Source organism: Argopecten irradians, chromosome 2 (genome assembly GCF_041381155.1).
Source record: "Argopecten irradians isolate NY chromosome 2, Ai_NY, whole genome shotgun sequence".
In the NCBI taxonomy this organism is placed as follows: domain Eukaryota; kingdom Metazoa; phylum Mollusca; class Bivalvia; order Pectinida; family Pectinidae; genus Argopecten; species Argopecten irradians.
In genome coordinates, this window is record NC_091135.1 from 12,326,392 (window position 1) to 12,452,625 (window position 126,234).

General features: G+C 36.3%; 4 protein-coding genes and 1 long non-coding RNA gene across 6 annotated transcripts; 3 read left to right on the forward strand and 2 right to left on the reverse strand.

Annotated features, from left to right (window-relative positions):
- Positions 1 to 1,685: 1,685 nt before the first annotated feature.
- Positions 1,686 to 8,882, reverse strand: LOC138314483 (partner of Y14 and mago-like). 2 transcript variants are annotated; one of them, XM_069254842.1, is made up of 4 exons: positions 8,707 to 8,882; positions 5,275 to 5,371; positions 3,225 to 3,713; positions 1,686 to 3,167 (listed from the first exon to the last, which is right to left on the reverse strand). In XM_069254842.1, the coding sequence occupies exons 1-3, from the start codon at positions 8,759 to 8,761 to the stop codon at positions 3,236 to 3,238; spliced, it is 630 nt and encodes a 209-aa protein (XP_069110943.1). In that variant the 5' UTR covers positions 8,762 to 8,882; the 3' UTR covers positions 1,686 to 3,167; positions 3,225 to 3,235. The 2 variants fall into 2 exon arrangements, with proteins under 2 accessions (XP_069110943.1, XP_069110942.1); XM_069254841.1 differs by having other exon boundaries at positions 1,686 to 3,713.
- LOC138314482 (SAP domain-containing ribonucleoprotein-like) lies at positions 8,875 to 26,023 on the forward strand. The gene is made up of 9 exons (XM_069254840.1): positions 8,875 to 9,011; positions 10,485 to 10,587; positions 12,608 to 12,669; positions 14,046 to 14,122; positions 16,674 to 16,749; positions 20,846 to 20,916; positions 21,260 to 21,314; positions 21,606 to 21,677; positions 25,925 to 26,023. Exons 1-9 carry the CDS (start codon positions 8,964 to 8,966, stop codon positions 25,997 to 25,999), a joined length of 639 nt encoding a protein of 212 aa, XP_069110941.1. The 5' UTR covers positions 8,875 to 8,963; the 3' UTR covers positions 26,000 to 26,023.
- A 293-nt stretch (positions 26,024 to 26,316) lies between these two features.
- Positions 26,317 to 30,746, forward strand: LOC138314484 (uncharacterized). The gene is made up of 2 exons (XR_011207378.1): positions 26,317 to 26,395; positions 27,931 to 30,746. It is a non-coding gene; the product is annotated as an uncharacterized lncRNA (long non-coding RNA).
- A 5,752-nt stretch (positions 30,747 to 36,498) lies between these two features.
- On the forward strand, positions 36,499 to 51,423 carry LOC138314485 (transmembrane protein 19-like). Its single transcript, XM_069254843.1, has 6 exons — positions 36,499 to 36,646; positions 37,151 to 37,261; positions 38,734 to 38,871; positions 39,883 to 40,140; positions 43,162 to 43,377; positions 50,416 to 51,423. Exons 1-6 carry the CDS (start codon positions 36,559 to 36,561, stop codon positions 50,580 to 50,582), a joined length of 978 nt encoding a protein of 325 aa, XP_069110944.1. The 5' UTR covers positions 36,499 to 36,558; the 3' UTR covers positions 50,583 to 51,423.
- A 9,555-nt stretch (positions 51,424 to 60,978) lies between these two features.
- Positions 60,979 to 84,902, reverse strand: LOC138314486 (uncharacterized). Its single transcript, XM_069254844.1, has 5 exons — positions 83,570 to 84,902; positions 70,370 to 70,861; positions 65,731 to 65,906; positions 63,813 to 64,067; positions 60,979 to 62,006 (listed from the first exon to the last, which is right to left on the reverse strand). The coding sequence occupies exons 1-5, from the start codon at positions 84,036 to 84,038 to the stop codon at positions 61,773 to 61,775; spliced, it is 1,626 nt and encodes a 541-aa protein (XP_069110945.1). The 5' UTR covers positions 84,039 to 84,902; the 3' UTR covers positions 60,979 to 61,772.
- Positions 84,903 to 126,234: the final 41,332 nt, after the last annotated feature.

Below are 126,234 nucleotides of genomic sequence, written 5' to 3' on the forward strand. Positions count from 1 at the left end.
TGTATATAGTACATGGCATCCAACAATTATGTATGAAATGTATTGTTGAAATTGAATGTCAAAATATTGTTATAAATCTTTGATCATGTACTGAAAGTCCTGTTTAATGATTAAGTAAAATTTTACAGCAAATTTATTTCATCGATTGATTAAGTAAAATTTTACAGCTAATTTATTTTATCGTGAATGAGATGGAACATGTTCATTAAGCATGTTTGTTTGTTTGTTGATCTTGTAAATTAAAACAATATTGATAGATCACGCTCCAGATGTTAATGAGCTTTATTAATTGATTTAATGATTCTGTACATATGTAGATGTTCAAATTGATATGTAAATAAACTTGTAAATATGTCGTTTAATGAATTATGTAAATACAATCTCATAATGCAATGTAACAATAAAAATTAAAACTAATAATGATGTACTGTTGTCCCTGTTATTGTAGGATCTTCGGTCATCATAAAATAGAAACTTAAAGATGCTCCACCGCTGACAAATGGTATTTTTTCTCTATCTAATACAGGAGCAGACGATTAAGTATTTTTCTTCGGTTACAAAACTTACTTACTTTACACCATTACCACCATTGAAAAGTTTGAGCTTCTTATTTCATTTCAAGATGAAAATATCAAAAATAATTTTTTGCATCCCGAAAAAAATCTGTGGCACTATATTGTATATGGAATGAAGTACTGATTGCGCATGCGCCAAAAGCAAAATAAATCATTTCATATTATTTTTTTGTGTTAATGAGATATACATATACACGATTAAACACCAATTATAGTTCAAATGATGAGTACCATTTATGGTCCGTTGGCGGTGGAGCATCTTTAACAAGACACACATGTGTAAAACTATTCACAGTTCAAGTCTGTGCTTTAGAAAGTTGTTGAGTATTATTATCATTATTTTGTTAAAATCCATAATTAAAGTGGCTCAAAAAGAGAGTAGAATAGCATAATTTTAATTTTCAGAAAGATCCAAAATTTTTTATCACCCAATCTTATTGATCACTGGTACATCCTTGAATGACCCTGGCTATTAGTATGATGTTAATGTAATTACTGAAAACTGAGTCACCAACTCATTTTATCAACATTATATTTAGTGTAGTCAGGAATTCGGAGTATAGCTTTGACTCATCCAAAATAACATGTGACTTACAGATGTAGGCTTACTTTAATACATTAAGTATAATGGTGTATTTGGATTGACAACGCTACCGTAGAACAACATTGCTGTTATTTTTGGTTTTATTAATTTAACGTCCCATTAACAGCCAGGGTCATGTAAGAGTGTGCCAGGCTTCTTGGTGGAGGAAAGCCGGTGTACCCGGAGAAAAACCACCAACCAGCAGTCAGTACCTGGCAACTATGCATGCCCAACGTGAGATTCGAATTTGCATCCCAGAGGTGAAGGGCTTGTGATAATATGTCGGGACATCTCAAATACTCGGCCACTGCGGCCTCTCTATTGTTGTTAATTCCTGATTATATCTAAAATGAATATTCAAATATTGAATCCATCATATATTCCAATAGTTAATTATTGGAAATTGACATCCCTAATATAAAAACAATATGCTCCTTATAAACAATTAATTGGTTGCATTTGCTAAGTAGCAGCAATGATAAATTCAAAATTAAATTCTGTGTGTAAATTTATAACAATAATCAATATCCGAGACATAGGTTTTTAATCCAAAATGCATGTTTTTAATAATACATTAATGCCTTCATTATTATACAAAAAAATAACTTTAGTCATTTTATATCAAGGAAAGTATTTCATAAAAGTTGAAAAACCTAATCTTGTTGTATATGAATGTTACTGTAACAATAAAAATTATGTCTAAATCATTCAAAAAACTATAAAGTTGGTATATCATTTCAACAATATGTTATATATCTAATTACCGTATTCACCGTAATTAGCACCCATGGTGCTTAAAAAAAATTATAACAAAGGGGATGCTTATTAGGTAATGAAAATGAAAGTTGTGCGTGAAAAACCTCTTTAAAAAGAAGTCAACCATATTTTAACTCTTTTTGTACTCATGATACATATACATTAATCTGTCACAGTAAATATGTATATGCCTTCCTTACTTTGATACATATTGTATCGCACATGTGAACATGAATGATTCGCAAGTTCATGTAATATGAGATACAATGCTGATATTATAAGAACTGTTAAATCCATGAGATGGTTATGAAGGGCATTTACATAACATCAACTTCTCCAGAAGAGTGTTTTGTTTCCAAATATGAAAGGAAAGAAATTTCTTCCAAACTTATTAACATTCCTAAATCACTTTTTTCATAGTAAATAACATTTTATTTTAATAGAATACCATGTATTGTGATTAAATTATCTCCATTACATGATAGTTTGCATATTATATTGTAAATGTTATAGTTTCACGCTGATTGGGTAATTGAATGGCTATGGAACATCGAGATAAAAGTAAAGTTCCCTTCAACCATTCCTATGTCATCACATTCTGTAATAGGTGTCAATGTTGACAACAAGCAATTTAAACCTTCCGAAAATGTCAATGTTGGCTACAAGCAATTTAAACCTTGCGGAAATGTCAATGTTGGCTACAAGCAATTTAAACCTTCCGGAAATGTCAATGTTGGCTACAAGCAATTTAAACCTTCCGGAAATGTCAATGTTGACTACAAGCAATTTAAACCTTCTGGAAATGTCAATGTTGACAACAAGCAATTTAAACCTTCTGGAAATGTCAATGTTGACTACAAGCAATTTAAACCTTCCGGAAATGTCAATGTTGGCTACAAGCAATTTAAACCTTCCGGAAATGTCAATGTTGGCTACAAGCAATTTAAACCTTCCGGAAATGTCAATGTTGGCTACAAGCAATTTAAAACCTTCCGGAAATGTCAATGTTGGACTACAAGCAATTTAAACCTTCCGGAAATGTCAATGTTGGCTACAAGCAATTTTAAACCTTCCGGAAATGTCAATGTTGGCTACAAGCAATTTAAACCTTCCGGAAATGTCAATGTTGGCTACAAGCAATTTAAACCTTCCGGAAATGTCAATGTTGGCTACAAGCAATTAAAACCATCTGAAAATGTCAATGTTGACTACAAGTGGAAATTGTTGGAATTTTTCAAATGACAAAAATGTTTCAAAAAAGGTGATTTCAAATGATGGCAGTAATACTTCCTCAGAATAATAATACATCCCAACATGTCATTCATATATCTACAAGGTCTAGCTCTAGATCCTCAATATCACTTAACAATGATGATTTCTTTGATATTTTCTCCAATTGTTCTTTGGCTGGTTCCTTGATTTCACCTGACTTTATTTTATTCTCCAAATCCTCAATCTGTCTTAATTTCTTTTTTAAATTTCTTAACTTTTTCTCAATATCAGCTTTATTTTGTGACGGCACCACGGATTGGCTGGAGCTTTGCTCAGAGGATTGTGATTGATCGTTGGAAAGCCTAGTATCAGCCAATGACTTTGCCATAGAGTCAACGCTTTCATTTTGACTTTGCTGTTTCTTCTTTTCTTTTCTTTTAGCATTTTTCTTTGCAGCTTTTGACATTCCTGCAAATGGGTCAGCCTGTGGAACATCCTTATCCTTTGGAGTGGCATCAGTTGGGTTAAGTCCAGGGGGAAGTGAACTCTTGCTACTTTTCAGCCACTGCACCCCGCGATTTTCATACCTGTTCAAAAAACAAACATATATTTTAGCTCATTTCACCAAGCTTCTGTTGTGACTTTTTTATCCAGAGTTATAATTGGTTAATATTGTACAACCATCTACAAAAGATATTTTGATTAAAGTTATATAACTATCTACAGAAGACTATTGGTTTAAACAAGTTATACAACTTATGCAAATCACTTTTGATGGCCCGAATGTGAGCAAACAAGGGGTTTTAGAGTGGGAGGAAATTAGAGTGCTTGGAAAAAAAACCATGATTGCACAGGTGACCCCTTACCTTTTCTCATTTGTACCAGGGATCGAAACCCAGCTGTCTAGGTGAAAGGTGAGCAGCTTAACCATTACACCACCCAATCACCCTTGGATAACATATTTGATGGCCATCGAAAAGGTATCTAGGGGGAGATAAGTGTAATATTTAGGGGGGATATATATTTGAAAAAGTATCTAGGGGAAATAAATGTAATATTTAGGGGGGATTCTTATTTGATGGCATGGCCATCTAAAAAGTATCTAGGGGGAGATAAGTGTAATATTTAGGGGGGTATTCTTATTTGATGGCCATCGAAAAAGTATCTAGGGGGAGATAAGTGTAATATTTTGGGGGGATTCTTATTTGAAGGCATGGCCATCTAAAAAGTATCTAGGGGAGATAAGTGTAATATTTAGGGGGATTCTTATTTGATGGCCATCGAAACGTATCTAGGAGGATATAGCCACTCATGAAAAGATCCTCTAAGGTATTAAACTGATGTGTTGAATCAGAGTATAATATTTGTAACTTAATATCAATCGTTGACGCATTAAACAGGTGAAATATATAGAAAATCACGCGGGAGGACGTTGGATATGACGCACTAGACAGGGTGACTTACATACAGGGTGACGTATAGGCAGGTTTGACTGTATAATATTTGTAAGGAATTAATATCAATCGTTGAATCATAGTGTGATACTTTGTAAGGGAATAATGTACTTCCATTTTGAAAAAGAAACTGAATGTCTAAAACGTAAACCATCTGCTTTATTAGAAGGAATTATGAGATTATTAATTTTCACAGCTAATTATCTCCATTTACAATTAAAAGTTATCTCTCTTGAAAATGAAAATAAGTTGAAAATGAAATGTCAAATGTGATGCTTGTACAACTGATTCCCCAGAAATTCAAAATGCACAGTATACAAAATTCAAAATGCACGGTATACAAATTGTACTTATGCTGGCATTAGCACCCATAGATATGAAAGAAATTGTACTTACGCTGGCATCTTTCACATGTTATTACACCCCATAGATATGAGAGAAATTGTACTGACGCTGGCATCTCTTCATATGTTATTACACCCCATAGATATGAGAGAAATTGTACTGACGCTGGCATCTCTTCATATGTTTTTTACACCCCATTGATATGAGAGAAATTGTACTGACGCTGGCATCTCTTCCCATGTTATTACACCCCATACATGTAGGTTTGAGAGAAATGGTACTTACGCTGGCATCTCTTCCCGTGTTATTTGCTTTTTGCTGATTTTGGGCACCAGTATATTGTACTTACGTTGGCATCTCTTCCTGTGGAACATAACCGTCCTTGACCTTTCGAGCTTTTCTCCAGGTGCCATCTGGTCGCTGAGAGGCTGGTATGTAATATTCACCTGAAAATAAACTTTCATTATGAACTAAGTACCTCTTGAAGTGAAAGTGAGAAAGTCTGGATTTGAACAAGATTTCATCTTGTCAAAATTGCAATGGTGTACAGTAAATAGCTAAGGAGGTGTACTGTCCATAGCAGATATGTCAAAACATCAGCTGTGAGTCATACACACCGAGATTTTACAAATATATGGATCTCATAACATAAACAAGAGGTCAAGGTCATTCATTTGAACAATCTTGGCAGCCATTCCTCCCAGCATGCTACAGTCCCAATATGATTACCCTGGGTCTTTTGATTATTGAGAAGAAGTTGTTTAAAGATTTGAGCCTTTTTATCCCCTATGACCTTGAATGAGAATCAAGGCCATTCATTTAGAACAAACTTGGTAGCCCTTCCATACCAGCATGCTTCAGTCCCAATATGATTACCCTGGGCCTTTTCGTTATTGAGAAGAAGTTGTTTTTAATGATTTAAGCCTTTTCGACCCCTGCGACCTTGAATGAAAAATCACGGTCATTCTCATTAGAACAAATTTAGTAGCCCTTCATTCGAAGCATGCTACAGACGGCACAAACGCACGGCGGATGACGATATGGACAAAGCATGATGACTACATGTACAGGTCACCCAGACCCTTTGGGGGAGATGACCCATTAAATGGGGCTGAGAAGGAGTTTTCTAGTGAATCTACCTTTATTATATCATAACAGAATAATGTAGTACTAATTTAAATTATGTATTCATACATTTTTATAGGCGATGAAAAGTGAATCTACTATCCTGGCCAAATCAGGACGGGCAATTTACATTTTGTAACCTCTCTAGGGCCTTTTGGTGAATCGTTTTGATCTACTATCAAGGTTTTTAGAATCACCTGGCCCGCCGAGGGTTCGATGAGCCTTATGTCATTCGGACTCGCGGCTGTCCGTCGTCCGGTCGTCCAGGGTCGGTCCGGTCTCTGTGTTTCCGTCATACACATTTCACTTTAGGCTTCGCTACTAGTCGTTAGAGTTCTGCATGTGGATTTTAACCAAATTTGATTTATTAGAAATATCCTTTGGGGACGGAGGGGACTAAAGAACTTGTATAAATTTTCTGGCTTGAACCCCGGGGACATGGAGGGCAGGGGCACAGGGGCCCAATAGGGGAAATTGAGGTAAATCCTATAAATCGCTACTTGTTCCTAGTGTTTTTGCATGGATTGTTACTCAATTTGGCCAGAAACTTCCTTGGGGGGAAGGGGAACAGAACTTGTATAAATTTTTGGCCTCTGACCCCTCGGGGACAGGAGGCTAGGGGCGGGAACCAATAGGGGGAAATTTAGATAACATCCTATAATATCGCTACTTGTACCTAGAGTTCACTGCATGGATTGTAACCAAATTTTGGCCCAAGAAAGACAGACACATCCTTGGGCGTTAACAGAGTCTTTTTGTGAATCTACCTATAATTTTTGGCTCTAAACCATCTTGAGCAGAAAGAGTGGGGCCCCCTAATAGGGGGAATTAGATGTAAATATTCATAATTCCTTCAGAAAAGAAAAACAATTGAACCTTTACATAGGCATTTACAAACCTAGGTTTGAGCGATACAGTTTTGATCTGGGCTATCAAGGTCTTGTTTGTGATACTTCTCAAAAACCGTTTATATATCATTGTGTGGCTGATATATTCGGAAACATGTGTAGCGGGATTGGACTGGAGTTGATCATCGGTGACCAGGTAGCTCAGTCGGTAGAGCACTCAGAAAATGTTTAGAGGGTTCAGGGTTCAAATCCTAATCTAGCCGCTACATTTTCTCCTCTCCTGTTACACAATTAGCACCCAATTAAATAATTAACCCAAGATGGTAATGTTTGGAAGGGTCTTGTATGTCTTCAAGCGCGAAGACTTCGATAAAAGAGGCAGGAGTGTAGCAGTATTGGACATGGTCAATCATCGGTGACCAGGTAGCTCAGTCTGTAGAGCACTCATGGATCAGCTAGTGTTTGGAGGGTACCTAGCCTTGTTCCTGGATTCAAATCCCGGTCTGGCCGCTACATTTTTTCCTCTCCTGTTAAACATGTGTACCAAATGTCAATCGTCAAAACATCTCAAAATGCAGATTAAAGCGACAATCTTACCTCAGTCCAAATCTGGACTTTCCCACTTACGCTTCAAGGGGTACTTTAGTACCTAGTTCCGGTGTCGTTACCATACAGGGTTTCATGAGGCAAATATGACTAGGGCCGTTTTCGATTATGCGGTTTGACTGGTCGGACCTAGTTGTTCGTTTATGAATTAAAGACGGACCTGGTGACATTATATCGTTTTCAGACGAGCTTTGACAAAACCCTCACAGGCCTGTATCAGAAACTGCAGGTCCGTCAGGATTTATACTTGAAATAATTGCTTTTACAAACGGTCGAACCGGTTGTTCCGAATAAACGAAAACGGCCCAGACCTCACCTGTTTGTTTACATTTGTCCACTATATACGTGTAGTCAAGATTTGGCTATAAATAGTCAAATTAGCTATAATGTTACAGTTCAGATTTAATCGATGCTATAATGCTATGACAACAGTAGTAAGTTATAGTTAAGTTATGTTAAGTTTATTTTCCAGTTACAGGATTTGAGGTCCTATACACTGGACTCATAATTCATATCAATAAATACATACATGATACTGTATATAATGTACTTGTAGCATTCGCTGGTAATATTTATATAAAGTTTTCGTTAGTTAAGGTTTTTCATAGAAATGTTCGATTTCCTATGTTGATAAATTTCAAGGAGTTCATGTTTATATTGTTAATCACAGTTATAATGACAATCTCTGCTCTATTAATTATAGAGTTGGTCTTGGTTTTCCCAGAAACTTTGTCTTAATTATTTTAAACAAACAGTTTATACGTAGAAGATGATATAACAGATTATGGAAGAAGAGGAGTGAGTTCCAAACTTCTGACAGTTCGCACAGTAAAAATTTGTCCCACTATTATACGTGTAGTCAGATTTGGCTATAAATAGTCAAATCTAGCTATTATGTTACAGTCAGATTTAATCGATGCTATAATGCTATTGACAACAGTGAATCAGGACTTCCCGACCTGTCCAATGTTCCGTGGCGCACATGATTTTATAACAAGTTATTTCAATTTAAGGAAAAATCACGAAAAAATACCCGGATATTCCTAAAATTCTTTAAAAAAAAAAAGAACCACCCTCCTTAAAAAGCGAAATACCCCCTCGTACAAGCGATTTCCCCGCGGTACCGCATGACGTTACACCTTCCCGGTGGTAAGCTAACATACAATAATCGCGATCGATGCAACTTTTCGATGCGTACGTACCTGTCTTTTCATCTCGGACAACACCATCTCTATCTATAGGTCCAGATGTGGCCATGCTTTTTTTTCTTTCTGACAGCCTAGCTATCTTTTAAATTGGAAACATGACACATGTGGTGGAACTCTTCAATATAAAAAGTTTATAATAATATCATATCGAAATCCTAATCACCTGAGCGCTTTAATCGCACGATTTTCATAGCTGAAGCGTGTTCGTGATTGTGATTAGACAAAGCGGTAGAAAACTCGATTCTTTCAGCATGGCTAATTCATCAGAAAATGTTCTTGCAGAGATATCAAAGATGAAGGTTGGTTTATTCTTTTTTCATTGACTATTTTGAATATTGATTGAGCCTAAAATACCATATGTTAACGGATGTACATGTGTCAGTATACACTAACTTTATGTTTCGATTCACAAATATTAACCCCCCCCCCCAAAAAATAAAATAAATAAATAAATGATCTCTCATCCTAAAAATGCTACTTGTTCACTAGCCACTGTTGTAGCGGAAATATATCACCTTCAGACTGAAGGCGTGGGAAACCAAATCATCAAAGATAAGTATTACAAAAATCACATCACCACTCATCCTGCAAATATCGTTGAAAATAATGTCACCAACAATTCAGAACCCATCATCAGGTCGGGGAAAACCACCAAATTGCGTATTATACGCAAACTTGAGTATTCTACCTCAATTGGAGTATGGATTTTTTTTTACTAAAAATAACCTAAATTGCTGAATTTTCAAATTTTGCAAAAGTCATAAAAAAATCGCATTGATATAATACAGGTTGGGGACCATCCCGTATATGCAGGATAGTCCTGCATTTGAGTAATAGTCCTGTATTTGAGGGATGATAATTTTGTTACGCAAATGCAGGATTCTATGAAATGAAAAGTGATAAAGTTGATTTAAACATTGTCATCAAAAAAGGGCATCATAATTTTTATATGGCATCATCACTAATACAAACTTTCCACATTATTACTCAAATGGAAAAAAAATTTCATCATCTAAAAGTTTGTAAAAGTCACAAACAAAATCAACTCTATTGCTTACTATGGGGCTAAAAATAGAACACAGGTAAAAAGTCAATCAACCATGACATTTGCACTAAATTTCCCTGATGGCTATACACTGTAGTCTATGGAGAGCACCTAAATTGTCACTTTATTACAAAGTGAGATAATAGAATTCAATGTTCATAAACAAATACATAAAGTTTTCAATTAGTTATATGGGTATCTGAAAATGATGACACCCTTTTTTGATACAAATTTTTAAAACAACTTTATCCATTTTCATTTTCACATAATCCTGCATTTGAGTAACAAATTTATCCCTCAAATACAGACTATTACTCAAATGCAGGACTATCCTGCATATACGGGATGGTCCCCAACCTGTAATATGCCAAGATAAGTACAATTTACTACAATTTGTGCAGTAGAAGTGTTTTGTCACTTAGGAACTTGATGCAACTTTTCTCAAAGTATTGCATCAATTTTCAATACTTTCCAACATGGAAATAAATCTATTTTTTTGCATTAGTGTTGTGTTTCATAGTTAAATAGAAAAATTAACAAAAAATAATTTCATATAAAATGACAAAATAATATTACTAATGCAATCAAAAATAAGTGAATAAAATTATCAGTTGTCGTCAGTATGTGGACAGACAAAAATTCTCTCTTAGCATCTGTTGATTACTTATGCAGTTTTCTTTGTTGATACATGTACATCTACTTAGTTTTAGTTTTATTTCATTAAAAGGTTCCTGATTTGAAAAAGGAATGCAAAGCTAGGAACCTGCCAACTACTGGGACGAAAAAGGACTTGGTTCAAAGATTAAAAGCAGAAATTAGCCAAGGTTCAGGTATATAAATACAAATGTAGATTCAAAAGTTTTTAGGTCATCTGACCCGAAGGGTCAGGATGACCTATTGTCATCATGCACCGTCCGTCGTCGTGCGCCGTGCGCCGTGCGTAAACTTTTTATTCAAACGACTTCTTCTCAATAACCGGAAGGCCCAGGGTACTCATATTTGGCCTGTAGGTTGCTGGGATGGAGGGCTACCAAGTTTGTTCAAATGAATGACCTTGACCTTCATTCAAGGTCACAGGGGTCAAATAGGCTAAAATCTTTAAACAACTTCTTCTCAAGAACCAGAAAGCCCAGGGTACTGATATTTGCCCTGTAGGATGCTGGGATGAAGGGCTACCAAGTTTGTTCAAATAAATGACCTTGACCTTCATTCAAGGTCACAGGGGTCAAAATAGGCTAAAATCCTTTAAACAACTTCTTGTGAATAACTAAGAGGCCTAGAGACCTGATATTAGGCCTGTGGCATGCTGGGATGAAGGGCTACCAAGTTTGTTCAAATAAATGACCTTGACCTTCATTCAAGGTCACGAGGGTCAAAAAGGCTTAAATCTTTAAACAACTTCTTCTCAAGAACCAGAAGGCCCAGGGTACTGATATTTGGCCTGTAGGATGCTGGGATGAAGGGCTACCAAGTTTGTTCAAATAAATGACCTTGACCTTCATTCAAGGTCACAGGGGTCAAATAGGCTAAAATCCTTTAAACAACTTCTTGTGAATAACTAAGAGGCCTAGAGACCTGATATTAGGCCTGTGGCATGCTGGGATAAAGGGCTACCAAGTTTGTTCAAATGAATGACCTTGACCTTCATTCAAGGTCACAGGGGTCAAATAGGCTAAAATCTTTAAATGACTTCTTCTTAAGAACCAGAAGGCCCAGGGTACTGATATTGGGCATGTAGCATGCTAGGATGAAGGGCTACCAAGTTTGTTCAAATAAATGACCTTGACCTTCATTCAAGGTCACAGGGGTCAAATAGGCTAAAATCTTTTAATGACTTCTTCTCAAGAACTAGAAGGCCAAGGGTACTGATATTGGGCATGTAGCATGCTTGGATGAAGGGCTATCAAGTTTATTCAAATGAATGACCTTGATCTTCATTTAAGGTCACGGGCGGCAAATAGACTAAAATCTTTAAATGACTTCTTCTCAAGAACCAGAAGGCCCAGGGTACTGATATTGAGCATGTGGCATGCTGGTAGCATGCTGGGATGAAGGGCTACCAAGTTTGTTCAAATGAATTACCTTGACCTTCAATCAAGGTCACAGAGGTCAAATAGGCTAAAATCTTTAAACAACTATGTTGTATTGTACTAATAGTCAGATGACCGTTAAGGCCCATGGGCCTCTTGTTATAAATACAACATGTGTAGTGTTTGTGTTATTGTTTTCTGGTTTTGTAATATTGTCAAATACATGTATGATGAATAATCAAGTGAAGGTATGTAACAAGTAATTATAAATATCACAGAGATATGCAGTGTCGTTTGTCCATCCGTCTGTCAACATTCCCTTTACATCGTTACTAGTCTTACATAGATAAATGTATCCAAATTTGGCCAGAGACATCCTTGGGTTGAGGGGAACAAATTTTGTATACATTTTGGCTATAGGACGTCCCTGCTGCAGGAGGGACAGGGCCCAATTGAGGAAATAGAAATAAATCCTTGCTTCTAGTAAAAGAGTTCTGGATGGATTGTAGCCATATCTGGCCAAGACATCAATATTTGTATAAATAATGCTGGATGGATTGTAGCCATATCTGGCCAAGACATCAATATTTGTATAAATAATGCCCCGGCCTTGGCTAGTAAGAGTAAAAAAGGCCTGTTAGAGATAAGGTAATTTTTTAAAAATCATGATGAAATAATTATACAAGCTCTTAGTCTGTACTTATAAGATTGCTTAGGTTAACATACCAGGTGAGTGATATTAAGGCCCTCTGGGCCTCTTGTTATACCTAATTTGATTAAAGGAATTCCATTTTATGGTATTGTGATTATCGTGTTAAAGTTGATGACACAGTGGAGGAGGAAGTGGACGCTGATGCTGCAGACGACTCTGTTGAGGATGCTGTATGTATTTTTACTGGCAATTTTACATACCGGGATACATAGAGAATACATGGTTAGTATCTTACAATACAAGGTTTACTTTGGTGTGAGACTTACCTCAAAGCCTCGTCATCTTGGCTTTCTGTGTCGAGCTCCAAAATAAAACTTGTATTGTAAGATACTACCGGTAACCATGTATTATGTTTATCCTGCAACCATTATAAAAACGAAAACAAATTGCCAGTTATTTACTTGGTTTCGCTCGAAGCAAGACACTTTTTTTGATGTGGAGAAAAAATATTCATTCACTAAACCATATGAGAGTGTACTCCTTTTTACTACCGTAGGAAATATATACCGTAAACGCATTCGCAAACAGTACCAGTACAAGTAATTCTACACAGTGTGTAATATTACTGAAACAATATGAAAATACTCAAAAAACAATAAATACCCATCAAAGTATTACTTTACAATACATACCTAAGCCATGAGCCAAGAACATGACAACACTGCCATACATGATTTTTGATATTATAAAAATGACCTCATTGCGGTGAATGTGACATCACTTTTTACCGGGGCAGAATGGCATTTCATTCACCGGAAGGTTCAAGTTCTGGGTCAAGTTAAAAAAAATTCTGACAGATGTGGAACAAATTCACGTGATCGTAATGACAGATAAAGCATTTCACATTGACAGATAAAGTACTAGTTTATCTGGCAGTAGTTATCAGTTTGTATGTGGGGCAGTTGCAGGATATAGAGATTCCAACAAGTGACTTTTGTTTATCATGTTTATCAAACTTGAGTTAGTTAATTTTCAAATTTTTTAAAGGCACGAGCTTTAGCGAGTGTCTTTTGAAAATTTGAAAATTAACTTACGAGAGTTTAGATAAACATGATAACAACAGTCACACGTTGGGGAACTTATTTATCCCATAACTTTTTATATATACCGTGGTGACCATTTACTCGCCTTCATTCAGGGAAACTTATCACCATACAATGTGTAGTCATAACTTTCCGCCATAAAATATAATGCAATAATTGTGAACTAATATTCCATTGTTTATTACTTTGAATAAGCACCTACCTGCTATACATTTAGTTGTCAATTTAACATACCTGGGTATATATTTATAGTTGTCACTTTTACATACCTGGGTACAAACGTATAGCAGAATTTAATTGTTTTTTATATATATACAGGTTATGTTTCACACACAGGTATTGTTGAACTTGACATGTTAATTATGGGTCACAACAATTGGTGTACAGCTGTGGTTTTACCTTGACCCATTATTGGTTATATAATAATTATACCTTTTTGTATACAAAGAGAAATTTTACTATATACAATTAAAGAAGTTGTTTTAATAAGATTTTGTATTCAGTTAGACCAGGTGTTGGGTGAAGATGACACAGACGAAATAGCTCTGACAACAGAAGCAGAAGCTGCTCCAAAGGAAAGGTAATTCTTGTAAACAAATATATGATTTTACACTCTTTTGAATCGATATACAAACTGTCATTTGACGTTTTAAAGAAGTCATGTGACTTCAAAAGTGAAATTTCAATTTTCTGAAGATTAAAAACAATATGTTAGATTATATTAGAAATGATTAGACATGATTGATTTCAATAAGGGAGAGTCACATGTGTTTGTATTGTATTACAGTGATGTGTTTGTATTACAGTGATGTGTTTGTATTACAGTGATGTGTTTGTATTACAGTGTAAGTGATGTGTTTGTATTACAGTGATGTGTTTGTATTACAGTGATGTGTTTGTATTACAGTGATGTGTTTGTATTACAGTGTAAGTGATGTGTTTGTATTACAGTGATGTGTTTGTATTACAGTGATGTGTTTGTATTACAGTGTAATGTGATGTGTTTGTATTACAGTGTAAGTGATGTGTTTGTATTACAGTGTAAGTGATGTGTTTGTATTACAGTGTAAGTGATGTGTTTGTATTACAGTGATGTGTTTGTATTACAGTGATGTGTTTGTATTACAGTGATGTGTTTGTATTACAGTGATGTGTTTGTATTACAGTGATGTGTTTGTATTACAGTGTAAGTGATGTGTTTGTATTACAGTGATGTGTTTGTATTACAGTGTAAGTGATGTGTTTGTATTACAGTGTAAGTGATGTGTTTGTATTACAGTGTAAGTGATGTGTTTGTATTACAGTGATGTGTTTGTATTACAGTGATGTGTTTGTATTACAGTGATGTGTTTGTATTACAGTGTAAGTGATGTGTTTGTATTACAGTGATGTGTTTGTATTACAGTGTAAGTGATGTGTTTGTATTACAGTGTAAGTGATGTGTTTGTATTACAGTGTAAGTGATGTGTTTGTATTACAGTGATGTGTTTGTATTACAGTGATGTGTTTGTATTACAGTGTAAGTGATGTGTTTGTATTGTGTGATGTATTACATAACAGTGATGTGTTTGTATTACAGTGATGTGTTTGTATTACAGTGTAAGTGATGTGTTTGTATTACAGTGATGTGTTTGTATTACAGTGATGTGTGTATTACATGATGTTTGTATTACAGTGTAAGTGATGTGTTTGTATTACAGTGATGTGTTTGTATTACAGTGTAAGTGATGTGTTTGTATTACAGTGATGTGTTTGTATTACAGTGTAAGTGATGTGTTTGTATTACAGTGATGTGTTTGTATTACAGTGATGTGTTTGTATTACAGTGATGTGTTTGTATTACAGTGATGTGTTTGTATGAGTGATGTGTTTGTATTACAGTGTAAGTGATGTGTTTGATGTATTACAGTGATGTGTGTAAGTGATGTGTTTGTATTACAGTGATGTGTTTGTATTGCAGTGATGTGTTTGTATTACAGTGATGTGTTTGTATTACAGTGTAAGTGATGTGTTTGTATTACAGTGTAAGTGATGTGTTTGTATTACAGTGTAAGTGATGTGTTTGTATTACAGTGTAAGTGATGTGTTTGTATTACAGTGTAAGTGATGTGTTTGTATTACAGTGTAAGTGATGTGTTTGTATTACAGTGTAAGTGATGTGTTTGTATTACAGTGTAAGTGTTTGTGTTTGTGTTTGTATTACAGTGTTAGTGATGTGTTTGTATTACAGTGTAAGTGATGTGTTTGTATTACAGTGTAAGTGATGTGTTTGTATTACAGTGTAAGTGATGTGTTTGTATTACAGTGTAAGTGATGTGTTTGTATTACAGTGTAAGTGATGTTTTGTATTACAGTGTAAGTGATGTGTTTGTATTACAGTGATGTGTTTGTATTACAGTGATGTGTGTGATGTGTTTGTATTACAGTGTAAGTGATGTGTTTGTATTAGTATGTGTTTGTATTTACAGTGTAAGTGATGTGTTTGTATTACAGTGTAAGTGATGTGTTTGTATTACAGTGTAAGTGATGTGTTTGTATTACAGTGTTAGTGATGTGTTTGTATTACAGTGTAAGTGATGTGTTTGTATTACAGTGTAAGTGATGTGTTTGTATTACAGTGTAAGTGATGTGTTTGTATTACAGTGTAAGTGATGTGTTTGTATTACAGTGATGTGTTTGTATTACAGTGTAAGTGATGTGTTTGTATTACAGTGTAAGTGATGTGTTTGTATTACAGTGTAAGTGATGTGTTTGTATTACAGTGTAAGTGATGTGTTTGTATTACAGTGTTAGTGATGTGTTTGTATTACAGTGTAAGTGATGTGTTTGTATTACAGTGTAAGTGATGTGTTTGTATTACAGTGTAAGTGATGTGTTTGTATTACAGTGTTAGTGATGTGTTTGTTTTTTGTATTACGTGTAACCTGATGTGTGTATTACAGTGATGTGTTTGTATTACAGTGTAAGTGATGTGTTTTGTATTACAGTGTAAGTAATATGTTTGTATTATAAACAGTGTAAGTGACCTGGTGTTTGTATTACAGTGATTGTTTGTATTACAGTGTAAGTGATGTGTTTGTATTACAGTGATGTGTTTGTATTACAGTGTAAGTGATGTGTTTGTATTACAGTGTAAGTGATGTAAAGACACCAATCACCGCCCCTGTGTCTGACAGCAAGCCCACTGTTGGAGTTAGTGAAACCGATGTAAGTTGTCTTGTTTCACTATTAGTTATTACGTTATTACCACATTCCTCCTTCATCTACTCCTTTTTCCTTCCTCTTTCATCTACTCCTTGGAGGTCCTCCGTCACCTAGTCCTTAGTGTTCCTCCTTCTCCTACTCCTTGGTGTTCCTCTTTCATCTACTCCTTGGTGTTCCTCTTTCATCTACTCCTTGGAGGTCCTCCTTCACCTACTCCTTGGTGTTCCTCCTTCACCTACTCCTTGGTGTTCCTCCTTCACCTACTCCTTGGTGTTCCTCCTTCACCTACTCCTTGGTGTTCCTCCTTCACCTACTCCTTGGTGTTCCTCTTTCATCTACTCCTTGGTGTTCCTCCTTCACCTACTCCTTGGTGTTCCTCCTTCACCTACTTGGTGTTCCTCCTTCACCTACTCCTTGGTGTTCTTCCTTCACCTACTCCTTGGTGTTCCTCCTTCACCTACTCCTTGGTGTTCCTCCTCACCTACTCCTTGGTGTTCCCTATCTACTCCTTGGTGTTCCTCCTTCCACCTACTCCTTGGTGTTCCTCCTTCACCTACTCCTTGGTGTTTCCTCCTTCACCTACTCCTTGGTGTTCCTCCTTCACCTACTCCTTGGTGGGTTCCTCCTTCACCTACTCCTTGGTGTTCCTCCTTCACCTACTCCTTGGTGTTCCTCCTTCACCTACTCCTTGGTGTTCCTCCTTCACCTACTCCTTGGTGTTCCTCCTTCACCTACTCCTTGGTGTTCCTCCTTCACCTACTCCTTGGTGTTCCTCCTTCACCTACTCCTTGGTGTTCCTCACCTTCACCTACTCCTTGGTGTTCCTCCTTCATCTACTCCTTGGTGTTCCTCCTTCACCTACTCCTTGGTGTTCCTCCCTTCACCTACTCCTTGTGTTCCTCCTTCACCTACTCCTTGGTGTTCCTCCTTCATCTACTCCTTGGTGTTCCTCCTTCACCTACCTTGGTGTTCCTCCTTCACCTACTCCTTGGTGTTCCTCCTTCACCTACTCCTTGGTGTTCCTCCTTCACCTACTCCTTGGGTGTTCCTCCTTCACCTACTTCCTTGGTGTTCCTCCTTCACCTACTCCTTGGTGTTCCTCCTTCACCTACTCCTTGGTGTTCCTCCTTCACCTACTCCTTGGTGTTCCTCCTTCACCTACTCCTTGGTGTTCCTCCTTCACCTACTCCTTGTGTTCCTCCTTCACCTACTCCTTGGTGTTCCTCCTTCACCTACTCCTTGGTGTTACACCCTTGGTGTTCTCCTTCACCCTACTCCTTGGTGTTCTTCCTTCACCTACTCCTTGGTGTTCCTCCTTCACCTACTCCTTGGTGTTCCTCCTTCACCTACTCCTTGGTGTTCTCCTCCTTCACCTACTCTTGGTGTTCCTCCTTCACCTACCACTCCTTGGTGTTCTTCCTTCACCTACTCCTTGGTGTTCCTCTATCACCTACTCTTTTGGTGTTTCTCCTTCATCTACTCTTGGTGTTCCTCCTTCACCTACTCCTTGGTGTTCCTCCTTCACCTACTCCTTGGTGTTCACTCCCTCCTTCACCTACTCCTTGGTGTTCCTCCTTCACCTACTCCTTGGTGTTTCTCCTTTCTACTCCTTGTGTGTTCCTCTATCACCTACTCATTGGTGTTCCTCCTTCACCTACTTCCTTGGTGTTCCTCCTTCACCTACTCCTTGGTGTTCTTCCTTCCTTCATTGGTGTTCCTCTATACCTCCTTGTGTTTCTCCTTCATCTACTCTCTTGGTGTTCCTCCTTCACCTACTCCTTGGTGTTCCTCCTTCACCTACTCCTTGGTGTTCCTCCTTCACCTACTCCTTGGTGTTCCTCCTTCACCTACTCCTTGGTGTTCCTCCTTCATCTACTCCTTGGTGTTCCTCTATCACCTACTCCTTGGTGTTCCTCCTTCACCTACTCCTTGGTGTTCCTCCTTCACCTACTCCTTGGTGTTCCTCCTTCATCTACTCCTTGGTGTTCCTCCTTCACCTACTCCTTGGTGTTCTTCCTTCACCTACTCCTTGGTGTTCCTCCTTCACCTACTCCTTGGTGTTCCTCCTTCACCTACTCCTTGGTGTTCCTCCTTCACCTACTCCTTGGTGTTCCTCCTTCACCTACTCCTTGGTGTTCCTCCTTTACCTACTCCTTGATGTTCCTCCTTCACCTCCTCCTTGGTGTTCCTCCTTCACCTACTCCTTGGTGTTCCTCTATCACCTACTCTTTGGTGTTTCTCCTTCATCTACTTCTTGGTGTTTCTCCTTCACCTACTTGGTGTTCCTCCTTCACCTACACCTTGGTGTTCTTCCTTCACCTACTCCTTGGTGTTCCTCTATCACCTACTCTTTGGTGTTTCTCCTTCACCTACTCCTTGGTGTTCCTCCTTCACCTACTCCTTGGTGTTCTTCCTTCACCTACTCCTTGGTGTTCCTCTATCACCTACTCTTTGGTGTTTCTCCTTCATCTACTCCTTGGTGTTCCTCCTTCACCTACTCCTTGGTGTTCTTCCTTCACCTACTCCTTGGTGTTCCTCCTTCATCTACTCCTTGGTGTTCCTCCTTCATCTACTCCTTGGTGTTCCTCCTTCACCTACTCCTTGGTGTTCTTCCTTCACCTACTCCTTGGTGTTCCTCGCTTCACCTACTCCTTGGTGTTTCTCCTTCACCTACTCCTTGGTGTTCCTCCTTCACCTACTCCTTGGTGTTCCTCTATCACCTACTCTTTGGTGTTTCTCCTTCATCTACTTCTTGGTGTTCCTCCTTCATCTACTTCTTGGTGTTCCTCCTTCACCTACTTCTTTGTGTATGTTACTTTTTAGCTCGCCTATTTGGAAGAATTAGGGGGAGCTAATGTTGTCACCCTTCCCGGCTGGCGTCGGCGTCAGCGTTGGCGTCCCATTTCAACGTTAAAGTTTTTGAGCAAGTTTCTGTTTCGTCAATTGTTTAAGCTTAAGTCATCATAAATGTTTATGATTTTGTTTTCCCAATGTGTATGGATGCTGAACGTGATAATACAACCAATTTGGGGCCCTTTAGGGTTTTTTTTTTAGTCTGTTAATTTGTCATATTTCCATGTTAAAGTTTTTGAGCAAGTTTCTATTTTGTCAATTGTTTAAGCTTAAGTCATCATAAATGTTTATGATTTTATTTTCCTAATGTGTATGGATGCTGAACGTGATAATACAACCAATTTGGGGCCCTTTAGGTTTTTTTGAGTCTGTTAATTTGTCATATTTCCATGTTAAAGTTTTTGAGCAAGTTTCTATTTTGTCAATTGTTTAAGCATAAGTCATCATAAATGTTTATGATTTTATTTTCCTAATGTGTATGGATGCTGAACGTGATAATACAACCAATTTGGGGCCCTTTAGGGGGTTTTTGAGTCTGTTAATTTGTCATATTTCCGTGTTTAAATAGTAAATACTTGAACATCAACTTCTTCTGAATAGGCGAGCTTTGCTGTTCTCCAACAGCTCTTGTTATCAGTGCTAGTTAGATCAATTTGTAAATTAAGATATGCTTTGGAATTAAACCAGTTCAAAATCTGAAAGAAAATTTTTTAACTGTTTTATCAAAATGAAAATTATTGATGTTATTAAGGCTCACTTCCTTTTTAAAACAAAAATTGAAGTTTCTAAAAAACAATACAGTAATACAAGGATGTAGCTTCAAAAATATTGATGACCTAAGATGAGCTTACAACACCAAACAAATTCAAGATTTTCTGCATAACCTATTTTACTAGTTATAATGTGGATTCATTTTGCTGTTTTGCCACCTTGAGAAGTGATAGACGTCTAATGGGTGGTAATTAGTATATATAATGGCGGGAAACATCAGATGACTTGCATCGTGAAAATTAACATTTAATTTATATCAATTATATTGTTCAGAAGGTGCTGATGATAAGTTAAGTATTAATGGTCAACTCATGATTTTTGCGATTCTATAAAGTCTTCAATCTTATTTTACATTCCTGTTTTAAAGATTAATAGCCATCTTCATTTCTAAGTTAGGCTTATATTATAACTAAATTGACTGGACTATCAGTCTCCTTACAGTGTTTGTAATATAACTATGGTTTCATGGTTTCAGAGACTGAAGATGAGAGTTCAGAAATTTGGGGCCATTAACCCAGACCTCCAGAAACAAATGAGAGCAGAAAGGTACTACTAATGTTGGAAAGTTTTATATTTTGTAAATTTAGCCATTTACCTACCACATAAATTATTGATATCTATTATATATATATATATTTCACTTTCATTTGTTTCTATTTTTCAATGGGATGGACAGCATCTTGTTCATTGAATATATTCTTCAATACATTATTGTGTCAGATTCTAAGCCATAAGAATGTTCAGTTCAGTATATGAAATGAAATTTTCTCTTGAAATTCTGTTTTCATGCATTTAACTGCCATGAATTTCATTGTAAGATAACTTTGAGAATGTTTTGAAACTTTTAATCTTCTCAAAATGTTTTAAAAATTTTGCTTATTTTTTGTAGGTTTGGCATAAGCCAAGGCAATGTCAAGGGAGGAAACAAGATAGCTTCAGCTCCCGTAAGTTTGTAGGAGTTTTCATATTGAAGTTTGTGTAGTAAAAGTCTTGATACTACATGAATTTTTGAATTATTGAATTTTTAAAGACACATTATGAGATAGGTTTTAATACTGAATGTAACTAACAGTATATTTTGGTTTGTCATGGGTTTGAAAATATTTTGAGGAAAAGGAATGATACACATAGCTGGAAATGTTTTGATAACATACCAGTGATAAATATTGGTGAAGAATGAACATTGAGTGTAGGTGAAGCCATTTTTAACTTAATTTTGATCGTTGTTTATCTAGCCTGCGGACATGGACAAACTGAAAAAGCGAGCAGAGCGTTTCGGAACCGTCACCTCAACTGTCCTTTCAAAGGTAAATGAATTTAATCTCGTATCGTTGACCTAATTTATCTCATAATAAATAATCATTGCATTATGAATAAAGAAAAATTATATGCATTAAAACTTGTATCAGTCAAATTTCGATGGAACCAGGTAAAGTATTTTTTCAACAAGTGATTCCTCTCAACCGTGTTTCTGAAGTGGCTACGCTTCAATAGAATGTAGGACCCCACAGTCACATATCCTTTAGCTATTCTCAAAGATATTTACACTCTGACCATGTCTTATAGTTGATGCAAAACTACAGCTAGATCCTATATAACTATAGCACAACTTTGTTGTAGGTTGAACAGACATATCTATAGATCCTATATAACTATAGCACAACTTTGTTGTAGGTTGAACAGACATATCTATAGATCCTATATAACTATAGCAAGACTTTGTTGTAGGTTGAACAGACGTATCTATAGATCCTATATAACTATAGCACAACTTTGTTGTAGGTTGAACAGACGTATCTATAGATCCTATATAACTATAGCACGACTTTGTTGTAGGTTGAACAGACGTATCTATAGATCCTATATAACTATAGCACGACTTTGTTGTAGGTTGAACAGACGTATCTATAGATCCTATATAACTATAGCACGACTTTGTTGTAGGTTGAACAGACGTATCTATAGATCCTATATAACTATAGCACGACTTTGTTGTAGGTTGAACAGACATATCTATAGATCCTATATAACTATAGCACGACTTTGTTGTAGGTTGAACAGACGTATCTATAGATCCTATATAACTATAGCACGACTTTGTTGTAGGTTGAACAGACGTATCTATAGAGATCCATATATAACTATAGCACGACTTTGTTGTAGGTTGATCAGACTATTTATAGATCCTATATAACTATAGCACGACTTTGTTGTAGGTTGAACAGACATATCTATAGATCCTATATAACTATAGCATGACTTTGTTGTAGGTTGAACAGACATATCTATAGATCCTATATAACTATAGCACAACTTTGTTGTAGGTTGAACAGACATATCTATAGATCCTATATAACTATAGCACGACTTTGTTGTAGGTTGAACAGACGTATCTATAGATCCTATATAACTATAGCACGACTTTGTTGTAGGTTGAACAGACATATCTATAGATCCTATATAACTATAGCACGACTTTGTTGTAGGTTGAACAGACATATCTATAGATCCTATATAACTATAGCAAGACTTTGTTGTAGGTTGAACAGACATATCTATAGATCCTATATAACTATAGCAAGACTTTGTTGTAGGTTGAACAGACATATCTATAGATCCTATATAACTATAGCAAAACTTTGTTGTAGGTTGAACAGACATATCTATAGATCCTATATAACTATAGCAAGACTTTGTTGTAGGTTGAACAGACATATCTATAGATCCTATATAACCATAGCAAGACTTTGTTGTAGGTTGAACAGACGTATCTATAGATCCTATATAACTATAGCAAAACTTTGTTGTAGGTTGAACAGACATATCTATAGATCCTATATAACTATAGCAAGACTTTGTTGTAGGTTGAACAGACATATCTATAGATCCTATATAACCATAGCAAGACTTTGTTGTAGGTTGAACAGACGTATCTATAGATCCTATATAACTATAGCAAAACTTTGTTGTAGGTTGAACAGACATATCTATAGATCCTATATAACTATAGCACGACTTTGTTGTAGGTTGAACAGACATATCTATAGATCCTATATAACTATAGCACAACTTTGTTGTAGGTTGAACAGACATATCTATAGATCCTATATAACTATAGCACAACTTTGTTGTAGGTTGAACAGACATATCTATAGATCCTATATAACTATAGCACGACTTTGTTGTAGGTTGAACAGACGTGTCTATAGATCCTATAAGCTATAGCACGACTTTGTTGTAGGTTGAACAGACATATCTATAGATCCTATATAACTATAGCACGACTTTATTGTAGATTGAACAGACGTATCTATAGTATCCTATATACATGTAACTATAGCATAACTTTGTTGTAGGTTATAGCAAAACTTTGTTGTACGGTTAAACAGACATATCAATAGATCCTATATAACTACAGCACGACTTTGTTTGTAGGTTGAACAGACGTATCTATAGATCCTATATAAACTATAGCACGAGTTTGTTGTAGGTTGAACAGACATATCTATAGAATCCTATATAACTATAGCACAAGTTTGTTGTAGGTTGAACAGACGTATCTATAGATCTATTATATAACTATACTACAACTTTGTTGTAGGTTGAACAGACGTATCTATAGATCCTATATAACTATAGCACAGACTTTGTTGTAGGTTGAACAGACGTATCTATAGATCCTATATACTAACTATAGCACGACTATTTGGTGTAGGTTGAACAGACGTATCTATAGATCCTATATAACTATAGCACGACTTTGTTGTAGGTTGAACAGACGTATCTATAGATCCTATATAACTATAGCAAGACTTTGTTGTAGGTTGAACAGACATATCTATAGATCCTATATAACTATAGCACGACTTTGTTGTAGGTTGAACAGACGTATCTATAGATATATATAACTATATAACTATAGCACGACTTTGTTGTAGGTTGAAACAGACGTTGTATCTATAGATCCTATTTAACTATAGCATGACTTTGGTGTAGGTAGGTTGAACAGACATATTTATAGATCCTATATAACTATAGCACGACTTTGTTGTAGGTTGAACAGACATATCTATAGATCCTATATAACCATAGCAAGACTTTGTTGTAGGTTGAACAGACGTATCTATAGATCCTATATAAACTATAGCAAAACTTTGTTGTAGGTTGAACAGACTTATCTATAGATCCTATATAACCTATAGCAAGACTTTGTTGTAGGTTGAACAGACATATCTATAGATCCTATATAACCATAGCAAGACTTTGTTGTAGGTTGAACAGACGTATCTATAGATCCTATATAACTATATGCAAAACTTTGTTGTAGGTTGAAAACAGACATATCTATAGATCCTATATAACTATAGCAAGACTTTGTTGTAGGTTGAACAGACATATCTATAGATCCTATATAACCATAGCAAGACTTTGTTGTAGGTTGAAAGACGTATCTATAGATCCTACATATAACTATAGCAAAACTTTGTTGTAGGTTGAACAGACATATCTATAGATCCCTATATAACTATAGCAAGACTTTGTTGTAGGTTGAACAGACATATCTATAGATCTTATATAACCATAGCAAGACTTTGTTGTAGGTTGAACAGACGTATCTATAGATCCTATATAACTATAGCAAAACTTTGTTGTAGGTTGAACAGACATATCTATAGATCATATATAACTATAGCAAGACTTTGTTGTAGGTTGAACAGACATATCTATAGATCCTATATAATCATAGCAAGACTTTATGTAGGCTGAACAGACGTATCTATAGATCCTAATATAACTATAGCAAAACTTTGTTGTAGGTTGAACAGACGATATCTAATAGATCCTATATACCTATAGCACGACTTTGTTGTTAGGTTGAACAGACTGTATCTTATAGATCCTATATAACTTATAGCACAAAACTTTGTTGTTAGTAGTTTGAACAGACGTTTCTATAGATCCTATATAACTATAGGGGCATGACTTTGTTGTAGGTTGAACAGACGTATCTATAGATCCTATATAACTATAGCACGACTTTGTTGTAGGTTGAACAGACGTGTCTATAGATCCTATAAACTATAGCACGACTTTGTTGTAGGTTGAAACAGACGTTATCTATAGATCCTATATAAACTATAGCACGACTTTATTGTAGATTGAACAGACGTATCTATAGATCCTATATACATGTATACTATATGCAAAACTTTGTTGTAGGTTATAGCAAAACTTTGTTGTCAGGTTAAAAACAGACATATCAATAGATCCTATATATAACTATAGCACGACTTTGTTTTAGGTTGAACGAGACGTATCTATAGATCCTATATAACTATAGCGCGACTTTATTGTAGGTTGAACAGACTTATCTATAGATCCTATATTACTATAGCAAAACTTTGTTGTAGGTTATAGCAAAACTTTGTTGTATGTTGAACAGACATATCTATAGATCCTATATAAACTATAGCAACGACTTGTGTTTAGGTTGAACAGACATATCTATATATAGATCCCTATATAACTATAGCACGACTTTATTTGTTGTAAGGTTGACGAGACACAGAAGCTGAAGAAGAGAGCTGAGAGATTTGGTGCTGTACCTCAACTAGTCTTTCCAATGTAAGAATGGTGGGGGATGTATAACACTTGATGTTGCAATTGTTTACATTTAATTTTTGAAACTTTCACTACCAAAGACATCTTATATAAAAATATGTTCATTAATCTTATAACCAGCAACCTCTATTTTATTTTGTCATAATTAGCATATGCTTTCTTTCCGTAGAGACTCATTACCATGTCGTGATTCACATGTAAAAGACTTGCAAGTTTATGTAATATGGGATACAATGCTAATGTATAAGCATCAAACAGTCATAAAACGTTGTTAAATCCATATTTTGTCTTCATTATACAATGTCAATCATATTTTCAGACTGAGAAAACCAAGAAAAACTCCTAAAAAGGAAGGAAAGATTTGGGGTTTCAACAAGTGCAAACAGATAGTTTAGAAGCTGATGTACGTATTATTAGTGACTATAAATATCCTTATCAGACAAAATCAGAGCAAAAAAATTTCTTGACACTAAAGTCCTACGTTATTCTGAAGTATCTGATCGCTGTGCATGCACCAAACTCAAATAAATTATAAGTACGAGTGCACCGTTCTATTATTTTCCTTGTATAGGTGTAGATTCCTGTGTAAATCCGCTATGCACAGATTCCCAACTGCGCCCTGCTGTGACTTGGAAGTCCGTGTCATATAGCGATATTTTTTAACAGATTTCGCCATGGATTTTTAGATGAACACAAAACTCACAAAAACACAAATTAGGAAATACGTGTCCAGAGATCATCTACTATAACCATGGTAACAACAGAAAACAATACACATGCAACGCAATTTTTGTGTAAAATACCAGCAGCGTATCATGCCAAAGTCTTGCATAGGTCACGTTATTCTAAGCATCTGATCGACTTTGGAAACTTCCGAAAACAATACAATGCAATTCAGGTTTTATATAGTCAATAAAAGAAAGTGACAAAACTGATAACTTTTAGTACCGGCACATATTTAATTATATCACATTCATCATAGGTTCTAGGTGTACGTTGCACTATCGCTTAATAAAACCTGGTGACCATAGAACACGATTTGCTGCAGTTTCTAAATTAACATTTATAAAATTTGCACAGCTATTGCGTTAGAGGAAACAGAATAAATTAAAACACATTATAAAATAGATCAGTCTGAGTGTCCTGAGCTCCTAGATCTAATGTACCCCAGAAGGTGTTCAACGCATGAAACAGGTAAGGTCATCCAAACGTGCACAGAGACTGGACAGTGTTCTAGCGGACAACTATTTTGAACAACGAAACAAGTTTATGGTATCAATATGATAATAAACACACTTTTATGTAACAAAGAACTTCAAAGTAATTTCAAGGGCGGAAACTATCTCCTTGCAATAGTTCCAAAGATAATGAGCGAAAGTGCTACGTACGTACACCTGTTGCAGAGGATGATTTCATACCAGAATTAAGGTTAGGAAGTGTTTAGCGAGCACTTAATGTCTTAACAGACATATTTCTGGTTTTTATATTATTTTTTGTGTTAAATATGCTCCACTGCAGGCTGATGGTATTTTTACTTTATCATTAAACAGGAGCAGACAAATTAGCATTTTTCTTCAGTTTCAAAAGTGACTAACTCCACACCATTACCACCATTGAAAAGTTTGAGATTCTTATTCTACTTCAAGATAGAAAAAAATTAAAATAATTAATTGCATCCCCCAAAAATTCTGTGACGTACACTATGTCTTATATGGAATGAAGTACTGATTGCGCATGCACCGAAAGCAAAATAAGGAATGAAGTACTGAATGCGCATGCACCGAAAGCAAAATAAATTACCATATTTCATATTATTTTTTGTGTATATTAGACATATATAAACAGGATTAAACACCAATTATTGTTTATCATTTATCCTCTGTCAGCAGTGAAGCATCTTTAAATGTTTAGTTTTAACTTCCATTTGGTTTTTTTCAGGCGAAGAAAAGGAAGCGAGCAGAACGGTTTGGTTTGACATGAATACTGGTAGTGCTTTATCAATATTTCACCTGTTCAAATGCGAGTCATTTATTTCACACTACTTATCTGGCCAGGTTCATTAGCATTTAATTTTTGTTGATTTTAAGATGTTCATAAACTGTGTCCAAGGAGACAGATAATGCAATATTGGAGAACACTGTTTGTTTACTTAATATAAAATCAGGATACTGGCTGATTCCATTTTATATTTGTTTGATCATTATACGAAGGTCTGTGAGTGTTCATATTTTTATGGTAAAAAAGTTTGACATTGAAATATAAACATAACGTTTACCATGTGAAGTTTTTTTTTTGATAATTTGTGGACTATCGCTTAATTCAACTTTAATAGTTTTATTTTCATTTTTTTTAGCTCACCTGGCCCAAAGGGCTGGTGAGCTTATGTCATGCCGCTACGGCTGTCGTCCGTACCTCAGCATTTCCTTTCAATCGCTACTAGTCATAGAGTTATGCATGGAATGTAACCAAATTTGGCCAGAAACATCCTTGGGGGAAGGGAAACAGAGTTTGTATAAATTTTGGCTCTGACCCCCGGGGGGCAGGAGGGGCAGGGCCCAATAGGGGAAATACAGGTAAATCCTGTAAATCGCTATTAGTCTTAGAGTTCTGCATGGATTGTAACCAATTTGACCAGAAACATCCTTTGGGGAAGGGGAACATAGTTTGTATAAATTTTGGCTCTGACCCCCTAGAGCAGACAGAATGGGTCCCAATAGGGAAATTAGAGGTAAATCTTAAATTCCTTCAGAAAAGAAACAATGATCCTGTAATCAGAACATTACTTGGCATTACAATAACCAGGTGAGCGATACAGGCCCTCTTGGCCTCTTGTTCTCAAATAGAGTTCCACTCATGATGATTGTATTGATTAAATTGAATTTTTTTTTTCTATATTTGAATATCCATTATAACTGTTCTTGGCAGGAAAGCTTAACAAAATTTAAATCTCAAAATCATTCCTATAATACTTTTATCAAATTATATAATATGGATTATTGAATTAACAGCTATAATTGTCAGATTTTTGAATAATTCTATGCAAGAATTTGGCCTGAAATGATTAAAAACCTTTTAAGATAATGTTCTTCATTTTCACAGAAACTTATATGCCATATTGTGAAAGATTGATTTTTTTCACTACAAGCCTTGCATTTAACAAACTGTCATTACCATAAGAGCAGAGTTTGAATATGTGAGCTGTAACAGAATGCAAGCATTACTTTCAGAAATTATCAGCTTAGGAATTTATTACATTTTTCGCAGTGAAATATAAGATTTAACGGGGAACATTAAAGTGATATACTTCATTCCAGTGAAAATATCAGTTTTTATATTTTCACTCACTTTTGACCAATCGGAATGCAGCATTGACAGTGAATGTATAATTTTGATTGTAATCTCATTTGTTTGTGCGCGAAAGTGATGTCATATTTTTGTGTAAAAATATGACGTTATGCTCTCAAAATATGACGTAATAATTGCAAGGGCAAATAACTGTAAAATACAATGACAGAATAACTTTTGATTGAACTAGTAGTGATGGTCTTCTGTAAATGGGAGCGAGAAAAAATGTAATAAATAGAATATTCCTTGTTTCTTGATGAATACCCGTAACATTTCATTTCGTGAGGTGGAAACTTTTAAATATCAAAGTTTCAACCTTACTCAATGAAATATAACTGGTGTTCATCAAGAAACAAGGAATATCCACTATATATTGGGTGAAATAGTAGGATTTCTTATTAACAAACATAGCAACAGAACAACCGTCAAAATTATTACCTTTCTCAGTTTAAGGATAGTGGCTGGACTTGACTTGAGTGTTGTTATGGTACAACATTATTTTATTGTTTTAGGATGATAATTTGTGTAGCAATGTTTCATTTCATGTAAGATTTTAGAATACATGTATGTAGAGGGAGTTATATTATAATCATGTGATTGTGTATTCGGTTGTTTGTATGTATGTTTATAAGTAAGTGAGGGAACAGGTTATGGCTGTTTAAATATTCTGTATTTGCATATATTACAGAGTTAGCTGCCCTTACAGGTAGGGATTGATAAGACATCATGTGCTTGCGAGGGTAAAGTCAGATTTTTCTAAGAAAACGACGTGAATTGTGCCCACAAAATAATGTCATCTCAATGGATACCCATCCGCAAGGGGGCTAACTCTATAATATGCAATGACGGAACATCATTAGAGTAGTTAGGCTTATTTCATACTTACTTTCTTCTAGATTGTCATTTTGGTAGCTCTGAAAACCTAATAATTTTTTTCTTTAAACCTTTATTTCATAAGATATGTTCACCATGATAACAATTCATAATTGTATTAGTTTAAATGATTTGTTCTGTCAATTTCATTTGTTATTTCGTCATTATTATCATTGCCCCATTTTTATCCAACTGCAGCTACTGAAAGGATCATGTGAAAGGGACCCTAATAAAATCATGAATAGCCCTTCATTTTATAAAATTTAAGTTTTTGGACAGAGACGTTTTGAAATTAAAAAGACATTAGATATTAAAGGAATTTACTATGATTGAAAATAGAGATAATATGTGAATAGGTTAAACCTGGTTTTCCATAACATAAAAACCAAATGTTTACATTATTGAGAGTAAGAGAGATCTAGAGCTCTCTGAGGTGGTACTGGAAATTTGTAGAAAATAATCATTCGTTATAGATCCAGTGATTTGTTATCACAATATTATTTAGATATTTTATGAAATAAAAGTTTTGATAATTATTTCAATGTTTCTTTTGATTTAACCACAGGTTTATGACGTGGAAAAAAAACCAAAAAACTAAAATATCAGTATTTTTAGTATTTTTAATAAAAAAAAATTTGCGAGTCGTAAACCTGTGATTTAACAAACAAACAAAAACAAACATCCTCAATACTACCTACTAGGGTTACTATCACTATCTTGATAAGTACCCCTGGACTATGTTGAAATAAAAATGATGGCATTTTAGGAGAAAAAACACCTGACCAATCACAGGCCAACAGAAACTACTGAGAGCAACGACAAACTTCTAAGCCATAGTCAACCAGTGTACTGTTACTAAATTCTTTTGATCTACATCAAAGGACCAAATAATGTCTCGTCATGTCATTTCATCACCTGCCAATACTAAAGTCATGTCATTTCATCACCTGCCAATACTGACGGAATGCCATTTCATGACCTGCCAATACTAACATCATGACATTTCATCACCTGTCAATACTAACATCATGTCATTTCATCACCTGCCAATACTGACGTCATGTCATTTCATCACCTGTCAATACTGACGTCATGTCACTTCATCACCTGCCAATACTGACGTCATGTCATCACCTGCCAATACTGATGGAATGTCATTTCATAACCTGCCAATACTAGGATCATGTCAATTTCATCATGTAAAGTTTCACCTGTCATGTCATTTCAATCACCTGTCAATACTGACGTCATGTCATTTCATCACCTGTCAATACTGACATCATGTCATTTCATCACCTGTCAATACTGACGTCATGTCATTTCATCACCTGTCAATACTGACGTCATGTCATTTCATCACCTGTCAATACTGACGTCATGTCATTTCATAACCTGCCAATACTGACGTCATGTCATGGTGTCATCTGCCAATGCTTATGTTATGTCATGGCATCACTTACCAATACAGATGTCATGTCATTTCACCACCTGCCAATACTGACGTCATGTCATTTCATCACCTGCCAGTACTGACGTCATGTCATTTCATCACCTGTCAATACTGACGTCATGTCATTTCATCACCTGTCAATACTAACGTCATGTCATTTCATCACCTGTCAATACTGACGTCATGTCATTTCATCACCTGTCAATACTGACGTCATGTCATTTCATCACCTGTCAATACTGACATCATGTCATTTCATCACCTCAATACGACGTCATGTCATCATCACCTGCCAATACTGACGTCATGTCATTCATCACCTGCCAATACCGACGTCATGTCATTTCATCACCTGTCAATACTGACGTCATGTCATTCACCTACCAATACTGACATCATGTCATTTCATCACCTGACCAATACTTACGTCATGTCATTTATCACCTGTCAATACTGACGTCATGTCATTTCATAACCTGTCAATACTGACGTCATGTCATTTCATCACCTGCCAATACTGACGTCATGTCATTTCATCACCTGTCAATACTGATGTCATGTCATTTCATCACCTGCCAATACTGACGTCATGTCATTTTATCACCTGCCAATACTGACGTCATGTCATTTCATCACCTGTCAATACTGACGTCATGTCATTTCATCACCTGCCAATACTGACGTCATGTCATTTCATCACCTGCCAATACTGACGTCATGTCATTTCATCACCTGCCAATACTGACGTCATGTCATTTCATCACCTGCCAATACTGACGTTATGTCATCACCAGGGGCGTAGGAAGCGGGGGGGGGGGCAACTGCCCCCCCCCCTCGTTCCCCAGGACGGGGGGGGCAAACATGTCTTTTTGCCCCCCCCCCCCCCCCCCCCCCCCCATTTTCGCCGACTGAATTTTCTAAAAATGTTTATTTGAAAGAAAAAAGGGTCCTCCTGCACATTTTTCGTACTTCATTCTAGAAATTTTTCCGCTGCGCGGCGCATTTCCTTAAACGTTCAAGCACATAATGTCAAACCTTGAATAGTAAAAAATTCAATACACACGAACTAGACTAAAGTGTTCATCAAGGGATTATATGTACTATTTAAAAAATGTCTCTTAAAAGATCAATTTGTTTATATGTCTTAGCGAGACAATTAATTCATTTTTTTATGTTACACAACAATGTTCCGATGGTGTGAAGCCGGTATATTCAGATCGAGTAGGGTTGCATAATGTTATGGCGACACAATTATCATTTCTAAATCGAAAAATTACCATGTTAAGTACGCTTTATAATCATTAAAATACCTCTTAAAACTCATCTCAGCCATTCTAAATCGTATTTTTTTTTTGCCCGGGGGAGAGCCCCCCCCCCCCCCCCCCCCCCTTACACCAAATTCTCGCGCCTTTGAGGGCTCGCAAATTCATCAAAATGCATCGTAAAACTCATCTAAGCCATTCTAAATCGTAATTTTTTTCCGGGGGAGGCCCCAGACCCCCACCACCAAAATCTCGCGCTTTCGGGCACTCGCAAAATCATTAAAATACATTGTAAAACTCATCTCAGCCATTCTAAATTACAATATTTTTCCCGGAGGTCACCCTCAGACCCCTAAAACACCAAAATCTCTCGCCTTCGACGCTCACACGCTAATTTAGCCAAGTTGCATATTCGTTAATTTCCTTTTAGTGACCCCACTGCTTATAAATGTGTACAAGGATTAAATTTAATTAGATATGAAAAATGTACATAAAGCATATATGGTTGGGAGTTGAATGAATCTCCTCCTGTAGGTGCGTACTATTACTATTACGTATTAATCAGGCTGTCTGGTGTGGAATTTCCTAATGACTGATCATTCAATCTATATCTTCAGTTTCAATATAAGACGTTTAACGATCATTGTGTTTTGTGCATGTTTTTTTTTAATTTCATGGTTTTTTACGCGCAGCATCAAATTTTGCTGTTATTTCAGCCACTCGTTCTGAGTGCCTCCTCGAATTTTCCTGTGTGGCAGAACATCTCAAAAGGAAACATGCTTGATCAAAAGATAGTTCCTCCAAATGGAGGCAATGATTGGAATATGCCTCAATTGAAATGAAGGCAAAGTGCAATAGACATTTGTTATTGTACTCATTCATAACTGATATTTTTTCACGAAGAGCGCAAAAAGATAGAAAATACCATCTTCATATCTCTCCAATGGATCTCAAGTATTCGTATAGCTTACTTTTTCATGGATATCTTTAGGAATGATTGCATGTAAGCTGTGAAAATTGTTGCGATCGAAGATTCATTTAAAGTGTTAAATAATCTAGTGACTTGAAACGATATTTGAAATTAGAAACATTTAATATTTGAATAATTATCTGAGTTACATGCATTATCACCATGTAACAATACATCTTGTATAGCTTTACTAAATCCTTGTTTCAATGGATTTTTTTTCAGCGAAACAAACAAGTCGAAAAAGCCGTGTCTAGTAGACGGATGCCTGCTTAGGGTAAAGGAGGTGTCCGTTCACCTTAAAAAATTCCACCATTTGGATACCCAACAACGAAAACAACTCCTATACAAAAAAGAGAGAAGTTCCAGAATAAAAAGGTCTGCTATATCACATTTATTGACTTAATAGGGAGTTTTTCCTTTTTCATCTACAAAAATGAGAAAACAAGACAAGCGTTTGCTGGAAAATACCATTCATTCCGTAAGGCACAACTATGGGAAGACGTAATTTGATTTGATTGCAACAAGCAATTATATTCCTGACCTTGACTGATCTCTTTCCTTTAACCTTCGGTACTGTACTGGTGAACAAGATGCCTTTGAGAAAATTAAAAATAACCTTATAATATGGCTTGGTTAGCCAACCTGTATTCAAGCTATGTTAGAAATATATTCGAGGGATTCTAAACTTCGGCGAATGGTTATGATCGTTTTAACGGTTACATTTTAAACCATTACAGATAATTCGAAGAGTTCCTGGCCAGCCCAAAAGGCGGTAGCAGAGGGAAAATCACGGCATCCATGTATGCTGGCTTTGCAACCAAAATATTTATGGAGTTTCCAGGAGGATGGTCTGAAGCCTTAAAAAGTGGTAATTATCGTCAATTTATATGTTGTACTGATTTACCAGTAAGAACTAAAAGAAATAGAGAAATAGTCGATAATGACATTGCTACTTATGGTGAATCATATTCAAAATTCTTTGGAAAATGGATTCTCCACAACAATGAGGAATGAGTGACTTCTTTGTGTGATGGTTATTAGAACAGCTTCACGGTTTTAGGAAGAAAAACAAATGGCACGCAAATTATTTCAAAATGTCGAAATCCTGATGTATCTATATGCAAAAAAAAAAAAAAAAAACACAAAAAAACACACAAACAAAAAGTGCTAACAAGTGCTAAGATTTTTTTGATTTGCAATGAAGTCAGGAACCTCCCTTCGCGGTGCCCTGTCATGATCGAATGAAAAGTCTTGTTTGACTTTTGACTTATCATTCTTACGCTAAATACAAATTGTTGTTGTATAACAATTATGGCTTAAACTTCATTTGTCAACCATCGTAAATTAGAAAATATTTTTGAAAAGTGGAAAACTAATATTCCTTGTCACGTCAGCAAGTTTATTGTTCATTATAACCTCGCTTTCGGCCAGCTTTCGTTTTGTGTTCGAAAAATAGAATATGACGGTCTATTTTTATCATTTTTGAAGTAGGTATTCCCCACGTTTTCCTGTCGTTTTAGATGACCAATCATTGTAATTAAATATTCAATAAACATCTGAAAACCATATCTAAGCATACAAAACAAATTATTTAAGGTTTATGTCCCTTTAAAATGCACAATTTCATGGATTTCACCGAATATATGAATAAGGATTAGGATATCTTTTTTATATTCTGTCATTAAGAAAAACAAAAAAGTCATTTCATTTGGTGGAAAAAGAACTGGAAAAGGAAAACTATGGACTCGAATATGGAGCTCATTGTTTTCAAAATTACACTATTTTAAATGTATTAACAACATTTTAATGAACTGTCACATACAATGAGAGTGATTATGATGATTCGATTTCACATTTGTTTTTGTTTATGAACACGGAAGGAATTACGTATGACTTTCACCGTATCATCAACTTGCAAACTGGCATAGGGTAGACAACTCGCATCTTTCGTTTAATTTGAAGTATTAATACGATTTAAGTTAATTTTACACAAAAAAACATATATATTTTAAAAGTAATAAAATGGTATATTTCGTTTAAGAGAATGTGTTTAAATATTGAAGCGAGGGCGAGAGCCGCCATATTGCACCATAAATTTTCTGACCCCTATAAAGTGTTAGGGTTACACCACTTAACGGCTCTCCGCCAATCATTTGGGGACATTTCTGTCCCAGGTGCGATAAATATCTATGTGATTGTAATACATTATGTATATTGATTCTAATGTCATGTCACAGTGATATATGTAATTAATGTATATCATTGAGGTGCTATTTGCAGAATAGTAAATGTTAACAGATTTAAAAAAAAATGAATGTTTGGTCAGTTAAAACCTACTTTTCCAATAATTTTTTTTCTCTGAATTTTAAATCTAAATTGTTTTTTACATCATCATTTTCTAAACATGAAGAAAAAATCTGTTTGTTTTCTGATTGAATAGAGTGCCATATGTGACTTTGACCTGCAGTTAAAGAATTCAAGAATAGTTATATATACTTCACATGTTTTGTAAACAGGGAATGCTTTACATGTCTGACTAGGAGTACTAGCAGTACTTTGATTTTCTGAAATGTATCATTTATTTTCTATTAATAGAATTCCGTGGTGCATTGTGGGAAAATTAGGGGTTTCCTTCATTTCCGGATATTGCTTCCTGTACTTTCAAGATGTGGCTGGTGATGTTGTTGGCGTTTGCTATGCCGGTTAGCATTGCTTGCTGGCTCCTCAGTTTGGTCTACACGATATTTAATGACGGTAAAATTTAATTTTCAAAAGATAAACAGCTGTCAATTAGGTTATCGAATACAATTCTATATTGCGTGCACATTACGTACACGTACAAAATGTAGTATACACACAAGATTGGAGATACACGTTATTCAGTTAGAATATCTGCTGAATATTACAGCAACTCTGGTAGAAAAAATGTCATAATGTGACTCTTGACTAGAGAGATCAAGTGGTAGACTTGCATCCATTACTTTTATTCCTAGAACCAGGTCGCAATTCACGTACATGTATATCAATATGTGCTCATATATACTTAATCCTGTGTAAATAATCCTTTAATTAATCTGCTTTAGAATTATATTAAAACAGCATTGTTTTCAAGGTAGAACATTAAAAAGAAAATTTTTTTTTTGATTTGATGTTATTTTCACTCTCTTCGATGATTTCCAGAGCTCTATGCATAATTTCTAAATTACCAATTTTAAGGCAATAATGATAATTAAAGCAGTGTTGGGTTTTGATTGACAGGTACACATTGTGTGAACCCTTGGAGATGGTTAATGGCTGCTATTATTCCAGTACTGGTTACAAAATGGGGCCTGAAAAAACGCAGTCTCGACAAATCTGGGGCTATTACAGGTTTGTTACATGATGAAGAAGAAACAAGTCTGTGACACTATTTTGATCTGTGATATCACTTTTTATTACTGTTCCTCTCTTATGAGGCTAACTACTAAGAATGGGTTTTTTATGACACATAGATATTTTCTTTTTAATCATAAATGTGATGTCTGTTGAAATGGCTGTACCGTTTGTGACGATGAAATGCCTGTACCGTTTGTGACGATAATGAATTGTAGCTCATTATAGATGTAAAACTTATCCAGATATTATTTTGTCACCTGGGATGAAATCAAATACTTTTTATAGATAGAATGGTCCTTAAGGCCCTATAAACAAATTAGGAATTTCATGGCCATGGGGTCTCTGATTTTCCCTGGAGAGGAATCAAATACTAGTTTATATAGGAAAAACATATTTTTGATCATTATTGTTCCATTTTCATAGAAATGAATCCAACTTGGTTAGAATCATTAGTCTAAGATCATAAGTTAACATCATAGCTAAAGAGGTCTTTGCTGACCCACAAAGACTGAGGGTGGGGTCAAAAGTTGTCAAAATGGCTACTGTTTTCAAAATCTTATGAATTCACAGATGTAATCAAATCAAGTACGGTAAACCTCCGGTTAATTCGAACACGCATTTTTTCCGTAAAAACACGTCAAATTACGAACGTAAAAGTAAGATTTTTGTCGGAAAATCTGCGCAATGGAGTCCCAAAAATGGTGATATATTTTGCACATTTCAACAAAAATGTTTGAATAAAGATTGTATAAATGATCATTATAATGACCATACGACAGATAAGGAATTAACGTCGGTACTCAAAACTAATTTTTACTGATTTCATCTCGGATAGTTCAAATTCACTATTTTTTACCTGAAGCTTAATTTCGGATAATTCGAACTGGTCCATCAATATTTATTTAATTTTGTTCGAACTAATGGAAGGTTTACCATAGTGAAAAAGTCTTAATGCCCTCTATGAAAAAACGTGAATTTCATCATGGCTCTTGGGTCTGAGATTTTCCCCAGGGGAGGAGGTCTGCAAATTTACTGCAGTTAATGTAGGGATAACACATAAATGAGCATTATTTGCTCAGTTTTCGTATGAAATGAGTCAAACTTGGTTAGAATTATTAGACTAAGATATAGCATTTTAGCATCATATCCAAATTAGTCCCGGCTGTCCCTCAGGGGCCAGGAGGCGGGGCCAAGAGGTGGGGTCAAAAAGGCGCAAAATAATGAAAATTTCAAAAACCTTCTTCTGAATTCACAGATGTGATGAAATCAAATAATCCTCATAAATTAAAATGTCAAAATGATCAAATCTTTGACGGATGTTAAGAGCCTGATGGGTGCAATGGACCAATATATAGTGTTGATTTGTCTTTGTTTCATCTAAAACTCAGCTGACCTTTGAGGCCAATTGGCCTGTTGTTATTGAATTCAAATTCTTGTAAGAATAAGACAATACTTTGTTATTGTAGGACTGGTAATTGGTTTCATCCTTACCATCAGCAGCCTTTGTTTCTGTGCCTGTCTACTAACATTTTTTGTACTGGCATCAAAAGCCACAAAGTACAAATCGTCGATTAAGAAAAAGTTTGAAGAAGATTTCAAAGAAGGTGAGATTACAACGAAATGTTTATTCAATACTTGTTCCCATTCTCGATACTCCAGCGGTTTATATCCATCCCTGGATCATAGTAAAAATGAAGGCAGCTCAGGAGGAAACATTTGAACCAATCACAGGCCTTCAAAAATTTCCTTTGCAGACTACAGAGAGTGTGACGCCCAAATTTCAAAGTCACACATTCAACCACTTTACATTTATTTGGCTCTTTTGATACACTTCAAAGGACTGAATTACCAGTTCTGTTCTGTTACCTCCAGTTTTACTATGAGATAATTCAGGGGTGGATATAACGTCAGTGATAGTAACCTCTGGAGTATCAAAGAAGACTTGTTCCATAAAAAACTATTGTATGATTTCCTGCAGTTATTAAAAAACAACAAATTTAGACATACAAATTTGATTAAAATACAATCATTATTTCCTTTCAATTTTACCTTAGTAGTACATGTATGTTGGGCTGATGAAGAGGGATATCCCTCGAAATGCAGACACTATTACCACTCTGTGATGTATACTTATGGAAGAGAGATTATCAGGATTGAAACTTTGAGACCAAATAATTAGGGTCCACAGATTAAAGACGATCCACCCACTGCAGACAGAGCATCAACAGTACATCATTTGAACAATAAATAATTTATAATTGTGTTTATATGTGCAGTCTACTAAATTTTGCAATTTTGTTTATTTCTGGAAATTGTTGTTCTCAAACTGAGGTAAAAAACATTCCCTTCTAAAAAGTGTTGCTTAAAAATTGAAGAAGAAGACAGAAACACTTAAAAGAAAACTATTCCCTCTTTGCATATTACATAGTTATCAGCCCATGTGGGTAGGTATTGATTTTGACATCATGCAAGCGTAACGTCATACTTTTCAGGGAAAGCGATGTGAATTGCGCTCACAAAATAATGACTTAACAATCGATACCTACCCAAAAGGGAGCTAACTCTGTAAAATCTAAAGACGGAATATATATGTATACTGATTATTGTATAAACAGGAGGCCAGAGAAATTGGATACAGGTGCTGTGTAATGGCGGGATCGCAGCTCAGTTTGCTGTACTTTACATGTTGGACAGTGGGTGTACGGAGAAGGTTGTCGACTTCCAGATGTGGTACAACTCCTCCCTCTTCTCCATGGCTGTTATGGGTGCTCTGGCCTGTAGCTGTGGTGACACATTTGCCTCGGAGATTGGAACTGTTTTCAGTGTCAATACCACACCCCGACTCATCACATCACTACGAAAAGTACCAAAAGGTAACTCATATAGTACACAGACATTAATTCATGTTTAGCATATTTGACCCAATTAGCGCCTCTCCCCCTTTTTAAGGCCTCAATTTCATATGCCAAGGTATAGATAAAGACTAAATTTTAAATTCTGTGAAAGTTTGATGTGTATGTATTTCATTATTCGCTTTGTCAAGTGGACTAATGCATATAGTTATCTATAAAGTTTTTTTTTTTTAATTATTATTTTTTCATTAATGAAATAGAATTGTATTACATGTATCTTGGGTATGTAGGTATATTTTATTGTTTGTTATGGAAAATTTACTTATCCATTATGTTTCACTAAAGAATTCACTTGTATCCTGTAAAAAGTTATAATTCAGTATAGTAAGTCTAACAAGAAGTAATGATATGTTTATATTAGATTCTTTTTTACTGGAAAAGTGTATTGCACTAAACCTTAGCATATTTAAATCAAATAAATCAGCACACAAACAACTGGACGTTTTGTCCGGCATTTTCTTAAAAACTTCTAGGAGCGAGACTAATAACAACTTCCGGTATAGTATCCGGGAAAGATACAAAGAGTTATCGTAAGGCTGCCAGTGGTGAGCTTTACCATTCTCAAAAGGTCTTGTTTTATTTTTTTTTTATAGATATATAGATATAGTTTTTGTAAGGAATGCTTTCTTCATACATATATGTATCTTAGATTCAACTACATCAGCTGTGCTATCATGCACACAACCTGAAATATTCAATATGGGATTTTTATAACAGAAAAATTTGGATCAAATTCATTACAATTTTTGTTAGTTCACATCTGTTACCTGGGCCCAGTTTCACAAATATTTCTTAACTTAAAGAATCCTTTAGCTTAAAATTCTCTATAGAATGCATTACAGAAGTTAAGGAAAACCCTTAAGATTTTTTCCTTAACTGATGTAATGCTTTCGTATGGGGAATTTTAATTTAAGAGATTCCTTAAAGTTAAGAAATGTTTATGCTTCAAGGGAGATAACTCTAGCAGACTTATGTCATCTGGAAGATGCGTTTGGAATGGCCAGTTGAAATTGGATGAATTATGCAACTTGATAATCAATAAATCTGGTTAGTGAATTGGTTTTGATTTTATTGTGCCTTTATGGAATAGTGTTAGGCAGTACATAGCATGTAGATAAACAAAGTAAAATTTTCTTACCACATTTTGTAAGACATTGAAGTAACAAATAGATTAGTGATATAAATAATACAATCAAATTATATTTTATCATTGATTTATCACTCGGGGAAATCAATTATGAAATAACGGAAACAATTTTTGGTTCACTTGAGCTTCATATAATAGTTGATCCTATTTGATGATAAGTAGTACAACAGTTACTACCAGTTAGAAATATCAATGCTGAATTAGTATAGGCAAATAATTTTAAGGGAACCTGCGACTTTGAATATACCATGTTGCAGCCAAAGTATATACTGTAAACGATCATAAGAAGGCTATGATATCCCATTAGTTAACTTACTGATACCCACCATTATAATTTCCAGTAATAACTGTAACTGATACCCACCATTATAATTTCCAGTAATAACTGATACCCACCATTATAATTTCCAGTAATAACTGTAACTGATACCCACCATTATAATTTCCAGTAATAACTGATACCCACCATTATAATTTCCAGTAATAACTGTAACTGATACCCACCATTATAATTTCCAGTAATAACTGATACCCACCATTATAATTTCCAGTAATAAATAACTGATACCCACCATTATAATTTCCAGTAATAACTGTAACTGATACCCACCATTATAATTTCCAGTAATAACTGTAACTGATACCCACCATTATAATTTCCAGTAATAACTGTTAACTGATACCCACCATTATAATTTCCAGTAATAACTGTAGTTTGATACCCAGAACTCCGACCAGGCTTATAGTGGAGTGTGTTTTACTTTGGTAGATTTTGCGTGATTTACTGTTTATGATTATGTAATGAGCTTGCTGTCAGATATTGGTCTATTACTATATACATTGGGTTATTACTAGACATTATGACCAGGTTTATTGAGAACTATTTCTTTTTATTAGAAATTGATTGCCATAGCAAGGCAACAGCTTATAACAAGGTACAGGGCCAACACAAGTCAAGTCCACAATATATCTAAACAAAACAGCATGACTACAGACAAAAACACATACTGGTCACCAGACATGGACTTTTTACCACACATGGACTTATTACAAGAACTAATTAACAGGCATGGCCTAATTATCAAAGTACGAAAGTTAGGAATTGCAGAGAATGTGATGAAACCTTTAGATTTCCAATGATTAATTGATTCAAAGGAGAGAATATTCCTATCCATATTCCCATAAGGAAGACTATTTTTCTCTCTTATACCTACCCTTTCATATTGTCATTTGCTCTAAACATACAGAAAACCACTCTGCCATTGTGAATTTTTATGAAAACTGACTTAAAATGTATCTCGATATCATTGACAACCAAAAGTTGTATTAGAAATCCTGTTGTTCGTTCTTGCTATTAAATTGACCATTGGTAGCCAGGTGGTACAGTAAGAGTGAGCAGGAATTGCATGGGTAGGTACTGTATGCAATTGTTTTATGGATTAACTATTCGGGCCGAGACAAACTAAGTCTATAAAAGTGGTAGTATCTGCTCCTGCTTAGCCCCCAGCATACAGGGAGTAGGACGACTGGTTCGCCCGTTGCCAGTATAATGTGATCGGATGGGATGTGTTGCTTGGTGTCTTCAGTTGCATGCTTTAGTGATATAGCACTATAAAAAGGGCAACAGTTCCACTATACAAGAAGACACAACACGAATACCGCAGTCTCCCAGGACACACACATACACGCATCACACCGCATACATGGATGGCCGTCCTTACATGACCCTGGCTGTTAATAGGACGTTAATTAATCAACAAATAAAAGAAATAAAAGTGTATGACATTAATGCTTTATCTGAAGAATGACCAGAGGCATCCTTCTATGTTGTATAGGTACTAATGGAGGAATAACAATGATTGGAACACTAAGCAGTGGAATGGGCGGGGCATTAGTGGGCGTGGCTTATTACCTCACCCTGTTACTTTGTACCAGTGACTTCCAGCTTCACAAGAGCCCCGCCCAATGGCTCATCATCCCGACTGGGGCACTAGCAGGCCTGTTAGGATCGACCATCGATTCCTACCTAGGGGCTTTGTTCCAGTTCTCAGGTAAGATTTGGGATCACAGGTAAAATGGGGATCACAGGTAAAATGAGGATCACAGGTAAGATTGGGGATCACAGGTAAGATGGGGGATCACAGGTAAGATGGGGGATCACAGGTAAGATTGGGGATCACAAGTAAGATGGGGGATCACAGGTAAGATTGGGGATCACATGTAAGATGGGGGATCACAGGTAAGATGGGGGATCACAGGTAAGATTGGGGATCACAGGTAAGATTGGGGATCACATGTAAGATGGGGGATCACATGTAAGATGGGGGATCACAGGTAAGATGGGGGATCACATGTAAGATGGGGGATCACAGGTAAGAAATGGGGATCACAGGTAAAGATAATGGGATACAGGAAGATGGGGGATCACAAGTAAGATGGGGAGATTACAGGTAAGATGAGTGATTATATGTAAGATGGGGGATCACAGGTAAGATGGAGGATCACAGGTAAGATTTGGGATCACAGGTAAAATGGGGATCACAGGTAAGATGGGGGATCACAAGTAAGATGGGGGGTTGCAGGTAAGATGGGGGATCACAGGTAAGATGGAGGATCACGGGTAAGATGGGGGATCACAGGTAAGATATGGGATCACATGTAAGATGGGGAGATTACAGGTAAGATGGGTGATCACATGTAAGATGGGGGATCACAGGTAAGATTGGGGATCACACCGGTAAGATGGGGGATCAAAGGTAAGATGGGTGATCGCATGTATGATGGGAAGATCACAGGTAAGATGGGGGATCACAGATAAGAAGGAGGATCACAAGTAAGGTAGGGAGATCACATGTAAGATGGGAATCACATGTAAGATAGGGAATCACATGTAAGATGGGGATCGCAGGTAAGAAGGGGGATCTCAGGTAAAATGGGGATCACATGTAAGATGGGGGATCACAGGTAAAATTAGGATCACAGGTAAAATGGGGATCACTGTAAGATGGGGATCACAGGTAAGATGGGGATCACATGTAAGATGGGGATCACAATGTAAGATGGGAATCACATGTAAGATGGGGATCACAGGTAAGATGGGGATCACAGGTAAAAGGGGATCACATGTAAGATGGGGGATCACAGGTAAGAAGGGGGATCACATGTACAGTAAATGGGGATCACAGGTAAGATGGGGAGATCACAGGTAAGATAGGGGACAGGTAAGATGGGGATCACATGTAAGATAAGGGATCACATGTAAGATGGGAAGATCACAGGCAAGATGGGGAATCACATGTAAGATAGGGAAATCACATGTAAAATGGGGAATCACATGATCAAGTAAGATGGAGGATCACAAGTAAGATGGGAAGATCCCAGGTAAGATGGGGGATCACAGGTGAAATTAGGATCACAGGAAAAATGGGGATCACTTGTAATATGGGGATCACAGTAAGATGGGAAGATCACAGGTAAGATGGGGATCACAGGTAAGATGGATAAGGTAAATGGGGATCACAGGTAAAATGGGGGATCACAGGTAAGATTGGGGATCAGATGGGGATCAATGTGGGGATCACAGTAAGATGGGGATCACAGTAAAATTGGGATCACATGTAAGATTGGGGATCACATGTAAGATTGGGGATCACATGTAAGATGGGGGATCACAGGTAAGATAGGGGATCACATGTAAGATTGGGGATCACATGTAAGATGGGGGATCACATGTAAGATGGGGGATCACAGGATATAAAGGATCACAGGGAGGGACACAGGTAAGATGGAGGTCACAGGTAACATGGGGATCACATGTAAGATGGGGATCACAGGTAAGACGGGAGACCACAGGTAAGATGGAGGATCACAGGTAACATGGGGATCACATGTAAGATTGGGGATCACATGTAAGATGGGGATCACATGTAAGATTGGGGATCACAGGTTAGACGGGGGACTCACAAGTAAGATTGGGGATCACGGGTAAGATGGGGATCACATGTAAGATTTGGGATCACAGGTAAGATGGGGGATCACAGGTAAGATGGGGGATCACAGGTAAAATTGATATCACATGTAAGATTGGGGATCACATGTAAGATTGGGGGATCACAGGCAAGACAGGGGATCACATAAAGATGGGGATCACAGGTAAGAGGGACACAGTAGATGGGGACACAAGTAAGATTGGGGATCACAGGTAAGATGGGGGATCACATGTAAGATTGGGGATCACAGGTAAGATGGGGAGATCACAGGTAAGATGGAGGTCACAGGTAAGATGGGGATCACATGTAAGATGGGGATCATAAGTAAGATGGGGGATCACATGTAAGATGGGGGACCACATGTAAGATGGGGGATCACATGTAAGATTGGGGATCACATGTAAGATTGGGGATCACAGGTAAGATTGGGGATCACATGTAAGATTGGGGATCACAGGTAAGATGGGGATCACAGGTAAGAGGGACACATGTAAGACGGGGGACCACATGTAAGATTGGAGATCACAGGTAAGATGGGGATCAAAGGTAAGACGGGGGACCACATGTAAGACGGGGGACCACATGTAAGATTGGAGATCACAGGTAAGATGGGGATCAAAGGTAAGACGGGGGACCACATGTAAGATTGGAGATCACAGGTAAGATGGGGATCAAAGGTAAGACGGGGGACCACATGTAAGACAGAAGACCATCACATGTAAGACGGGGGACCACATGTAAGATGGGAGATCATAGGTAAGATGGGGGATCACAGGTAAAATGGGGATCACAAGTAAGATGGGGGATCACATGTAAGATGGGGGATCAAGTAAATGGGGTAAGATGGGGGATCACAGGTAAGATGGGGGATCACATGTAAGATGGGGGATCACAGGTTAGATGGGTGATCAAAGGTCAGATGAGGGTGATCACAGGTATGACCCGCCACTGAGACGCTGTGGTTAATGTAGAGATAAAGATTCCATATAGCCCGCCACTGAGACGATGTGGGAAATGTAGAGATAACTATTCCACATAACCTGTCACTGAGACACTGTGGGCCAGGGGGAATGCAGCAGAGATAAGGATTCCATATCGCCTGCCACTGAGACGTTGTGGTGAATGTAGAGATAACGATTCCACATAACCTGTCACTGAGACGCTGTGGTGAATGTAGAGATAAAGATTCCACATAAGCCCGCCACTGAGACGGTGTGGTGAATGTAGAGATAACGATTCCACATAACCTGCCACTGAGACGGTGTGGTGAATGTAGAGATAACGATTCCACATAACCCATCACTGAGACGTTGTGGTGAATGTAGAGATAACGATTCCACATAACCTGTCACTGAGATGTTGTGGTAAATGTAGCGATAACAATTCCACATAACCTGCCACTGAGACGGTGTGGTGAATGTAGAGATAACAATTCCACATAACCTGCCACTGAGACGGTGTGGTGAATGTAGAGATAACGATTCCACATAACCTGTCACTGAGACATTGTGGTGAATGTAGAGATAACGATTCCACATAACCTGTCACTGAGACATTGTGGTGAATGTAGAGATAACGATTCCATATCGCCCGCCACTGAGACGTTGTGGTGAATGTAGAGATAACGATTCCACATAACCCATCACTGAGACGTTGTGGTGAATGTAGAGATAACGATTCCACATAACCTGTCACTGAGACGTTGTGGTAAATGTAGCGATAACAATTCCACATAACCTGCCACTGAGACGGTGTGGTGAATGTAGAGATAACAATTCCACTTAACCTGTCACTGAGACGCTGTGGTGAATGTAGAGATAACGATTCCACATAACTCGTCAGAACATAGTAGCCTGTCACTGAGGATTCCACATAACCCTTCACTGAGACGCTGTTTTCAATGTGAAGACAACTATGAGTCACAAATCACAGTAACCCTAACGAGTGTATGGTGTACGTAACGAGTATTGTGCGCTAGTGATAGACAACCATCTCCAAGGGAACGTTTGTTTAACACAAGAGATCACTGGTTTTCAAGCGATTTGAATGAGAGTAATTGCGTTTAACTCTCAATAGCCAACACATTTCAGAGATTTACATCCAGATCGATGTCTAGTTCTAATTTAAGTGTGAAGTTGATTGACATTTCGGTTAAGGAACTTTTCTTGCTAGTCGACACGTCAATGAATAAAAACGGAATATCTCGTCAGAGGAACTGTGGCTGAGAACAACATCTTTAGGATCAGTCACTCGTATTAATGCTTTTGATCAATCTATCAATACTTTGTTTCGAAATCTGAATTATTCAGAACACTATCATTAGTTAGGATATATCACTATTTAAATAATTTGTTTCAAAATCTTATTTATTCAGAACAATATCATTAGTTAGAATAAATCAATCGTGTGTATGATTCGAAATCTTATTCATGTGAATACGCTATTTCCGAAGGTATAAATAGCTGCCTAATGAAGCAAATATTAGTTTTTTTTTCTAATTAACTGAAATTCGTGTTTAAACAGTTACACCGTTATTACGGGAAATGCCAGCGAATAGTAAAGTGAGAACATTACACCACGGACGTCCATGATCACACCCATGATGTCTTTTAGACAGTGCCACAAATTGGGAAAACCGTATTCATATGAGAACTTCTTGAAACCAAAATATCAGAGCCCAAAGTTTCATTGATGAAAAATGACTGTTAACGTTATATTCATCCATTGTACCGTTTTCGGCACAATTAGTATCAAAGACACAGATAATGTTCGCTGATATAATTTCAATGCTTTCATTATATTAAGTAGATACTCAGCAAAAAAGTTAAAAAAAATGGAGAAACTTGTCAAAGTCACTCGGATCAAGATCTGTTTAATTGATATACACGGTCTTGTTTTGCTTACATAATAAAATGCAGAATAACGTTATGATGTTTCCTGAAAGTCATCTCGTACGTATTATTTTTAGATTGCTAAATGACTTAGTGTCTAATTAACAAAAGCCAATTAAGGGTCACAAACTAATTTTGGGGATGTTCATGTTGGCTAGTTTCCTACCGATACTGCCAATTCCATTCATAATTCATGTCATGTTTGGCTCAGAAATTGTTCTAATCAAGGAAATGTCGTTATTGTCGATTTTGTACCACATACCCACAAGGCACCATCATCGACTGCGGTCATATTTACTTTGTGTGTATTGGGCGGCGACGAAATAATTAGCCATTTATCTTGGCGCAATTTGAGTAATTTCCTCAATTGCTGAATATCCTACCTTACGTCTATATACATTGATTGTAATACTGAATATTTATCATTTCAAATTAATTTCCGTCCACAGAATTCTGAGTGCCCTATCACTACAATCTACAGGAAGGAGTAGTGAGTGGTGATGGTATCTTTACCCTGTAGGACTGATATCTCGCTAATATTGATATCAGTTGAACATTTATTTAAAATTTGTCTTTTGGAATGATATTGATTTTGTCATGTTAAGAATGATCAGTGAAACCACGCCCTAGATGTATTGCAGAAATCTGGCCCGAACCACGAGTCGCGCGGCACCAGTAGCTGGCTCATTCTGGTACCGGTCGCATGCAGGAAAGGGTGTGGCATCCCGATCACCTTTATCAACTATCATTTACTATCATTCATATCGCGTAATCTGCTAAAATTTGAAGTTATTAGTGTTAGTTTGAACAGGTTAATGATGTCAATACGGAAGGAGGGGTGTGCTACCACTGATGAGGCATTGCAATCATGTGAAGTGGTAATGGGTGAAGCAAATGATTAATGGTTTTATGACATGGTTAATCTGCAGAAAGCCTTTGTGGCCCTCCACACGGTCAGTCTTCAATGTCGCCAATTTATTTTTGGGATCAAAGAGAGTCGATCTGCTGGTATTGTAGATAACCTCCAATATTATACCAATTCTCTCGTAGATAATTAGGTTGGGTGACAAGGAACCAATCGGTGTCAAGATAATATCTGACCTAAGAGATATACCCAATCGGTGTGGAGATAACATCTAACCCAACATATTTATCCAATCGGTGTCATGATAACGCCTCACCCAACACGTATACCACATATAGTGGTGCATTTACGTAACCTGCCTAATTAGGATCTCCTTGTCACGTATGTGTGGGTCTGTCAACAATAAAAAATACACAATAGAATCTTTAATGGACTCGATTTAGGTCTTAGTGAATTAAATTTCTGTAGACTTCCATCACGCAGATATAGTTTAAATGAAAGAAAATCCAACCTAGTTTGCTTGACCTCAAATGTTGCCTTATTATCTTCATGAAAATGATGGAATATTGTATACAACACAAAAGAGCGGAGACAATTTGTTAATTAATGTTATACATCTGTAAAAAAGTTATTATGGTTCGTAGTTTGTTTTACGGCTTACACATTTTTTATAGAAATGAGTGAAAACCTCATGAAATCAACTTTTGACTTATAGTTTATAAATCTCACGTTCTTTGTTGTAGACTTTAAACTGGTGGTATTACTTATCGGTTTATGAATCGGGGTTTAAACTAGAAGTAAATACAATATTGATGGATATTTCTTCTCATGTGATCTTTATTAAACCAGAAGTAAATACAACAGTGATGGATATTTCTTTTCATGAAATAAGCATTTCATGAGACGAAAATATTTCGTGCTATTAAGACATTCATGTTCAAATTACTTTGTATTTAAATTTGTAATACGTTTAAGGAAGATGTTTAAGTGGTCTTATCGTAAATGGTTAATGATGGGATGAAAACGAGTTTTTTTCCTTTTTTTAGCTGATTCATGTGATTTGCATGAATTTTCTTTCTTTGAATGTTGTAGCGCACGCTCAATGTAAACTCTATGTTGTTGTAGATACATATCATAACTATTTGTGTGTTTTGTGTTTATTTGAGAGGAGTGTCCTCCTTAGGGAAATACGTTTATCTGCTTTAAAATATATATAACTTTTGAAAATATAGGGATATTGGCCCGAAGATTGTGTCTAAGTTACGTTATTAAGATTTATCAATAATTCCTGCGAATTTCCATGAAAATTGACCTAACTTCGTTTTCCATGACTTTCTCCTGTAGGATTTGACCGAGAGAAAAAATGTACTGTGGAGCATCCGGGACCAAACATTGAGTTTATCAGCGGTACTGAATTACTGGACAACCATAGTGTTAACTTGCTGTCGGCTCTTCTGACAGGACTCTTAACACCCAAAATAGCCTTCTACTTGTGGCAGTGTGTCGTCTGATGGTCTCGATGAGGTAATGAGGACTCCAAAAAGCGGACTTCTTGTGTTCGGCTATCGTACGATAACGGTTAACAAACAATATATTACCGCCTTCTGCCAGTTGCAGTGTGCCATGTAAGACGTTAGCGCCATAAGTAGTTTCCTTGGTATGGCAGTGTGAGTCGGCTGAAGTGACAGAGGACTGATAGCGACATAATCGTATTGAATACTCAGTTGGTGTATTATTCAGGTTTTAACTTGATACGTCGTTGATGTCGCAGGTTTTTTTGTTAGCTTAAAACGGTCTGGTATAGCATTGACCAAGAGTTTATACAACTTCTGCGGTACACTGCATGAAACGCCATTGTTTATTTAAACAAGAAATTATACATGTACCGGATCTGCGATTTTATGTGCAATGAACAGGCGTAGCATTTATATGTCGAATGCATAATTACAATTTTAATTAGTCATGCATTTCTTATTATTTTGCTTGATAATAGATAGAAAATACATCATTATTGATGAACAATGATTTAAGAAAACCAGTTATTTGCTTCTAAAGAATATATTTGTTATTGAAGCATTTGTCTTAAGATTGGCATTGTGTATGCTCGCATTTACATATGGTGAGGTTAAGCGACGAAATGGTAATTCCCAATATCTGTTCTGTTTTCTGAAATTCTTGTAGATTAAATGTTTTGTCTTGGTTTTGTGAAACTGTTACAAATGCTCAGTAATGTTACAAAGTTCTCGATAATGTTACAAATGCTCAGTAAGATTACAAAGTTCTCAGTAATGTTATAAAGTGCTCAGTAATGTTACAAAGTTCTCAGTAATGTTACAAAGTTCTCAGTAATGTTACAAAGTGTCAGTAATGTTACAAAGTGTCAGTAATGTTACAAAGTGTCTAATGTACAAGTTTACAAAGTGTCGTAATGTTACAAAGTGCTCAGTAATGTTACAAAGTGCTCAGTAATGTTACAAATGTTCAGTAATGTTACAAAGTTCTCAGTAATGTTACAAAGTTCTCAGTAATGTACAAAGTTCTCAGTAATGTGTACAAATGCTCAGTAATGTTACAAAGTGCTCAGTAATGTTACAAAGTGATCAGTAATGTTACAAAGTTCTCAGTAATGTTACAAAGTGCTCAGTAATGTTACAAAGTTCTCAGTAATGTTACAAAGTGCTCAGTAATGTTACAAAGTGCTCAGTAATGTTACAAAGTGCTCAGTAATGTTACAAAGTGATCAGTAATGTTACAAAGTTCTCAGTAATGTTACAAAGTGCTCAGTAATGTTACAAAGTTCTCAGTAATGTTACAAAGTTCTCAGTAATGTTACAAAGTGCTCAGTAATGTTACAAAGTTCTCAGTAATGTTACAAAGTTCTCAGTAATGTTACAAAGTTCTCAGTAATGTTACAAAGTTCTCAGATTGCAGTGCATTTGCTAAGGGTAATATTTGCAATGAATTTCATTATTTTGTTATTTTGTTCCCATACAATAATTTTATTTCTTATCCTGTCCGTTCCTAGCCACCGTACTTCTGAAATATAAAGTGTCCTATCCCGATAAAGGATGTGATATTCTCAATGGTCCAACATGTGCTCGGACATTTCGGGCATTCATAAATGAACTAGTGCAATATGTTCTTGTACTATTGGTTATCCCCACCAGTTGTTGGACTAACTGACGTCCCAGTGTGTGATAATATTAACGCCACTCACGCGTTCTTGAAGGACAGAGGAATGATACATCATTTGAAAGGGATTAGTAACACGGGTATCTTGTTATGTTTTAGTGTCTTTTTTTACAATATGTTGAAATCTATTGTCAAGTATTCATCATTTGAGAGAGAAAACAAAAAAAATGTTTCATGACTACTGTAAACAGATGTTAATTAGTCATCAATCTAACATTTATTGGTATCGACATTGAAGTATACCGAAACCTCTCGGAATTACAATATTTGGTTCAACACACTACCAAAGTGTTTTTTTTTTAAAATAATTTCTTACAAACAAGACAATATTTCAACACAGCAGAAATCCGGAAAGGAAAAGGTCATGCTCCATATTGAAAATGTTTACGACCTGTACATTCCTGGTGATAGCAGCCGAATGTGTCACTGATGTATTTTTTTACGGTTAATCACTCCATCACGTTAACATCGAGCAACTGATCCGTACATACATCTCAGTGATATAACAGTGCTAAGTGGTTTGTACCTGTGGAAATCACCTGTAGCATTATCCTTTATTCATCAGAAAAGACGAATATGCAAGCACTTTGTTCTTTGGTGAATTACTTAGGTCATTTTTCTCACCCCAACAAATATACGATATTTCCTGATAAGGCGATATGTATATTTTTACCTGATTTCTATGTAACTCTAGTCCTATTAATTGGCTTTCGATTTCAAAGCGTTGCCTTTAGTGTCGGTGTAAACCTGTGAGGCCTGTCAGTGTAGGTGAGATACGATCTGTGTTACTTTTGAAGGGATTTAGCCAGCTGTGGCGAACGGTGTACAAGTGCTCTCTGTATTCGAAAGGCAGATCGAATGTGATGGAGCACTACAAAAAACACTTTCATTTTTGCTTGATTACTAATCGGATTCCATCCCGGGGGTTGAATAGCGCTTTGTTTCAAATGTTTTCGTTTGATTTATATCGAGTCTATTCAACCTTGATCATATTCCATTCACTAACAAATTAAGTCTTCTCATACATTTTCTATTCATGCTCGATTTCCGAGCGGTGACTTTGCAGGCAGGGGAAACCAAGCAAATATATGAATAAGCTTCGAAAAATGCAATGAGTAAACGATTATAATACTAAGATTGAATTTAAACGACTACTAATCAACTGCTATCATGAGGAATTTCATTTATTTAACAGTCAAGACCACTAGTCTTTAGTGAATTATATTTAGTTAATCATGATATGAATTTATGGCAAAGCCTCAGAAGAGTGCATCTTCATGTAAAAAACAGGCTAAAAAACCTAGATTTTTTTTTACATATGTATGTACATTTTTTCACGAGATTAAAACTGTTTAAAGTTGTGGGCCGGTCATTGAATTTTCGTCGCACTTACATTGCAATTCTAAATACAACTCTGAAGCTCTATTGACTTAAGGCAAGCCCTTAAAGTGCGAAGCCGGACAAATAAATAAGCCAAGTGAAAGAACTCAACCGTGTCTCTTCCAAATCGCTTAAACATTTGCAAATTATATATTTGCAAATTATATCGATGACATTGGGCTTCTGCTGTATAAAAATTACGTTAATCGGAATTACAAGAGCGTTTTCATAAAGAGGTTTTGGTTTTGTTAGAAAAACAACACTTATCGGATTCAAGAAAATGTCAAAGGAAAATTAAAGAAATCGCATGGAAGGAATAGTTAAGAAATCATTCTTTTTTTAATGTCTCAGTTAGTACATCATGTCGGATTGAATCGTTAGACTGTATTATTTTATGCATTTAATATGTTCTAAAATTAAAAATATCTGGAAAAAGGTGACGAATTGGTGCTATTTTGTATTTGTTCCAATGTTACCTTGCCTCTTAACTTTTGATTTTTGTTTTGTGTAGGTTTACTACTGGAGCTTCCATCTTTGGCCTTGGTCAGTTCCACATTGTTTCATTGTTAGGATGTTCTAATCCCACATTGATATACTTCTCTTCAGTACCAAAGAAACTCACAGTAACTGGCCGAAAATGTTGACATGTTACTTTTTTTCAGTAATCCATTAAAAACATAAGAGTTTGGGAATTACGCTGTGAAATCATTCAAATGGCTTCAGGTGCTTTTTTTAAACTGTTAGTTAAATCACAGAAATTATGTACTTTGAAATTGGCGTTTCCATGTCTTATGAATGTTAATTTGGCAGCATACTTGGAGAAATCACTTTACAAATACTAACAACACTGACAAATGTCAAATGAAATTGTAGACCACAATTTGGCTTCATGGTCTGACCGTACATGTATGTACTAATTTCGCTTCACTATAGATGCAAATATTGCCAGGACTGCCTAAAATCGTTTTCAGCTCTTATTTGTACTTGTGAAATTAAAACTTATACATTGAATGTACTGCAATTCTCAAAATGTTGGTAACTTTAGGTGATGAATAACATATAAGAAGCGCTTCTTGATTCGTGAGTATGAAAATTACGGCACATATAACTTTAAATTCAGGTCACACATTCCTTATGCACTTCTCCGATGTCGTTTCTTCTTAGTTTTGTTGTCTTTCTAAGATTTTATTAACGTGGAGATTTTTTCAATGCTTATATACACAGTGAAACCACAGGTAGGTGTCGCAATTCGTGGTGAATAAAACTCACTTCTGTACATGTGTTTTACTTACTATTAACGTTAGTTATTTATTGACTAAAAAGAACACACAAGTCTGTTTCTCGATATCGTCGTTCGTTTATGTTTGACCATAGAATGCAACTAGCAATTTCAAGAGCGATAGAAATATTACGTACGTGCAGAAGAATCCGCCGTTTACTAGTAAGATCAAATAGTCGTCTGAGTGCCGTTTTGCAGACATGTGCGCGGAAGTGAGGTCACGACCGCACTGCGCTTGTTCAGAACTTCTATTCTTTGTTTCCGGGCGGGATTTCCCGGGATAAAAATATCATGTAACCGAGAAATCCCAGCTAGCAGGCCATTACGGCACACATAAAGCTGACATATTTATTGAAAGACTACTATCGAAATTTACTTTGATTTTGGAACTATTCATATTACAAAATACGAAGTGGCCGTACGTACAGTACACAGACTGTCTAGAAAGTCTATTTCAGTACGGCACCGGAGGACTACCTATATTTAGGCCTAATTAAGATTTCAACAACAAATCCGATATACCGCCAAACTCGATATATCGCCAAAATCTAGGAAAACAGAAGGTGGCGATATAACGGGGTTTTACTGTATATGTATGTAGTGATTGTTGAATGTGCCAATTGCTAGAACATTCTTGGTTTTGTTATTACTTCTTAGAACAGTAGAAGTATGTTGAAGTATTTATAGGAAATTCCAAAAAGCAACAAATATTTAACGGAACCAAAACTCAAGTACACTGACCCCCAATACACATGGCATATTTAAAAACAGCAACGTTTTTACGTTTAAACTGCAAGATATTAGAAAAAGTTCATAATCAGAACATTTGGTATGAAGCGATGAATCTGTCAAAAAAGTTGAAAAACGAGGTATTTTGATGTTCAAAATTAGGGGTGTAGTATGTAACATATGCCGGTATTATGAGCAAATAAAATTGATTGACTTTAGGTTAATTTTTTTTCAAAGAAAACACAGATTTTGTCAAATAACAAATTAGGGAGATATTGCTTTAGTTTGTCGTGTGTATAATTCACAAATAATGGCAAATAGCTATCTTCGATTCACAATAGTTCAAAATCAAGCACACCACCATTTGTTTTTTAATTTCATTTTTAGCATAGTATGGGCTACAATTTCCAAAAGTCTACATAAGTAAAAAGTTGTAATGGGAAAATTTTAACTTTTTAACTGGAAAAGTCCTTAAGTTACATTAACCCGCTTCATAATAAATTTTGATTGTTTGCACAGTTTGCATGCAGATATTACTTAATTTTATGTCCTGAAGATTTGATATCTGACTGAAGTCTGCTCATACATATTGACGTAACAATGTTAATTGAGTGATAAGTGACGTGAATATAGGCCGCTGATTGGTCTTTGTAAGGATGTTAAATGCCCGTAAACATTGAGAAAGTGCACCTATTTGTTGCATTTACGTTAGCTGTACATACACATAGTATTTACCTCCCTGCACGTAATACAGTATTAATATCACATTTAAAATGCCTATGTTGATAAGATGTTTGTTTAACATTAGACGATATAACTACATGATATATCCTTTTGGTATCTTCGGAATATTTGTTTGATGGTACGAATTTCTCAATTTTTTTATGTTGTATTAATCAAGAAGTGTCGACTTGCTGCCAACTCGCTTTGAAGTAGGTGCGACTCGCTAATACGTAGATATGTAACGATGCTGAGATACTTAAGCATGTCACTTTTCTACAGCCGACTTTATCCGAACGTCTCTGATGTTTTAATCCGCCCATCAACACGGATTTCATCGATTTCTCTGTTCTGGTGCGAATCATAATTCTGGTATTTCACGATAGCTATTCTGGCGATGTGTCCGGCCTTATTATCGGCATGAGGGTGGTGATTTACCAGGGTTAATACACACAAACTAGCAGACTGTGTTCTCTCGTCGCTCTTCCGGCATCTACACTTTGTAAAGATCAAAGCAATCCTTACACAATACGCGTAATATCAATATTATCTACACAAGAGAAGATGTTTTAAATAATCATGTATAACCCCAGTGTGTGTTTAATTACGAAATGAAGCGGGCGTGTTCCCGTCGTGGCGATTACAGAAATAGATAAAATCAGGATGTGCTAGTTCGATAAACTATTCAGGTAATGTTTAAATTGATCGAAACTACTATGTAGCAACGGATACTCCAAAAATCCTCTGGTATGTTTAAATAGCTTTTAATGCTCCCACCTACTCCCTCCCACAAGTTCTTTCCACATAGCTGTTAATTGTATATCCCAAACTACCTTCAAAGTGTCCCTTTGAATACTGGCGGTGTGTTTGAGGACTAAAAAGACACTACTTGACTCTAGAAAGGCGTTTGCTTACTCTTTGATAGAGTGATTTGTTCAATGTTTGCCACTGCTTCTCAGCATACAGGTACATCTACTGCTAACCTTACTTAACACGCGACACTTTCGTTATTACGTACTTCAACTCAATCGATTTAGAATGTCAATAAATGACAGTGGTATTTTTGTGGCGGTCTACATTCCAGCCCCCACACGCCGTCACATTGCACGTTTAACATTACTCCTTAAAGGCAGACGACACCAAACAATTTGTAAGTCATAGATTTTTTTGGTTTCGGTTTTAAATACATTATATAATTTCGTTATGCACGTAGTTTACAAACCAGTATCCTTTTAAAATGTAAAGAATTCCATAACTTCAGTAAATGTATAAATGATTCTGGAAATTACCTGTAGTATGATGACAAGGACTTAAAAAACCAGTTAAGAAGTTAATATTAAACCTTAAAATAACATAATTATCAGTGTATTCATTATGATCAACAAGAACATTCTATCTCCCTCCCCTAAAAATAAATAAACATTTTACAGATAAAATAATGTTTAAAAAAACAAAACCCTCTTAACTAACTATAAAAAGGGACCACATCATAGTAAAGCGTACTGTCATTCCCTTGTCTCCTTCTTATAGGGACTAATTATCCGGGTTCTGACATTTTAAAATTTCCAATATGATGGTATAAAATGTCTTTTCTACCATGCATATCGCCATCCCATTTGTCATACATGTGACCTAATTTTCAGATTGAATGTGTTCTGTTATCATATTGTTTTGTTATAATCATGACCTAATTGTATCGCTTCCACTTATCCTTATGTGGTTTATATCACCGCCGTCCAATTATTTAACATCTAATATATATGACATAATTGAAGGTTCGAACTTAATGGCGTACCATTAAGACGTCTGACCTAAGTTTCAATAAGTCTTTGATACCTGTAAAAAGTCTTCAATGTTCAGCTTTGTGTTAATAAATACAGTGGACCCTCGATAATCCCGACATCGATAGTCCGGAAACCTCATACTCCGGATGGAAATGTTTGGGGAACAAATTGATTTATTAACTATGTAAACGGATTCGTCAGTCCGGAAAACTCGCAATCCGGACGGTTTGGACTGGGGACACAAATGTCCGCATTATCGAGGGTTCACTGTATATGTTTGTTTTAAAAAATATTGTTTACTCTTAACAGGAACAAAAATATTTCAAAAGTTAAACCAATATTTACAAAACAGAATATTTTATTTTCATTTTGATGCATTTTAACCATTGACAACCAAACCAATGAAAAATATAGACAAACACACTCACAATCACAATGTCGACAATGATCACAAATCTGTTTAATGCAAAAAGTGGTGTAAGCCACAAGATCATAGCACTGTAACAATACATATAGGGAACTGATTATCTGATGACGCACATAACCCATGTGTTTGTCAAAAGAAGCTTAAAAAGTCAGTTATACTGTAAAGTTGTTATATTTGGCGGGTGTACAATTTCACATTTTACCGTTTTCGACTTATGCGCGAGGGTTTATTTCCGCGAATTATCTTTCTAACCTTTTAAAGTCCCATTCTTATGACAGGCTTTAAAACGAGAAACCATGATTTAGATAAATTGCGCAGGGTATTCAACTTCACGATTATGGATGGATCCGCAAATTTAGCGAAATAAAACACCGCGAATATTAGCAATTATACAGTAAGAGATCGATAAAAGTCATACGACCAGATATTTGCTAAAAGTCACTTCTATAACCAGATCAGATAAAGCTGACAAAGTATTAAAAACATAATTTTTTAGATTCTTCACTTTCAAATCGTTTGCAGATGATACCTTTGTATGTATACATTACGTAGTGAAAATTGGAGTGTTTTGTTTTGATATTTGTCCTCTTTGACATATTTTGGGACATAGTACTGGCAATCTTCATGTCAATGTGTGTTGTCACGTAAGTGTACTGTTTTATACATGAGTAATGTTGAAATGAAACATGCTGACGTATTCCAACAACGGCAACTAGGTGCCCTAAAGGAAAACATATCTACCAACATGTTTGGAAACGATGGTCAATATATCGGGGCCTTCTGCAAACCATTTGAGAGTCAAGTTTAACTTTATTTATTTGTTTTTAAAGTATTTTTTCATGCAATGTATCCTCCACTTCCGTTTTCGATTTACGCTTATAGTCTGAAATAGTTAAGTGAAAAACCTGCTGATGCCTCCATAACTATAACCATGTGATGGTAAATAGTGCATCCTTTATCCAAATTTTGCACGTTAAAATATTTCAAAAGAAATTTTTAATAACGATAAGCGTCCTTTCTTTCCAATATAGGACCGGCAAATTGTTAAAATATCATTTTATTTAGCACTGTCATCCTATGGACCGCATTGACGGAGTGCCTGTCTTACCGCTTTAACACCATCTTGCATTTAAAACAAAAATTGCGACAGCACCACTTTCAGAATGCAGGCTGGCATAACCTCGAACTAGTATTTCTACTATTCTGTGTTTTCTACAGTGTAAAGCATTCCGACTGTTTCTCACGTATTTACCAATTGCCTCCAACCCCATCCCTCCAGCTCATTGTCATACTACCATTTTATCGAACGCCCTCCTTATAGTGGTCACTTTTCATAAATCTTATATTTTTCGCACGCCCTCCTAATATTGGTCACGTTTCTTATATTTTATCGCACCCTCCTTATCTTGGTCACTTTTCATATATTTTGTCGAACGCCCTACTTATAGTGGTCACTTTTCATATATTTCATCGCACGCCCTCCAACGCTTCTTATATTTTACCGCACGTCCTCCTTATAGTGGGCACTTTACATATATATTATCGCACGCCCTCCTTAAAGTGGTCACTTTTCATATATTTTATCGCACGCCCTCCTTAAAGTGGTCACTTTTCATATATTTAATCGCTCGCCCTCCAACCTTTCTTATATTTCATCGCACACCCTCCAACGTTTCTTATATTTTACCGCACGCCCTCCTTGTAGTGGGCACTTTACATATGTATTATGGCACGCCCTCCTTATAGTGGTCACTTTTCATATATTTAATCACTCGCCCTCCAACGTTTCTTATATTTTATCGCACTCCCTCTAACGTTTCTTATATTTTATCGCACGCCCTCCAACGTTTCTTATATTTTATCGCACGCCCTCCAACGTTTCTTATATTTTATCGAACGCCCTCCAACGTTTCTTATATTTAATCACACGCCCTCCAACGTTTCTTATATTTTATCGCATGCCCTCTTTATAGTGGCCATGCTTCTTGTATTTTATCGCATGCCCTTCTAATAGTGGCCTCGTTTCTTATATTTTATCGCACGCCCTCCAACTAGTGGTCACGTTTCTTATATTCTATCCCACGCCCCCTAATAGTGGTCACGCTTCTGGTAATTATTTATCGCGCTTTAGGCAAAAAAATGTCTGTTTAAGGTTACATTGGCAAAAAAAACCAGGGTCGGTAGGTCAGGATTTTTTAGGGTCTTTCACTCTAAAAATGATGGCCGGAACCGAAGTCTGAGATCGAAATCCTGACTTTTATTTGCTTTTTCGTAGAAAAGTGGAAATGAAATAGGGTAGGGGGTAAAAAATTAGAGTCGGTCGGGTAACCCTAAAACTAGCACAATGATGGACTCCATGAAGAGTCCAAAGACTTATATATTAACCCAAAGAAAACTGACAATTTACAGTATTTTATTGGGATCAGGAATACACGTAACAAAGATATACAATTTACGATAACAATTATTGATGTCAACAAAATAATACGATGTACAAGATATTTAACAGATTGTATACACAAAACATTATCTACATATAAATTATCAACGTGATATTCGAACAAGTCCAGATCAGGAATTCTTCACAGCGTCAAGCTGTAAGCGCTGATTTCATCAACACCATACGTCACTATATTTTGTGTAAAGTACATTTGTGATGACGTAACACACATTTGTCTGTTTACCGTGCGATATACAATGCTAATCTGATAGAATTATCGTCTTTGTCGATACAAAGTTTGATGCACGATACCCCATGTCCGATAAACTTGCATCATAGCCATGAGAACCTATCTGCAAAACGATCGGTAAGCGGAGCTTTGGTTACCAAAGATACAAAAAAAATGTCAGCTTTTGTCCTCATAATGTGAACACCAGCCTATTTGCCACTGTGCCGGGTTATCTGAACGGGCAAATGTATTGAACACATCCAACGAATGAACTTCCTTCATGCTACCCTTAATTTGGTACACTGGAATTGTCACTAACATTCTCTGTTTTTCGTGGATACAAGGACAATAAGCAATTTATGAAGTTACTGTCGTTAGCACAATACCCTGTTGAGGCGTCCACCGAACAACTGAAACACAATTGTTTGAAGTACACAAGCAGTGTTTGTCCTTTCTCGAAAGGTCCGTAGTGGAAGGAGTTATGGCCTGATTCGGACATATTTACCTCCCTTGATTCGGCGTCATTTTTGTCGCCATGGTGACCCATCCTTTGACTTATACTCCGACTGTGAAAGCAGTTTTGTTATCCAGAGTGCTGTAGGAAGGGACTGACAACCCAAATATTCGTGACGTAGTTCACGTTGTGTGAATGGCGGAATGACGTTGCACGGAGCACCAAACAGTGTCGTCCTGACTGCACCACGTGACCCTTCGTTCACTTCCGGCGATGAGTGTCTGATCGAATTTTTGCTGTACTGCAAGAAAGAAAGAAAAGTATTTCTGAAAAGACTCTTTCAGACCTATATCATTCAAGTACTTGTCACGTGATTAACATGTACTTAAACATGCCACACACGAAGTATAACATTTTTAATAAGTCTTTCAAAAGTACGCGTGAAACAGGAGGATTTGTACGTAAAATTCAATTGAAAAGGAGAAAATTGTATAATGTATGAGTTGACACTTTTTCCACGACTATACAGCGTAAAATAATAATAACTGTATTTAGGAGGTGTACAATTTCATTTATGGCACAGCGACAACATGATGATGCAAATCAGAGATACAAAAACGTGATATGATTCCGTGATATGACCCTTGCATGACGGAATATCAATTTTGAATTTGATTGATAATTCAATTTTGACACAATTTGGACGTATATCAAGGTGATGGTTTGCTAATTAGCTTGTCTCCGATTACTCGTGAAAGAAGACTAAATTACATGTTGAATATATTGCCAAATAATAACGTTTTAAATAGATAAACGTGGGTTTGCGTATCAAAGGAACGTTCGATAAAATTAGAAGATTTGATATCAAACGCCGGCATATTGATAACGCGAGGCTCCTTGAGTTACTATCATGATTAGCCAAATTAAAGTTTAACACTTCTCAGGAATTTTGTTCTATGCCTGATCTCTCGGCAACTCCTCGACCCGATGTATTATTTCAGTGTAATCGGGCGCATGCGTCAGACCGCCTTCACATAGGTCATTTAACTAATATACATTTGTCAGGTATGTGACCACGTCTGATCAAGCAGTGACCCTATATCCACCCGTCTTTTGTGTTCTTATTTTTGTGTCTATAATTAAACACGGGGCCGTCCAGCCCCTCCCCAACCTTTTATTGCCTCAACGAAATATTATCGATTGTTGCGATCATAGAGTGCAGGCACAGAGGGTAGATTATAACCTTCGTATCTCAAGTCATTCGATCCTAAACGATAGCAGTGTTCAATACAATATACAAACTGTCATATGAAATATGCAGTTTTTTTGGGTTTGATTATTATAGTCTACGTAATGTCAATACTCGCTGACATTGCTTACACGAGTGATTAACCAATGATAGTTGCACGTCAAGTCAAGTTAATATAATTAATAAAATATTACTAAATTACTGTTCCCCAACCTTCTTAACATGCTTTAAACCGACGGTAATAAATCATTTGTATTATTCAGGTGTCATGTACTAATATCATGGTGTCGTAGACATCAATCTAATCAAGGTTGACTATTCCAGTTATACGTAAACCTTTAAGATCACAAATTCGGCAATTTAAGATTACTTTGAGAAAATCAGACAGATCTACCAAATTCACAATCAAGTTTAGAAAACAGGAGAAGGCTACAACTATATAAACATTGCCATACATGTGAAATATAAGATTATTGATGCACTTATGGTGTGAGGTTTTTTTTAAACTAGTTGGATATCCATTGTAGACTTGTCTTGATTACGTTACCTACGTATCAAACAATGGAAATGAGAAAGTCTATTCCCGTCTCTGTATTGCCTGCGTTGATTGGGATTATCGTCCCATTTTATAACAGTTGAGGTCATTCAAGAACGGTCTCCTCTGCACGCAATGTGCTGCGTTTGTGGATGTCTATGTTTTGGGAGGCTGTGGTATATCCGTGTTGTGTCTGTTTCAATGAGACTCTTGTCTTTGTATAGTGCTATCTCACTGAAGTATACCGTCAAACAAGTAAAGTGCATGTGAGTTTTGTCACCATTTATCATGCGTTCGATGTTATTAATAAATATTTCACATACCTTGTGGACCTGCCACGTGCACTGCTGTGTGTGGTTGGCCTTGACCCATTGTCGCGTGTATTCTCCGTCATAGCTGTACTCGTTGTCACGGCCGCTCGCAAAGACTATCACGTTCCGGTGGCGGTGGGAATTCCGGAAGGCATCCCCAATCTGTCCGGCGTAACTTTGGTCCACAATCACGTGGACGTAACTAGCGGAACAGTGAGCCAGATCCTCTTTCAGCTCATTCAATGGGTACTTCTCATTGTCCTCAGCCTACAAAGGTACAAAATAAAGTAAATCTCGATTAGCATGAATGTGATTGCCCTTCAATCTGTTTCAATTGAATTATTTTTTTCTGTATTCAATCTATAGTTCTTTGAATGACTCAAACGTTACAGGTATAACTCAGAACTGCATTAAAACATATCACTAATGAATATAGATTTGAAAAAATTCTAGACCAATTGGAATATATCCTACAAATGACAAAATCAATAAGTAAACCAATTTATCATTACGATAATATTGGAATATACAATGACGATTCAGCGAGACACTCGTTGTAATGATGATGAATTAGGTAGCTGCTAAAGTAACTACCACATTGAAAGTTAAAATGTTCAGTTACAATCACCGTACTATGATAATAATTGAACTCTAACCTTGAGGAGTTCCATCTGTTTATAACTACCACAATTATAATTCTGTCCTGCCCAGTACCACTGACCGAGACTGTTAATATTCTCACGTCTTATCAATAGAGACCACCCTAGAATATCTGATAAGCTCTCTATATCGTGTGATAACAAATAGCCCCAAAATAGCTCCAACTGTTACGTTCATGCGCTTTTAAATAGATCCAAAACTCTCCTACACCTGCATCTACACCTGGTAAGTATGTGAGTATTGTGCGTTCAATATTGCGAATCATTTACATGTTACTGTGATATAATGTAGTTAAACACACAGCGTATCTTAACATCACAATAGTGAGATGGTTTTATTTCAGGTGATTCATTTATTTCTCTCGTGGATAATGTTTCTGTGTCATTGCCTCAATGAATTGTATTATAACTGAAAAAAATAATTCAATTAAGTTGATCTATTGTCGTACATGATGTTTGCTCTGTATGTGCTGTTTGTTGACATGCGGTAATATAAAAATGACAAAATACATTATTTTTTTCGAAGAAAGAGGATTATTTACATGTTTTTAATGTACAAACCAAATCATTATCGTCCTCCAGTGATGTTAATGGCTCTTTTTTATGGAATTCTTTTGTCAGAGTTACATGAAAATTTGCTTCAACGGGATATACAAATGTATACGCCTAGTTTAGTGGTTTGATACCGCCCGTGTCTCACCGCATTAATAAACAACAGAAAGAAAAACAACCTCGGGACAGAGAAATTATACGCAGATCACATTCATCAACTATCAAAAATAATTATTACTTGAAATCGATGCTGACTGAAATTGTATATGTACTTTATAATATCAAAAAATACTGTTTAGCAAACGACTTGCACAATTTAGGTAATGATGAACTAGTGAAGTGGAGTCAATTCTCACCATACATGAAGGAAATCGTCAATGGGGAATATAGCTAGAGGGCAATACTAACAGCTATTGTCCACATAATGTCATTATCGATATATTTCGTATCACTTATTTCGTATTGCGTATTTCCTATAAATATTGCTAAATTATTGCGTATTTCCTATAAATATTGTTAAATGTGAACACAATTTTCAATTATCCGGATATTAGCGTGGTAATTTTTGAGTCCATCATACTCATTTGTTTTATTTTTATAAATATTGAAAGTTCTGATAAAGAACCCTAGCAAATCCTCACGCCATTGTTATAACTCGACATAATGAGTATTGGTAAATGAATGTCTTACAATAGTACCATACCAATGAGTATGCTTACCAGGCCATCGTTGTTGATATCCCAGAGTAGCATGGTGCCGTCGGTCTTGGCTGGGCTGTTGAGGTAGAGGACTAGAGAATTGACGCAGTGTGGGGAACGACACAGAGTCTGAATGTGGTATCGGAGGGCGTACTTCATGGCCGCGGGATGGACCTGATGGGGACTCTCACCGGGCACTGCACAGAATAACGACATTAGGTTAGCATGGTATGAATACGTGGAAACATTGTAACTGTAACAATTAAGTATTACATTATGAAATGGGAAAATCCAACACAATACTTAATACCAAATTCGATACAACGTTGGCGGATAAACATCTTCTTCATTATTCATATTTGGTTTTTTTGTATTGTTTGATGCAATTAAAAATGTAGCAATTAATATTGTAAATGCTTTACAATAAATCATCTACCTGTTTCGACGGTGTACTTACGAAGAACTTACATACGAACAAAGAATCATGTGAATTTTCCTGAAATAAGTAATGGGTTTGTTATCTGCTTGATAGGCGTCCTATACTCAGCTTTTGTCATAACGGACACCTTTTAATTATGCCGTGTGATGTTGTGTGTGTGTGTGTGTGTGTGTGTGTGTGTGTGTGTGTGTTTTGGAGACTGTGGTATGTTGGAATTAAGTCTACCCGAGCAGTCAAATGAATCTGGTAACGTTCAAATCAATCGTCACCCATTACATAATAAACTTACACTGGACATAACTATTTTAAGAAGTATGGTACAGGGTGTCCCAAAAAACATGTCCCGAGTTTGACGCTTAATAAAAACTGTTTTGATAGACGGAGGAATTTGATCTATTTACCATTAGAAAGGTAGTGATCTGCTCTGCACAACGATATATAACAACCCGGACAAATATCTTTTTGTTAAAACTTACATTGAAAATTGTGAGAAAGTCATATTTCGCTAATTTTGCGATTTGTTCAGAAAATCAATAACTTTCAGTTAAAGAATGGGCGCGAGGTGTTCGCCCTTCTTTTCGATGACATGATGAATTCTGTCCCTGAAATTCCTCACCACCTCACAATTCTGTAAATCTACTTCCTGGAGATAGACAGCATACCTGGGTGACATTTTCATAAAATTTCATTTACTAAAGTAGGGGATTTTCTGACCGCATTGTAGATTTTAATAACTTGAGCCTAAATCTTCATGGTACTAGAAAGTCATCAAAATGTGACATCATCGATGATGTCATCATTACTATTATGACGTCATCACGCATAATGACGATGTAATCTGCACATCTGTACCCAATTAAGTTAAATTTGGATACTCCTGCTTTCGAAATCATTTTGAATTTTCAAAAAAGTGTAGTATTGCAAAATTTATTACCCGTCAAAGTGGGGACATGTTTTTTGGGACACCCTGTATGTTCAGCCAGAAAATTATGAGCCTTCCCCACAGAGGCGAACGCTCAACTAGATATCGCGGACATAAGGCTTAGATTGTTCACAGCTAAAGTGTTTCACATTGTTTCTGTTTCACATTGTTTCTGTTTCTCATTGTTTCTGTAACATTGGATTATACATCTAGAAATAATTTTTTTCCCAATGAAACAATTGAAACATTTTGTTATTTCCTTGTTTAAAAGTTTTGATTTGACCGGCAAAGAATGCACATAGAAACGTACATGTATACTTAATTAACATAATATGTCGTGTTTCGCGTCTTACACAGCTAACTAGACTAATATTAGGAAATATTTACGAATAGGATTCAATTTGTTATTTTGATTACTTTTGACTTTGTATTGTACAAGACAGCAATATTTAGTTTAACACAGTTAGCTTTGTAACAAGTAGTTTAGTCTTTACATTATAATTGACTTTCTGTTAAGAAACCATTTCATCATTCTTCACTTCTGCTGTATTGCGTGTGAATCCGGTGAGGGATGTCGCCGTTCCAATAACATGTACAAATATAAAGCATTTATTTCACGAAACTAATTCAGCTTTGCGGTTACCTTTCAAATGGTAATCAGGCATGCAGGATATTGTTGTAAAAACTTGACCCCGCCCACATACATTATCGTATATTCTCACGCTTATTTACTCACCTATTATATACATTTTACTCATTCACGAAATTATGCATGTTCTCAATTGGCCGGAAAATACCACAGTCTCACGCTAGTCCACATATTTTATGAATGGATATTTGTGTTTCAGGTAAATGAAACAAAAATACTAAATTGAAGTCTTTACTAAATTGATTGGAACAAACGTACAAAACAATATTTTACATCATTTTTGTAAATTCATTTTTTTTCTTTTTTTTTTCTTTTTTTTTTCTAAACGTTTGCTTGATTCTCATTTATCTCTTTATCCCGTCTTGGGCCTCTAAATGTTCTGGTTTCGTGTTGAATTTGTGTGGTATTTGAAACTGAGTTTATCTAGATCAAAGTTTGAAATCAATACGTATGCTCATTTAACATATAATAAACAAATCACATTTGACCTATCAAATTTCATTTCTAGTCATACAGAATTAGAACCATGAATATCGGTCCGCTCCATTTCTATCATGTTGGTTACATTGAGCGATTTTTAAATATACATTGTATTTACACGCCATGTTAAATGTTATCACACAAAAAACTGCTTGGCTTTATGGCTGCAAACAATGAAAATATTAATCAACAAATCTTGATTTCAATAATTGCTTTATAATGTATGCATGAGTAAGGAAATTAATATTCGAAAAATGCATTTCTCGAATTTTGTTTGTTTGGGATTTTTTTGTGTGTGTTTTTGGATTTTTGTTTTGCAGGGAATTACTACTACAGTATATTTGCATGGAATTGTTTAGTTAAATGACTTTGATAACAGAAGCAGGGACTACTATATGTTAAAGCGTAACATTACCGAACCAGTTTGTGAACATATATAGTTGTTAATACAAATAAAAATGTAAATCTCTAATCTTTTGTTAAGAACTTTGGAGAGAACAGACCCTAGCGGCCCGTGAGAGTTTGGGAACATTTACAAACTGCGGATCCCCTTTGATGTAGGGTCCAGTTCTGGAAAGGTCATCAATTTATAATTTAATTATAGCGCGGTAGGAAGTTGGTTGTTATTTTTAGAATAACAATTGATACGGCCGTCCAATTTTATAGATTTTGATATTAAAGAGACAGTTTTATCTCTCTGCTATCAAAAGAGATCGACATGATATTAATGACACCATATCGGGATAATGGAGGAATGGGCTTTGATGTTAAATATGTTGGCGATTCTATGGCATCTCCTTCGAGTCCCATGTGTACGGCTCATATTATCGCCATCGATGTTTTCCATTGAAATAGTGAATTATACACAGAATCATCAGCGGCATGACCTATCGACCCCAAATTCTACATTACAATAAATTCACTTGTTCATATGAAACAGAACACCGTGGAAGATTTAAAAAAAATTTTTTGTTATGTTTGTTTTAGATTTTTGTCTGTTTTGTTTGGTTTTTTCTGTGTTTTGAGAATGTGTGTTATTTCCCTTTTTTTGTGCTTTTTCATTGTATTTGCGTTGATTTTCTGTTCCAGTATTAGAAGAGAAATAAATGTACACACGAATTGAATCCCGCAGAAATTCCCATTGACTAAAGCGCTATAAATCGGCAGGTGCAGCAGAAAAAAACTACAGCGAAACCAATGATAATTATACGGTTAGTTTGACATGTAAGCATAAGGTTAATCTATTAAGGTATTATTAAATGATAACCAATGTAAGTCTAGACTGTATAACAGTACGGTTAGTTTGTGTTGTATATAACTAGACAATACTTAGTTTTAACTATCAGATAAACCTAGTATTATATTAAAAAATAACCATATTTTCACCGAAAATAAAACAATGATACATATTGTAATAGTCTGGTATAATTTTTTTAAAGATGTCCTAATAAAAACTACGGAATCAAAGAAACGTAAACTGGTTAGTGAAAATAATGTTATTTTTTTGTGGAGGTGGTGACATCAGTGGATAAATGACACTTATATTAGGGCGAGTATGTCTGATAATGTCATGTTGCACTGCGAGTGGAATTTCTTTGAGCGCTTTGTCAAAGTATGCGGCGTATATTTCAAAGTGTTTGCACCTTTAAAACAACGACAATGTGTTGCCACTTTTGATCATTCGCACCAATGAAAAAAAAAAAAAAAACTTGTTGATAAGAAAAGAATTCTTCTTATGCTGATTCCGCTTTGAAGTGTGAAATATCGCAGCAGACATCACTGTTGTTTACTACTACAAGTTCTTATTGCCAACACTTCAAAGTCGTGCACAAGAAGGTATAAGAAAAGATAAGGCTGAATGTCAGGCTTGGGTATTTAGCAGTTGATATGGCGCTATTTAAACAATATTTGCTTTGTAACGCAATATGCTATCATTGTAAGTGGGCTCAACACTGTTGCACCTCTTGTACGTATTAATTGTGTCTGACGGCAGCAACGATTACTCGAGTTCACTTAAATACACAAGACTTAACATCGAGTTTGCGCTCGAATTAAAACATCTTCAGACATCTTAGTTTCACTACATTGACCTGCTGGGTTAAAGTTTATCGCATGCAAACAAATGCACGCTACAGGGATAGCCATGGACTGTTACAAACTTGATACTTACGATTTATGCCGGTAGCTCCGTTTGCAAAGAAAATGTTAATGTTCCGTTTTTTAAAGGCATATTGCCGTAACATCCAATAGAAGCGTTCAAGGTTGTGTTTGTGACTGACACCAGTAGTTTGTCTGTTCCAACCACCGGACACTAGAACAGCCTGGTCACAGATTTCGAAAATCCTGCATGTTGTGTGAACCATCTCATGGGTTGTAGAACACCTTTTTGTATTCTCTTTGATTGGGTTACAGATTAGCTCCGTTGACTCGTTCAGTGGACGTAATTCCGGACACCGTCCAAAGCCAGCTTTATTTTTCCAACATTTGAGAAAATTGTATCTTGGTTCCATATATAACTCTTGTGTCCTGCCAGTGTCAAAGTGTACAACCGGAAGAAAATTAATCTCACATCTTCTTGCGTGATGTTTACGTCGACCATGGCGTTTTATAGCATTTCTACAACGACGTTTTAAAGCCAGCGTTAAACAATCTCCTGATGATTCTGAAATAATAATAAAAAATAATTGTAAGGACAACATGAAAATGTTTTGTTTTCTACATGAAATATTGAATAAAATGGTGGGGTTTTTTTTGGGGAAAAGAAATCGAAAAAAATAACAAAAATAAAAACAAAAAAGGTCAATAACCAATTTACTGACATACTGCTGAAATTGTAATCCAGAGTGTTCGCTTAGTAGAACCAGGGATCTTACAAACAATTACTTAACATGAATATACCGCAGTGTCCCAAAACATACAGATATTCACCTACGTATTACATTACATCGACAGGAGGTCGTACTAAGTGGCCCAAGCTGTTAAAAGAATGTTCAGTCTAATTAACTAACCAACCCCGAAATATCCTATCTGTCCCAACCATTACAATGCGATCATGTTCATGAAGTAATCTGGTATGAAACATAAATGTCATTATATAATCAAACTTATCTACAGAACGCGAAGGCAGCATGTTTTACAATATACAATGGACCCTCGATAATCCGGACGCCTGAAAATTCATACTCCGGATTGAAATATTCTGGAACAAGTTGATTTATTAACGAAGTTAACGAATTCGTCAGTCCGGAAAACTCGCAATCCAGACGGTTTGGACTGGGGACACAAATGTCCGCATTATCAAGGGTTCACTGTATAATAACATACCGTGCGTTCCAGTTGCGGATTCGTACCAGTTGCACTAAAGTGATACGGCACCGCCAAATGGAACGCGTTTTGATTTTTCCATGATGGCGGCACCCATATGAAAGATACGCTTCGAATATTAAAGCTAAGTATTTTCGGTGTTAACAATGAAATGGATATAAAAATAATACCTAAATAGTTTCATCACATATTGAAATAAACGATCCACATAATTTTATCGGATAAAGATAAGCTATGCCTTATTTTCAACAAAGAAAACATTCCGGTGACAAATGAAGAATCTCGGGTCCGCCGTCTTGGATACAAGCGGTACGCTTCTGAAAACGAACCACTTGTACCGGTTCGGTTCGGCTGGTACAACGCGTTCCATTACAGATACAGCGGGTTCGTACCAGTTGTATCTGCAAATGGAACGTACGGATAACGTGAAGTGATAACATGATTGAGATTGTCACGATACATGTTGGTAAGTTTTGTTTTTAATTAAAACAAAGCCTGTTGTTGACGGCCTATGTATTGATACTTAGCTTGATATGCGACTTTTATACGAGATCGACATGCTTTGAATCGGTATGATCACATAATTAGATATAGACACTATTTTTGTGTTAAATCTAAACACAAGCTGAGATGAAAGTGTTTTGGTATAATATCAATGTGGTGTTTTTCCTTATTCAAAGAATACAACCGTGACAAGAAATTGGAAATTAAACAGTGATTTTGGATATAAAACAGCGGTCTCGATAATTCTAAACAAAATCTCCTCTTTTAAGTTGTTGGACCAGAAAGTCAGGCCCATGTCTACCTTCCAGAATAGGATTAAACAACGGCCCCTTCCAATGTATGAGGGCTCTCAAACGAATATGCGCCACAGGTGCTCTGTGGATGCATTAAAAGCGCATTAATTTAACAAAGTACATGTGTTGTTCACCTGGTATGAACATCCGCAAGTGAAAGTGTCCCTGTGACATCGGGTCAATGAGGACAGACCTAGATACTCCGATGATTGGCGGCCTAAGGAACATATGACTACAGAAATTTAATGAGATACGCCCTGAGTTTTTGTTCAGTAATAAAAGTACATTCTTCATATGGCAAATGTTGCAGGATTCTGCTCATATGTATTTGCAATGCTGAAATACCCAAAGCTAATAAAAAAGAAACATTGTCTTCAGTCTTCTTTCATTACCCAATTAGAACGACGAAGTACCTATCGTTGTATGTAAATAATAGGTTTTGGCTAATCAGCATGCTAATTAGTGTATCTGATCCATGTCATTAGTTTAGTCCGTTACTCAGGCCAACAGAGCACCTGCTGCATGTCTCCTATAGCTAGCTTTGTTAATAGGTTCTGGTACAAACCTTCATTGTACAGCCATAAGTCGTAATGACTCTAACATGTAAGCCCACAGCTGTTTATAAACTCAATCTCTACAGTTTCATTTCCAATTCATCATCGGAATCCTTAGAAGTTACACAAACATGAGCTTGGGCTGTCATTGTATTGGTGGTTTACAGATATCTCTGGCACATCATGCAACGTGTATTATACCGTTCAGTGATATTAATGTTATCATCAAACATCCCTATTACATGTGCGATTTTCACACCTGTGTGAGAATCGATATTAAATTTTACCTGCCGATCCTTTAAATATATTAAATCTGATTGATTACCCTGCATGATTATAATTACGTATGGAGAAAGTTGTGTTTGATTATTCGTATTTGCTTCATATATCCTTTGCCCGAATTTCCTTGTGATTGTGACTTGACTTATTTGTATATTGGCTATCGTTTTTAAGACTAAGCCCGCTCACTTTTCCGGAGCATAATTCATTCCTGAGATTCTCTTCATATCAATATTTTTTTCTGGTACAGTGTAAATCCCTCTACAATGAACTCCATTAGTCGTCATTTCCTGTTATAGTTGTTAAATAATTACACCTTTTACATTCGATATATTTGTAAGTATTTATATCCTTAGCAGATTATCTCATATTGTGATACTTACAGTGTTGTGGTTTTGTGTTGTTCTTGATTACTTTGGAAGCATCCATTGCAATATAGCTGATAACTCGGATATTATTTTCTCGATTTCACGGATATCATCATTGTCACGAAAGTTTTCAACGTAAAATTTTAAGAAATGAGGATATAGTGAAAAATGAGCTTTCTAAGTCGTTCTTATATACTTTTCTAGTTGTTATTTATTAGTAATTGGGGATTTTTTTTTACACAGGAAAATAATCGTTTAAAGCTGACAATGCAAGTTAAAATTATTAACATGATTTTTTTAAAAATAAGTATACTCGTTTTTCCAAGAATCGTTTATGAGACATTCCCCGGTTGAGGACAGCCATTTTTGTTTTACATTCCGACGACTCACCGACCCCTATATAAAGCGCGTGAATCGACACACGTGCGCTCATTCATGTACCTATACACCTAGCAGTCCACAGGTTATGTCACCTACAAATAGGTAAACAAAACCCTCACCTGTAAAACTATATGGGACTTTTTTTAGCAAGAAAACATGTCAACTCCTCGAAGTTGTCATTTAGATGTTTCTCAAAATAAAATTCCAACGCAAGTGAATAGAAATCCAAAAATAATCCGTCCACATATCTCCACGTATATCATCGTACCCGACGCACTCAACTGACCATATACACGTGACTACGTACCTGATCCGAACGAGCGACAACTATCAAGGAAACACACGTGTCGTTGTACATGTACGTGTAAAACTTCGTGTATATTGAAGTGTTTTATTAGTTCGTATTGGACATATGTTGGGATATAGCTGACAACACATTCATCTATTACTTCAATGAAATATTCTCAGGTGAGTGCAGTGTTTATTTTCAATTTGACATTGTTATTTGCAATATCGGGGCATGTGTATCTGAGACAAGATATGTTTAGAATGATACACGTGTGTCAAGTGTCCCGTGCTTTATATAGGGGGTTGGCCAGTGAAGGTTACTAAGCAGAGCAAAAGAAAAATGGCTGCCACTTCCTTAGATACCACACTGTCATAACTAGGGGATGTCTCAGAAACAATTTTTGAAAAAAAAAATATTTCGTTAATTTTTTTTTTTTAAATTTCAACTGCATGTTTTTAACTTGCATTGTCAGCTTTAAACAATATTTTCATAAAATAAATAACTTTCGAAATACATTACCACAGAGGCGATGGATATAGATCGAGTAACTGGCGTTGTTTAAAAAAAATTAGAAAGAATATTAAGACATTAAGACATATTTTGATCAACTGATAATTCATCGATTCGGAAGATTGGTAAAACAAAATGGAAATTCCATAAAACAAAAGGACGAACAAATTAATCCAGAGAAAAATCAGACAAAATCATTGGATAAACAATGAGTGCACTTGAAAAAAAGAACAGCAAAATAAAGAAATAATGTAATTTTCAGTTAAACAATATACGAATTGATTTAAAGAAATGGCGATTCAATAAAAAAACATTATATCGTAATATACAACAAAAATAAATAAATTTTTAAACATTCTTTAGGAGATTGTTGTTATGATTTTACTTGTTCACTCGAACATTGACCTGTACCTCTATAGAAAGACGATAATAGGATATTTGTATGCCCGAAGGCGAGGATTCCATGCCGGCTGCAACTATGTACTTCGTCTGCTTGTTAACAAGACATGTTCCTTTGATGTTCGTATTAAGTACATAACGACAAACGAGAGCCGAGATAGATCTCCGTGGACTAACGAGGGCCGAGATAGATCTCTGTGGACTAACGAGAGCCGAGATAAATCTCTGTAGACTAACAGTGGTGTAACCTAGAGCTGAGATAGATTTTTGTAGACTCACCGGTGCGTTAGTTAGAGCCGAGATAGATCTCTGTAGACTCATCTTGGCGTTACCTAGAGCCGAGATAAATCTCTGTCGACCAACCGTGGCGTTACCGAAAATGACAAACGAGAGCCGAGATAGATCTCTGTCGACCAACCGTGGCGTTACCGAAAATGACAAACGAGAGCCGAGATAGATCTCTGTCTACCAACCGTGGCGTTACCGAAAATGACAAACGAGAGCCAAGATAGATCTCTACTAACCGTGGCGTTTCCTGATAACAGTAAACTTGAATTACCTTTCAGAATTTAATGTGTTCAATTCCCTCTCTATGTTCCAGGTATTGGAGCTATCAATTCTATAAAACGCCTTGTGGCTGGCAGTTCTACACCTAGGCTGTAGGATACTCTCATAAATAAAACAAACTCTAATATACATGCCACTGCGGTTTGTATCCTTTGAATGTGTATTACTTGGTGTTTACATGTAAGTCAGTTCCCCCGGGTTATTTAAGCTTATCCGATCATATCTGACTAGAAGACATTTCTAGCAGTGGTGGTACCCGTCTAGAGAAATAACTGTCGGTCCAAGGGGGCATATGGGAGACCGCAATAAACCTCAACAAATAAACCGATTTGAAATATTGTAATTCCATTAAATTAAGTAAACACGCCTTTGTCAGAAGGTTTGTTAAAAATGATTTAATGATTGTTACTAAATGATTGCTAGCCCACTGTAGGTCCGCTGTGCGAGCCTGTATGACCTGTGACTCACTTACTCCCGACTGGTGGTTAGTTTCGTGAGTACAGCAGACAATGTCTACCTTTGTAAAAACCATTTGAAATATTTCCTGATAGATTAGCAAATAATGACGGCTTCATGTTGGTCCCTCCGAACCAATTACCTATATTATTACCGACTGTCCGTACCCCCGTAACTCAGACTAATTGGTACGTTAAACGTATGGACTGTGTATCAGTACTTAAATTTTCAGACAATTACGCGAGGAACCCATTTCGTTTAATCTAGAAGACAAGACATAGATCATCATGGATGTTGGAAATAGCAAAGACAAAAGCGAGGGATTTGAAATAGCGATTAATACTGTAACAACTTTCTTTATCAATATTACAGAGTTATCTGCACTTGCGGGTAGGTATTGATTGTGACGTCATGTGTTTGGGAGCGCAACGTCATACGTTTAGGAGAAAACGACGTGAATTGCGCTCACAAAATAATGACGTAATAAACAATCGATACACGTGCCTACCCGCAAGGGAGCTAACTTTACAATATGCAAAGATGGAACACCCATACGACAGTTGCCATGTCCCTTCAAGCTATGATAGGGAGTTTGACTATTGGTTTTCTTGTTTATGAACAGTTTAAGCTATGGTAGGGTGTTGGACCTATAGGTATTCTTGTTTGTGATCAGTTAAAGTTGTGATAGGGAGATTAACTATAGGTTTTCTTGTATGTAATCAGTTCGACTTTAGTGACCTTTTACTGATGGTAGTGTGTTGAAAATAATAATCTGATGATAATCGACGATGTAATTATCTGTAAAAATAAAATTCACATATTTCGAACGGGCTATAGTATTAAACTGAAGCTGCTAAACTCCCACAATAAAACCGTAATAAAATAGTGTGAAATGGAGGGAGAAATCGTAATAAGTTGTTGTCGAAAAATGATCTTTCATATTATATTTACAATTACCAGTTTTAGAGATATATGTGAAACAGTTACCAAGAAAATGGTCACAGTTCGGTAGTTATTATCAGAGCTTGACCAATATTCAGATAGCATACAGTTCTTTTTAAATTATCATTATATTACTGTATTTTGTCCCTGTGTTTAGGACAATGAGATCGACTTTACGGGATGTAGCGTTAAGAAATGATGTGAGCTCCATTTCACGGGATGTAGCGTTAGAGAGTGACGCGAGCCCCACTTTACGGGATGTAGCGTTAGAGAGTGATGTGAACACCATTTTACGGGATATAGCGTTAGAGAGTGAGGTGAGCCCCACTTTACGGGATGTAGCGTTAGAGGGTGAGGTGAGCCCCACTTTACGGAATGTAGCGTTAGAGAGTGAGGTGAGCCCCACTTTACGGGATGTAGCGTTTAGAGAGTGATGTGAGCCCCATTTTACGGGATGTAGCGTTAGAGAGTGATGTGAGCCCCATTTTACGGGATGTAGCGTTAGAGAGTGATGTGAGCCCCATTTTACGGGATATAGCGTTAGAGAGTGATGTGAACCCCACTTTACGGAATGTAGCGTTAGAGGGTGAGGTGAGCCCCACTTTACGGGATGTAGCGTTAGAGAGTGAGGTGAGCCCCACTTTACGGGATGTAGCATAAGAGAGAGATATGAGCCCGATTTTACGGGATGTAGCGTTAGAGAGTGATGTGAACCCCACTTTACGGAATGTAGCGTTAGAGAGTGAGGTGAGCCCCACTTTACGGGATATAGCGTTAGAGAGTGATGTGAGCACCATTTTACGGGATGTAGCGTTAGAGAGTAAGGTGAGCCCCACTTTACGGGATGTAGCGTTAGAGAGTGATGTGAACCCCACTTTACGGGATGTAGCGTTAGAGGGTGAGGTGAGCCCCACTTTACGGGATGTAGCGTTAGAGAGTGAGGTGAGCCCCACTTTACGGGATGTAGCGTTAGAGAGTGATGTGAACCCCACTTTACGGAATGTAGCGTTAGAGGGTGAGGTGAGCCCCACTTTACGGGATGTAGCGTTAGAGAGTGAGGTGAGCCCCACTTTACGGAATGTAGCGTTAGAGGGTGAGGTGAACCCCACTTTACGGAATGTAGCGTTAGAGGGTGAGGTGAGCCCCACTTTACGGGATGTAGCGTTAGAGAGTGATGTGAGCCCCATTTTACGGGATGTAGCGTTAGAGAGTGATGTGAGCCCCATTTTACGGGATGTAGCGTTAGAGAGTGACGCGAGCCCCATTTTACGGGATGTAGCGTTAGAGAGTGATGTGAACCCCATTTTACGGGATGTAGCGTTAGAGAGTGACGTGAGCCCCACTTTACGGGATGTAGCGTTAGAGAGTGATGTGAGCCCCATTTTACGGGATGTAGCGTTAGAGAGTGATGTGAGCACCATTTTACGGGATATAGCGTTAGAGAGTGATGTGAACCCCATTTTACGGGATGTAGCGTTAGAGAGTGATGTGAGCCCCACTTTACGGGATGTAGCGTTAGAGAGTGAGGTGAGCCCCACTTTACGGGATGTAGCGTTAGAGAGTGAGGTGAGCCCCACTTTACGGGATGTAGCGTTAGAGAGTGAGGTGAGCCATAATTTACTGGATGTAGCGTTAGAGAGCATTAGAGAGTGATGTGAGCCCCACTTTACGGGATGTAGCGTTAGAGGGTGAGGTGAGCCCCACTTTACGGGATGTAGCGTTAGAGAGTGAGGTGAGCCATAATTTACTGGATGTAGCGTAAGAGAGTGATCATGAGGTGAGCCCCACTTTACGGGATGTAGCGTTAGAGAGTGGGGGATGAAGCGTTAGAGAGTGATATGAGCCCCACTTTACGGTATGTAGCGCGAATAATTGGCAGTCTGCTTAGGGATGTTAAAATTTAAATTTTCTCAAGCTCATCTCGTCACCATCCTAATCTTTTTCACTGTGACGTTGAAGACATGATTGCATTTGAAATGAGATCCTGTAATTATAGTTTGTGGAGAAATTTCCATGCATATATGCATGATATCGTAGCTATACAAAAGAGGAAAATCGCTTGGTACGACCACTATCTAACTGATGAACGGACACGTGGTTTTATAAAGCTTCACAGGCTAAATGAAACAAAAAGATAACACATTAATGGAACATTATTGTACCTAACAAAGAAAATATTCATGAATTGGGATGAACGAATTTATCTTAAGATAACATAAAAAACAAAGAATTTGGTTAATATTTAAGACTATTTAAATAACGTTAATTGCGACTTTCGATTAAATGTTTGATAGTATCTAGGCCTAACTCCTTCAGTTTGAAGTTGATTTTCAGATTGTAACCAATCGATGATGGCTGCTTTGTCTTGCTTACAAAAAATGCGATGCACTGTCGTGCAAAGAATAAAATCCTCGCGTATCTTGATAATTTTCTGACTACAAATTGCAACAAATACAGAGTTATCCGAAGTAAGGTTGATGCACCAAATAACGAACATTAAAGACAAATTATATGGAAGATAAGTAGATATTTAGTTTTAAATACATAAAATGGAGTCACTATTGTTAAAGCTAATTGTTGTAGTGGGAGATGAAATATTCATAACGTCAATCAATCAATTGGTCATTTTTCCGAAGATTAAGCCGTAAATAGAAGCAATAATTTTTCGTAAATGTAGATATCCATAGATTAACCATATTTTCTCTGATAACTGTCGAAACATTTGATTTCAACATATCTTATAGTTTTCCAACTGATGTGAAGCAATCTCCCTAATAAACATTGCTTTACAATGATTCACTGAAATCAAGCAAAAGGACTATGTATGGTTTAGACCCTTTTAGGCTCCAATATCCGTAAAATTTTCAAAACTGTTATGTAGTACTTAAATTGATGGATTCGACATATTTAGTACATCCCTCATCTAATTGTAATGATAGTTTTCTTATTTTTCAGCATCGGTTGCCATGGTAACCACTCGAAATATGCATAAATTATGAAAATGTGATATTGGCAGTTTTGGTCATTTTTGCTTAGTTTTTGTTTTAGAAACTATAGGGCGCATCCTTTATCCAAACTTTATATTTCTCCCAGAGATGTATTGAAAGTGCACATATTCTCAGTAAATATTAAGTTTGGTCAATGGTGCGCTCTATAGTTTTATAGAAAAAAATTATAGCACAAAATAGCCAAATTTTCAAAATTTCTACATTTTCACCATGGCAACTACAGCAGCAAAATTAGAAAACAATCACTATAGTTGAATCAATGATGTACTAAACATTTAAAATACAACAACTTAATCACTAAATATTAGTTTTGAAAATTTGATGGATTTGAGGGCCAAAAAGGGGCACAAACCATACATAGTCCTTTTCATCGAATAGAAAGTTATATCGGTATTTTTTATGGAGAAAAGATTAAGAATAAAAGAAAATGCTCACAAAATTTTATATTCTTAACTTGGAGTGAAAAATAGAAAGGTATACATAATATAGGCAAAGTAACAAAGAAGCAACCATCATCTGGGGATTTGAGGATTTTTATCTTAAGCCTGAAAAAATATGTTTCAGCAGCATTTTTACTTATTTCTTTATAGGAATATTTTTCTTAGATAAAATAATTGCAGCAAATAATACCTTTTAGATAAGTAAATTTATTGTGAATAAATAAGCGATTAGGGCGAGACTGTGTGTAATGATATACTTCATGGAGAAGATCATATGATCATTACGTACACAGGGTGCATATAGAAAGATTCGTATTCAGGTAAAATAAAAAAAAGATAAACTTTGATGTTTTGCTATTAACAACAGCGTCTAAATCTGAATATTATCTAATGCCTGATTTGTGAGTGTACTTAAGTGACATCTGGTGTTGCGGAGTTTCAGTACAGAAAAACAGTTGTAGAATAGGGCAACCCAATAACAAGCCAGTGGGTAGCCAGGCTTTAGGTTCGGTTGAACGTTCGTCTAATGCCATTTTATCATAATATATATATACAATGTTCTGTGGGACTAATCTTATAATGAAAATCCGCTGTGGAGACAATGTGAAACACTCTGACTACGATACAGTTCGTCACGTTCTCCGAACGCCACTGTAGCTCCGCACGTGCCCAGAGCACCAATGTCTTCATAGTGTAGCACACGGCTTTCATACAACGTAACGGTAAGACTATGACATGCATGCCAACATACCCCGAATACTGACAGACAAATCACAAAGAAAGCCAGCTATAACCGTGCCTTTGTTGGCGGATACTGTTACCATGAAGGAAGAGAGAACATATATACAGAACTCCTAACACACATGCGAAAAATTTGTGTAAAACAACTGGAAATGAAATTGCACTATTTTCTAGAGACTGCATTCTTCAAACTATAACCTTTGTCAATCAAAAGAAACTTGATTTTGAATGGTTCTTCGGTATCGAATTGAGTTGATTTTAACAGACACCTATTTGTAGACACAACATTAAAACATAAACGAATGGCGCATCGCTGTATCAAATATCACGAACCTGTTGGATATGAATACACTGTGCATGCAACAAATCACATAATACTCTGCGGAAAATAAACAACCCAGACGCTACACCAGCATTCATCAGATACAATGCATATCAGCATACATGATATATTGAACTTGTCAAAGGGAAAGCTCTAAATATTGAAATAGAACGATTTTTGCCCAAAATAAACTGGTCGTAAACTTTCACATTATTTGTCATCCGTGTGATTAATTTGTTTCCGTCTATTTCGGATAACAGTTTAGTGTGAAACGGTAATAAATCCCTCCTTGAATCTACCGAGACAGACACGTTCTGAGTAAAAAATTTTGCTAAGAAACGATTTTCTTGTAATATAACTATCTATTACGAATCTTTAGCGTCCCTTGGTAACATAACTGAATACCAACGCTTAAAAAATCCGACATTCAACATATTCGTCATTCAACGTTTAATTTAACAGCGAATTGTGGCCCAAAAATACATTACTCTTTCAAGACATAAAATATCAATAAATAACATAGTTCTTCTACTGTTTCATTGCGCACAGGGATAATATTGGCACACAAGTCTTTAATTCTGTTAGAGGCATAACGATTCATGCAGTGATGCTTCAGAGAGGGGTAAAGCGATATTTAATTTGTCAGATCAGATTTCGAAAAAAATATCACCATGATTAGTCCAATGTGACGACTATTTTGAAATGAACCAAATATATAAAAAAATGAAAGAAACGAACATCATTAATACGCCATTACAAATGTAAAAGTCAAGCCAAAGTATTTTAAACAGACCAGAGGTTTGGAAGAGCATATAAAACCACATGCTTCATCTATAACACCGACAACAGTAATAACGTCAACGTCAGTTTTTAAGGGTTTGTTTGTTTGTTTGTTTGTTTGATTAATTAACGTCCTATTAACAGCTATGGTTTTTAAGGGAGGGTGTTCTGGTATGTTGTAGGTGTTACGTCGCTTTATTGATAATACAGGAAGTGTACTCATGGATCTTTGAATCTGATTCATTAAAAGCACGACCTGCCTATCCAGACACACTATGCACTTGACTATCGCAAAGGATGTGCTGACAAGAATGAAACCAAAGCTTGTCTTTATGGTTTTTGGAGTGTTACAGACAAGATATCGTTGGTGGTCTGTGGTTAGCGATGTGACCCTCGCCTTAAGGGGCCTTCCCTTTCCCCCATCCGTCAAGTGCTCGGGCGTAACAAGTCCATGTGGCAACATACACACTCCCCCCAGTCTAAACAGAACTATTATACAGCATGTACTACAAACAACGAAGATGGCACCCTGCATAGAGTGCTAATTCAATAGGCAAGAGGTTGCAAGAATGTAACAAATAGTCCAGTGTGTTTCGTTTCACCTGAGGTTGCTAATACGTCTGATGGTGTTTCATTAACCACCTGTGGTCTCACCTAGCATAACAACTCAAATCCTAAGCGCTTTTACATATTCCACATCCTTAGCGTTCACGCCATTCCCGAAACTACAGGAGTCGAGCGCAGAATTCGGTATGGTAGGGCTTCTGCGTTTAACACAATGAATTATTTGAAATGTGTTCAACCCAATAAAGGATCAGTGAGTTTTTGTCATGTTGTCATTGTTAAACTGTCCATGGATATTTATGTGTTTGCATAGTGACGATATTTTAATACATGCAACTGAAAAAGCAATAACATGCGTGTATGATCCTTTACGTGGTTATACAGGGACTGTTAGTGTTGTGCCACCTAATCCGTCACTGACACACGATGTCTGACACATAGTTTGAATTTTAAATGCTTCTAAATCCCACTACAATTTCTAGACCAAGTATTTTCTAACAAGTGATGTGGATATTAGGTAAAATATATCTTCAAAGAATTCATTCATTTAGAAATGTATTTATATTTTTGAAAAATGATATGAATTATTAATGTTATTTTGATTTATCGACTAATGCATATACATGTATAAAGTGCATATGTGTCTTACCTATGTAGACGCCGTCTTTTGTACGACACGTATTCCTATTGTCCTCTTTAATCACGAAAACAATGACTAAATGTCCAAAGTTAGCCTGGGGATACGGATCAACCACCAGTACTCCATCGAATGTTTCTTTTCTGCTTAAAACCTCGTCTGGAAGTATTGCTTTGTACCGTCCAATAATTGTCTTTGGTGCAATGTGTATCACCATCGAGGATTTGGGAATCGTTACTAACTCTCTGCATTCTTTCCCTGTCGTGAAAAACACATTACTACAGTCTAGATTATGAACATAGTTGTAAGCTGCCTCTGCCCACTCAGTCTCTCGTAAGTCACCAGAACTTGACCATTGTCCATCGTCTAAACTAAACCGTTCCGAACTGTTGTCCGTAATGAACGGTAGCACGCTTAATACCTGGATGAAGTTACAAAGGCCTAATATAATGGAAAACGTTTTTTGTTTGAGGTAATGCATATTTGGTGACTAGCGATTCGCACCTCCTTTCACTATGTGAAACACGTTGTATTTGATGTATAAATCCAATGTCAATAATTCACATTGCGGGTATGGTAATCCACGGAATGTCACATGTTGACTTCAATAAGGCGCCCATCCACATGCTAATAGTTTACGTTCTACTGCCGTGACGATACCCCTTATCGATCCATAGGTATCTGGATGTAATCTTTGCTCTCAATTAATTAATACTTCCTATTATAAACCTGTGAATACTATTGGCAGTGTTTTACATGAAGAATTAAAATGCATGACCAGCTGTGTTTCCATTTTATCCTTCACAATCAGTACAGAGCAATCGCTTACATCCGCCTGAACCATCTGGTGGAATAACAGTATTTCTGCTCGCCCTATACCCTTAAAGCTTCCCGATGTCTTCGATCAACCCTCCTCCTACGTCTGTCGGATCTGTGTATAAACAGTGTGTGTATACCCGTGCAGGCGGAAAGGCAATGAATGAACTTTACAAGTGTGACTCGACCGTGCTACACCTTGATAATACAATACGTGCCTGCCTCGTCGGTGTTACTACTACCATTCATTGATAAAGTAAAATACGATTTAGCCATGCAGTTAACAAACACCGTACTCTCTACTATCAGTCACAGGTATGGTCTAACTCCTAGTCGACAATGCTTTATATCGCCGAGCACAGGGCACAATTACTCCAACACAATACTACATTAACTTCTCGTATTTGACCAATCAACATGGGTTTAGGAAATACAGCGAGATGATTGGTTAAGTTGATTCCCATGCAATTTCTCATGTTTATGTTTGTAGAATATGATTCCTGTGACCCCCACAGATCCATAGGCTCAGACCTACGTCATTCCTCCTTAGAGTAGATGGAGGACAAACCGTGCGATAAATATTTATAAACCGTTGTCAATCTACTCTTTGATGATCCGGTTCGTTGTATGTGCACTGTGTGTTTTGACGAGAACCTTATTCACCCAGTCTAACGAGACTGGATAACTAAGTAGTCTTATATAAGTATGAATGTACCTGATGTCCTGATAGGTGTGCCGTTAACTACCCTACAATTCATATAATTACTTTACCAAATAAATCTATTCTCATGACTAATGATTGTGACGTGATTAACGTGATTATAACAAAACATATCAATTTATATTTTATAGTGACGTTATATTTTCTTTTCACATATTTTGTACTATCTCTTAATAGGTTGCATCATAATTCAATATTTTAAATGAAACAACCTTTAATGATTGATGGTAGACGTCAAAAGGTAAGATTAAACCGGTTCTATTGATATAATAAATTATAATATACAAATACAATCAGTGCGAAGTCTTTAAGGTGAAAAGACCAGGTTCTCCAGAAGTAGGTAAAACACCTGCGTTTTGAGATCTATTAATAACAAGAAATTTTACCAAAGACAAGCTACACATTTGAATCAGATAACAAATAAATAGAGACATAAACAAGCTTATACATAGGTAAATTTGCTACTGCAGAAATGCATTATCAACTACATCACAATTACATGATGATGATTGTTGAAGCAAAATAATACAATCAAAATGGTCATCTACAAAACGAAGCAGATATACGTTTTACTCTTAATAACTGGTAAAGAACATTGAAACTGAAACTCAATGCTCAATGGAAACTGTTACTTAAGAATTGAGGGGATTAACATCATAACACATGGACATAGAGGCTCCCTAGTTTAAATCAAACCTCTAAATTGTAGTGTAAGCTTCATTTGAAAACTGATTGTTTTCTTCCGGGTCAATATAGATCATGACATAATTCCTCAATTTAACCAAGACTTATTTACATGTCTATATTATGGACACTTTATTCTCACTGATGATTTTCCATCTCATTATTCAATAAGGTTCCGAATGCGACGACATAGTAGCACCAACAGGTAGGGAATATAACATTTCAGCGTTTCCCAATGAAGTTTTACTTATTTCGACACCAGAAAAAATGACGTCGAAAAATATTCTTGAAAGGAAATATTAAAGTTATTCAGGTGATACTTTTGCGCTAGCTTTGGACCAAGGTGGTTAAGTGAGTAATGTCCTGTGATGGCTTAGCCCATTACGACTAATTTAATTCCGTAAATTTTCTTATAACATATACTAATAAGAAATATATCTATAAAATGTGTTAACCTTTTACTTGTCGAGCTACCAGTGAAGGTCCTCGTGAAGGATACTCAGCACATCACTTAGGAATCTTACTCACATATCAACCGAGTTATTATCATTTTAAAGTGAGAAATTCACAGATTTGTTTTCAAAATGACCTAGTCAGTGCTTATACGAAGCCTTCAGTAGAGTATATAAAGGCGGGATAATACCGCAGGTGTCGACTTACGCTGGTATTAGGTGATATAGTGTATTGTTGACATGATCTACCTACCTATGTACCCACATATCGGGTAGCAGGTCGCTGACATATAGCCGGTACTACTATACTCGGACTATACAGCATTGCTCTGTTGATCCCAACGAGCCAGTCATTAATAGGCCAAAACTAACCCTTTACAAATCTTAATTGAATAATTTGTCAAAAACATCAGAGGGCTTTCTTTAATCGCTGGCCATTCTCCACCGCCTGCTCTCTCAATATATAGCCATATGGGGATTATCTTCTTATGGTTTCCACTTCAAACCAATTTAGTGCGCAGGGTGTGCGGCAGGCGTATTGGTAGAGTAGCTACTTAAAACCTTTGATAGTGCCGCCCTGATAGTTGGGCATGTGTACAAGTGTACCATGGCCATTTGTCAATGGAGTTAAGGAAATCCTGTTACGTACATCAAAGTGTCTGTTAGGGAATGGTCAGACAATCCGATCGGTAAATGGACTTATACTTTCTTTTATTTACCTAATGTACTGGTTATATATATATTAGTTGAAGACTTATTGTGTCGATATTTTTATATATGGATGTTAATAGAGAATCAAATAATGCAGAAGAAGCATGTAAAAATGAATCAATGTTAAATGAATACCTTGTCGTTTATTATTGCAATTTATCTTAACAAGAAGACTATATTGAGGCACTAACTCATGTAAGTATTGTCAAATCGTTGTTTATTTTGTTAGATATCGAACGGATTACTTTTCGCTATTTTTCCTCCATCCATCGTTAACATGCTCTTAGAGCGTTTTGTATAAGTACAGACACACAACCGACATAATGTTTAATTACATAATTATCTATACCGCGCTTTAAAATCTAGTTATTATCATTAAAGTACATTATTAATAAACCAATTTACTTTTATAGAGTTTATTACATGTCTTCATTTCAGTACAGGCATCTGTGACCAAGGAAAGTTTATATAGAATCGATTACCAGATGACCAATCTTCCTTTTAATACTTGATTCATTTTCTCGAACCCCTAAAACATAAAAACAAAATAATGTATTGAGATTCATTTCCTGTGGCGAGAGAATATGTTCCTGATAATCAGGATGTATATATTTACCTGATGACATAAATTGTCCTAAAACATTAAATCACAGTCTTATAATCACACGAGAAAATTTAATGTTAGAGGCATCTAATGTCTAAATGTCAATTTGACACCCATCCATTCAAGATGATAGCTTTGTGGATAGTTGGTTAAAGTGAACAGTCGGGCAAGGATGGCTAAAGTCGGTAAAAATGGTGTGAATGTATCCAGTATAATTTCTTATGAAAAGGAAAAATAAAATCTCTCGTCAAAATCTGTCTGCGTACGAAGAAATTAATTTAAAGTATGGAAATGTCCGTGGTTACATTTCCACGCAGCCTCGCTATGTCCGTGGTTACATTTCCACGCAGCCTCGCTTTCAATGCTTTCAAATTTTCTTTACTTTTATGGTCAGAACTGGGAAACTAAGCAGAACTTGACCGTCGTATTAATATATGAGAACTTTTGAAAGGCCAATGAACGCATTTAGACTGGTTTTCTTTGCCCGACTATTCACTTTAATATTGTAAACACCTATTAACAGCTAGTAATATATAAGGCCGGCCTCGCCTGAAGACGATGTGTTTGTTTGTTTAATTAATTAACGTCCTATTAACAGCCAGGGTCATGTAAGGACGGTTTGTTTGATTGATTAATTAACGTCATATTAACAGCCATGGTCATGTAAGGACGGCCTCCCATGTATGCTGTGTGTTGTGTGTATGTTGTGCGAGGATGCGTGTTTTGGGAGACTGGTATATGCATGTAGTGTCTTCTTGTATAGTGGAACTGTTGCCCTTTTCATAGTGCTATATCACTGATACATGCCGCCGAAGACACCAAGTAACACACCCCACCCGGTCACATTATACCGACAACGGTGGAACCAGTCGTCCCGCTCCCTGTATACTGAGCGCTAAGCAGGAGCAGAAACTACCACTTTTATGGACTATGGTGTGTCTCGGCCAGGGGACAGAACGTGTGGGTGTGAATTGCCGTGTATATAGGAGGTTGTGGTATGATTGTGTTTCTTTATAATAATCGAAACTCTTGTCATTTTATAGTACAATCCTACTGATGCATACTGCAACGAATCGATGGGTTTAAATCAAAGATCTCGGAAATTATCAATATTTTACAATTCATTACCAATTCATGCAAAACAGCATACGTGTATATAGACTATATACACAATTACCAGAGACCATTAAATGAAACTTCGAAATATGCAATTTGACACAATCATATCAATAATGCTAGATCTTGTGACGTAATTGTGGTATTTATAGATTTTATTGTTATCTATATTTTAATAAATGATACATAGAGCAGATAATGTCTTAATTATGTAATAATTGAAATGTTTGGTGGAATAATACTATAATTGTATTTGAGTACTTAAAGAGAGGTTTGTTTCGGGTTCACTCACCAAGGTATTTAACATCAAAGAACAGTTATATCTGATGAAAGGAGGCGAATGATATTATCATTCTCCATACGTTTGCAGATAAATCTCTATTAATAAGGAACTTTTTATTTCAATACACGAGCGGTCTGTCACGCCCCTTCGACAAAGTGTCTGCATTCGTAAAAAACTAGTTATATTGTTTGCAGTGTTATTTTGAGGTACCGAATAAAATAATGTCAAAGTCATGTAAAACATTTATCACCATAATAATGTTAATGTACCTGTCTTTATAATGTATATATTAATGTTTACTGAATTTTTGTCTCTACAGTAATGCTCGATACCACTGAAAAGAGTGACCTTAAAAAACAAATTCGAGTATATACATAGATATAAAATACAACACCAAGCCATATGACAACTTTCAATCAGAATAAAAAGATATAAATATACTTTTGATGCGGATAGATTGTCCCCGGGTTTAACCTTAACTCGATTAATATCATTGAATATGACAACATACAAGAATTATTCTTAGGGACAGAAAAACGATTTAGTCGCCTTTTACAATAATGTAATGGGTTTTTTTTAACAACACTAATTATTGTTTCCTAACCATAAGTATATTCACTTAAATCATTTTATGTAGTACAGCAATAGAAATAATTACATCTTGAAATAGAAATACATTTCTGAACATTTCCTGAATGTTGTACTTGAATCAATAATGAAACTTTTAATTCCGTGAGAGATCCATTCGGTCGGCCGTATCATGTTTATCATCGCTTACCATTTCTATAAATGTGCGTGCGTTGTATGATACACTGAGATACTATATATGAACTGATTTGTTTCCAATATTCTGACTCCGTGTCTGTGTGTTTCTTCTATGTTATCAAGATTGTAAAAGATTGAATATAAATCCACTGCACTACTGTAGATGTCATGAAATATAATTCAGATATTGATCATGAGTGCAATAACCTCACCAGCTCCACAAACATATTCATATGTTACCAAAAACCACGTGCTATCAGTACAGTTCAGTACAAAATCAACGGTGAAAATAGATTTATTAAGTCTCGTTTGCTTACATTAAATGGACAAACGACCCACAGCATGTTGTACCTCGCTGTGATGACAATGAATGAATCCGGCAAGGACAGTGATTCCCAGGGGTATTACAGATGCTGTTACAATATGTACTGGCTAGCCCCGACACGCTCTTAACATAAAAATGGGAGAAATATTGAGATATGATAGTTACAGAAATGCTTTTATTTTAATCAATCAAGCATATCAAATCTCATCATTTCCTTTATGAAATATGTCTTTCAGAAAATATGTTATCTTAAATTAATATAAATCACATGGATAGGAGGAAATTGTTTCATGGATTTGATTGTAATTCATAATAGACGCTGTAATCGAGTAGTGCTAACACAGAAAGTAATGCCTATATGTAGGAATTCTTATCACCAATTATCTTCGTATTCATTGGTTTGATGGAAATGCACCAAGTGAACTAGCAGTGTTTACTCCCCGTCAATCAATTGTAGTGAATTTATTTCAATTATTCAGTATTCTGGAGAAGTTGTTTTATTTTCCACCGTACGATATTGGTGATAAAAGTCGGATGACACCTCCATCACTAATGCATCGCAAAGTACAGGTACGTCGTAAACAGACAGGTGTAATAAAGGTTTAATCGCATATTGAGCTGGTCGATGAAATAATGGGAAGGTAGACAGAACAACCTTGTATAGTATTCAGAAACACATACTCATCCTTATTCAGAATACATTAAAATGAATACTTTAACTAGGACAATTTTAATAGATATTGTTGTTATTCCGATAGTTTAAATAGACTTTGTTGTTTTAGTTTCAAATAGACTTTGTTGTTTTCCGATAGTTGTAACTTGTTGTTATTCCGATAGTTTTAATATACTTTGTTGTAATTTCGATAGTTTTAATAGACTTTGTAGTTATTCCGATAGTTGTAATAGACTTTGTTGTTATTCCGATAGTTTTAATATACTTTGTTGTAATTTCGATAGTTTTAATATACTTTGTTGTAATTTCGATAGTTTTAATAGACTTTGTTGTTATTCCGATAGTTTAAATAGACTTTGTTGTTATCCGATAGTTAAATAGACTTTGTTGTTATTCGATATTAATAGATAGTTGATATTCGATAGTTAAATAGACTTTGTTGTTATTCCGATAGTTTAAATAGACTTGTTGTTATATTGTTTAAATAGACTTTGTTGTTATTCCGATAGTTTAATAGACGGTTTAAGTTTGTTGTTATTCCGATATTTTTAATATACTTTGTTGTAATTTCGATAGTTTTAATAGACTTTGTTGTTATTCCGATAGTTTTAATAGACTTGTGTTGTTATTCCGATAGTTTAATATACTTTGTTGTTAATTTCGATAGTTTTAATATACTTTTGTTGTATTTCGATAGTTTTAATAGACTTTGTTGTTATTCCGATAGTTTAATATAGACTTTGTTGTTATTCCGATAGTTGTAATAGACATTGTTGTTATTTCCGATAGTTTTAATATGCTTTGTTGTAATTTCGATAGTTTTAATATACTTTGTTGTAATTTCGATAGTTTTAATAGACTTTGTAGTTATTCCGATAGTTTTAATAGACATTGTTGTAATTCGATAGTTTTAATACATCGTTTCTATTCCGATATTTCAAAAATCATTGTTGTTATTTCGATAGTTTTAATAGACTTTGTTGTTATTTCGAGAGATAGTTTTAATAGACATTGTTGTTATTCCGATAGTTTTAATATATTTTATGTTTTATTCCGATAGTTTTAAGAATAGACATTGTTGTTATTCCGATAGTTTTAAATAGACATTTGTTGTTATTCCGATAGTTTTAATAGACATTGTGTGCTATTTCAATTAGATTTAATAGACTTTGTTGTTATTCCGATAGTTTTAATAGACATTGTTGTTATTGCGATAATTTTAATACATCTTTGCTATTCCGATAGTTTTAATAGACATTGTTGCTATTCCGATAGTTTTAATAGACATTGTTGTTATTCCGATAGATTCAATATACTCTGTAGTTATTCCGATAATTTTTTTTATAGACATTGTTGTAATTGCGATAGTTTTAATAGAAATTGTGCTTATTCCGATATTTTTGATAGAAATTGTTGTTATTCCGATAGTTTTTATAGACATGGTTGTTATTCCGATAGTTTTTATAGACATGGTTGTTATTCCGATAGTTTTTATAGACATGGTTGTTATTCCGATAGTTTTTATAGACATGGTTGTTATTCCGATTGTTTTAATAGACATTGTTGTTATTCCGATAGTTTCAATAGACATTGCTGCTATTCCGATAGTTTTTATAAGCATGGTTGCTATTCCGATAGTTTTTATAAGCATGGTTGTTATTCCGATAGTTTTTATAGACTTTGTTGTTATTCCGATATATTTAATAGACATTTTTGTAATTGCGATAGTTTTAATAGACATTGTTGCTATTCCGATAGTTTAAATAGACATTGTTGCTATTCCGAAGTTTTTATAGACATTGTTGTTATTCCGATAGATTTAATATACTATGTAGTTATTCCGATAGTTTATATAGACATTGTTTTGATTGCCATAGTTTTAATAGACATTGTTGCCATTCCGATAGTTTATAGACATGGTTGTTATTCCGATAGTTTTAATACACGTTCTTATTCCTAGTCCTAACCTAAGCATCCTCATTATCTCTTTGATATGTAATGGCTGCTTTGTATGACATCAGAGTTAAAAAGAATATTTGACACTTCATTTGAGCTTAATAATTCATAAATAGGTCTTTTCGATCATATGGATTTTCGCATTTCATTGCAAGGTTTAGGTTTAATCAATTAAAGAGACAAATCACTCAGGCTAATTCTTTTACATAACCAAGAAGCAAAATATAGCATAGATGTATTGTTCTAAATTTCTTACTAAACATTTAACGTAAAACATTGACCAATTATACGACATTGTTAAGTATTTTAATTAATATCGCTGAAATATCAAATCGTTGATCAATACGATTAAGCAGATACAATATGGACGCTGTACCCATACCCGAGCAAAAGTCACGCACGTTAAACAAATGAACTACATAACCACTGAGAAGGTGATAAAATTATTTTTTAGACAAGACAATTCACCTAATAAGGCAAACACACTACTGTCAGATCGATCTGAGCAGTTTTAGACAAAAGTTACATTACTCTACGAGCAAGGGACAGGGTTCGGCATACAAGAAGTTCGACTATAGTGTGTAATGGCGGACAGCGAGTGAGTTTGAACATTTTACACACATGTCACCACCATGGACTTTTCAGGCATATCTTAGTAAAACCGACTGATCAAATTTCCATTAGAACTGGGTTTTTACCGATTTTAATGTTCTCTTAGACTGAATTGTCCCTTTAATATATTTATTATCCAATCATGAACATAGTAGTCCTCTACACCGTGTCTCGAAGGGACGGAACATCTCAATTGTTTATTTGAAGGAAATGTACATTGTCTTTTGTATTTATAAATATTGATAAATGTTATGCATGTAAACATCAAACCTCCAATTCTAAATGTATCAATAGTATATGCTTTAACAAATCCATTTTGATTGACCTTTATATTTTAAAGACGCTTTTCGATCTGTGGTGGTAAAATAGTTGTATACGTCAAAAAGGCCTATTATAAACATATATAATTTATTTCCTCCACTTCAAACGATAAGTTAATATCAAGAGAACGATGACATGAAAGCAAAGAAACTGCATTTGTGCTATCTGATCCGTAGTTAAAGAAGTTGACCAAATAATCATAAAATCAAAACATGTTATTTTTATTGCACTTAAAACTCTAACGAAGGCAATGTTCATTCAAACAAAACATCAAAGAAACTGGCAATACGACCCGTGGAAATATCTGGGAAATTTGATCACAGGGCACAAATCGATATCATTATAAAACACCCCCTGTATTCCCAATAAATATAGTTTTAATATACAAAGGCGATTGCTGAGATTAGTGATTCGGAACTTGGCGAAATTAGAGCTTTAAATTTAGCACAAAAGAACCTGGCAATTAGTACAGAGACTGCTGGCCACGACTCGGGCTCCCCCTCCTGGACGGTCCTCATTTACCGACTGTCCCATGGAAGGTGTCGCCTTCTTCATTCTGTACACACGAGTCATTTGTACGAATATGGATCTAACGGCGCCAACAGTCATTTGAATACATTGACTTCATACTCAGCATACCTTCTTATCGTTTTCTCCATTTATCGTTAATATTTTGGCCTGTTATGTGATATTGTGAATATCTAATAATCAAAGTTGTATATGTGCTAACCAATGCTTGGTATGACAATGGTTGACATGCCTGTATTTGGTGTTATATATTTGGTTCTATCTCCATAACCTGATTCATTCCGTGATATACATTTTCGGCCATAAACTGAAGCTTCCTTTCATCTTTGTACGTGTTTCAATTAATGCTGTTAATCAGGTAATGTTAATTCTATGGTACTTAAGATAACAATTCTAATAATGCATATATTTTGTGACTTACATATACTATGCAAAAGTACTCATGTCGTGGTTTGCACACAGAAGATGAATACTATTTTAACTTTTTTAAGATTTGAAATACTGGTGATTAGGCTGACAGTAAATTCAAGTGACAAATTGATTAAAGATGAATAATTTCTACCCCTTTCAGGTTAAATCTAAAAAATCTAACTTGTTTTAAAAGGAACGTCTTCAGAACCATTTATAAACATTCGTTTGATATTAAGATATTCATTTCATTCATTTGATTAATTGAAAGTAATATCAAAATAAATTAACTTAGGACACTTTCATAACATTTTCATGCTTATATCTGATTATCTTCTACGTGTGCGTGGTATCTAAGATTGACATTCGTGGCAAGTTTTTACTAATATATCTATTTTTATTATCTTCACATATTCATTTACAATTCATTCTACACAGTTTAGCAATCTTAAAATACAGAATAAACTACAGTTATGAAGTAATCTAATCTAAAAACAATTCTAATTCTAAAGAGGCGTAGGAAAGCAAATATTTTTCACAATACAATATTATTAGCGATGATTTTGTTTGATGCCAAATTTCTAATTATCAAAGAGAAAAGCTGAAATGTAATTTATTAATTTTTAACACAGGTACACAGGTTTTGAATTCAATCTGAGTAAATATAACAGGAATCTAACTTACACGTATCTTTCCTGCGATATAATGCTTGTATCTGCATTTCTGATGGTATCAATAAAAAGTGGGCCAAACTTGAGTGTTATCTCATTTAATTCGTTCCGATTTAAATATATCAATATAAATCATTCTATTAAAAAGTCACTTTTCTTTTTCGTTGTTATCTTATGTAAACAATCTATGACGCTATACAGCAAAGCCTTACAACAGTACAAACTACAGGCAATGTGAGCCACGGCCTTATAGGAGATGGTAAGTGATAACCAAAACGTCAATTTGACTGCCTTCGGGATTTTATCGTGTTTAAAGTGACTAAATGCATAAAGACAGATATGATTGAATGCAAATTATCAATTACGACTTCTAATTTAAATATCCGAACACTCTCTGCAACTTCAGAGGACCCAGGAAATTACTATTTCGCTAGGTATACAAACCTGAACTTTAAGAAGACATAAGGACGTACATGTCGTGTTGTGTTTTGACGGCGTTTTTGCTTATTTAACTACCTCGTGACATGACGTTATCCATTAAAAATATATATTCAAAGTGATATCATGGATTGTACTATTCTAAAGATAGCTGTTTTGAAATTAGTAACAATAAATGGATAATTATTCTCGTCATAGGTAAAATATTATATTTATAGGTTTGCTACAAATATTCAAATTGAATATTTCTGATAGTCCATTGATCGAATTGTTGATTACGTCGTGCTAGCAGCTCATGTGATTAAAGGATGGCCTCCACTGCGGTGTGACAGTGCGGTTTTTGGGACTGCGGTGTGACAGTGCGGTTTTGGGACTGCAGTGTGTCAGTGCGTTTTGGGACTGCGGTGTGACAGTGCGGTTTTGGGACTGCGGTGTGACAGACTGCGGTTTTGGACTGCGGTGTGACAGTGCTGTTTTGGGACTGTGGTATGTTCATATTGTGTCTCATTGTGATATAGAAACTAATTACATACACTTCCTACACGATTTTTGTACTCTTAATCCACCGAATGTTCAAATAATTCAATACTTTCCACACCAATTACACGTAACCCTAATGTATCATTCATTGCTTGGTCTGTGTGAATATTTTAACATTTACCCAGCAAATAGCTACAACTCTACTACTATTATTGCATTTAGTTCATATTGTATATATCAGAAAGCTTACGAAACGTATTACATTTGATAAACATCAAACGAATAGTTGATAAATAGGTTCACAATGTTGCATCTTTGTAAGGGTAACACACTCGACATCTAGATAACATTTACCGAATGTGACCTAATTGTGTTACGGCTCGATGGCAATCATTAATATGAACGGATGCTGACTTCAATTTGGTTACATATCGACAGAATGAATCACTGAGGTCCCAGAGTACGTTTATAGTACTATAAGTATTTTAATAAAATGTCGGAGAGATTGTTTAAATAACATGCAGATCAAGCATGAAGGTATAACGTGAGGTGTCCGTCAGTAATGCTTTAAAAGTACGTTTCACATATTGTTTACATATCTTTCGTGTATCATATTTAGAAAAATAAAATACCAGATGTATGGAAATGAAAACGGTGGGCGGTGGCTTTCGAAATGTCGCATTTGACAATAGTTCAAAATAACAGCTTTACACAGTAACCTTTGGTATTGGACATTGACTAGTTTCTAGGTATATTGTTTGTAAAAACAGATGAAACAATTGATGGAAATAAAATTTTGACCCGAGACCATTGAGGTGCTAATAGTCAGCTTAAAATACGATTTTGTAAATGTTTCGTTTTGGTCTGGGATTTCCTACTTATGAAGGATCTATCTAGAGCTAAGGTCCTATATTTTTAATAGAAATAAAATCAAAATTCATCAAACGTATTTTTGCACTTTTCAGGCGTTGTAATTAGCGCTTATCTCATTTCCAAATCATTTTTTTAATTGTGTTCATTGAATATGAGATTTTATCTACCCCTGTATCAGTTTCTGTCATTAGTGAATTATTTACCAGCGGATTCACAATCGTACAACCAGCCCGTAACTCTTACAAGGTGAATTCTATATATATTGTAACACTATTAGACGATACACTAGCGTCTCGATCGGTGCTATTTGGCAACCGGTGATAACAAAGTTCGGGCTATCGTTTTAGTTTTTTTTCTGTGAAGATCAATAAAGATCAAGCCTCTAAATTGATGAAACAGGAATAAAAAAGAGCAAGATAGAGATAAACTGATAAAACGTACTCAACTATAGAACTGTCGATAGAGAGTGGTAGATTTATAACGGGTATTTTAATAAGTAATAACTTCATTAACAGGGAACATTGCTGAACCCTATATAATTTACACAGCTCCCTTTATGTCAAGGTTCTGTATACAAAATTTTATCAAAATCTGTCACGTAGTTTCGGAGTTGAATTTGTGTATACAAACAGACGGACGGATGGACAGACGGACAACCCTATTCTAGTATACTTCGATGCGGAGGGAGGGGTATAGATATATATAATTAATCCAGTGAAATAGCAATAAAGCTTTTTAATTTTTCGAATGAATATTCTTTCTTTATGTATTAAAATTAATTTTTAAACTTCAAATGTTGACAAACATGCAACCCAGTCGTACAAAATTAAACATACCAGAGTCAAAGATGTGGTTGCATCTGAATTATAGTATCTAAACAACACAAGACGATTGTGGACATCTCAGTTGTGTACTAAATATTTTAGGTTTCACTTAGTGCTGTTACTCGAATGACGATACAACTGACCCGGCTGTCCGTCCAAACAGATAATGTAAGTTTAAGTATTAGATAACAAGCTATGCACTCCCTGGTATTTCAATCTTAAAAGCTGGATTAATCTTACTCGGATATACAATATCCTTTTCTCAAAGGATTCAAACGCCAAAGCGACACGTGAACAATCCTCAAAGAACACAGAAACCCGTTTTACATATCATCATATCCGTCTCTTCTATCCACAGTTTTACGTACCTTCTAACCGTATTGTATATTTGCAAAGGGCGCCGAGTCAGTTTGGGAGAAACATTTTTGCAATTTTCTTTTTCATGCTCCTTCTTAAACTCCAGTCATTAGTTTAATTTAAACAATATTTATTTAAATGAATAATGAAGATATACATACACATACACTTCCAGCTAGGATGGGAAAACAGGCTAAAAGCATGCTGTATCAATTCCTCTCCCAGAAGAATTTAATTTCTCAAAGAAATGCCCCAAGATCAACCAACTCATCCTGTTACCAAATTCAGTAGCAACCAGAACATGTCAAAACATAATAAAATAAGTACGCCAGAAACGCGCCCATACGTTTCGGAAGTGCCTAATCGACGATGTACCAATTTCATGAACATATTGTGATTGACCCTCTTTCCATTTATCACACATTATATCAGTGATTTTGGTGATATTTCTTGTTAGATTATGGTTGAGTACTTCAAAGTTAATCATGCATGAATCTTGTACACAAACCATATATCCAATGACAATGACATATATGCATTCCTATTATTCCAGTATTTGCTATTTGTATTTGTCATCTACATATTTATACCTTCCTACGTGCATAGATTTTTAATGTGACAACACTACCTAACTCGATATACTCAATGAAACTAGAAGATGCTTATCATTCAGAAGTTGCTTTTGCTTATGATATTTACGCCCTAAGCTCACGTTCTAACTATTTGTTTTTTCTTATATACGAATTTGTTAAAGATGCTCCACTGCCGACGGACCATAAACGGTACTCATCATTAGAACTATAATTGGTGTTTAATTGTGTATATGTATGTCAAATAACACAAAAAATAATACGAAATAATTTATTTTGCTTTTGGTGCTTGCGCAATCAGTACTTCATTCCATATAGGATATAGTGCCACAGATTTTTTTCGGAATGCAAAAAATTGTTTTTGAAATTTCTATCTTGAAGTGAAATGAGAAGCTCAAACTTTTCAATAGTGGTAATGATGTAAAGTAAGTAACTTTTGTAACCGAAGAAAAATAATAAATCGCATGCTCCTGTATTTGATAGAGAAAAATACCGTTTGTCAGCGGTGGAGCATCTTTAATAGGTCACACCCGTTCATTATAGATCCCAGTTTTGCTATAGAGTTTAGAAGTAGAAAATACACGTCCATTTCTAATACTATCAATTTATTTTTCAGGATATTCAAAAAGAATTGACGTTTGATATTAACTTTGATTGGAACTATAAAAGGAAGTACTCGGCAGCATGTCGAGGATTGAGATGCGACGGAGACCTGCGCAGTGTAGAAAAAAATATGTTTTTAAATAAGAGATATCATCAACATCAAACAAGAACGCATTAAAGTAGCCGAATAGGACACTGGTAGAGGGGACACCTAGTCATTACAGAGGCAACTGTCTCACCTGGTGTTGTATTTCAACCGATTTACCTTGATATGGGATTCCTCACCTGACTATTACAGGGTACAACCCACATTCGACACCACGGAAAATCGCGCGAAAGTATGGAGCAATCACATGCGAATTCAGTTGCCCTGTGCTCTGTCACTACAACAAATCTAACTTTCATTAATTTTCAACATAAACTGATTAGTGCGGCTTAACTATAATTTTAATATTTTGTTACTTTCACATTAATGACAATTTTAACATTCATGGCATATTCACTGCATAGTGAATTACTTAAAAAAGCAAAAAGTGCAATGTGAAAAATCCCTCCCTTTATGTAATGTGTTTGTGCATGTAGATGTTGGGGGCTGTGGTATATTCGTGTTTTTTCTTTTTGTAAATTTGGTAACTTTTATAGTTATATCTCACTAATGCATACCACAAGAGATACGGGTGAGCCACATTATACTGAGAATGAGCAAACCAGATGATCCACCCCTTTTATAACGAATGTTAAACAGCAGCAAAAACTACTACTTTGTTCTGGGAGGAGACCTTATTCATCGTATAGTGTTATCTCAACGAAGCATACTGAAAAAAGTAATCACACAGTTCACTTCATCCCGTCCCCTTCACATTCTACTTACAACGGACAAATCAGTTGCCCGACTCCCTATATGCTGAACACTAGCACGAAACAAACATCTTTAAATTCTGTGATGGGTCTCGGCCAGGGAATACAGGCCTGTTCACTGGGGAAAACAGTCATTGGTTTATTATCTTACTTTGCTCAGCGTCGTATAAACATATAAGTTTATCTAAGGACTTGTTATACTGTATATAAAACAACACATACAGTGAATATGACAAAAATACATTTCATATAACAATTTTCTGGATTTGATTAGGACAGGGTCATGTATTGCAGTTATAAATATGGAGTTGTCTATTTAGTTTTAGTTTGTAAAAGCAAATAAAATTGTTATGCATAAAGAGGGATATCATTCTACAATTTTCAGAGAAAAGTAATTTATAAACATGTATCATATGGACAAATTGACTCCCTTTATCCCACACCTCTGGCCCCAACACAGCTATTTGTACAATGTATTCCAAACCCTAATGGATATGCATTATAGTAAATAAGCGAAATCCATTCATACTAAAAGCTATTCATTAGCAATATCGCCAATTAATTTACCCCTTTTGGTCCCGCCCCGTAGGTCATGTGGAGCCATTTTTTGATTTTGAATCTCCAGCCCATAAGGTTTGTTTGTTTGTTTGATTATTTCAACGTCCTATTAACAGCCAGGGTCATGTAACGACGGTATCCCATGTATGTAGTGTTTAGCGTGTATGAAGTGCGAGGTGCGTGTTTTGGGAGACTGCGGTATGTTCGTGTTGTGTCTTCTTATATAGTGGAATTGTTGCCCTTTTATACATACCCCCTTCGGTGACATTATACTGACAACGGGCGAACCAGTCGTCTCACTCCCTGTTTGCTGAGCGCTACGCAGGAGCAAAAACTACCACTTTTATAGACTTTGGTGTGTCTCGGCCAGGGGACAGAACCCAGAGCCTTCTTCACAAGGGCGAACGCTCAACAAGGAAGCCTTTTACAACACACAAGGATTATCCAATAACTTACAGATTTGAGGTCGCTCATAGCCAAGCTGACCCTTATTCGATCCCATCTTCAGATTCAGTCAAACCATTTGCATCATAAAGATACTACCTGTCACGATCACAGGCGCTTACAAATCCTAAATATAAAGTTGCTGTAAAAGCGTAAACGGAATAGGGCTACTAGAAATATTTATAGGACAAAGTTGGGAACCCCAACGCGTGAAAATACAATACGCACCCACAACAATTAAATAGAATGAAAACTACATTTACTTCAAATGACATTTTACAAACTATGCACGATTATGTTCAGGAATATTTATCGTTTGTCTTCCGCATCAATCATTACTAACCCTTTCATCTACACGAAGTAATTCGTGAAGAAATCGTCAAATTCAGTCGATTACCCAAACTATTGCGAGTTGGTGTCCAGAAACCTATTAACATGCAGGGTTTGGAGGTCATATGACCATACAATACGGGGTCTTTTCAGCTTGTTCTTTGAGTTGAAACCCAAACCATGTTTTACCTTCAACAGAAATACAAATACTTATAACCATTTAACAGAATTAGGTGCTCTGAATCTTGCACTTTTCGCCCTATATATGTGTTTGGTCATACGCGAGTGTGCGCTAAATATTTCCAGAAAAAGGTGAGCTCTTCTTTGACAAATCACGCAAAACCTGCTCATCCTATGTGACAACATCTTTATGTAATACGACATTTTTTGAGATCTTAATAAAACAATGAAGAAAAAAAAATGATCCGATTACTCTGACGCGCTGTCGCATATGTCGATGTTATTTTTAATAAAATAAAAGCGTGTTGGAATTATATCAGATTCAGATATGCCTAGAAGGCGAATGATGTCGCCGAGTTCACTACATTAAAACAGCCAAGCTATTGTCCTAAGTAAGACAATGTCTCCTTGACTCATATCTTCAAACACTGCATTAGATTATGTAATTAAAATCCCAACAGGAGCTTCCAATTTGAGTCATGCCGCTCTAAAGTACCGATCGCACATAATCAGGAGCCTGTCAACGCTTTATATCGCGCATTAAACTGCAATCCAGTCATAAACCTGTCGATTAATTCACACGCCGGCATTGATGTCGCGAGGCAAGGTCAAGGTCGACACATCAATCTTACGTAAACAGTAAAAGTGTTATCGTGTGTATAAACCAATGATTCAGAACCATTCCTTCAGAGAAAAAACGATAAAAAGAGGTTAGTCAATAGTGAACCACTCATTCGTGTAAATATATATTTACATTGGATACCAATTAAAAAGGGACAAAAATGAAATACGTAGGGATGAATCCTACCTGGACAAACTAGATAACAGCACTGACAAGTCTCAAAGGTATTGTTATCTAAGTTCCGGTATTTGATCTCGCGAGCCAACGACAATAATGTTTGTCCAGATTCTCGTTAAACGTCGGTAAACAAATGTGTCACAAAGGTAATGTTTTAGTTTGATAACATAACGACAGACATTTCGTAGCGATGAGTAAAACATAGTGTTGACACTTCTCATCCACACCGCTCCCTCTTTACACCTTGTAATTAGTCTCATCAACGACCATTGTTTACTTGTTTTCAGTTTTACTTTCAATGATCATGTTTATCTGAATGATGAGTAACTCAAGTTTGTGACAAGCTTTTGATCTGTACCATCATACTCAGAGCTTAGGGTGGGCACGACATAAGGTAGAGACTGCTGCCTTACAAAATGGTATTTGATTTTTTCGGAAATGGGATTCGAATTATTTAACCATAGAATACTATTGCGGATGTGCATGTGTACAGGTTAAATATTAAAATATTTTGTTTGAAGAAATATGATTTGATTGCGCAATTATGAATACATAAACAATACATATAAACATTTTATGAACATTGCATATATCTTTACCAAGTTCCCGTAATAAGTCTATCTTTACTTTTATCAATACTGATGATATTTCTGACCGCAATTATCTATTTTTTTAATTAATGGTTGAAAGCATTGTCTCCGTGTTTAAAACATAAGCGAGCCTTATCTAAACTACGTGTATTTCAATTGTGTTAATTCCTATGTTGGCCGCAATTGAGAAATATGCTTTATCCCTCATATTATGTCTTCTGCGTGTTTAAATGTTTGTACATTGTTGGTTGCTACGATATATAGAACTTTTGCCTGCTATCTCAATAAAGCATGTCACCAAAGACACCAATCAACACACCCGAACTGATCTTGTTAAACTAACTACGGTTTTCTTTTTGAAGAAACTGCCACTTTTAGTACGTGTCTCCGCCATTTAATGTCTGGCCTGGCAATATGCATGGTATTAACATAGGAGACAAAGAAAAAAAGCAGTAGATGTAAAAGGCGACTAAATTTGGGATACCACTCTTTAGCCCTGAGTTGAGGTCTCGCTCCTGTGAGGAAGGCGATAGGGTCTGTCCTCTGGTTGAAGAAAAGTGGGTTTTTTTTGCTTAAATGACCATACCGTAATAGGACATAAAAACCAATCGACCAGCTAACAAAATGATACGAAAAAAGTCAGCCCCCTGCCATACACCGCTTACACATAATTATGTAAAATGTATTCGACGTACGAAATGTATCTACATGTATTTGAGACGGTGTGCAACAGGGCGCCATTTTATGCTCATGTTCATAATTATCAATTGTGGCGTCCGATTGCAAAATTTCTTTCAAACCAGAAAAATTAAATAATAGCATTTTCTTCAATTCACATCCCCTTTGTTGACTTCATCACTCAAATTTTCATCAAAATGTAGATGAACGTACCTTGTAGTATGAAATTCATTTGTTTATATAATATTTGCTTTATGTCCATTTCACAGCTAATTAGCATAAACGAGAGTTTCCAGAAACAAATACATTTAAAAAAAACTGCCTTTATCAATGGTCAGATTGTTCTTTGCCTTATGAAAAATATGCAGAACATCGGGAAAAGTGCATCGAATGACGTCATTCTTGACGTCATATTGGCAGGCGTTTCAGTAAACATACGTCTGTATGGTTGCACGTTGACAGGTGCGCGGTTTGGAGACTCTTGGAGTGGATTATTTCTAATTACAATTCGCATCACCAATTAATAGTTTTACAACTTACATCTGAGGTAATAACGCCAAATTCATCGCCAATGTAGCAAGTCACGATACCACGCGGAACGACGCGATCTGTCTTAATATAACTCTAATTAGCGAAAACAGACCGAGGAACAGGCTTACTAATTATATATCCCACCTTCAACTTCACTCATGATCCTCCAAACACAGTTTGAATTTCTCATTTTGAAAAAAAGGAACAACAATGCATATTGTTATTAATGTTCGAGTGTTACACGTTGCCTTGTGTGTTCGTCGATCTGCAGCTTGTGTGGTCGCTGTAAAGTGCTCGGTTTTTTGGCAAAGGCATTTTATATCTCTATACAGGTATAGAACACATTTCACTATAAACGCGGAACCGTCCAATTACAGAACACAGGACAGGGGAACCACGTGATTGAAAAAACGACGTCTGGGCACCCTAGTCCCCAGAAACAGCGAGTTATCGAACTTCAATCATAAATAATTTACATTGAAATGCAGGCGTGGCAGCTATGGCACAAGTGATATGATTATTTTATTTTATACTATTTCATTGTGTATGATAGACAATGCTAAAATGAAATGTTATAATAAGACACTTTAACATTGAATACACTTAAATTAATTCAGAATGAGGACATATACAAATATATATGATATAAAGTAGTAACTGTAACGAAGCGGACTTTCTCTTATACTAGTAGCATCATTATGAGTTATTCCTTAAAAATCTAAGGATTTTTCTCATAGTATTTGATATTATAATTGCGTCAAATATGAAATATGTTATATTTGGTATTATAAGTACGGCGTATTAAGGTAAAAGCACTCGGTGATAATAATTTCAACACCTATTCTTACCTGAGATAGAAGAACACCAATGGCCAAGAAAAACATGATACCTACTTTACAATTCTCACTTGTATTGCACGGGAGTACATCAGAATGATAATAAAATGGTTCTAATTGAAAACATGAAATTGTATTAAGACTTAAATTTTGCGTAGAAATATTTATAGAATGAGAAAAACAAAGGACATGATATATATAGCGATTAAATCGGAAGTGATTGATGCAAAGGACTGTTGATGTCTGTTTAGTATTCAGTAAATTCGCAATAGTGTAGATAATTATTGTACGGTATATGAACGGCAACGATCAACGTTCCAAACATGCAGTGGTGTCTAAAGCATTTGTACCGCACCCGGAAAAACAATCCCCACATTCTCTCAAATACAAGAAACAAATGAAATATTCTTATCACTTGGCCTTTCGTTTTTATCTACTAAAATGCGGGATCGGCCAAATTGTTTTACAATGCTTGAAATTCGTTTAATTTTTTTTCAGCTTTGATGCTAAAAGTCCTGATATTATTCTGATGGATGGTCTTATATCCCTTTACGTGTATGTTGCTTATGTTGCTAGAGTCATAGTTAGACGAACAAGTATCTTACATTAAGTCCATTGACATGATGAAAGGTGTATAGTTATATTCGCAATAAAGACAATACAAATGAATATCGTAACGCAGTGAGGATGTTGAATTTTATTATAGATATATTACAAAATATTAACATAAAGAAACTTTCCAGACTAGATAAACATTTGAGAAATAAACAATGATGACATAACGGAAGTCTGCCTTTGAAGCCATGACAATTTTGTTTTCTCTCCTGAAATAGTTTGAATTCGATGGATACAATATCCGTAACGTTTTCTGTTGTTGTACGTTTTATAATGTTCAAGTTCAAATGCAGTATAATTAGGTAGTCCGTTAGAATTGTACCTGCAGTCCCTATTGTATGATCGTAAAAGGCGACTAAATTTAGGATCTTATCTTTTCTCTTCTTTTTAACTATCTTTTTTCTACCTAACGTCTCCCTTGACACCGCCTCACTTTTGGCCTTCAGTTGAGTGCTCGCTATACTATAGCCGCAGTATTAATTTTGTACATGATTTAGTAGCATGTTGTATAATTTAACTTAAGATAAAAACCAAATCAGATACTTTTTTATTCAGAAATCGAAACAACGATTAAGTACAAGAATATATGCTACTTATAATTTCCTCTCCTGCAGTTATTCAGCAATACAGTGACATGTATAGTCTAAATAAATACTCTTTTACGTATGTACTTTATACACAGCTATGCCATAGCAGCATGCGTTTGGCACGGAAATGAGTTGCATATTAATGATGTTTAATTAGTCTTCTGTTTACTCATAAGGCTCTCATGCAAAACAAGTACACATGTACTGTTGGTAGTGAAGGCTTAACGTCTTTTTATTAACTAAGGACATAAGAACATGGTTCCTGTGTAAGTTCAGGTAGCAGCACTGCAAGTAAGGCGTAAGAATTGTACCTGCTGTCCCTTTTGCATGATCGTAAAAGACGACTAAAATTAGGATTTTATCTTCTTTTTTTTACCCGAACTTACTTTCTTCTTGCTAATGGTTTCCTTGACACCACTTCGGTTGAGCGTTCGCACCTGTGAGAAAAGCTTTGGGTTCTGTTCACTGGCCAAGACACACCATAGTCTATACAAGTGATAGTTTCGGATCCTGCTTAGCACCCAGCATTAAGATAGTGGGACGACTGGTTCGTCGTTAGTGTGATGTGAGCGAGTAGGGTGTGTTGCTTGGTGTCTTCGGCGACATGCTCCATTGATATAGCACAATACAAACGACAAGAATCCCGATACCACAATCTCCCAAACCACGGGCCACATACATGGCAGGCCGATCTTATATGACCTGTTGATAGGATGTTATTAATCAATCAGTCAAACAAACAAATCATAAACGTTATATTTTGTTTAAGAACATTAAAGAACAACCTTTCTTGTATGCAATGTATGTATGTGAATGTCTGTATGTTTTGAGACGTTGCGGTATACTGGTTTGCAATAGCGAAACAAACTCTTATTCAATTTATCAATATCATTGAAGGGTATGCTGAACAACTGTCATTTTTATAGACTATGATTTGGTTCGGACAAGTGACAGAACACAAACCATTCTTTACAAGGGTGAACGTTCAGCTCAAAGACAAATGTGAAGCGGTGTCTGTCAATGGAGGCGTAAGGAAAGACGAGGTCAGTTAGGAAGATAAGCCCTTTTTTACGATCATGCTGTGGGGCAGCAGGTACATTTCTAACGCCCTGGCCCTACCTGACCAAGCAGAAGGGAAATGCATCATCTTATATTGTTTGACTGGCCTAAGGAAAGGTATTTGAAATCGACTTCATATGGAAGAGCTATCCTATTTGTTCTTAAAAGCATCACAAGGTTACATAACTTATTGCATAGGATTTTATATAAATACAATACAATAAACGGTAAGGTTGAGCGTCTCTTGCTTTGTTTGGTATGGTTCGTTAATATTTGCATTCGAAAATTGTTGTCATCCAAAGTTGGGTTGTCTGTTCGGTATTTATCACTGTATGTTTCGGTGAATAGCAATATGAAAAAAGACAAGATGTCCACTATCCCAATGAGCCACAACACGAGCATTCCCCGTCTGCAAAAGAGGGTTTTATTAGTTTAACGTCCTATCAACAGCCAGGGACATGTACGAATGTGACAGTTTTGCTGGTGGAGGAAAGCAGGAGTATCCGGAGAAAAACCACCGGCCATAGTATTCAAAGTGCATATACATGTAATTCATTGTAAATAGAGGGTCACAAACTTTAATTACTTTAGCTGTTCTAAGGACTTTAGGGAGGATACAGCAGATTATGGTTTTGTTTCATTATGATATTTTTGTAGTTAGTAACTAGTGATAATAATTCTTCACTCATACCATGCAATTTGAAATGCGAAATGGATTCAGTATTTTGTCAAACATTGCTCTGTTGTCTAACCTGCTTTCTCTCATACACATAAAATTCCTGTTTTAAATCAGAAGTTATCTCCACACACGGCAGGTCGATCTGAAGTTCACACACGACTAAGTAGCGAGACTACACCTAACAGTTAAAAACGGGTCTGCGGTTAAATGTCAAATGGAGAGAACTATCTTTGTGGAGTGATGAATTACCTCTGGAGTCCTATTAAAGTAACTGTATGTGTATATATACAGTGCTACCATTATAGCGTATTAAAGTGTATTGCGTGGAAAATAAAGATTTACTATCATTAGTAACAATGGTAATTTTTAGGGATAACATTTTAACGACTGTCGAATAGCTTAGGTCTGTCCGATGAATTTGGAATCAAATAAACCTTGTTCGAACACAAATCAATGTCGACGCACAAAAACTGGCGCGTTAATTGGTGAGTGAGCACCCTCTGACCTCCAACATCAAAGGCTTCTTGCTAAAATACACTGGTCTTTTTCGCTTAATTAAAGAGAGTAAATAGTTTGTGTTTTCGGCTGCCTGCTGCGTGCCGATAGTAGCTCGATACCTATGAATACCCTGTCAGGAAAGTTCTCTGGTATACCGGGGAAGGTGAAATAGCGTAAGGGGATGTGTTTTCCGTCCCTCTCCCACCCTGGAGTTGACAATGCCGTCTGCACCAAATGGCCTCTTTGTGAATTGCGCGCTATTAGCGAGAGACACGGCCATTGTTAATGGCAAAATATTCTTTATTTTTTTTATAAAGCTCTACCTAGGCGAGAAAAAAATCTTTGTAAATTTGAATAATCCAGTTTTTTATTGGTTAACACTGATCGTTGTCTTGAAAGATAATACTTTACTTACAGATGAGGAATGTGTAGAGCGAGAGGTTTCCGGTAACCGTCAATGAAATTCCCTCCCCAAGTCATTCACTGACTCCCGTTGTTTTCTTTTCTTTTCAACAATGTGAATTTATGAGGAGTGAAAAATCTTAAAGTATGCGGAGCGCTACCCGGTAGCCTGGATTACGGAGGAGCATTGTAGCCAGACCGGTTAATGAGGCGGAATGAAGATCGAATCAGGATAAGAGCACGGTAATGGCCCATTGAAATCAAGTCACAACTATACCTGTCGATATTTTCACGACTCTATACGGCTTAATGTAAAACTTAATTTTCCTTGACTATATTTGAATGATTAATTATCGTAAAACTAGCCGAATTTACGCTCCGTAATTCACTGTCGCATGCTAATACCGGCAACAATATGGCGATCTCTCCTGACAAATTTCACACAATACGGAGTTGTGTTTTTCCCAAAAGGTGTTCTCTCACACTGTTTGTGAAGCTAAAAATCAATGTTTATTGTTGTTCAATTATTTCACGCCTTCCTTTTGTGTCAAATGAATTTCAGGTTTTTTAAACTTTATATTCATTTGTATAGTTCAGCGTGTCAGCGAGTCGACCAATGTTGATACTGCTCTATGAAGGCTGCTAAAAGTGTATGTGATTGATACATGATTCATATTCATAATTTTAAACATATTTCGATTTGTGCATTGTACCCGTAGATATCTCCCGTGAAAGAACTAGCGTTATTCTCGAAATAAAACAAAATGTTACTATAGAGTTGAAGATAGTCAAACTCAACATAGAAATATCTATTTATTTAATTCGTGTAGTGTTGCATACCACATTCATTTGTACATGACACCATAGAAAAATGTTTAGTTTCTACACTTGCCTATCTCTCAGGGTTAGCATAAAGGGAGTGGGACGACTGGGTTTCCTGTTGTCAGTATAATGTGGCCGGGTGGAATGTGTTGCCTGGTGTCTTGTATAATTCATGGAGAAAGCACATTTTGTTTGCAGTGGTATATTATCATTACACGAATTACAAAAATCCATATCACAAATATACCGCAGTCTCCAAAAACACACAATTTACGAACGCAACACACTGCATACATGGGAGGTCGTCCTTAAATGACATTGGCTTTTACTAGAACATTAATTTACATAAACAAATAAAAAAAGGCAACATATCCATTACACAAGACACAACATGTGTATACTGCAGTCTCCCAAAGCACGCACCACGCACTTCATACACACGCTATGGGATACCGTACTGTCTTGACCCTGGATGTTAATAGGACGTTTATTAATAAAACAAACATTGTTTGTTTCTTTTTGGTTTAATTAACGTGCTATTAACAACCATGACCATGTAAGGACGGCCTCTTATGTATGTTGAGTATTGCGTGTATGAATTACATGGTGCGTGTTTTGAGAGACTGCGGTATGTTCGTGTTGTGTCTTCTATATAGTGGAAACAAACAAACACAATGTTTGCTGCCTATCGCTTGTACACATTACTGAATTGAATGATGTATTAATTATCTTGTCACCATGACCGAAACTGTTGTGCTGATAGAAAGAATTGACGAATAGTTTACAGCAGCATGTATACTAAACACAGATGCCGTTGTCAGTGAATTTTTGCCACCTGTGTTTATTTAGTTTATTTTAAAAATGCTGTTATTTGACCTGAGTTAAGAGGTTATCAATCTGTATAAACGACATTTTCAATGAACAAATGCGTTATATCAAATGTCATTGAGAGCTGACAATATTTCCGCGTAATCAGCACAAATCATTCACAAAAAGATCCGTAGAACAAACTGCGAGGAACTAAGCTTGTGACTATTCACCGATAGTGCGTAGTTTAAATGCACATCCACATTTCCATCTGAGTGAATGAACATTACTGTATGGTATGACATGTCTCAAAGTAATTTTCATCATTCATTACATCCTGATGCTATTTGTGGAACCTTTCATTTGACACGCGGCATCATGCTTCCGTTGTTTACGGTACCAACAGAGTAAGATGCACGTGCATCATTGCGCGTGATTTAGTGCACGGTAGACAGGTATGACGAAAGTGTCTATATCCCCGCCGCCGTATCCTGATTCACCCGAGGCAACAATGAATATAAGTTATTATTTAGGTGGCCGGCGGCGGCATTTTGGGTTAGGTGGGGGAGTATTAATAGTCTTGGTGACCTCGATTACACACACTTAGGAAGACTAATACGACGTACAAAACATAAGCTCTTATACAATCACATTTTTTTTTATTTCAGTTTAATCTCAACCTTATATACAAAAACATATCGACACAAATTGCACAAAGCTTAGTATGCCTATTAAACATCTTACAGTTGACCTGTTGTTGAGTGTAGGTCAACGTCAGTTCTATGTAGCCAAAGTCGAGGTCAGGGACAATTGAGAAAAAACCCAACATATAATGGTCGAAGGTTGAGCCATATATGACATTTAGCCATAGTATATAGCGATGTGATATATTATATTGAATGCTTAAAACGGAGTTAGTACGTTCAAGATCATTTTTATGTCATATTTTATATGTAATATGACAAAACTAGCGAGCATTACAGTCAAGGTCATGGCGAAATGGCAAAAGTGCAACCTATATCGGCACATGAATGAACAAGTTAATAATAACTCAGGTCGTGCAAAGGTCAAGCATGTGCATGTGTATACAATATTTAAAACCGGAAGACCACTCTGGGTCAGGTGTTGACATACTGCGCAGTGGGCAAATTACTGGTAGTATAAACACCAGACATTCTTGTGAAATATTTTTCGTCTATAAACACAAATCACTCGGTGCTTTGGAACCACTGGTTACTTATACAGAACGTTAATGTCCAGGGGGAATTAGGCGTGAATTTACCGGTAGAATGTGAACAGCATAGACAGCATTCCGATCGTTCAAAAGTTTGGAAAACAACTTCATACGATAGAATCAGCAGAATTTATGCACTGGATGCCCTACGTATAGTGTCAACCTTGCTCATTAATTAATTATACTAATCACTTTGTATTTTATTGCATAGCTTATCAGTAGTACGAGTTTGTCCCGCTACATATCTCCGCGGGCTAGTTGCTGAGAGAACTTTTGATGTCACACGGGTCGTCATCCAAACCCACACTCAATGAACCCGCCCGTGCCAGCGTAAATTGGTACGAATTAGCTTTGAAATGTATTTCGGAATAAATTTCGACAGATATTCTATAAGGTGAACGATTGTCTGTGTGAATTATTGATAGCTGGAAGGCCGTTAAGGTAGGTTTTCATATTACCAGGCCTGTTTGTCAGGTAAGAGACTAAGCTGCTGTAACAATGTTCACTAGCTTCATTAAACTGTGACACCTAATCAACATGGTGTAGAATGGACCCTTTATCTGGCGCTATAAATTATCAACCTCTTCAATTTGCGCAGACGTGACAACATGTTTACAAGCGAAATAATAGCAAAAGATGGCAAAATGTCATAACAAGAGACCCATCTAAAAACTACTTGTCTACTCATCTGCCTTAGATGCGTATTTCATATACATGTGTTATACTATTTATATATATAGTATATGTAGCTTAAGACGTCAGACTGGTACCTACTGCCCCAATTGCATTATCGTCAAAGGCGATTTGTAATTTTTTTTCTCTCTTCTTCCTAACCTATAACGTCTCGTTGAGTGCTTGGCCCTGTAAGAAAGGCTATGGATTCTGCCCCCTGGCAAGGACAAATTATATTCGAAAACAGTACGTGGTAGTTTAGTTTCTGCTCCTAATTTGGCCTGGAGTGGGAGGACTGGTTTGCCCGTTATTAGTATAATGTCACCAGGACGGATGTGCTTGTTGTGTCTGTATCCGTATACTTCAGTGAGCTAGCACTATAAAAAGGACCGACAACAGTCTACTATTACAACATAAACATACTGCAGTCCCCCACCACAAACACTCCGACACCTTTACTGTTTCTGGAGACTGTGGCATTTTTGCTGTCTCCTTGCAATAGTGAAACTCCTTTATAGTTCTTTGTCTAAACAGCATGCAGTCGAAGACATCAGCAACCGGCCACAATCAATTGGCTACGGGCAAATCAGTGGTTCCACTGACTTAATGCAATGCACATGCTATGCACGAGCAGCGAATATATGCTGTGTCGCGGACAGAACCAAGAACCTTCCTCATAGGGTCGTGTATTGCTGGGTGTCTTTAGCAGCGTATTTCAGTGAGGCGGCACTATAAGAAGGGCAAATACTATCTTTATTACCAGTAGACACAACACCAATATACCGCAGCCTTGCATTGTCAGCTTTAAAGTGAATAGTCGGGCAAAGAAAAAGAGTCTAAATGCGTTCATTGACCTTCCAAAAGTTCTCGCATATTAATACGACAGTCAAGTTCTGCTTAGTTTTCCAGTTCTGACCATTATAGTAAAGAAAAGTTGAAAGCATCGAAAGCGAGGCTGTGTGGAAATGTAACCACGGATATAGTGAGCCGGGAGGACGTTTTAGAATTCCCATACTTTAAATTAATTTCTTCGTACGCAGACAGATTTTGACGAGAGATTTTATTTTTTCCATTTCATAAGAAATTATACTGGATACATTCACACCATTTTTACCGACTTTAGCCATCCTTGCCCGACTGTTCACTTTAAGATGTTAAGAACAGCATTAATTCGCCTTTTACGATCATGCCAATGGGAACAGCAGCATTAATTCTAACGTCCTATCTATATTTGTTTGATTGATTCAATTAATGTCCTATTAACATCCAGGGGTTTGTAAGGATGACCTCCGATATATGCAATGTTTAGCGTGCATGAAGTGCGTGATATAGGAGGAAGCTATATTCATGCTGTGTCTTCTTGTATAGTGGAACTGTTGCCTTTTTTATAGTGTTATATCACTAAAGCATGCCGCCGAAGACAAAGCAACACTCCCACACAATCACATTATACTGACAATGGGCAAACCAGTCGTCTTACTCCCTTAATGCTTAACACACGGCAGGAGCAGAAACTACCACTTTCATAGACTATGGTATGTCTTGGCCAGAGTAAAAACCAAGAACCTACCTCAAATGGGCGAGCGAGCGCTCGACTAAGGCCAAAAGTGAGATGGTTGTCAAGGGAGACGTTAGGAAAAAGGATAATATAATATCCTAAATTTAGTCGCCATTTCGACATGCAATTAGGTTTTACACATGTCAGGTAAAAAAGGACGTTAAGCCTTCACAAGCAACAGTACATGTGTACTTGTTTTGTATGAGAGCCTTATGGGTAAGACTAATTAAACATCATTAATATGCAACTCATTTCCGTGCCAAGCGCATGCTACTATAGCATACTTGTGTATAAAGTACATACGTAATAGAGGAAAGTATAGGTATACGCTTGTGCTTTATCACTTTTTTGATTTTTCGGTCCTGCAGGTAGGGCGTTAGAATTGTACCTGCTGCCCCTATTGCATGATCGTAAAAGGCGACTAAATTTAGGATCTTATCTTTTCTCTTCTTCCTAACTGACTATCTTTCCTAATGCATCCATTGGCACCGCCTCACTTTTGGCCTTAAGTTGAGCGTTCGCCCCTATGAGGAAGGCTTTGGGTCCTGGCCGAGACACACTTAAGTCTATAAAAGTGGTAGTTTCTGCTCCTGCTTAGCGCTCAGCATACAGGGAATGGGACGACTGGTTCGCCCGTTGTCAGTATAATGTGACCGGGTGGGGTGTGTTGCTTGGTGTCTTCGGCGGCATGCTTCAGTGATGAGCACTATAAAAAGGGCAACAGTTCCACTATACAAGGGGAAACAACACGAACATACCGCAGTCTCCCAAAACACGCACCTCGCACATCATACACGCAACACACCGCATACATGGGAGGTCGTCCTTACATGACCATAGCTGTTAATAGGACGTAAATTGATGAAACAAACAATTTTGAATTTCAAATAAAGATTGTCGGATTATTTTTATGTTAAGTTTTAATTATACAAACATGATGCTTTCATGTACAAGCATTGTTACTGTGGTTGTACTATAAACCCTTATTGATATATTAAGATATGTCCCATCGTTGACAGAGCATAAACTACATTCTTCATTTTGAACAATAACTGATGCTTACCTTCACGTCCTATTAACAGCCAGGGTTTTTTAAGGATTGCCTGCCGTATACGTGGTGTCTTGCGTATGTCTCAGTGGTATAACACTATAAAAAGAGCAGGAGTTCCACTGTACAAAACAAGAAGACACAAATAAGCGAATATCCCAGACCACGTACTTTTTTCTTTACCGGTGTCCTTTAAGAGCCCACAGATTGCGCTCTAGTTTTAAGTTAGTTTAAGTTATGCATAATTTTGGATGGTTATCATAAAACTAAAACGATACGAAAACTACAATATAAGACGTTAAAACTACATCATATATATACTCACTATTTCAAATATAACAACCCAGTTTCTTAACATTTTGATGAATTTGGGTGCCGGCACTATGCAGTCCTTTTCCTTACACAGTAGATTTGTTGACTTGCGCCTTTACATCATGTTTTTGATGAATAAACATTTTAAACAAATTGCGATTTGAAATACGTCAAAAATAATATACCACATTACGATTTTCTTATATTAGCCTACTGACATATATTGAAATTACAGAAATCAAACAAAATCATAACCTTTTGCAAAAAACTACTTATAGTGTCAAAGCAAACTAGAACTGTCGCCAAAATGGCCAACTAATACGTATACCCCGGCTGCACACTTTTAGTAATAACTCCATTAAAAGTTGGTATTGCATAACCCTATATAGTTTACTCAACTCCCCTTTCTTATTTCAGGGTCTGTACCAAATTTAACAAGACTCAAGTCAGGTAGTTAATGAGAAGTTCGCCGAACAAAGTTGTGTCTAAATACATACAGCCAGACGGACAACCCGCTTCCAGTATACACCCTAAACTTCGTTGCGGGGGAGGGGGTATAATGATTGTATAGCCAATTGTAGAAAATGTTATGATCCACAAACTGGTATACGTCTGACCATTCCATGATGTTACGTCAACTGGGGATATATTGTGATCTTTAGATGTAAAGGTCGGAGGTCAGTAGAGTTTCAATGATTGACACAACTTGTTCGCAAAGCGTCAACTATGATAGCACCCTTTCAACAGGCTACAAGATAAATACAAAGGGTAACAGACAAAAACATACATTTCTTTCCGGTATCAATTGATTTCTGTCTGAAACAGATTAGAGGGTACTTTATCGCGGAAAGTTATCGGAAGAACGCCGCACGGGGCCGAAGAAAGAATTCTTGGAATAAACAAACGCTTCCCCTGGGGGAATATCATTAAAATCAGAAACGAAAGTCTTAGGAAAGACTTGTTAAACTTTTGTCGGATGTTATGATGTGTATATAAGAAATGTTTGTGTACATTGCGATTTATCCATCTATCTGACTTCATCCCCACTCACAGACTTGGCAATCCTGTTTCAGTGAATATCTGCCCACACATCCGATAGGTAGTTTACATACATATACTACGTAAACACGAGCTCTAGCGCTGCGTGTAAGCTATGGTAAGCCTATATGTTATTACCGAAAGCCTACCCTGGAAATCTTGGTCCATATGCTAAACACACTGACGATATATAATGATCAGACGCAATAGGTTCGACGCATTTACAAAGATGATTTAGTATGCTGGTGTTGGCTTGCTTACACTAAATATTTTGAAAATTTCTTTGATGTTACCAGGAGCTTTTATTTTCTATCTCTATATAATGATTATCTTTCTTTGTTTTTCTTTATTCTCCCCACCTATATCGCTCGTTGGCGGAGACCCTCTCTTGAACAGCTCATCACCGTTTGGCTAAAATATAATTGCAACTGTTTTTATTTTTGTAACATGACTTTCTTGGTGAGATGTTCTTTGATGTTGGGCATCTCGGAGATCTTCTTCCCCTCAAACAAACTCCAGGTACACGCAGTAACCTTAGATGTTGACAATGTTATGAATAAAAAGGCAAAGAACAAAACGTTTAAGTAGTTTTTTTGGGATTTTTAGACGCGGGTTATCCAGACTTCACATTTGCCTGATAATAAGCGTAAAGGGAAGGGTTCTTGCCAAAATATCTAGATATAGAGAAATCGTGTATCGTGTTATTTCCTATGAAAAAAATTACGTTATGAAATTATGACATATCCGCTTCTGGCCGATAAGAGATATTGCGAAAGACCAATGCACCCGTTGCTCGTAATGAATGATATTCTTCATAGACGACTAAAATTGAGATCAGATTTAATTACAACATACGGAATAACTTCCGATCCAGTGCACTTCATTTTTTTCCAATTTAAATATATTGTTTCAAGTGTCCCATGTTCTTTTCACAACAGATTCATTTAATAACTTATTGTTATGTGTCTAAAAGTAAGAGAACCCACGAAATTGCAGCACCTTGCATACCCTTAAAAACATTGACAAAGTTCAAATATTTTATTTAAGTGTCTCCCTCAATTAAAAACATATTGCATAAAAATACAACAAAGTTTCTTTAAAATGAAGAGGTCATTCTATACAGAAATAAGCGTACCTCTTACAATCACACTTAAATAAAACCGGACATGGCTGTATCGCATAAATAGACAAAATCCTGCTCACTATCATTTCCAAAGTGTAAGGATATAAAATATTAAAAAAACTACTATTTTCTAAACAAAAGCTTACCAACAATAATACGTTTGAAAGTAGTGTTCCTATACTTTCAGTAAATTCCCATTCGCCCTATTAATTGTCATTCATAACATTGAGCCACCCCCTACATTCTACAGTGTACCCAGGGTCAAAAGGTCATATTTCAAAATATCAAAGATGCTTGTTTTTCTGGACGTGGATCCGGCCACAGAAGATAGACGTATACAGTTTCACATTATTGTATGGCAAGCTTTTGTAATTCAAAAGCCAGAAAGCTGCCGATTAGCATATTTTTGATATAGCGGAAACAAGAGTATCACTATATACAGAGCTTTTGATGAACTTTAAATAGATATCTTTTTTGTACGAATAATGTAAATAATGTACTTGATTAAATCATGAATCTTAACTATAATGTATTTTTAGGTCTTGTCTAAATCTTGTAAGGTATGATAAGCACGTAGTCCTTCTGATTTGGAAAAGGGACGCAGTGGCTGAGTGCCCGGCATTTAACCTCTTCCATAAATTCCTTTATCGGATATCTACGAAAGAAATGTTTCCGATAATTAATATCTTCTGAAAGGATACAACCTACTGTCAAAATACCTGTTCAAACGCCTATGGAAATGTTTTTCAATATACCCGTCAAAATTCATGTCGAAATGCCTGTCGAAATACTGTCGAAATACCTGTTGAAGTGGTTTTCAAGATACCTGTTTAAATCATGCCTATCAAAATACCTGTCGAAATGCCTGTCTAAATTTCTTTCAAAATACCTCTCGAATGTCCACTTCATCACATCAAAATAAAGAGTTTTTACATGAGGAATGTGTTTGGTAATGAATCATAATTGCTACAAACTTCGTTAAGGTTTATAAAACTTGTACAAAGAAGGATAACTTCCGATGCTGACTTGTTGTGTTTCTCCACATATTACAAGTTTTAGAGAGAAACACACTATACCAGCACAAAGAGGAATAACTCCAACAAATTACTTACTGAACTCCCCCGCCGATATCGTACAGTATAATAGCTGTTTTCAGGTGGATACGGTATACCATCAATCCTGAATATAGATGGGCGTTCGACTTTTTGCAGAAAACACTGTCTCCGGCAGGTTGACACCCATCTACAAAATGAAATACTAGTTTTTTCTTAGTTTCTACTCTAACATAGCGACGCTCAATAAGAAAGGGATAAAGGACTGATAACCCAGGTAGGGCGTTCGTAAAAGGCGACTCAATGTAGAATCTTATCTTATTTCTTCTTCCTAACTGACTGTCTTTTCCCCAAACGTCTCCGCAGACATAGCCTCATTTGTGGGTTTTTTTTGTGTTAGCGGACGGCTCTATAGTTTTCCCCAAGCCGAGACGGACCGTAATCTATATAAGTTGTTGTTTCTGCTTCCGCTTAGCGCTCAGCATAAAAGTAGTGGGACGACTGGTTTGTCCGGAATGTCAGTTAGCGGGTTGGGTACGCTTGTTCAGTGTGCATCAGTGAAATAGCGCTATAAAAATATTTCTAGGGGCTCCGATCACTTCCGATCTCTACACCCTAGACTATCTCATAGTGAAATTGAAGGCAGCTCAGCAGAAAACATTTGATCAATCACAGGCTAGTAAAGATTTCCTTTGAAGACTACCGAGAGAGCGACGCCTAACATCAAAGCCAAACAGTCAACCACAGTGTACCGTAATACGGCTTTTTTGATGTACATCAAATGACTAAATTATCTGTTCTATTCTGTTGCCTCCAGATTTACTATGATATAGTCCAGGGGTGTAGAGATCGTAAGTGATCGGAACCCCTGGAGTATCGAGGATGCTACATGGAATGTTGTCCTTAATGTTAATGCCCTGATTTTCATACTCACGAATCAAGAAGGGATTTTAAATATATTATTCACAACCAGCGTTTTGAGAATAACGATACTTAAAATACATATTTTAATTTTGCAACGGCAAATTAAAGCTTTGAATTTTTGCACTGCTGCCAAAAAATCATGATATTTACGTCTGAAGTGCAGTAAAACGATTACACAAGTTTAAACGAAGAAGCCAAGCTGCGATATACCGCTTTAAACCATGGCTGTTAATAGGACGTTAATCGTTGTGCGTGTACATGTGTAGGTGGGGGGATAACAACCAAATGTTACTTTAAATACCACGGTATTATTAAACAGGGTCATAATTTATACAAGCTTACCGATAATACCGCTTTGATATCTCATCTTTGGCTTTGCATCTAGGTCCGTGCATCCTCGATACTCCAGGGTTCCGATCACTTACGATCTCTACACCCCTGGCCTATCTCATAGTAAAGTATATGATGAGAAGACCTCATTTTTTGAAGGGCAAAATTTAGGCATGAAATTAAAAATCCTTGATTGAATTCGCCAAAAACAAAATCCGCGGATTATATAAGCGTCATTCTCAATATCTTTTGGGTTAATGAAATCATAGACAATGTTTAATTCAATTAACTCAATCAGGTACTAATTAGACATAAATTTCAGGGATTGTACTTACTTTTACAATAAAATCTTATCCAACAGTTTTATATTTATGACGTTATGATACAATTCTTTCGGTCTCTGGAAAAATAATTTCAAAAATCAGACCAATAGAAATGAATGCAACATATGAAATTTAATTATTTATTGTCATTAAGAAATTTTGAAAACCTAGGTCTTTCAAATGTTTACCAGTCTAATATGACGGATAAAAGTTAAAGACGGCTTGAGTATCATTTAAAAGGCTAATATTGCAGAGAGTTGGCGTTGAAAATGTTGTATCATTGTACGATGGCCGAGGTGAGCCACGTACTCACAACCATTAGTTGGATATAGTTGTACATACAAACTTGACATAAATAAGAATTTACTTGTCGACAAACACATATAAGTAGTGTAGTTGTAGACAGCTGATTTTTTACAAAGTTACTTTTCGGCACACACATATAAGTAGTGTAGTTGAAGACATTGAAAACTTGTCAAAGTGACTTGTCGACACACACATATAAAGTAGTGTAGTTGTAGACATTTAAAACTTGTCATAGTTACTTGTCGACACATCATATAAGTAGTGCAGTTGTAGACAACTGAATTTTTATAAAGTTTCTTGTCGTCACACACATATAAGTAGTGCAGTTGTAGACAACTGAATTTTTATAAAGTTTCTTGTCGTCACACGTATATAAATAATGCTATTGTTTCCCAAAATAATTGATTAATATGTGGTAACCTATAGACCTTTTTGTAATGGGTTACATTTATCACCTAGTTTCTCGTAGCATCAACTCGTTTCGTCTCCGTACCTGTACGCGCGTATCCACGTTATCTTTAAGATTTATGTTGGGTGTATGGTATATGTTGGCTGTAGGAATCTCACGTCGACAAGTAAATTCTTAACTATGTCAAGTTTGTATGTACAACTATATCCAACTTATGGTTGTGAGTACGTGTACAAAAAGGTCTATAGGTTACCACATATTAATCAATTATTTTGGGAAACAACAGCATTATTTATATACGTGTGACAACAAGAAACTTTATAAAGTTTCAAACGCTAGCTGCAACAGTCTTTCATAATTCATATTCGTTAGTCGCTAGGGTCATTGGTCCTTATTCTTATTAATAACTAAGGCTAGCCAACTTCCGGACGGAGGAGAGGGGCCCGAAATGGGGGAAAGCAGATGGATGTTAACTTTCAATTCCTGAAATCCTGCATGAATTACAGCCAAATTTAATTTGCAAAATCATTGAGAGAGGACAATCATTTTCTTTAAATAAGGTTGCTCCGACCCCCGAGGACAGGGGTGGGGTGCAAACAGGGGGATTTTACTTGTATTTTTGCCATGAATTTAATATATAAGTTTTCTTAGTCTTTTGTCAAATAGCATTTATCAGATGACCAATGCCAGCCTCTTGTTACAAATTCTTATTAGTTGATAACTTGATACATACAAACAAAAAAGTACTTAAAAAGTTGGCCCTGCAAGTAGAGCTGAAGAAGTCTTCTTGCTGCTCCTGTGAATATATGATAAAAGGCGACTAAATATTACATTTTCTCTTCCTCCTACCTAATTTTCTAACGTCTCCCTTGCCACCGCCTCACTTTTGGCCATCAGTTGAGCCGCTCAGAACGATGTAGGTTTTCGGTTCTGTCCCCTGGCCGAGACACACTATAGTCTATAAAAGTGTTAGTTTCTGCTCCTGCTTGGCGCTCAGCACGGGTTGGTATGTTGCTTGGTGCTTTCGGCTGTATGCTTCAGTGATGTAGCGCTGTAAAAGGGCAAGCGTTCCATTAAACAAAAAGACAAAACAAGAATATACCAGTTCTTGGACACAAAATAACACACCCCACCCGGTCACATTATACTGACAACGGGCGAATCGGTAATTATAATAACTGAAAGTTCGGTTGGAAAGGGAGGGGGATATACGGTGGGACATAATCATTGGGTAATTATATATAAATCAGTTGTAGAAATAGAAGCATTGAGAGTCAAATGATTCCATTGAGAGTCAAATGATTCACATTTCTCTATGGCCTTTACTTTCAATTCAATATTAATTTAAAAAAAAAGATAAATAATTAAGATGTTTTACTACATTATCTCAGAAACGTGAATTGCCTATATTTGCTTTATTGGCTATATTTGCCGTAATGAGCGGAAATATAGCGGCAAAAGTTCCACTATACAAGAAGACGTAACACGACTATACCAATATACCGCAGTTTCCAAAACACACATCCGAACTTCATCACCTTATACACGCTACACACTGCATACATTGGAGGCCGTCCTTACCTGAGCCTGGCTGCTAACAGGACGTAAGTTATTCAAACAAACAATCGAACTTGGCCAAGGCCCAGAGATATCTGAAGCCATTTGAGTGATTTTTACCCCCGTTTTCGTTAATCAAAGACTCATTAAGTCCGCCAAAAATGGTCAAGTAACAATCGAACTTGGCCAAGGCCCAGAGACATTTAACCATGCTACCAAGTTTCGAGGAAATTCGGTATTATTTGCGAGAGTTATTAAGCAGAAACAGTCAAAATGACGTTATTCAAATTGCCGTAACTCGGCCAAATAGGATTCAATCAAAGTCCCGATCAAACTTGGCCAAGGCCCTGAGACATTAAATCATGTTATCAAGTTTAGAGAAAATACGGTAATATTTTCGAGATTTATTGAACGGAAACAGACGAAAATGGCGTTTTTCGTTAATTAAAGGGCCATACCTCCGCCAAATAGGGTTCGATGAAAGTGCCGGAGCGAACTTATCCGAGCCCTTGGCACATGTGACCAAGTTATAAAAAAAAATCGCTAAAGATTTGTGGCAGTTATTGCACGGAAACCGAGTGTTACAGATAGACAGACGGACGAAGACACGGACAAACTCAAATTAATGTCCCCCGTTTTTGTGAAAGCGGGAGATCATAACATGTCAAAATTTCGCCCAGTCACGGCACATATAACTTACCATGTATATATATATATATTATAAAAAAAACACAAAAAACATGTGTTGATGGCTCTTCTGGATTTGTTTTTTTCTTCAAAAATCAATGACGTCACATAAATATCATAAATGACGTGATAGTCATACATATAATTCATAAGAGTGCAGGATTTATAATTAATTCCATGAGCCAATGATCAAACTCGGGACCTCTGGATCACTAGTCTGACGCTCAACCGATCGAGCTAAAGAGAAGTCCTCTCTTGCCGAGACAGGGTTACATGCATTATGTATATTTGCGGTTAACATTGCGAATGCAGAGGTTGTCTCCCCTCTTACACCACTGGAGTAAACACAGAGAAATAAGACGCAGTTGTAAAAAATGGCAGGGTCGCAACATGTCAATCGAAGTAATTATAACATATATGTGAGACTACGTGCAACATAAATGAGCAATAAATGAGAGAGGAATCATTTGGAAATATATGAAACGAAGATTTAAGACGTGGTAACGTCATTATTGGATCATGTGTTAACCAGTGAGACACGTTTACTGGTCAGAGAGAATTTGGATCACGTGGTAGCCAGGAAGCCAGTATTGGATCACGTGATAACCGGTGAGACAGTAGTCAGTATTGGATCATACGGCATCCAGGAAGACAGTATTGGATCACGTGGTAGTCAGAAAGATAATATTGAATCACGTGGAAATCAAGAAGACAGTATTATATCACGTGGTAGTCAGGAAGACCGTATTGGGTGATCTGGCAACAGGTTAGACACCTGGAACTCGTAGTACTTCGTCCTTAAGACACAAATGCATCGTGCGTTGGTCTTTGAGACAGTCGTAAGTGATGGTAAACGGCGTGACAGCATAGAACACACGGTAGTCAGCGAGACAGTCAAGTGAGACACAGTTAAGTGAGACACTAATTTGAGACACAGTCAAGTGAGACACTCATATGAGACACAGTCAAGTGAGACTCACTCAAGTAAGATACTAATTTTAGTCACAGTCAAGTGAGACACTCATATGAGACACAGTCGAGTTGAAACTGCAGACTGCCGTGTGATCTCTATTACCAAATCAACTGAGTAAACACGCACTACATCTTCAAATTGTCAAATAATTTTGAAAACTAATCTATTCTCCACATTACTTGCAAAAACATCCCCATTTAGAAAAATAATCGGATTATTTTTGTTTTGACAGACATGATGCATGGCCTGTGTTTTGTACCGATCGACCTTTAGTAATATGTACAGAGAACCAGGAGCCTTCGTGCACTCTTCCGCTGCTAATCGACTTTCTAGGAAACAATGGCGGTTAAAATAAGATTTCATTAATAATTTAACATTTTAATGTGTATCACAATAGTGAGTACATTTTTAACCATTCAGCTTGCATTATGGTATAGTTCGCAGGCACAATGACTTGACCAGTACTCATATTGACGTTTTCGTCGCGTCCAGTTTGACAAAATCTTTAACCAAAAGTTAAATGTTCCAGCCTTATTTTCAATGCACACCACATTTCTTGTTCATTGTCTTTGTATGACATATTCCACGACACCTTCGATTTCTGAACACCTAGCACACGTTTTCATTTCTGACACAAAAAATCGCTGATGATATTAAAATGTATTTGAGCACTCTATAAAGGGTTCGTTTTATTGTCGTTTTAACATCTAGGGTCATTTGCGGATGTCTTACGTGAATGAATATCTACGTTTTGGGAGACTGCCGTATATTCAAGTCGCGTCTCATTTTTATCGTGGTACCACTGAAGCATGACGGTCAAGGTACAATGAAAGACGTTTGAACTTGGTTATATATGTGTCGAGAGGAAATGACTGATCGTGTGTGATACTGCAAGAACTAACATCGTACTAGGATTTAGTCGCATCAAACTTTTCTCTTATTAATCTAACGATCTCGGACCTAGTATTGGATGTGTATGCGTGTCGATCAAAGTAGTTTCGACAATAAAAACGATAATTTCCCTAAAAATGAAATTTTAATTGTCCTGCATGTTAATCGATCGATTTTTTATATTCTTTAGATGTCATCTTGGCGAATCATTGCCCTGTTTCCTCTTTAACTCCAGCACCAAGCTCGTGCTTTGATTGAATAATGATACTCCAATCGTAACTTCCGGTGTGGAAGTTACAAGCTAATGGCCTCATCTGTCAGCTCATCTCCGGATCCAAATTCTTTTGCATCGCTTGACTTTGAATGCAGATTCTTCTTGCTCCAGCAAAATATAGCATGCGATAATATCAGACTAAAGAGAAACTTGTATTATTTCGCGATGAAACAGTCGCTATGGCGTGTCGCACGGAACACTGGTAAAAAGATCACAAACCGGAAACAGTCGATTTTGTCTAAATATAAGTCGGTGTCGGAATGACTACGGCACATACCACAATACAGGGGTTTCGAGACCTCAAAACGACGGGGTAAAATACAATATACCGTCGATTAGTCCCACATTCTGATGATTATGATGTCACAAAAACGTCACCACGGTAAATTGTACTTTATCCACGTCATTTTAGGATCACGAAATCCCCATATTAAACACATTAATCATAAATTCTCTTTCAGAAGTGAACATTAATAAGATGAGAATTTCGAAATTGTAGAATTTGTGTGAGTCAATCATTGATACATAAAGAATACTAATTGTTGTAACGGATGGAGACATGGAGGGGTGCATGTGCGGTTGGTCGACACCAGGTAACAACTGAGATGCGAGAAGATCCGTGGTGTTGACCCGGAATTTGTACGACCGTCACAGAAAAAAAAGAAAACTTATCATCTATGTTTCGAATTTAAGTTTCTGAAAAGTGTAACTTAATTATTTGCGTTCCACATCTTCTTGCAATAAATGTATAACATATCTGGTTGAGTTAGAACAGAAAAACTATGCTTTTTTATAGATTCCGCTGTCATTTTATCATTGCTAATAATCTGTTATGATATATTCGTAGTGACACTTGATAACTGCTACATTGTGTATCGTGTA

What these genes read in the sequence shown, in the direction of transcription:
- LOC138314486 (XM_069254844.1), bottom strand. Translation starts at nt 84,038, where the DNA reads ATGCATTACCTCAAACAAAAAACGTTTTCCATTATATTAGGCCTTTGT. An exon ending in AAAAGACGGCGTCTACATAG is followed by an intron (nt 70,862 to 83,569) that starts GTAAGACACATA and finishes TTATTATTTCAG; the next exon opens with AATCATCAGGAGATTGTTTA. An exon ending in GCACGTGGCAGGTCCACAAG is followed by an intron (nt 62,007 to 63,812) that starts GTATGTGAAATA and finishes TCTTTCTTGCAG; the next exon opens with TACAGCAAAAATTCGATCAG.
- LOC138314483 (XM_069254842.1), bottom strand. Translation starts at nt 8,761, where the DNA reads ATGGCCACATCTGGACCTATAGATAGAGATGGTGTTGTCCGAGATGAA. An exon ending in TGTCCGAGATGAAAAGACAG is followed by an intron (nt 5,372 to 8,706) that starts GTACGTACGCAT and finishes GTTTATTTTCAG; the next exon opens with GTGAATATTACATACCAGCC. An exon ending in CCACAGGAAGAGATGCCAAC is followed by an intron (nt 3,714 to 5,274) that starts GTAAGTACAATA and finishes TTTTTTGAACAG; the next exon opens with GTATGAAAATCGCGGGGTGC.
- LOC138314485 (XM_069254843.1), top strand. Translation starts at nt 36,559, where the DNA reads ATGTGGCTGGTGATGTTGTTGGCGTTTGCTATGCCGGTTAGCATTGCT. An exon ending in TGAAGAAGATTTCAAAGAAG is followed by an intron (nt 38,872 to 39,882) that starts GTGAGATTACAA and finishes TTGTATAAACAG; the next exon opens with GAGGCCAGAGAAATTGGATA. An exon ending in ACTACGAAAAGTACCAAAAG is followed by an intron (nt 40,141 to 43,161) that starts GTAACTCATATA and finishes TATGTTGTATAG; the next exon opens with GTACTAATGGAGGAATAACA.
- LOC138314482 (XM_069254840.1), top strand. Translation starts at nt 8,964, where the DNA reads ATGGCTAATTCATCAGAAAATGTTCTTGCAGAGATATCAAAGATGAAG. An exon ending in TTGGAGTTAGTGAAACCGAT is followed by an intron (nt 16,750 to 20,845) that starts GTAAGTTGTCTT and finishes TCATGGTTTCAG; the next exon opens with AGACTGAAGATGAGAGTTCA. An exon ending in ACAAGATAGCTTCAGCTCCC is followed by an intron (nt 21,315 to 21,605) that starts GTAAGTTTGTAG and finishes TTGTTTATCTAG; the next exon opens with CCTGCGGACATGGACAAACT.